This window comes from Stomoxys calcitrans, chromosome 3, assembly GCF_963082655.1.
Source record: "Stomoxys calcitrans chromosome 3, idStoCalc2.1, whole genome shotgun sequence".
Lineage (NCBI taxonomy): Eukaryota > Metazoa > Arthropoda > Insecta > Diptera > Muscidae > Stomoxys > Stomoxys calcitrans.
Window position 1 is genome coordinate 150993738 of NC_081554.1, and position 144179 is coordinate 151137916.

Here is a 144179-nt window from a genome sequence, read left to right on the forward strand (position 1 = left end):
CACATAAATCTCTAATGTCTGCATAGAACGGACATTCCATCAGCACATCCCTCCAGTCCTCAAGTCTCAAACTGTCGCAGAGATCAGTCGCGGACAAGTTCCTCTGATGCTAAAATGCATTAAATGTACCATGTCCCGTCAGACGAAGCCAAAGTCCGGGTGGTCACGTAGGAACGTCACGAATAAACTCGTAAGTCACCCGACCATTGTTACTGTTCGTTCATCTAGCTCTCCACCTATCATCAAGACACTCCAAAAGGAGCACCTTGAGCCGCCTAACATCACCATCTGCCAGCTCAGAAGCAGTGAGCCAATCCTCACGCACCTTTTTCACACAATACAGAACAGCTATGTAACTCACGAGTAAATCAAGCGGGGGCGCGTCAAGCAATACCTGTAGTGCATCTGTCGAAACAGTCCTACATACAGGCAAGCAAGCCAGCATTGGAGCGTAAATGGACTCCTGAGGGCAGTCACCATTATCCTCTCCAATACTTTTGCAAGCACGGGAAGGAGACAGATGCTCCCATACGATCTTGGATTGCTCCTCATTCGATCGGGCGATTTCAAAAGGGTTGCGACTCGAGCACATTTCCATGTAGGAAGGAAATAGCCTACTTCGACACATCGTGTGAGGATCCACTCGACATGGTCAGGTATAACCTTCCGCTTCTAAGACGGAAGACACTGTTCATTTTCTCGACCCTTTCCAGACTTGGAGGAGGCACGATCATCTCCATACTGGGAGCCTGTTCGTGCTCAACAACATCGGGAAAGAACGTTCCCATTAACACCCTAGCACACTCGTTCCAAAAAGTCAACACATTGTCCCACACCCTAAAAACGCCCAGGTCAGCCTGACTAGAACCGTGTTGCCCACCGCGTCGGCACACGCGATATACCTTGCTCCATGTATCATCTCTGTTTTCCATTTGCAGCCGTAACGTCAATGTCACTAACGCCTGAAGGCCCATTAAAGGTATACTTCTCTCTCCGTATGTTCAACACATCTACGTCATTAGAAGTCAACCATTCGCTAAGCAACTGACAAGAACATCTTACCACACCGCCCTTCTGCATAAACACAGACTCCCCACCGGCTATAGCCAACTACCGTACAGTACATGTCTCTGTCATCTACAATTATCGCAGAGTCACCCCCGCTGTCAGTAAAGACTTGCATTCCCCCGGCAATCTTACAACACTACCTTCCACTACACACGGTTCCTGTTCCAGCACGACCGTGCAACCAGTGCTGCGCATGACAAGACCTAACTCCTGCGTCACCGTTCTAGACCGCTCGCAATTAAATTGATTAAATTTAATCCCCATGACAATTTTTAATGCTTAGCGTTCACAGGCCGCGGAGATCATCATGTGATCCGCAGGCAACGACTTAAACGAACAATTCCTACAATGAACGGGGTTCGGGCATATGTCCGCCCATCCGCAACGCCGACAGACATCACCCTTCACGCGGCAATCCCGTATCCTATGGTCGAACGGTGATATATGAAGACTGCATTCTGCATACGGGCGGTGAAGCGGAACCACTTCACATACGCCTCCTCGCACAACTTATCCGCTACTCTCAGAGAACACTCCAGGGCGACGTTGACAGCGCGTTCGTCGGGCTACCAAGGCGTAGAAGCCAATCGGTCCAACCGACGGAAAACGTCCTCACTCATCGACTCCTTCAAGTTGAGGGAGTACAGCTCTGCCATAAACTCATCAGGAGTTACAACAGCATTCACTGCCCTCAACCCATGTCACCGCCTTCGCCGTGACCGACCATCACCGATCACGTCTCCATGGGCTTGGCAACCGGAACGGAATGGCAGTGACAACGACAACAAACGTATCAGTGCGTGCGTTGACAGTGGGGGCAACTCGCACCGACTACGAAACAGCCGGACGCCCACCCACGCTACCTACACCCATTAACGCGCCTCGAGCACCCATCGACTCATGCGTTCACAACTTCAACGCCTCGTTATCCAGCATAAGACGCATGAGGAGCTTCCTCAAGGTTGCAAATACCCGCCTGCGAGCCCTACTCTCTCGCTCTGCCCTCCTCGAAGTCGAAACCCCATCATTAGCCTTGGCAACGCCACCAACCGCAACACCGCCACCAACCACCGCTCTGGCACTACCACCAGCGCAATCAACCACACCAGCTGACTTCCCATCAGCTGCTCCACCAACAGCCGCAACTCACCACCTGACACATTCTCCTTCGCAACCGTTACACCAGGCGAACCCAGCTTCAGGCGTTTGCCATCCTCCCCCTCACTGAAGTACAACTCCACCGACTCCTTCCTCATCCTACCACCAGCTTCCCGTACAGCACGGGCCACTGACGAATCGTTTCTCATCGCACCGCCCGACGTCCCCCTGCTACATTCCCCTTCTTCCCTTTCGACCATCACTTTTGAGATTCTCCTCTCCAGAATCAAACACTCCTCTGTCTAACCTGTCTCAACTGGTCCAAACAAATACTCCAAGTAAATCACTTCAATTTCACCATCACTTTTGCCATAACACTCTACTCACTCTATCCAGTCGCTATAACCTCACTGTAAGCCTAGTACTAACTTTTCGTCTGCTTTCGTAAGGGTCTTACCTTCGACCTCACTGTTCTCGAATACAAGGCCTTGGCACCGCCAAATTGTCCACATTTATGCTGAGATTGGTTCATAAACCTTACGAAAAATCTTTTTTCCAAACACGCCAAGTGCCACCTCTTCTTACCTTTGACCTCGCTATCGTCGAATCCAAGGCCTTGAGCACTGCCATTTGGTCCGTAAACCTTAAGAATCTTTCCCTCAAACACACCAAGTACCCTCTAGTCAGGGTTGGAACTCAGAGCTTCAGTTTGTGTGGCGATGAACAGTCTTCACGAGAAGATTAGCTCACAACTGAATGGCACCGGCTCTTGCGTTAAACTGTACCTGTCAGGCACAGGCTTCGAACGCAAGACAACGGCAACAGCTTTTGCTGCTGCTCCGTGTGCCCAGGTTCGAATCCCGGCCGGGCGCTGACGAATGTTTATGCCAACACCTATAGGATATGTGTATACTTATCTAGTCATTCCGTCTGTAACACCTAGAAGTATTCGTCTAAGACCCCATAAAGTATATATATTCTTGATCGTCTCGACGTTCTAAGTCGATCTAGCCATGTCCTTCAATCCTACCGTCTGTCGACATCACGATAGCGGTCGAACGCGTAAAGCTAGCAGCTTGACATTTTGCAGATACTTAATATTGATGTAGATTGTTGGGGACTGCAATTGGGCCATATCGGTTCATATTTAGATATAGCTCCCATATAAACTGATCTCCCGCTTTGAATTCTTGAGCCCCTGGAAGCCGCAATTTTTGTCCGATTTGGCTGAAATTTTGTATGTAGTGTTCTGTTATGACTTACAACAACTATGCTAAGTACGGTTCGAATCGGGGTACAACCTGATATAGCTCCCATATAAACCGATCTCTCGATGTGACTTCTTGAGCCCTTACAAGGCGCAATTTTTGTCTAATTTGGCTGAAATTTTTATGTAGAGTTCCGCTGTGACTTCCAACAACTATGCCTAGTACAGTCTAAATCGGACATATAACCTGATATAGCTCCCATATAAATCGGTCTTTCCATTATCCTTGTTCGGTTCCTAGAAGCTATAATTTTTGCTGGTTTGACAGAAGTTTTATTTATTTTGTATACATTTTTAGCAGAATCCATGGTGGTGGGTTTCCAAGATTTGGCCCGGCCGAACTACTCACGTTTTTACTTGTTTTATTTTCAAGTTTTTTTGCCTGTTAAGGCGAATATCATTAAATTTTAAAATTTTTGTTTGTTTCTCTTTCGAGACGAGCTCAATGATCGGAGATTTTCTTTGCAAATGGAAAAGGAAAGCCAGATATCGCAACACACACCAACCACTTTGGGAAGTGTTTCGTCTTAGGTTAGAAGACTTTTCAACCATATTAGGTGTGACGGCTTCAAGGGCCGTACGTTTGTATGTTGCATTTGTATCGTATTTATTGCAAAAACGCCTCTATGATACAAATACCACATTAAACACGCTCGACAACCCTGTCTATTAGCTGGACTATTACCAATGCATGGGTTTTCGTGTAATGGTAGATTTTTTGTCTACAACAAATTACCCTACTCTAATGGTACGCACATGATTTTGTACATCTGTTGGAAGTTGTATTGATGTCTTCGAACGCTAGACAACGGCAACGGTTCTTGCTGTTGCTATGTCACATAGTATGGTTAAAAAGTTTTCTAACCAAAGACGAAACGCGCCCCATAGTGATTGGTGCGTGTTGCGATCTCTGGCTTTCCTTCTCAATTTGCAAAGAAAATCTCCGAGGTCGTCTCGAAAGAGAGTCAAACAAAAATTTGTATTTTTTGTTATTTTTATTATTTGGGAGTAATTATAATATCTTTGTATGTTAAAATTGTACTTCTAAAATAGGCCGAATGGCTTCCATTATATGTTTGAATAAATAAATCCAAATCTTAAAGTAGACCGATGGGGACTGCAAGGGACGTTATAATTTTTGCGCTCTTTCGAAGAAAATAAAAACATAATTTTCCTAAAATCCAACATTTATATCATGCGGTTATTTAGTTGTTTTATTGAAAACATTTTTATTACTCAGTAAGCCTAAAATTATTTATCTAACAGTTCTATGCACTTTTAAAAATTTTAATTTACAGACTATTTGTAGTATACATTAAATTCTGTTTTTCACTTTTTTCTGATAATAAGACCACTGCTCCTTGACCAACCACAAATTACAATTACTACGATAAAAAATCAGAAATTGTAAGATGCGGAATGTAAAGAAGAAAAAGTCTTATAAAAAAAATCTTGTATAAACACAAAACCTACTGTGTAATATTTTTTTGGAGAAATATATGGAATTTTTACATAGTGTAGTGTAAAAAAAAACAAAAAAAAAGGAAAATCCATGGAAAGAAAACTTATTTTTTTTTAATGTTCATACATGTCTGCAGTCAAATGGAAGCAAAAACAAAACAGTAACAAATGTATAGTGACCATGAAAAGCTATTTTCCAAAAGCCGTCCGCAAATGGTGGAATTTGATACAGATTTCGATGATTCGAAAGAATTAAACAAATGTGTATAGGTCTAAGAAATTGCTATCCGTATTGGATTTAATATCTGTCCATTGCGATAATGTGAAAATATATGAAGCAAGACAATTCATTCAAAAATCGTATTAGATCCAAAACGTATCAATAATGACGTAGAAGCTAAAAGTATAACATTAGAACAAATTTGAGTTTTTTAAGAAAATCAAATATCTATTAAGCAAACAATTTGATTTTATAGTAGAAAAATTTTCCCATTTCCAATGGAAAATTATATTCACATAACTTGCTCTTGTATTAAAGGTGGCCATTATATGACTGGCTGTTTTGAAAAAGGAAGAAGAATGTTTTCAAGCTACTATATTACAATAGAGAAATAAAAGGCAACAGAGCATATATATATGTGTGTGTGTGTGTGTGAGTGTGTAAGTATAAAATAATAGGAGAGTGATGGTTTACTAAAAGTTACAATCCTAAGTTATCACTACAATTCTTTTTCCGGCTTGGTTTTCTTGGCCGTTTTTGTCGATGTGGAGGACGATGTGGAGGACGATGTGGAGGACGATGTTTCGGTTGTGGTTTCGTTCGCTTTAGCCTCTTTGGCTAGTTGCCATCGTTTGAACTCAATCATTTGCATAATACGCACTCTCAAATGTGGTTTACGCAGCATCACAGTCGATAGCTTGGCGAATTCTTGCGAGTACATAAATACTACGGGAATGGTAACGTCGTTGATGCCATCACCAGACATTGCAAACATGGGTTGCGTTTCTCCCGAAGACCCGGGTACATTATCACAGACGATTAAAGCTAATGCGCCGGCTTTTTGAGCCAATCGAGCCTTGCTGACAAATGTACAATCGCCACGTTCGGCCACAAGTATTTTATTTTGAACCTTTTCTGCATTCACAAGATGATCCTCACAAGCCCTCGATGGTTCGGCAAGTATAATTTCACTTTCGACAAATTCGTCTTCGGTTAGTTCAGGACTAAAATGGGATGGACCGGCCATTAATGCTGTCCACTCACTGCCTTTGTCATCAACAGTGTACGCAACGGCCTGTAAGTTGGAAAAAGAAATATAAAAAGAAAAAAAAATTAATAAATGTACATACCTTTTTTGATAAAACTTAAAGAGGATATTAGCAAGCAAGAACTTAAAAAGGCGGTTATTATATTTCCTACCCTAGGTAAGCTTACTAGGTAGTCTCCCTGTCATATAATCGCCAAAAAGCAAACAGCAAATATGATTTACAAAATTATTGTCAATCCCATGACAGCCGGTTATACGCACCGGATTAGCCCGATGGAACCCTCATCGGCAAGGGCCGCCGCCTCAGTGTACGTGTTCGTCTTTTTTCGTCATGGGAGAGGCATATCCCGGAGTGCCTTGTCCGCACGCTTCTGGTCCGTGCCGGGATTGAAAAGAACCCCGGACCCTAGTTCTGTTCGGTTTGCCAGAACCGCCTCCATCATCGGTCGGTGTCGGTGAGGTGTAACCGGTGCATGGAGTGGGTACATTTCCGATCTTGCTATGGCCTCACTTCACTACGGGAGTATAGTCATACTGGATATGTTTCAATGTGCTGTGCGAACATAGCCAGCAGTGGGTCACAAGCGTCGACGTCGTCGCCTTCTGCGTACTCGTCGTCGGACTATGTGACCCGCCGACCTCTCCCGTGCGGCAATATACGCAACAGCAGCATCCCAGCCCCAATATTGCCAGGACAGTGCCGGGAAATGTATCATTTTTGCAACTAAACTGCAACGGTCTCCGTGGCAAGATCGATGAGATTGTGGATTTCATGAGTCGGAAAAATATATTAGTCGCAGCGATCCAGGTGACAAAGCTGACCAACACCTGCAGCTTTCGCAGTAGTCACGGATACAATGTGCTAGGTAAGGGTCGCTCAAGGAATGAAGGTTAGGGATTGGCCTTCATGATACACCATTCCGTGCAATATAGACCCATCTCAACTGCGCCTGGCGCCAGTGACCCCTACATGGAGTGCATGGGGATAGCAGTCAGGTCCGGTTGGTAGCTGTGTCCCAATTAATGGCTAAGCTTACAACCCCGACATAAGTGGGTTACTATCTGGCCATAATCGTCTGGTTTTAGGGGACTTTAAAGCGCATCACACTTCATGTCATTCTCCCCTAGGTAACGACCAGGCAGAGCAGTTTGAAGGCTCCACGTTTTGCACGGTGGTGCAGCAGCCAGGCATTTCCATTCCATCCCCTGATCTCCTGAGTGACGTATCCTGGCAAAACATCATCTCATTGGGGTCAGACCACCTCCCCATAATCCTCACCATCGATCGACCACCCGACTTCATAAGGCGTTGGGCCCGACGGAATCTCAACATACATGTTGAAGAATCTGAATCAGACTGTTTGGTAACATCGCCAACACGTCCCTCCAGCCAGGCCTGAAACGCTGGATCGCCAATTATCTGTTTGGTTGCAAGTCATTTGTGGAATTTATGGATAAGAAGTCGAAGCGCCGTAGAGTGAAACAGGGAGTTTCCCAAGGTGGGGTGATATCTCCGGCACTGTTTAACCTCTACCCATCCATTTTTTTCCGACTCCTACAGAGCAAGATCGGCTTTGAAATTGTTTAACCCAATTTATCATGTCAATCCGTTTAAACAGCAATTCTTTGAACTCAATGTTATATGGGGCTGTTAGCCTATATAACAGGAATACATATAGTCCAATGTGGGCTGTATTTTTCGTAGGTTCCACGGGTTTATACGACTAGCGGACCCTAAATTAGGTTTCTGTATTCTAACAAGACATGGTTTCAAATTTTACCGAATCTAGGACACCGTAGTGCAGAGGTTAGCATGTCCGCACAATCAACGTCTTGTGCCTGGCTTTCGAGTCCTGGTGAGAACCAATGTTGGCACTGAAAAATATTATTTCCTAACAAAATATAAGAAAAATTCTACCAAACTCTACCAAAACCTACCAAATATTCAACAAACATAAAAAGCGGTATGTGCTCTTACACTCACCATCGAATAGTTGGTCCTTTTGTTATTCCATTTGCACCACGTTGAATCATATATGTATACATTTTCAACCCTACAAAGTATACATACATATCCTCCGTCTGTCTGTTGAAATCAGTCTACAGTCCATAAAAATAACGGACATAAAGGGTGTTTTATAGCTATTATCTTTTTGGCACTCTTCTTTTTTGTTTCACTGTCAAACATCTTCAGTTTGGTCTATAATTTAACCATAAATCGTCTTACAAACGAACAACCATCACCAAATTATTGAATTTTATTATCAAAATGCGTGCTCTGTTAAGAAAGTTCATCGCGCGCTTCTTCCATTTTATGGATGAAGCTTATTTTTGGTTCAATGGGTACGTAAATAAACAGAATTGTCGATTTTGGAGTGAAGATCAGCCAGAAGCATTGCAAGAGCTGCCAATGCATCCAGAAAAAGTCACAATTTGGTGCGGTTTATGGGCTGGTGGCATCATTGGACCGTACTTCTTCAAAGATGATGTGAATCGTAATTGTGAATGGTGAGCGCTACCAAAAAGCAAGAGCTTGACCTGCATGTAATGTGGTTTCAACAAAACGGTGCCACAATGGACTTATTGAGAGGGGTGTTCAGTGAACATTTTATTACACTTTCGAGACCGCTCCACTGGCAGCCTAGATCGTGCGATTTAACGCTTTAACGTTAGACAAATTTTTTTGGGGCTTTGTTAAAGCTCATGTCTATGCAAACGGGCCCCTTCGATTGACGTATTGGAAGACAACATTGAAGCATTATTCGTGAGATACCAGCCGAAATGTTGGAAAGAGTTTGCCAAAATTGGACTAAGTTGATGGACCATTTAAGGTGCAGTCACGGTCAACATTTGCATGAAATAATCTACAAACATTAAATTATATGGACCATACCATCGATTCAAATAAAGATTTCATGCATTTTTCTGAATTTTATCTTTTTTTTTGGGAAAAACTTTCTTATAGCTCTTTAAAAATCACCTTTTAGTTCAAAGATAGGCTATATCATGATAAAACACTCATGTATGCCGATCTCCCATTAAGAACTTTTTAGTTCATAAACGTCGTATTTTTTGTTATCTCCTCCATATGCTGGCGACATTTGTGAGGTACTTTGCCATGTAAAAACTTTTCCCCAAAGAAAAAAAGGAGGTTCCTTATCATTGAACTAAAACTTGACTCGGACAGCACAAATTGATATGTGAGAAGTTTGTCCCTGGTCCTTAATGGAATGTTCATGGGCAATTCTGCAATTTACCCATATTACGATGAACGAGTATGTATCATATATTGGAGAGGGAGGCTTGGTCTACAAGCACAACCGGAGGTCATTCTTTGTCACGGCTTGGTTGCAGTTTCCCGAAGGACTGTAAACACTCTGTCCTTTTCTGGACGCTTGGTATACACGAGCGGATTTCAGAGGAGAGTCTTTATTGAGTTCTTAGAATATAGATGCCCATACGAACGCCTTGTAAAATGAAGCAATTTTGAGACGCAGTTCTACGACATCTTTCAAGTTCTACATGCCGGATTTGCCAATTTTTAGCTTCGAAAATATTTAGCAAAATGCCGATTTGTCAATTTTTACTCCAAAACTGCAGATTTTTTTAACATTTTGAAAAATTTTTAAAAATGTTTGCTGGCAATTTTCAATACATCGAACTTCTATTTCCGAAACTAAAAATTATAAATTTCTTATTCGTAGTAAAATTTTAAGAGAATCTAGCTATGTCCGTCTGTTGAAATGAAGGTAGGTCTTTAAACATGTATTCATTGACCGGAAGCTTCGCAAAATTGTTTTATATCCTACACCACCACTGTGTACAGGGTATTATAACTTTGTGCATTTTTTTGCAACGATAAGAAGGAGAAGAGCAAGACCCATCGATAAATATAGCGATCGGCTTAGAATCACTTCCTAATTCGATTTAGCTATGTCTGTCTGTCCATGTATTCTTGTAATCAAGGTACATGTTGCATTTGTTGTCCGATTTGCACAAAATTTTGCATAAGTCTCTTTTTTTGGTCCAAGGAAGAACGCTATTGATCAGTCCACATTTAGATAGCTCCCATATATATCTTTCATCCGATGTGCCCTTTTAAAGCTGTTGAAGCCACAACTTTTGGTCCGATCCTTACAAAATTTGGCACAAAGTTTTTTTTTTGACGTCGCAATATGTTTGCAAAATTTCATCAGATAGCTCCCATATATATCTTTCATCCGATTTGACCTATTTAGTCTGTAGAAGCCACAATTTTCGTCCGATCTTTACCAAATATGTAATGAAGTGGTTTTTGTGACGTCAAAATATATGTGCTTATTTAGATATAGCTGTCATATATATCTTTCATCCGATATGGCTTCTAAGTCTTTAGTATCCACAATTTTGGTCAGATTTTGATATAGCTCCCATATGTATCTTTCATCCGATTTGACCTATTAAGACTGTAGAAGCCACAACTTCCCAATATTTGTGCAAAATTTCATCAAAATCGGATCAGATGAAGATTTAGCTTCCATATATATCTTTTATCCGATATGGGTTTTTAAGCTGGAGAAGCTACAATTTTGGTCTGATCTTTACCAAATTCGCAATATTTGTGCATTATTTCATCAGATTCGGATCAGGTTTAGATATATCTTCCATATGTATCTTTCAGCTGATATGGCTTTTAAGGCTGTAGAAACTGCAATTTTGTTCCGATCTTTACAAACTTTTGCAAGAGATATTTTATTTAGCGCTCCAATACGATTGCAAAATTTCATTAAAATCGGGTCAGATTTAGATATTGCCCCATATATATCTTTCAACCAATATGGCATTTTAAGACTGTAAAAGCCACAGTTTTGGTCCGATATTTACATAATTTTGCATGATGTGTTTTATCTATGTTTTTATGAAAATTGGTTCATATTGAGATGTGGGTTCCATATATATATTTCATCCCATATGGCCTGTTACGGCTGTAGTCGACACAATTTTGGTCCGAACTTTATAAAAGTTAACGTGAGGTGTTTAATGTCCTAGCATTTTTGTTCTAAATTTCATTAAAGTTGGCCTAGATTTAGATATATATCCGATATATCTTTCATCCGATAAGGCCCTTAAAGTCGGTATGTATGTTGACTCGGTAGAGTAGGGAATTATATAGCCGACTCCGCCCGACTTATGCCTTTCCTTATTGGTCTGCTATAGGCAAATTCAGTTGATATAACCCCCATATTAACCGATCGTACGTTTTAAATTCTTCAGTCCATAAAAGGCGTAAATGTTACATTGTTATATCACCCTTGACCTCATGCCAAAATATTTAGTTCTAGTTGCCATAAAGACAGGCAATCCTATTTCCGGCCCTATTTGTTATGGGAGATTTACTATACCGCTTGATAGTCGTGCCGACTACACTCCAAATCGGAAGTAATTGGGACATACGTGGCATTTGGATCGATCGATTAGATTTCTTAAGCTCATTGTAGATATATTTTGTATTAATTTGTTAAAATTTTGTGTATAGAGTGATATAACATCTGACAACCATGCGAAATTCGGTCTAAATCGAACCATATCCCGATGTATCTGTCACGAATGACGTATTTTTTTATGATTTCGCCCATAAATTTGGAAGATTGAGCTTTATTAAACTCCTCTACTTCACATAAGGCGTATTTTTTACCCTCGTCAAAATATATTTATATAATGTTTTTTTAGAATTATGCGTTTTATAGTTAAAATATATGTTCCGACTTTGTGTCGTTTTTTATACCCACCACCATAGGATGGGGGTATACTAATCTAGTCATTCCGTTTGTAAATAAAGCAAATTTTGCCAATGAACATTCCACTTAGGAACAGGGGCAAACTTCTAACATATCAATGAGTGCAGTCCGATTTAAGTTTAAGCTCAATGATAAGGGGCCTTCTTTAGCCGTCCGCCATGCGACACCTCTTTGGAGAGAAGTTTTACATGGCATAGTACCTCACAAATGTTGCCAGCATTAGGTGGGGAAAACCACCGCTGAAATTTTGCATGTAGTGTTTTCTTACGACTTCTAATAACTGTACTGGGTACGGTCCGAATCGGTTTATAACCTGATAAAGCTCCATATAAACCGATCTCCCGGTTTGACTTCTTGCGCCCTTACAAGCCCCAATTTTGGTCGAATTTGACTGAAATTTAGCAAGTAGTGTTTTGTTATGACTTCCAACAACTCTGCCTACTACGATCCAAACTGGTCTATAACCTGATATAGCTCTCATATAAACCCATGTTCGATTTGGCTGAAATTTTGTATGTGGTGTTTCGTTACGACATCCAACTACTGCGGCAAACACGGGCCAAATCAGTCTATAACCCTTTATAGCTCCCATATAAAGCGGTCTCTCGATCATCTTTGTTCGGTTCTTAGAAGCTGTAATTTTTGCTGATTTGACAGAAGTTTGGTATGTAATAGAATAAAATTATGCTCTTCAACCGATTTTATTTTGTATAAATTTTTTGCAGAATCTATGGTAGTGGGTTCCCAAAATTCGGCCCGACCGAACTTAGCACGCTTTTACTTGGTTTGATTGAAATGCCGAAATTGCCGATAGTTTTCTTTAAAATTGCTGATTTGTGCTATATGACGTGAACATAAAGCCGGCACGGAATTCTCCAGCCCTGGGTTATGTAAGTCTTTTTGATGATACAATAAGCATCTGCGGATCATGGGGAGGGTTGTCAAAATTTAGGAGATCACGAATGGACGTGGCCCATGCTACGAAATTATCCCGGCACGGGATAACTATGATCACCACAACATTTGGAACTTTGATGTCTGTGTTACTCGATATTATAAGGCGAGTTATGGCGCCTTTAAATAACCAATGGCCATCATGTTCCCGTGGCGATCGGTCCTGTGAACCGGAACGAGCTTGCTATCTCCACATGCAAATATAATAAATATAAATAAAGGCGCCAATAACTTGTCATTCGAACATAATAGACACTAAGTATTTGTGCAAAAGACGGTCCCACCCGGCCTCTCACTGAGACTCTCCGCTCGATACCTATGATTGTCCGCGACTGCTGTTGTAGCAACTCTATATAGAGCATTCCACTATCCGCAACCTGTGGACGCGCTTGGTAGGTCGCAGCTATGCTTCTCGTGACAGAAATGAACACCACATAGATCGGACCTCAATGTTCCAGCCTATGTGGTGCTCACAGCCATCCCGTACCGGGCTGTTGCTGGCATAAGATGGGAGCGTGCCATTCGCTACTAGATCATCATTTATATTTGAAGTGGCTTGCTGCTATTCTCTGTTAAGCACTTTTTTTGTCTGAATTGTCTTCAGACACTTAATCTTCTTGTTATCTTAGACTACTGGAGGCCACCGTAGCGCAGAGGTTAGCATGTCCGGCTATAACGCTGAACGCCTGGGTTCGAATCCTGGCGAGACCATCAGAAAAAATTTTGTGCGGTGGTTTTCCCCTCCTAATGGTGGCAACATTTGTGAGGTACTATACCATGTAAAATTTCTCTCCAAAGAGGTGTCGCTCTGCGGCACGCCGTTCGGACTATAAAAAGAAGGCACCTTATCATTGAGCTTAAACTTGAATCGGACTGCACTTATTGTTATGTGAGAAGTTTGCCCCTGTTACTTAGTGGAGTGTTCATGGGTAAAATTTTTAAATTTGCATTACTGCTCTAACAGTAAGTGGCCGATCAGAGGATGACATTTATTTAGTTAATCCTTAAACTATTGTTATAGTTATATGATTAAACACCAATCTTTATAAACTTAGTCCCCTTTGCTTAATTGTATAGATTCAGAATTATGACTAAACATCTGTTTTTTTGTCTAGGTTATCTTTACAAATTAAGTCCTCTTGTCAATCTCTACTACTGTAGGTGCCTTAAGTGGATATTTAGATGGAAATATCGGATGGATCTAAGGTCTTCCACATGGAAGTATGTCTTTACAACAACAAAGGCAAACGGTGTTCCCCCCTCTGCTCTTATATATACGAAAGCAGCCAACCGTTATAAACTATTGGGTTGCCCAAAAAGTAATTGCGGATTTTTCATATAGTCGGCGTTGACAAATTTTTTCACAGCTTGTGACTCTGTAATTGCATTCTTTTTTCTGTCAGTTCCCAGCTGTTACTTTTAGCTTGCTTTAGAAAAGTGTAAAAAAAGTATATTTGATTAAAGTTCATTCTAAGTTTTATTAAAAATGCATTTACTTTCTTTTAAAAAATCCGCAATTACTTTTTGGGCAACCCAATATATACCAATATATTGCCAAATTACTTTTTTTTACTTTTTGTTCAATAAAATCTTTGACAGATCTTTATAGTGTGTTTGTAAGCAGTTTACCTGTAGTTGCGCCAGTTGATTTAAAGATTGCAATTTTGTTAACTCCAGCATTTCTTGCATGAATTGCAGACCCATTTCCCCTTCTTCAGGAGATTTTGCCTACAAAAGAAAAAGAAATCATATAACAAATCAAAATTTTTGCATTCGTATTCATTTACAACAATGCCAAGCAAAACCAATAAGACATACATACAGAAATGCACAAAAAGGAGAGAGAAACGAAAACAAATTAAAGAAAACGATAACTCACATTATAAAAACTATGAAACAGTCGCACCTTGCCATCGCCTAACGAAACCATTGTGATACCCATGTCGTATACAGCTCGTAAATGATCTGCATTGCTTGCTTGAAAGTCCAGGGCTCGTAAACGTTTTGTTGCAGGCGTGCGCGGGCACGAGCCGGTAATGAAGTTGCGTAAAGGCTTGCGTACTTTCTCAGGAAAAAGCTTGTTCGATGAGGGACATGTGCGCATAAAGTCTAACACGTTATGCTCCTCGGATTGTCGGAAGTCTGCAAAAAAACAAGGAAAAAATTATTTGGTTTCGATGTTTTAATTTGTACAGTAAACTTACTATATGTGGAGTTGCCCAATTGGGCCAAAGAAAGTGGCAGTAAATGGGCTTCGGTGGTGAACACAAACTCGTCAATATTCAAAATTAAATCTTGAGGTTCTGTAAACAATAGATACAAGTATTTAAATGTTTCCGATAGAACAAACGAATCCATGCGATCTTCGTGTTTTCCAGTGCGCACATCATTTACCGCAGCATAGCCACAGGGGACTTTGGCGTACTGCTGCAATGCTTTAAGAGCCTTTTTGCCAACCTGCAAGTAGTGGTGATCACCGGTAGCACGATATAAGAAGTAAGTAGACTCTATAAACTCGGGGCGTAAATGGTGTTGGCCCCAGTGTATTTGGAAATCAATGGTAAAGGCTTCTGGTATGAAAGTATGCATTTGCATAACCTGATAGAGCATCTCATGAGTTTGCACAGCGGGTTTCAAATCACCCGACAAGACTTGTAGGCCGGGCCAAAAAGCGAGAAGAGCATCCATGAAATTACGAGACTTTGCATGTGGACGATGCATGAGAACATCCAACAGCATAGGACCTTCGCTGACATATTTCATAACTGCATTATAATGGCGATTAAATCGGGCCAAATATTTGTCGTCGCCCAATAGCACGTAAGATTTGAAGAGATATTCGTAATAGGAATCAATGCCAGCACCGACACCAGAATCACGACGCACCCAATCACCGGAATGAACATTCAAAACGGTACCCATTAAGTCGGACCCTCGGTGGCGCAGTTTCCACAAAGCATCCATGGCAGCATGAGCACGAGCCTCGAATATAGGATCGCCTAAAAGCGATAAATATAACAAATGATTGAAAAGTAATGCAATGCAAAATATTCCGTAAGAAATTACTAAAGCAAAAAGTTACTTTATTTATTAGGGGGTTAGATGTTACACTGCTTGTTGCTTACCTGTTAATCTTGACAAAGCTGCAAATTCCAATAGAATTGTCCCCGCACAAGCTGTACAAGTTTCTCGGGATTTTTTTAAGAGTTCATCCTTCATGCCGTACCGCAAATTAACTCTGGCATGTGGTATGCCTGTTGATGTATTAAATGCAGGCAATAGGCGATACCCTAAATCACGGGCCATTTCCAAAAGCTCACCCTTATACCAGGGCATTACCTGAGCATTTTTACGTATATATTCGGCTAATATATGTGCTGACAACAAACCACCCATCATACGAATGTTGGTCTCGAAGACTGATACAATTATGTCACTGTCAAATTGTACATCACGTATCACCAATTTGACAGCATGCTCAAATTCAGCAAAATCACCAAGAATAACTAATGTATCCAGAGTATCCACTAAGGTCATAGAAAAACTGGAAACATAAGTGACAACAAATAGCCAGTATTAATATTTTCAAATGATAAAACGTCCTTATAATAGAGTCTCCCAAGAGTGCTCAAGGCGTTGAAAGAATCATTTACCTATACATTACGTACGTATTTCTCATAGTATTCCACTGAGGAATAGGGAAAAACAAGCCATAAAGTATAGAAAGCGCTCAATTTTATTGATGCTTTTTTATAAGAAATATTTTTTAGAGAATATGCCGCACCGCGTGCCCCTTGAGCGACATGACCATAACACACACTTTAGTTGCCACCACCGAAAAAGTGTTTGTCATTGGTATAAAAGCTCCGCTGATTCCATAGTATTTTCCCTGTGGAAATAACTTATGCTTGATGCAGTTGTCGCCGAGGTGATAATCACTGGCTTGGGCCGTTCCGAAACTAGGAAAGGAAAACTGTGATTGTTGTTCTTACCATTTGTTTTGAAACACAGCGTCTAAATAGATGCTACATGGTTAAAAAGAACGCTACATAAACACCAACGATTGTTGAACATATTTGCGAAAGCGTTAAAAAAAAAAAAACAAAAACAGATTAAGAGCAAAATGGTTAGGTTAATTTAAGCACCATTCACAAGTGTGTCTTTTAATGTTGTTAGGAAATACTTAGTCATAATTTTGTAGTGTTTTAATATTTTTCAAGTACACTGATAACATTAGATTTTCAGATTTTTTGATCCGGAAACCCCAAAACCTTCAACTCCAAGACCATTTCACACAACTCTATTGATATCCATAAAATCAGTTTAGATATTCGGAAGTAAGCTATATCTGAGTATGAAACGATTTACCTATAAAATTCATGAATAATGTCAGTAATCAACAGAAAATTTTAACGCAATATTAAGTCGAACTTTTTTTTCATGTAACCAAAACGCAGGGGATGTCCCCTATATACAGTGCATTGCGTTGGCAACTAGCAGCAATCCCATGGCAGCCGGTTGTACGCACCGGATTGACCCGATGGAATCCTCGTCGGCAAGGGCTGCCGCCTCAGTGTACGTGTTCGTCTTTTTTCGTCATGGGAGAGGCACATCCCGGAGTGCCTTCTCCGCACACTTCTGGTCCGTGCCGGGATTGAAAAGAACCCCGGACCCTAGTTCTGTCCGGTTTGCCAGAACCGCCTTCATCATCGGTCGGTGTCGGTGAGGTGTAACCGGTGCATGGAGTGGGTACATTTCCGTTCTTGCTCTGGCCTAACTTCACTACGGGAGTATAGTCATACTGGCTATGTCGCTAGGTGCTGTGCGAACATAGCCAGCAGTGGGTCACAAGCGTCGCCGTCGTCGCCTTCGGCGTCCTCGTCGTCGGACTTTGTGACCCCCCCGACCTCTCCGTTACGGCAATTTATGCAACGACAGCATCCTAGCCCTAATATTGCCAGGCCAGTGCCGGGAAGTGTATCGTTCTTGCAGTTAAACTGCAATGGACTGCGTGGCAAAATCGATGAGATCGTAGACTTTATGAGTCGGAAGAGCATATCGGTCGCAGCGATCCAGGAGACAAAGCTGACCAACACCTGCAGCTTGCACAGTTGTCACGGTTACAATGTGCTACGTAAGGATCGCTCAAGGAATGGAGGTGGGGGATTGGCCTTCGTTATACACCATTCCGTGCAGTATAGACCTATCTCGTCTGCGCTTGACGCTAGTGACCCATACATGGAATGTATGGGGGTAGCAGTCAGGTCTGGTACTGCCGAGATAGAGATATACAACGTGTATACACCGCCGGTTGGTAGCTGTGTCCCGATTAATGGCCAGGCTTAAAACCCCGACATAAGTGGGTTGCTATCTGGCCATAATCGTCTGGTTCTGGGGGATTTTAATGCGCATCACACGTCGTGGCATTCTCCCCTAGGTAACGACCAGCGTGGCATAGCTTTGGCAGAGCAGATAGATAGCTCCACGTTTTGCACGGTGAATGAGGATGCCCCCACTAGAATTACGAGGACGTGCAGCAGCTCGCCAGACATCTCAATTGCATCTCCTGATCTCCTGAGTGACGTCTCCTGGCAAGCCGTCATCTCTTTGGGGTCAGACCACCTCCCCATATTTCTCACCATCGACCGACCACCCGACTTCATAACCTCTGAGCGTCGGACGTTCTGCAATTATAAAAAGGCCGATTGGATGGCTTCAGAGAGTATACCAATCGCCGCTTCAGTGAACTGCCACCCCCCCTCTGATGTGCTCGTGGCCGAGAGGAAATTCCGAGACATCATCAACGCAGCAGCTGCTCGCTTTATACCAGCCGGTCGAATACCACAAGTGCGACCCAATTTCCCGGCGCAAGCAGTGGTACTCGCAGACGAGCGTGATGGGATTCGTGCTATGGACCCCGCTAACCCCAGAATCAGCGAGCTGAATCTGGAAATAAACAGGGTAGTCAACGAACATAGGCGGAATTTGTGGCTGGAACACTTGGAGCAATGTAACTTAGGCACCGGTGCAGGCAAACTGTGGGCCACTGTTAAGTCTCTCTCGAACCCCGGTAGACGGGACGACAGGACCTCGGTCACTTTTGGCGAGATAACCGTGACTGATCCGAAGAGATGCGCCAGGTTGTTCAACCGTCAATTTATTGTGCATCCCGAGAGAGACAGGGCAAGGAGGAGAGCCATTCGCCGTCTTCGTGGTCTCCGAGCCGACGAACAGCCATCACAATTTACCGTGGGCGAAGTTACGAATGTCATCCGTGGCGCCAAATCTTCAAAGGCGTTGGGCCCCGACGGAATCTCTACATTGATGCTGAAGAATCTGGATTCACCTGGAGTTGAGTACCTTACCACTGTCCTTAACCTGTCATTGAACACTCTTATAGTTCCCGATGTCTGGAAAATGGACAGAGTGATCCCGGTACTGAAGCCTGGAAAAGACCCGAGTTTGGGGGAGTCGTACAGACCGATCTCCCTTCTCTACCCAGTGGCAAAGACGCTTGAGGCATTACTCCTCCCGATCCTAGAAGCCGATACCCACCGCCCAGAAGCCTTAAGGTAGATCTACACGATCTAGAGCGTGAGGTTCAGCGCTACAAGAGAGAACCTCTAGATCAAGCGGCATATCAAGCGGGTCTGAACAACATTCATGCAGACACGATAGCAGGCGCGGTAATTGGCTACCGGGTGAATGTAGTCCTTGGAGAACGACCGCCACCCATTGCACCCGAAGAAATCGACCTCCCCCGGCAAACCAGAGTGGTTCTGGCTCAATTACGTTCCGGCAGATGCAGCCGCCTCAATTCCGCAGAGCTAGGATTGTTGCCGACGTGCAAGATGTATGTCCCGATTGTAACCAGGGACCGCACGATACACGTCACCTGTTTAATTGCCCAGCCAGACCCACTCGACTTAGACCCAGATCCCTGTGGACGCACCCCATCTTAGTCGCAGAGTTCCTGGGTCTTGACACTCAACAGAATCAAGCAGACGAAAGATAGAACACAATAAACTGCTACAACAACAACAACTAGAAAAGCTAAGGGTTGGAGGGGGGAAAGAGGCAGTAGTGTTTATTGATATTCGTCTTAAACTTCTGAACGTCAATGTCGGTGGGAAAGACATTAGCCGGAAGTCGATTCCACATACGAATGGTTCGGGCGAAAAATGTATTTGCTCGGTAATGCATGGTTCGGTCGACTGGCCAATCAATTACAAACGGGTGTGAGTTCCTGGCAAGTCTTGTATTCCTAGTGAACGTCCTAGCATCAGGGATAAGAAGACGAGTATCCCTGGAACACACGCCATGAAAATAACTATAGAGCACTACAACGGTCCCCACATTCCGACGACGTTCAAGAGTAGCAATAGAGTTGGATACTCTACTGTCCCCATCGCTCTCCGTTGAACCCGGTCAAGTAACACCAAGGATGATTTTGGAGTTTCTACCCATATATGAGAGTTATATTCTTCCATCCTTGGCCTTATGTAGGTAGTATAGATATTGAGAAGATTGGAAGAGGTGAAATATTTCTTGCACCGCTTAAGAAAGCCCAAACATTTGAATGCTTCTTTTGACACTTCGAATACGTGTTTTGACCAACGGACATCACATTGTATCTTCATGCCCAGAACATCAAGAGCATCTTACTGCTCAATGTCTATACCGTCGATAGATATCAACGATTGTAGGGGGTCAGTGAATCGCTTGAGACAAGAAACAGTACTGCGTCTTCTGCGCGTTAAAACTCTGTTCATTCTACACCACTCGGAAATTGCCAACAAATCCTGAGAGAGCGTCTCATCCATAATGCGCCTCCTGTCCACAATTTTTTGAGGACTGGACCTATGGTCGAATGAATATGAATGACACAGACTACTGTCAGCGGAAAATGAGTCGACTGGATTCGAAGCCTGACCCCATAGATCGTCAATGAAAATAAGAAAAAGGGAAGAGGAAAGAGGAAAGAACAGAGCCTTGTGGCACACCTGCGGTCAATGTATACTCATCGGATGAGAACCCATCTACAACAACTCGTATAGTCCGATCTCTGAGAAAGCTCGATATAAATCGAACAAAGTTATTACCGACTCCAAAAGCGGCAAACTTTGATAAAAGTGCACCGTTTCATAACCTATCAAATGCCTTGGAGATATCCAGAGCCACGACCTTACTCTCACCAAACAGGTGGATAGAGCGACTCCATCGTTCGGACAAAAATGCCATTAGGTCTCCCGTAGAGCGATTTCTGCGGAAACCATACTGTCTATCGCTAAGAAGGCCATTGGACTCTAAGTATCTGACAAAATTATGATTAACCATAGTCGCCATAACCTAGGAGAGAGCGGAGCATATCGCAATTGGCCGGTAATTCGCAGGGTTGTTCGCCCCACCATTTTTGGGATGGGCTGAACGTTCACAACCTTCCAACGCGCCGGGAAAACTCCCGCACGGTAAGCAAGGTTGAAAAGGTTGCGTAGTGTACGAGCAAGCGTCGAAGAACACTTACAAAGGACAAGTGTTGATATACCGTCCGGGCCCGGAGATTTATTAACGTCGTGATACGCAAGGACCCTTTTAACTCCACGTTTTCGAAAGAATATCTGAGCCATCGAACTAGGTACACTATCAATCACGGGGAGTGGTTGATTGCTAAACGGCAAGAAAGAATTTCCTGCAAACGTTTCAGCCAGTAGATTAGCTTTATCAACCGGGTCAGTAAATACCTGGTCATCCTTAACAAGAGTTGGGATTACCGATGGGTTGCCCTTTACTCTTTTTACGAATGACCAAAGGCTCTTGCTTCCCCTCGGAGAAGCAATAACTTTGGCACGAACACGCTGTTCGTAAAGAAACTTTTCGTGTCTAAGTACACTGGCACACGAAGTTCTTGCCTGTATGCGCAGCATTTCGATAGTGGAATTTTTGTTCAGACGCCAAGTCCTAAATACATTCGCTTTTGATCTGACAGCAAATTTTATTCTTTGTTTTACCCGATAAATTCTTAGTCGGAATGAACGATCTCATTCCTATTAATAACACTTCCTGCACCATTTCGACAGCAGCATTTACGTCTTTCGTATACAAAAATTGACCGCTTTGGGGCTGGGGAAGAGGCGGCGCGAAGAGCAGAAGGACGCTGAAGTGGTGATCGGAATTACCAAGAGGCGCAAGGACATTAACTTCATACTTCTCAGGGTGCGAAGTTAAAATTAGGTCAAGAGTGTTATGTTGGCGCCCTTCGACACATGAAATGTGTGTCGGTTCATTCACTAGTTGCATCAGTCCATTCGTCGCGGCGAAAAGCTCGGCGTATTGACCCTCTGGAATCGTATGTCCCGAATGATAAAGTCAAGAGGAGTTGTGGACACTAAAATCGCCAGCAACAACGATTTCACTGTCCGGAAAATCCTCTAAGATTGTAGTAATTGAGTCAGAAAGGGAGTCAAAGCCGCTTAAGGAAATCCCCCTTTCCGAGTTTGGACTTCTATATATAAATCCGATGTAAAGTACGTGTGTTCCAATCCTACAATTATCCCAAATGGTATTAAATTCCGGATCTTGTGAGCCCAAGTGTTGCTGCCTATGGAACACTATATCATTACGTACATATAGCACAAGGCCTCTTTGGGGGATGAAGAGATAGAGTGTTATACCCTGGAATGTGAAAATCCTGTGGATCAGAATCCTCATCCAACTGGGTTTTAAATAAAGCAAGGACATCCGGTCGATGATAATGAACATGGGAATATACCGCGAAAAAATTCGAACGTAACCCTCGTATGTTGGCAAAATGTATTCTTAGCTCACCAAACATTGTGTTTTACATTATTTATATAAAAGTGGTACAGTGATCACACCCGCTCACGTTGCAAAACCGAAATCTTGTGATGACTTTTATAACGCAGTCCAAGAATAGTTTAGAAACCACTAGGTGGCCCACCCTTTATACCCTCCACTATATGAATAAAATTGAAAAATTTGCCCAAGAACATTCCATTAGGGAACAGCAATCCTATGGCAGCCGGTTCTGTTTGCCGGATTGACTCGATGGAACCCTTCATCGGCCAGGAGCTGACGCCTCAGTTTTCGTCCTTTTCATATCCCGGACACAAAAAACTGATACAACAACAACAACAACATGCAATGTATTGCAATAGCAGTCAGGTCTGGTACTGCCGGTATGTACAACGTGTACATACCGCCGGTTGGTAGTTGTGTCTCAGATAATAGCCAAGTTTATTGGCCCGACATTATTGGCCTACTGTCTGGCCATAATCGACTGGTTCTAGGAGACTTTAATGTGCATCACGTTTCATGACATTCTCCCCAAAGTAACGGCCAACGGGGCATAAATTTGGTAGAGGAGAAGAGAAACGAACTTGCTCACTTTTATCAGCTAGACTAGGATCGCCACCTACACGTATAGACATGTAGTTACAACAACAACAACGAAGAGGTGCAGCAGCTCGCTAGACATTTCGATTGCATCCCCTGAACTCCTGAGTTACATATCCTGGCAAGCCGTCATTTCTTTGGGATCAGATGACCTCCCCATAGTTCTTCCCATCGACCATGCGGTCGGTCTGCGGACTTTATAGCCTCTGAGCGCCGAACGTTTATTAATCAGAAGGCCGATTGGGTCGGCTTCACAGAGTACACCAATCGCAGCTTTTGTGAACTGGCACCCCACTGAAATGTGATAGTTGCCGAAAGGAAATTCATTAACGCAGCAACCACTCGCTCTACACCAGCCGGTCAAATACCCCTAGTGCGGCCCAATTTCCAGGCGCAGGCAGTGGTCCTCGCAGACAAGCGTGATGGGATGCGTTGCCACGACGCCACTAACCCCAGAATCAGCGAGCTGACAGGGTAGTCAACGAATATAAGCGGAACACTTGGGTAGCGGTTAAGGCAAGCTGTGATCTACTGTTAAATCACTCTCGAACCCCGGAAGAAGGAATGACAAGACCCCTCAGTCACTTCTGACGACGTAACTTGAGTGCCCCAAAGAGATACGCCTGGTAGTTCAACTATCAATTTATTGAGTCTACCGAGAGTGACAAGGCTAAAAGGTCAGCCATTTGTCGTATTCGCGATCTCCGAACCTAAGGGCAGTCATCACAATTTACTGTGGAAATAGTTATGAATGGTATCCGTGGCGCCAAGTCATCCAAGGCGTCAGGCCCGATGGAATCTCTACACTTATGCTAAAGAATCTGGATCTACCTGGAGTCGAGTGCCTTACAATTGTCCTGAACCTGTCTCTGAACACTCTTATAATCCCCGAGTTTGGGGAGTAGTACCGATCGATCTCCCTTCTCTCACCAGTAGGTAAGAGTCTTGAGGGACTACTCTTCCCGAACGTTGTTGGATAATTTCCATTCACCGAGCATCAGCATGGATTTGAAAAACTGTAATGCGTCATCGCACATATTTTCCCGAACGTCGTTGGATAATTTCCATTCACCGAGCATCAGCATGGATTTGAAAAACTGTAATGCGTCATCGCACACATTTGTCGTGGCTTTAATCATGGCACTGGACCTATCGAAGACGTTCGACACGGTCAGCCATGCCAAACTATTTGAGGACATAGCCAATTCGTCCCTCCAGCCAAGCCTGAAACGCTGGGTCTCGAATTATCTATCGCCAGTTATTTGTGGAATTTAGCGATAAGAAGTCGAAGCAGCGTATAGTAAAACAGGGAGTTCCCCCAGGGCGGGGTAATATCTCCGGCACTGCTTAACATCTACCTATCCTCCATTTCACCCCCTCCATACGGCATAGACATGCCTCTTATTTCGCTGCAAGAGATCTGAAGATATCTGCCACCAAATCTTCAGCCACATGGTCAACTACAAATACGCGTGATGTGAATAATGAGCTGAATGTGATGACCGATGAAGAAATGATTCCGACCATCAAGTGTTCCAAAATACTTGGCTTCACATTTGACAGCTCTTGCACATTCTCCCCACATGCCACAGTAATTTGCGATAGTCAAAAGTAGAAACAAAGTCCTTAAGTCACTTGCCGGCAGCACTGACAAAGAAACCTTGTTGACCACGTGCAAAGCAATTGGCCGGTCAGTGGTAAGTTGTGTGGCGCCAGTGTGGTCTCACCAGAAATGGGACACGCAGTGGAATTATATGCAGATCTATCAGAATGTCGCTCGTCGAACTCCGACAGGCTGTCTCCACAGTTCTCAGGAGACAAAGACCGTACCCGCAGCAATACCTTCTGGACTGTTATCACAGGGACCATCCAAATAATCAGCTAATGGGTGGTGAATACCTATATATATCCACCGCCCAAGTCTTTTGAATGGAAGTCTTTTGATGGATGTAAATGATCTGGAGCTAGAGGTTCAGCCGTTTTACTAATCCATAAGCTAGCGAATACGCTAGACTGGTAAATAAAACACAGCAAATGAGTGAAATTATTCGAAAAATGCCTTTTTTTACCCATTAAGCAGATTTTCTCGCTTAGTTTGTATGGAGAAAAATGCTATTTTAAACACTACAAAACTCTCAATGATAACATAATACTTTTATGAAAATTTTTTCATAAGTATTGAGGGAATGTCCTACTGAATGAAATCAGCAAGTTTTTTTGATTCAAAATCTATTATCTGAAAAAAGTAATCGTGAAAAAATGTCGATAAATGCGAATATATAGTTGCAGTTGCCCAACAACAAAATATTGAATGCACTATATCTCAAAATCAGTGATTAGAGCAACTCTGATTTTGTGAATGTTCCTAGTTCGCGCCATTTTTCGTTGGTGTGTGTTATCGTTCTTAACTAAAATGCACACACACAATCAAAACTTATTGACAGATAATGCACTTCGAGAGAAAAAATTGCACTCAGCTGTTAACGGTACACTACCTGGTAAGCTGCTAATCTTATTGCCGTTTATTAGAACAAATTGTGTCATCATTCAATCTGAATGACAAAACAAAAAGAGGAAGAACGCAACATATTTATTCAATGATTATACGTTTTGGAATGCAAAAATTGCTTAAGATTTTAATAAAATCACATTTATGATCTCGGAGAAACATTTATTTAAAATTAAAATGCCTTATTTTGTTTGTTTTGATATTTAATTATTTTGGATGTGTGTCAGTGTTACCAACGTTGAAGCGGGAAGAGCGTTTTATTTATCCATAAGCGAATACGCCAGACTGGTAAATAAAACGACCAAAAAGTAGTTCCATTAAATTTTGATTAGCGAAACGTTCAGAATGTTTCAATAGGCCTGCGGTGACAATTGTCTGTCGCGAGCACGTGGTTTTGATTGGTCGAGAACGAGTTGATGACGCACCACGTAGAACACGGCCATTAACATCATATCATGATCAACATGTCAATAAAATCAAGGAATTAGTATTAAAGAATCGACGATTAATAGTCAGAAACCTAACTGATATCGTTGAAATTTCGGAGGGATCGGTGAAAACTATTTTAAAAGATCTTTTGAGCCTAAGCAAAGTGAAATCACGATTGGTTCCAAAATCAGGCAAAACTAGTTTTAACCCCAGGAACCCGAATATGGACTCGGGCCCGAAAAACCCCCTTCATATTCGGGTTCCTGATCCCTCCGAAATGGGGCGAAGTAGTCCAACCTGGCAATATGGGTATCAAATAAAAGGTATTGTTTAGTAGATTACGAATATACAATCAATTGTCCAAGTGTTCCGGGAAGGATCTATGGGTCTTGAAAATTTTGACTCCTATTTGGAAAATTTACGAAATTATTATTGTTATTTTAAATAAAACTAAATTTGCCTTTCAAAGTTGGAAAAATTTGTTACTCCTCCATATGTCCAACAGTGGGAAATAGACAAAAGTATTTAAAATAAAACTCTATTTGCCTACCAAAGTTGGACAAATTAGCCAGCCTTTGGCCGGGTTTGAGATTTTCTCCTCCTCCATATGTCCAACAGTGGGAAATAGCAAAAGTATTTTAAATAAAACTATTTACCTTTCAATATTTTTTATAAAAAAAGGCGCGTTTTTTTTGAAAATGTTTTAATGTTTGCAATTCGTAATCTACTCGTTCATATTAAGAGGGTTCCAAATTCTCAATACACCGTAGGTCCTTCCCGAGTCAAAATTTTGGACCTTTGTTTTTATATTCGTAATTTACTAATCAATACCTTTCATTTGATACTCATATTGCCTAGGTTGGACTACATGCCCCCAAGGGGGGTTTTTTGAACCCCTGGGGGGGGTCCACGGCCCCGTGACCCAAAAACGGACTTCATATTCGGGTTAGGGGATAGGCAAAAAATATGATTATTTTGCGAACTACTCCGTAAAATACAGTTCAGCCCAAAATCACTAAATTTTCTTTAAAAAAAAATAGCGTCGCATATCGCATTGAGATTTTCGCCAAAAATTCAACCAACATCGTTCCGTTTACCGTTTTGGAGTTGTTGTAGCCACATTGCAATCCTCGTCAAGCTCTTGTAGGTAAGCAAGCTCGTCCCGGTGCATAGGACTCGCCTTGTCATATCGCATTGCATAGCATTATGCAAGAGCCAGTGCCGCCCGGCCTCTTATTGAGACTCTCCTCTCGATACCGCTGATTTTCCGCAATTGCATTGCAGCTACTCCGTATGGTGGAATGTTCCATACGGAGTAGCTGCAACGGCAGTCGCGGATACGCCCGGTAACTCGCAGCTAAGCTTCTCGTGACAGCTTTGAACACCATACACATCGGACCTCAAAACTCCAATCTTTGTAGTGTTCACAGCTATCCCGTTCCGGATGACGTATAACTTCTGTCTATTCAGCAAATTCAAGTGACCAACCGTTTTGAGTAAATTGAAGATATTAAATGTGAATCGCTACGCACATGAAGGCTATTCTTGAAATTTACTTTAGCATCTGTTACGAGAACTAGAAAAACACATTGTTGTTGTTGTTGTAGCAGTGTTTTGTACACTGAGGCGGCAGCCATTGCCGTTGAAGGATCTCAACGGGTCAATCCAGTACGTACAACCGGTTGCCATGGGATTGTTGACATAAGTGTGCTGTTGCCAGGCTATTAATTTGAGGGGGACGAAATAGATTTGCCAGAATATGTAAAGTATTTTGAAATAACGAACAAAGTATTACTATATTTTGACCACAGTAGAACATATTAAAAAATTGGCCACAATTCGCGAAGCGGGAGACCCCATGGTGAGTCTCCCCTTTCCCCTATTGGCATTTGTACGTATTGAAAGTATATACTCCCATTCTACGAAATTTTAAAATTCGAAAAATAGGTTCTGTCTCATTTTCGTGGAGGTACGCCCCATAAAGTAAATTTTCCCCGCTAACTGTGGTATGGCAATCGACAAACGATTGCCTAATAGAGTTTGAATGCAGCCTAGACCTTTTTAAAGAAGAGATACAAAAATTCTGATCTCATTAAGAAATTTGAAACTCAGATAATGTTAAAAGTTCACTACCCTTAAGTTTCCAGGGACTTATTTGCGAGATTTCAAAGTTGGTCACATCGCCCTACAAAACATTTTTTAGACTAGAAAAGAAATGTATTTGTGGTTCGATATTTAAACGTAAATTTCAAACCACTGAGAAACCAATAATTAGTTTGTTAGACATCGCCTGTATATTTATTTTAATTTTGTTCATGTATCAGTTGATCTTTCCACTCTCTGATGTACAAAATCAATTAAATGATCAGAAGCAAATTATACGCCAATTGTAGCTTGAAACACGCTTATAAATACAGGTTACCATTTGTTAATAACGTATCTTTTTAATCATCATTAATAACGAACAATTTTCCTCGCTTTTATTTTAATGGAAATGAACTTTAACAGTTTTTCTATAATTAATAATGTTTGTTTTTATACCCTCCACCATTGGATGGGGGTATACTAATTTCGTCATTCTGTTTGTAACACCTAGAAATTTGCCTCTAAGACCCTATAAAGTATATATATTCTTGATCGTCATGATATTTTAAGTCGATCTAGCCATGTCCGTCCGTCCGTCTGTCTGTCGAAAGCACGCACTTTCGAAGGAGTAGGGCTTGAAATTTTGCACAAATACTTTTTATTAGTTTAGGTCGGTTGGGATTATAAATGGGCCAAATCGGTCCATGTTTTGATATAGCTGCCGTGTAAACCAATCTTGGGTCTTGACTTCTTGAGCTTTTAGAGGGCGCAATTCTTATCCGATTTGGCTGTAATTTTGGACTTGGTGTTTTGGTATCACTTCCAACAACTGTGCTGAGTATGATTTAAAGCGCTTCATAACTTGGTATAGCTGCCATATAAACCGATCTTGGATCTTGACTTCTTCAGCCGCTAGAGGGCGCAATTCTCACCCGATTTGGCTGAAATTTAGCATGAGATGTTTTATTATGACTTCCAACAACTGTGCATAGTACGGCACAAATCGGACATAACCTGATATAGCTGCCATATAAACAGATCTGGGATCTTCACTTCTTGAGCGTGTAGAGGGCGCAATTCACGTCCGATTTGGCAGAAATTTTGTACAACAGCTTCTCCCATGACCTTCAATATACGTGTCCAATATGGTCTGAATCGATCTATAGCCTGATACAGCTTCCTATAAAACGATCTCCCGATTTTGAGCCCCTACATGGCGCAATTCTTATCTGAATGGACTTAAATATTACACAATGACTTCTACAATGTTCAGCATTCAATTCATTTATGGTCCGAATCGGGCCATAACTTGATATAGCTTCAATAGCAGAACAGTTCTTATTCATTATTCTTTGTTTGCCTAAAAGGAGATACCGCGAAAAGAAATCGACAAATGGTGGAGGGTATATACGATTCGGGCCGGCCGAGCTTGTTCATATCAATAACGTCACCAAGGGGTCGAAATACGCCAAATCATGGTTGGTATGGTGTATCTCCTTAATTTTCCCATTGCATATAGAAATTAACACACCATTAGAGAAAAATTATCCTCGCTTCAACGGGCAAAACAAACATTTAAATATGTTCTTAACTTTTGCCCTTCCTTAGCAACTAACATTTTTACAGAGCATAGTAAAAGTTTAGTAAACTCGAATGAAGAATCAAATACTAAAAAGTTCCCAAAAGGGAAATTACACTCCCAAATTACACAACAAAAATCTCAGGAGGATAATAAATGAAAGTATCTTAACAAAAATATTAATTCGATTAGATAGCCTTGTATAAAGGAATTAGACGATGACTTCCTTAAACTAGAGGTGGAAACGCGTCATACCATGGTTGTTGTTGTGTTGTCTTCGTGCTTTCCTTTCTTCAATCATTATGCTCCTCTCTAGAGAGAAATAAAACGAATCATTGAAGTCTATTTCCTTTAGGATGGCTGTCAGATGAACCTAACTACAAACATAAAATATCGCACCAACATCAAGAATCGGGATTAATGCAGTACAAAATAAAAACCAAGTCGTTTAATATTTTCCAAATCGCAAAATCGATCTAAAACCAAACTATTTTTCACTTACATACATAAAATATCATAATATCATCCCGGCCGACACGGGGTAACTAGGCTGGAACTTTGAGCTGCGACTTGTGTGGTGTCCATTGTTACCACGGGAAGCTTAGCTGAAAGCTCCGTTTTTATGCGGAGAATCTCAATGAGGAGTCAGATGGCACTGGCTCTTAATTAAATACTGAGTGCCAATGATACTCGAGATGACAATGCGAGTTCTTGGCGCCTTCAAATAACCAATGGCCAACATCAGAATCTGTTCCCAGATTAGAGGGCGGCTGGAGGCGAACATCAGATCTTGCAGCAAGCAGCTCGCGACAACAAGGGATACATGTGCAATTCCACAAAAACCATACGGTTAGGGCGCAGGACCAGAAACCCGCGGTCGAAAGACTATGAGAAACAAAGGAATAGTAAAAACGAACACCCCTAACGTTGACGACCCACGTAAACAAAAAAAAAGGACCATGATTTGCGGATCTGCACGTGAAATGTATGCAATCTCTATAGAGAAGGGGCAATATACGCGATGGCGGATATATTAGAGAAGTACAAGGCAGATATTACCGCCTTACAAGAAGTGCGAAAGAAGAAATAGTAAAAACGGACACCCCTAACGTTGACGACCCACGAAAGGGACCATGATTTGCGAATCTACACCTGGAATGTCCGCACTCTCAATAAAGAAGGCGCAGCATACGCGCTGGCGGATGTCTTAGAGAAGTGCAAAGCAGATATTACTGCCTTACAGGAAATGCGATGGACTGGGAATGGCGGCGCTACAACACCAAACGGTGACGAACTATACAATAGCTGCCATGACACGAAGCATGAATTTGGCTGTGGATTTGTTGTTTGTCGGAGACTAAAACACCTTGTCTCCAGCTTTACTCCGGTGGATGAGAGCCTATCCACAATCCGCATAAAAGCCAAATTCTTTAAAATCAGCCCCACGGAAGACATGACCGAGAAACCAAGGATATTCTATATGAACGCCTAGAGAGAGAATATAACCCCTGCCCCGCCCATGATATTAAAATCATTATCGGAGATTTTAATGCGAAGATAGAGAAGGAAACATCTTTGGTACAGCAATCGGAAAGTTTAGCCTCCACGAGATAATGGGATGAGGCTGATCGATGCAAAGGTTCGCACCCGTTTGAACATGGCGAGGAAAGTACGATCTGACACTACACGGAAGCTCGACATTGAAAAAATGCAAAGCCAACTGCTTGATGAAAGCACTTCTTGTTCGGATGATGTAATAACGCAGTCCATGGAAAATGCCGCTGAATCCGTACTTGAGTACCGGAAACCTCCCCCAAGAAACCCATGGTACCAAGAGTGTAGAGATGTTACTGAATCCAAGAATGCGGCACATTGAGCAACCCTGCAATCAGTAGCAACGCGCGAGATGAAGGGAGAAAAGGAGAGAGGAGAAACGTCTATTCCGCAAAAAGAAAAAGGAAATGGAAAGACGTGAGTGTGAGCGAATTAAGATGTACAGGAGTCAGAATGAAGTACGGATATTATACCAAAGAATCAAACATCAAACCGATAGCTTTAGTACAGGCACATCCTCCTGCAGAGACAAAGACGGAAATCTAGTAACTGACACAGATAGCATGCTGAGGATATGGAAAGAACATTTTACCTTACTTCGCCGCAACGTCGGACACTAGCAGTACCAATTCCGCAAAACCAATCCCTGATGATGGTACAGAATGTTTACATCCTAGTCAACGTGAGGTGCAAGTAGCAGTGACCCGACTGAAGGACAACAAGGTAGCAGAAGTCGACGCTGAATTATTAGACCGCAGGCGACACGCTGGCTAGAGCAACGCATACCTGATGATTGGAAACTCAGCATACTATGTCCCGTACACAAGAAAGGAGACAAGACGGAATGTGCCAACTACAGAGAAATAAGTCTCCTCCCCATCGCATACAAGATACTCTCGAGCGTACTGTGTGAAAGATTAAAACCAAAAGTCAATCAGATAATTAGGCCCGACATCATAGGTCGGTCACCGGCAGCCTTTCAAAGAATCAAAGGAGAGTCAGTGAAAATGGGCCTGACAGTAAATGGAGATAAGACGAAATGAATGGTTTCAACTTCCAAAACGTCTTGTACAACCGAGCAGATAAAGAAAATGGAGAAAGTTGGGAACCACAACTTTGAGATAGTTAGTAACGTTATCTACCTCGGCACCGTCGAAGCGAAGAATAATACTGGCAAACAGATGCTACTTTAGACTATGTAAGCAGTTTGGAAACAATGCCACCTCTTGACAGACGAAGTTTACACTATATAAGACACTGCTACTAACCGTGTTGTTATATGGTTCTGATGCATGGGTATAGATGAGGCAGTGCTTGGAGTATTTGAGAGAAAGATTCCTCGTAAAATATAAAGGGTGATTTTTTTGAGGTTAGGATTTTCATGCATTAGTATTTGACAGATCACGTGGGATTTCAGACATGGTGTCAAAGAGAAAGATGCTCAGTATGCTTTGACATTTCATCATGAATAGACTTACTAACGAGCAACGCTTGCAAATCATTGAATTTTATTACCAAAATCAGTGTTCGGTTCGAAATGTGTTCATTCACCGTTCAGCGATGAGGCTCATTTCTGGTTGAATGGCTACGTAAATAAGCAAAATTGCCGCATTTGGAGTGAAGAGCAACCAGAAGCCGTTCAAGAACTGCCCATGCATCCCGAAAAATGCACTGTTTGGTGTGGTTTGTACGCTGGTGGAATCATTGGACCGTATTTTTTCAAAGATGCTGTTGGACGCAACGTTACGGTGAATGAACACATTTCGAACCGAACACTGATTTTGGTAATAAAATTCAATGATTTGCAAGCGTTGCTCGTTAGTAAGTCTATTCATGATGAAATGTCAAAGCATACTGAGCATCTTTCTCTTTGACACCATGTCTGAAATCCCACGTGATCTGTCAAATACTAATGCATGAAAATCCTAACCTCAAAAAAATCACCCTTTATATGGACCAGTTTGCGTTAATGGAAAGTATAGGCGACGCATGAACCACGAGCTGTATGAGCTGTATGACGACGATAGCGTGGCATCAAAATACAACGGCTTAGTTGCCCTGGTAATGTTGTCAGAATGGATGAAGAAGCTCCAGCAAATAAGTCTTTTGAAGGCAAACACTTTGGCACGCGCAATACGAGACTATCAAAAGCACGATGGAAAGATCAAGTGGTGGGAGTCACCTCAAAACATGGTGTCAGAGATTTTAGAATGAGCGCAGAAGATCGAGGCGCTTGTAACGCTATTATACGTTCGGCTAGTGGAACAAATGTTCTGTCATAGCCAATTAAAGTAAGTAATATAAAATATCACTCCTTCGTTCACCAAATTATTGAAAACATCTGAATGGGAAATGGCTGTTCTCATTGAATTTGCGAACGAATCGAGTGAGTTCTTTCAATCATTATTTAATTAAATTGGAAACTTTTTTAGTCTCAACAGCACTGTTATGACTGTCCGTTTTTGAAAAAGTCTAGCCGCTCGAAATTTTGATAAATACGTTCACACAACAGTTTTGACTACCTTTTTAAATTTCTAGACGCACTATTAATCTTATTTATGATCAAAATATGAATATTAATGGTATAACTTAAATGTGTTTCTGTTGGGTTTACTTCCCCAATGGATGTAATTCACAAAGTTTGTAATAAAAATATGCATTAATGACTGTTAGTCTTTGTCGGTAGCTAAACATAAACCCGACACGCTAATCCTTCTTTTATAATTCGGGAATCAATTTTTTCCATTGCATTTTAGGAAGTGATCATGGATCCAAACAAAAACCTCAAATTCGTGTTCCAGGAGTTTTACATATGTTTTACACCTAACCTAAACTAACCTTACATTTCATATATTCAATTAAATTTTAAATTGATCCAATTAAAAAATATTTCGGAAATTTCAACAATTTTTTTAATTGGATTGATCAAAATATTAATCAATAATTTTTTTCAATTAAAAAATTAGTTAAAAATTTTAAAAAATTGCAATAATTTTTTAATTGAATGTGCAGTTTTTTTAATTGAAAAATTTTTTATCATTTTTTTCAAAAACTTTGGTTGATATTATCATTTTCATGATTGAAGCAGTTTCAATTAAAAATTAATCGGGTCAATTAAGTTCGTAATTGAAATCAATTTTTATTTTTTTTTGTGTGTATTAGATTGCATGCAAGAGTGTTCTGTTTTCTGCCAACCAAAAATTTTCTTATCTTATGAAACAACTCATTTTTATTAACAACACACTTGTTTTTGGTGATAAGAATTCCCGTTTGTTTGAATATATCACTAAAATATATGAATATGTGACATAACTCAATCACTAATAATAAAAAGATAATGATCATTGGATACAATGAATATATAGTTCTTCCCTCGATAAAATTTAGGTAATTTTTAGATTCTTTTATTTTAATTAGATCTTTTATTTCAATCTATTGAAAAATTTTTTGTTTTCAATGGTAAATCAAACTGAAGAAACATTTCAGAAGGTATACATTCCATACAACAATGGATAAAACACGTAGATTACCATGTTTCCTTAATCTCGCCACTAGGTAGTTAAAGGAAGTTTGGCAAATAAAACACAATAGGCTATTCAAAGTATTGGTATGTATCTAGAGCAGACCATTTATACAATCCTACTCTAAAACAAATAAAAATGGCAATGAATCGCATGAATCGCATTTGTCAAATTCTTTGCTTTAAAGGTAGAAACTAATAAAGGATAATATTAGATCCAGCAATAAATTCCATGGAATTTTAAATATTTTTCGATAAAACTGTTTTCTCTAGATGCTTAAGACGTTGCTGCTAGAAATAAAATCTTCTGTAGAAGTTTCAATAATGTGAGTAAAGTAGAAACTGGGAAGCATCTATTCTGTTAATGCAAGACATCATAATATGCCAATGTACAAAATAATACTTAATACTGACTAAAATCTACTTAATTTCTTATGAACATTCCACCAAGGAATAGGAGATACTTCTCGCATAATCAATGGCCTGCGTGTATAAAATCTAAATTATTAATTATTCTTATTAGATTACAAATGAAATTGGTTTTGAAGGCTCTGCAGCCAATTAACAAATAAATTTGCTCGCAGTCATTCGGAACCGGAAAAACTTCCCCCATATCAGAAGATTAATGATAAATATCCTAATACGTGAATACAAAATAGGATTGAGATTCGGGCTTTTAGGTGGTGTTTTAAGATATTTCGGGCAGTTATAAAGGATCCAAAGTCTGGAATCTAGCGCGTTATATTTGGGATCATTATCATGTTGGAAGATAAAGTTGCGTGACACATCACTCCATCACTAAGCCTCTACCATGCTTGAATGTGAGAATTAGATTATGGCGAGGTAAGCTTGTTTAAAATTTATCTTAAGCTCTTTAGACCTTAGTTCCGTAAACAAAAACTCCTTTTTATTTAATTTGTCCCAACGTTTCGTCAATTTTTGTTGACATCTTCAGGGGATACGTAATAAGTTAGGATATATTCACAAGAATTTTTTTCGTCAAAAGAACATTCATTAACAACACGTCAATTATATTAGAGACAACTTAAATTTTATTATCACAGATCTTTATATTGCAACACGATAACTTATGTAAGCTTGTGTTCTTCTATCGCCAAATTTGTTCGCGTCCATCGGATACTTTTATATTAAATTTGAACTCATCCGTAAAAATAACTCTTTTCCAGAAGTTATAGCCTTTGTTTTGTAACTTCTTGAAAAATGCAATCCGCTTATGCTTATTAACCCTGCTGATAAATGGTTTTCTGACAGCATATCGACTTTGAAATCCAATTTTTTGATATCATTTCTCACTACCTAAGGGATAACGCGAATTCCAAAGTTTTGTTCGAAACTTACAGCCCCACTTACCTAAGGTATGAACAGTGTCTTTTTGATAGCTTGGACCGGTTCACATTGCATCGCGCTTTTTATACCCTATACCACTACTGCGGTATTAGTGAAATTGTTACACCCAAAAGGAAGAGAGACCCATTGATAAGTATACCGATCGACTCAGAATCACTTTAGCTATATCCATCTGTACAAACTACAGGTCGCAATTTTCATCCGATCGTCTTCAAATTTGGTACAGGTATGTTTTTCGGCCCAGAGACGAAGCCTATTGAAATTGGAAAAATCGATTTAGATTTGGATATAGCTCCCATTTATATGTTAGACCGATTTGCAGTAATAATGCAATAAAATGGTCATTTGTTAACCGATTCTTTCGAAATTTGACAGTAGGGATTTTCTTATGACTACCGATATTACAGTTGAATCTTAAAGAAATCGGTTCAGATTTGTATATAGTTCCATATACATGTTCGTCCGATTTGCAGTAATACTGCAATAAAGTGGTCATTTGTTAACCGATTCTCTCGAAATTTGGCACGAAGGATTTTCTTGTGACTCTCAACGTTATAGATAAATTTTATAGCAATCGATGCAGATTTAGATGTAGCTCTCATATATATATATCGCCCTATTTTGACTCTTGGAGCCACTGCAAGCGCATTTTTTGACGAATCTTCCCAAAACTTTGCACAACGCTTTCCTTGACGACTTCCACAATATCTATAAAATTTAGTCGATTTAGATATATATTCAGATTTAGATATGGCTCCCATTACAGAAATAATGAAATAAAATGGCCATTTGTTACCCGATTAGGCAGGAAGGATTTTCTTATGACTCTCGACATTAATGGTGAATTTCGTAGAAATCGGTTCAGATTTAGATATAGCCGTCATATATGCATATCGTCCGATTTTCACTTCTAGAGCCACTGCAAGCTTATTTTTTGATCAATCAATCTTTGATCAAAATTTTACACAACGTTTTTCTCGACAAGCACCACATTATCTGAGAAGTTTGCTCGAAATCGGTTTCGAATTGTTTCAGAATTAGACATTGCTTTCACTTTGTACCAATAGGGTAGGTCTAGGGTATTATAAAGTCGGCACCGCCCGACTTTTGCCTTTCCTTATAGGTTCATATTGACAACTCTTTTTTGTATTTTAATATGCGGAGGCCACCGTAGCGCAGAGGTTAGTATGTCCGCATATGACGCTGAACGTCTGGGTTCGAATCCTGGCGAGACCATCAGAAAAAATTTTTCAGCGGGGGTTTTCTCCTCCTAATGCTGGCAAAATTTGTGAGGTACTATGTCATGTAAAACTTCTCTCCAAAGAGGTGTCGCACTGCGGCACGCCGTTCGGACTCGGCTATAAAAAGGAGGCCCCGTTATCATTGAGCTTAATCTGGAATCGGACTGCACTCATTAATATGTGAGAAGTTTCCCCCTCTTCCTTAGTGGAATGTTCATGAGCAAAATTTGCAATATGCTATATTGTATTGTAGAATTATTTTAGCGATCTCACGCAAGGATTTCCCATCCACATGCAGATCAACTGCAATTTTTCGTTGCAAGTCCGAAAGTTCACATGATTTTTTACACATATCGAATTTACCGCAATACTAGTATAAACAAAACTAAATTTGATACAATCCTCACAAGCATAAAGGGGAATCAATAGGACAGTTGGGATTGTAAATGGGCCATGTCGGTCTATGTTTTGATAAAGCTGCAATATAAACCGACTCTGATATAGCTCCCCATCTCGGATCATGACTTCTTGAGCCGCTAGAGGGAACAATCATTATCCGATTTGGCTGAAATTTTGCAGGAAGTGTTTTGTTGACTTCCAACAACTTTTCCCTGCATGGTTCAAATCGGTTCATTACCTGACATAGCTCCCATATAAACCGATCTCCCGATTACACAATGACTTCTACTTTAGTCTCCAACAGCCAAACCAAAGCATGGCGCCAATCGGTGCATACCTTGCTGTAGCTCCAACGGCATATCAATTCTTATCCATTATCCTTTGTTTGCCTATAAAGAGGTATCGGACAAAGAGCTTGAAAAATGCGATCTATGGTGGAGGGCATATCAGATTCGGCCCGGGCGAACTTAGCACGTTTTTACTTGTTAATTCTTTATTTGAATTTATTCCTATTATAAGAAGGCGATTATGTGCCCTAAGGACAATTGGATTGATTTGAATAGGATTTCGCTAGCAATTTCTTTGCGGAATTTATCATTTGCAGCTTTTCAATTGGAACGTTCAGAGGCAAACTGGCGAACATATTGCCATCTTCGTAAAGGAGAAATTATTTTTCAAGACTTTTGTTTTTAAGATTCATCTGGGTTATGGAAAGTTTTAAAAGATTCTGGAAGTGTAGGTGCTGAAAACGATAGACCTTGACTCCATTACATTAGAGTAGATGGAACACTAATTCATTTTATTACACTTATCTGTCCATACATTTCCTGGTTCATATTAGATATATTTAATCATAACTTCCCGACATTATATTTTCCTCGGGATTGGAAAATTGAGGGGGTTGTCCCTATTCCAAAAGCCCAAAATAGTAAGTTCCCTTGATGATATTCGGCCTGTTTCCATCCTTCATGCCTTGGCTAAAGTTGTAGAACACATCATAAAGTAGCCAGCATGGAATAGCTGTGAGCACCACACAGGCCGAAACATTGAGTTGCGATCTGTTTGGTGTTCATTGGTGTCATGAGAAGCTTAGCTGCGAGCGTCCAAACGTTGCGGATAGTATAATGCTTCATACGTACGCGGTATCGAGCGGAGAGTCTCAGTGAGGGCGGCACCGTCTCTTGCACAAACACTGTATACCTACAATGCTCGATATGACAAGGCGAGTTATTGGCGCTTAAACGCGGCGATCGGTCCTTTGGACCGGAACGAGCTTGCTTACCTACAGAAGCTTGACGAGAATCGTCACCTCCACATGAAAATGTGGCTACAACAACAATATCATAAAGTACCAGATGCTAGGTGCCAAAATGGTTAGTTTATATCATTCCCAATATGCTTTTCGAAAAGGTCATAGTACTACCAGTCTACTTCTCCAACTAACTGATCCGTTCGGGATAATGTAAACAAGGATAAGTTAAGTGTCTTGGTTTCTCCAGATCTATCCAAGGCATTTAATTCAATAAACCATTGCAAATTGATTAATAAACTCAAATGTGAATTCAGCTTTTCTAGAAAGGCTTGCAAACTTGGTTTTTCCTACTTAAATGAGAGATCTCAGTTTGATATTGTCAACGGAGAAGATTCTCGCAAGCTTTCACAGCACTATGGTGTTTCGCAATAAGCCGTTTTGGGTCTTCTTTATTTTGCTTTGTATTGATGACCTACCAATTATAACCAACTCGAGGAGTTGCAAAACACTCATACAATGCTGATGATGTTTTACTTAATGTAAGCTGTTTTAATGCTGATTTTCTTCAAGATATTATAAATAATTGCTTGAGTAACCTCTTGGATTGGTCCATTGCTAATTCAATATCTGTTAACGCTTTGAAGACTAAGGCCATAATGTTAGTTTATCATTCGGCAATGTAGCCATTGAACTCGTTGGGCGACTTGGATTTGGTTCTGGATAAGAATTTGTCATTTAGAAATCATATTGACGCACTTGCTGGTAGGTCCGGGCTTCTTTATATACAGAATATACTTTTCGTGTAAGGCACACAATTGCAAGCTTGGTTTTAATGTCGCAGGTATAATACCTGTCTAGAAATAGTATCTGGCACCATTGGACTCTTTTTAATAAACTAAAACGAGTGGTGAATTCAATTATCAGCTTTGTTTACCATGTTTGAAGTAGAAAACACATATCTGTCTATGTTTAACGGGTTTTCGGATGCAAAATTGAAAATTTTGCCCATGAACATTCCACTAAGAAACAGGGGCACTCTTCTCACATATCAATGAGTGCAGTCCGATTCAAGTTTTAAGCTCAATGATAAGGGGCCTCCTTTTTATAGCCGAGTCCGAACGGCGTGCCGCAGTGCGACACCTCTTTGGAGAGAATTTTACACGGCATAGTACCTCACAAATGTTGCCAGCATTAGGAGAGGAAAACCAACGCTGAAAATTTTTTCTGATGGTCTCGCCAGGATTCGAACCCAGGCGTTCAGCGTCATAGACGAACATGCTAACCTCTGCGCTACGGTGGCCTCTTTATGTTTTTGGGATGCACTTTTGAAAAAATTTTTAAGTCTTCCCACTTCCCCACCTCCATTCCTTAAGCGATTCTTACGCAGCACATTGTATATTCGTGTTGTTGTCATAACCTATGAACGCCGGACGTTTAACAATCAGAATAAAGCCGAATGGCCCGGTTTCAGAGAGTACACCAAATGCCGTTTCGGTGAACTGACACCCCCCTCGAATTTGCTAGTTGCCGAGAGGAAATTCCGAGACATCATTAACGCAGCAGTCGCTCGTTTCATTTCATACTAGCCGGTCGAATACCCCAATTGCGGCCCAATGGCGCAGGCAGTGATACTCGCAGACGAGCGTAATGGAGTTCGTTGTACAGACCCCACTAATCCCAGAATCAGCGAGCTGAATCTGGAAATAAACAGGGTAGTCAACGAATATAGGCGGAATACGGAATACTGGAATACTTGGAGCAATGTAACTTAGGCACCGGTTTATTCAAGCTGTGGCCTACTGTTAAGTCACCCTCGAACTCTGGTAGACGGGATGATAGGATCTCATTCATTCTTGGCGAAGTAACCGTGACTGATCCGAAGAGATGCCCCAGGTTGTTCAACCGTACACGTGCCAATGGACAGCTATCACAATTTGCCGCGGGCGAAGTTACAAATGTCATCCTCTACATTAATGTTGAAGAATCTGGATTTACCTGTGTTGAGTACCTTACTACTGTCCTCAACCTGTCTTTGAAAACGCTTATAGTTTCCGATGTCTGGAAAATGGGCAGAGTGATCCCTCTACTGAAGCCTGAAAGGACCCGAGTTTGGGGGAGTCGTACAGACCGATCTCCCTTCTCTCACCAGTAGCAAAGACGCTTGAGTCATTACTCCTCCCGAGCCTCATAGGAGAATTTGCATTCGCCGAACATCAACATGGATTTCGAAGACTCCATAGCACAACAACAACTGCTTTGCATGCCATCACGGCACAGATTTGCCGTGGCTTCAATCAGCCTAGGCCATGTGATAGGTCCTCGAGGCACTGGACCTATCGAAGGCATTCGACACCGTTAGCCATGCCAAACTATTTGAGGACATCACCAACACGTCCCTCCAATCAGGCCTGAAACGCTGGGTCGCCAATAATCTGTGTGGTCGTCAGTCATTCCTGGAATTTAGGGATAAGTAGTCGAAGCACCGTAGAGTGAAACAGGGAGCGTGAGGTGATATCTCCGGCACTGCTTAACATCTACCTCTCCCCCATTCTACACCCTCCAGACGGCATAGAGATCGTATCATATGCGGACGATTGTACGATCATGGCATCAAACTCCCCACCCATTGATGACATCTGCGATATGCTGAACGTCTACCTCAACGAACTTGCCTCATATTTCGCTGCAAGAAATCTGAGGATATCTGCCACCAAATCTTCAGCTACAAATATGCGTAGGTGAATACTGTGCAGACTGTGATGGTCGATGGAAAAATGATTCCGACCATTACATCAAGTGTCCCGAAATACTTGGCGTCACATTTGGCAGCTCTTACACATTCTCCACACATGCCACAGTAATTTGCGATAAAGTCAAAAGTAGAAACAAGGTTCTCAAGTCACTTGCTGGCAGCACTTGGTATGCAGACAAAGAAACCTTGTTGACCACGTACAAAGCAAGTGGAAAGTTATACAGCGCCAGTGTAGTTTCGTCAGCTTCGTGACGCGCAGTGAAATAATATTCAAATCTGTCAGAATGCCGACCTCTGAACTGCGATAGGCTGTCTCCTCCATTCTCATGTGGACCACCTCCATCAGGAGACATAGATCCTACCAACGCGAAGACGTAACTACATGCTGTCTAAGCAATACTTTTTGGGGTGCTATCGTAGAGACCATACAAATCATCATCTTTGGATGTGTGTGAAGATAAATTCCGAATTTAACTAGCAGAGACACAAACCGCTTTGTTAACAGAGTGCGAGAGAGAGTAACAGAAGTATTAACAGAGATCCACTGAGGGGTTAGCAGAGCTCTGTAAATACTTAACACAACCAAAAAACAAGAGAAATTAATTAAATTTCTTACTTTTTATCAATTTTTGCAAATATTTGTAAAAAAAAAAGTAAAACCATAACAAAATTTGGAGTAAAATATCAATGCTTTGAATCAAAAACACCAAATTAAAAATATCTATTACCGTAGTACTGAGAAAAATGAAAAATTTATAAAAAAAATATTCTGGGCAGGATTATGACCAATGGTCCTGGAGGACATCTAAGAATTCTACAAGGTACTACCATACATCGTTGGAAAGGTCACGACAGGAGCTTTCCAAAACATGTCCTTATTCGAAAATCGAGCAGTTGGTTTTTTCAAATTCCTGTCTTTTTTTAAGAATTTCTCGAAAAAAAATCTGGACAGGATTATGGCCAACGCTCCTGGAGGACATCTAAGAATTCTACAAGGTACTACCATATATCGTTGAAAAGGTGACTATGTGTGCTTTCCAAAACATGTCTTTATTCGAAAATCGAGCAGTTGGTTTTTTCAAATTCCTGTCTTTTTTAAAAAAAATCTGGACAGGATAATGTCCAATGCTCCTGGAGGACATCTAAGAATTCTACAAGGTACTACCATACATCGTTGGAAAGGTCACGATGTGTGCTTTCCAAAACATGTCCTTATTCGAAAATCGAGCAGTTGGTTTTTTCAAATTCCTGTCTTTTTTAAAAAAATTCTGGAAAAAAAATCGGGACAGGATAATGGCCAATGCTCCTGGAGGACATCTAAGAATTCTACAAGGTACTACCATACATCGTTGGAAAGGTGACGATGTGTGCTTTCCAAAACATGCTCTTATTCGAAAATCGAGCAGTTGGTTTTTTCAAATTCCTGTCTTTTTTAAAAAAATTCTCGAAAAAAAATCTGGACAGGATAATGGCCAATGCTCCTGGAGGACATCTAAGAATTCTACAAGGTACTACCATATATCGTTGAAAAGGTGACTATGTGTGCTTTCCAAAACATGTCTTTATTCGAAAATCGAGCAGTTGGTTTTTTCAAATTCCTGTCTTTTTTTAAGAATTTCTCGAAAAAAAATCTGGACAGGATTATGGCCAACGCTCCTGGAGGACATCTAAGAATTCTACAAGGTACTACCATATATCGTTGAAAAGGTGACTATGTGTGCTTTCCAAAACATGTCTTTATTCGAAAATCGAGCAGTTGGTTTTTTCAAATTCCTGTCTTTTTTAAAAAAAATCTGGACAGGATAATGTCCAATGCTCCTGGAGGACATCTAAGAATTCTACAAGGTACTACCATACATCGTTGGAAAGGTCACGATGTGTGCTTTCCAAAACATGTCCTTATTCGAAAATCGAGCAGTTGATTTTTTCAAATTCCTGTCTTTTTTAAAAAAATTCTGGAAAAAAAATCTGGACAGGATAATGTCCAATGCTCCTAGAGGATATCTAAGAATTCTACAAGGTACTACCATACATCGTTGGAAAGGTGACGATGTGTGCTTTCCAAAACATGTCCTTATTCGAAAATCGAGCAGTTGGTTTTTTCAAATTCCTGTCTTTTTTAAAAAAATTCTGGAAAAAAAATCGGGACAGGATAATGGCCAATGCTCCTGGAGGACATCTAAGAATTCTACAAGGTACTACCATACATCGTTGGAAAGGTGACGATGTGTGCTTTCCAAAACATGCTCTTATTCGAAAATCGAGCAGTTGGTTTTTTCAAATTCCTGTCTTTTTTAAAAAAATTCTCGAAAAAAAATCTGGACAGGATAATGGCCAATGCTCCTGGAGGACATCTAAGAATTCTACAAGGTACTACCATACATCGTTGGAAAGGTGACGATGTGTGCTTTCCAAAACATGCCCTTATTCGAAAATCGAGCAGTTGGTTTTTTCAAATTCCTGTCTTTTTTAAAAAAATTCTGGAAAAAAAATCGGGACAGGATAATGTCCAATGCTCCTGGAGGATATCTAAGAATTCTACAAGGTACTACCATACATCGTTGGAAAGGTGACGATGTGTGCTTTCCAAAACATGTCCTTATTCGAAAATCGAGCAGTTGGTTTTTTCAAATTCCTGTCTTTTTTAAAAAAATTCTGGAAAAAAAATCGGGACAGGATAATGTCCAATGCTCCTGGAGGACATCTAAGAATTCTACAAGGTACTACCATACATCGTTGGAAAGGTGACGATGTGTGCTTTCCAAAACATGCCCTTATTCGAAAATCGAGCAGTTGGTTTTTTCAAATTCCTGTCTTTTTTAAAAAAATTCTCGAAAAAAAATCTGGACAGGATAATGGCCAATGCTCCTGGAGGACATCTAAGAATTCTACAAGGTACTACCATACATCGTTGGAAAGGTGACGATGTGTGCTTTCCAAAACATGCCCTTATTCGAAAATCGAGCAGTTGGTTTTTTCAAATTCCTGTCTTTTTTAAAAAAATTCTCGAAAAAAAATCGGGACAGGATAATGGCCAATGCTCCTGGAGGACATCTAAGAATTCTACAAGGTACTACCATATATCGTTGGAAAGGTGACGATGTGTGCTTTCCAAAACATGTCCTTATTCGAAAATCGAGCAGTTGGTTTTTTCAAATTCCTGTCTTTTTTAAAAAAATTCTCGAAAAAAAATCGGGACAGGATAATGGCCAATGCTCCTGGAGGACATCTAAGAATTCTACATGGTACTACCATACATCGTTGGAAAGGTGACGATGTGTGCTTTCCAAAACATGTCTTTATTCGAAAATCGAGCAGTTGGTTTTTTCATATTCCTGCCCTTTTTGAAAATGTATCGAAAAAAAATTTTTTTGAGAGAGTTACAGAGAGAGTTACTTTTCAGTTACAAACATTGAATGTTAGAGCTTTCTGTAAAAATGTTAATTACATATAATCATATACATGGGAATGTATACTTTTCAACTCTATAAAATAGTTCATAAGTTTTCCCATATTGAGCAAATTTTTTATTGAGCAAATGTTTCATTACAATTTGAACATGACTGTGTTTGCTTCCAAATTAAGCATCTCCAAAAGATGTCTGGTAAGGAACAAATTGAGTTTTCATTCATTCGTCGTTATTTGTGTTTATGTTGCCTGATCAGTAATTAATAATGTACGTAGTTTGTTTCTATTTCAACGTCTATAAAGAGAGCTAGTATCCACCAAACGAGAATAAGCTGCTAAGTGCAAATGCTAGGCCAGCGAGGGCCAAATCAGTACCCTGTGGTTTTTCTCTCAGCAGAGAAGTTTTTTTTTTGTTACGAGCGAGCTCTCTTTCCACAAGCAGAAATTAAAACAAACCAAGAACATTCGGTGAATAATATTGCAGGTTAGGCAATTTGCAATTTTATTTCGCATGTAGACAAAACAATTGTACTCACGCAAACATAGCCAAATAATTGGGCCCACCGCTGTCATAGTCTATAACAGGCATTGGCACTGCTTTTTGCCTATTTGTGCGTGAGTACAATTGTTCATTCAGAGTTTGAAATAATTCTCTAACTGTAGTAGATGCAATGTAAGCAAGACCATTGGTCGTGAGTGAGAGTGCAAAATTACTCTCTGTCTGCTAAATGTTTATTGGCGATCGTTCGACAAATGCTCCATTCGCCAGCCGGTAATCAAAACAACTCTTTCTCTCTCTCTCTCTCTCTCTCTCTGATCTGTCAGTGCAGAACATGGGGAAATGTTGGAGCGTAGCAAATTTCTCTTGCAGCTTTCCAATTGCAAAAGATGCTTTATGGCTACACGGATGGTACAGTTTATTCATCGAAATGAAGCACCATTAGCTTCTTTGAACTGCGACATGCGTAAGACAACGTAAGAGCTGTTAGAAAAAATAACAAGTAAAAAGGCGTTAAGTTCGGCCGGGCCGAACTTTGGATACCCTCCACCATGGATCTCATTTGTCGAGTTCTTTTTGCGGCATCTCTTCTTAGGCAAAACAAGTATGTTGATGGTCATGAGAGAATCCGTCGTACAAAATTTCAGGCAAATCGGATAATAATTGCGACCTCTAGAGGCTCAAGAAGTCAAGATCCCAGATTTGTTTATATGGCAGCTATATCAGGTTATGAACCGATTTGAACCTTATTTGACACAGATGTTGAAAGTAAGAATAAAATACGTCTTGCAAAATTTCAGCCAAATCGGATAGGTATTGCGTCATATAGAAACTCAAGAAGTCAAGTCCCCATATCTGTTTATATGGCAGCTATATCAGGTTATGAACCGATTTGAACCATACTTGGCACAGTTATTGGATATCATAATAAAATACTTCGTGCAAAAATTCATTCAAAGCGGATAAGAATTGCGCACTCTAGAGGCTCAAGAAGTCAAGACCCAAGATAGGTTTATATGGCAGCTGTATCAAAACATGGACCGATGTGGCCCTTTACAATACCAACCGACCTACACTAATAAAAAGTATTTGTGCAAAATTTCAAGCGGCTAGCTTTACTCCTTCGGAAGTTAGCGTGCTTTCGACAGACAGACGGACGGATATGGCTAAATCGACATAAAATGTCGCGACGATCAAGAATATATATACTTTATGGGGTTTCAGACGAATATTTCGAGCAGTTACAAACAGAATGACGAAATTAGTATACCCCCCATTCTATGGTGGAGGGTAAAAAAAAGAAATATAAAGGTTGCCCAAAAAGTAATTGTGGATTTTTTAAAAGAAAGTAAATGCATTTTTAATAAAACATAGAATTAACTTTAATCAAATATACTTTTTTTAAACTTTTTTTCTAAAGCAAGCTAAAAGTAACAGCTGATAACTGACAGAAGAAAGCATGCAATTACAGAGTCACAAGCTGTGAAAAATTTGTCAACGCCGACTATATGAAAAATCCGCAATTACTTTTTGGGCAACCCAATAGAATCATTCTAGTGAAAGCATTCGTCAAGTTAGGTTGCATTATGGAGCAAAAAAAAAAAACTTTTTCGCCTTAGTGCGAAACTATTTTATATGGATTTAAAAGAGAAAAAAAAAGTTTCTATAAAACAATTTTTAAATATCGAAAAAAGGTGTTTTATACGAAGACTATATTAAAAAAAATTATAACTTTCATTATATTAAAACTCTACACAATTTTATCGGAAATACACAAATGAAATTGTAGCTGTATGGATTGTTTAAATATACCGTATGTATTGTAACAATCGTCTGGAAAAAATGTTTTACACAATTTTATTTGGTTGTGAACAAAAATAAAAAAGTTTGCCTCGTCGGTGGATGGTCTCATGTTGTAATCTAACAACAGGTCGAAAAATAGTTTTATGATTTCAAGAGTAGAATGTCCAGCATTAGATGCAATGGTTTTGCTTTACCCACCACCACTCAATAGAATAAAATCGAAAAAAATAGTAAAAAATCTACCGTTTATGAATGATTAAATATAGCTCACTGAACTTTTAATGGTTAGAGGTAAGATGTTAGCGAGATCATGTGCATAATTTCATGGCCCTAGGTGGTCATTAAGCCCCCTTAAGTTGGTTGATTAGGCTTGGTTTTTGGTCCGATTTTAAAAACTTTACTGGATAGTGCTCAAAATTCCCTATATAAAAGTCCGCTTTAGGTCTACAGAAGTTTAGTTGCTTGACTATGGAAAGCCAAAGGAAAAAGTCAAAGCTAAAGAAAAAAATCCATTCATGTTGCTTTGATAGTGTGTAGATGCTTAAACTGAGTGCTTAGGAAGTCAAGTAAAGTTATTTTGATTTTTTTGGTTGCTTTTGCTGTTACGTTGCTTGTTTCTTTTTCGTAGTCCTAGCTAAAAGCATGCCATTCTCTACATGTTTATTATTAGCATTTATTTTTGTGGTGGCACGCTGCTGTTCTCTGGCACACACATATGTTTCACATAATTTTTCTACGTCGCTTTCTCGCGCGTAGTGAGATTGCAAAATTACTCTCTGTCTGCTAAATGCTTATTGGTTATCGTTCGACAAATGCTCAATCAGCTTAGAAATATATATTTTTAAAGCTTAGAAATATATATTTTCATAACAATTTGTTCTACATATTTTGTAAGAAACCAACATTTAAAAATCTACTATTCATTAAGTTTTAAACATGAAAGACTGAACTTTTATAAAAAACACGGTTTACATAGTAAACCAAAAAAGAGAGAAGTATATACAATTTTTTAATAAGAAAATTTTTGTTAAGTTTAAAAGGTTTACATTCTAGTGCATTTTATCAAACAATAAAAAAATATAAGATACAATGTTACACAGTGGATTTTGGCATTGGTTGCTTTGAAGTTTTATTTCGCGTGTAGAGCAAACAAAAATATATGTCCATGCCCGGCCTACACAAAGTAAAGTATAGACACCTCACACTATGTTCAAAAGTTCAAAAAAGCTTGTAACAGAAGTGGAATAAGTAAACAGCGCAGACGCAATATGCGAGTACGCTAATAACACAAGCGACCTCTATGGGAAAACTTATTAGTTATTTTATAGAGTTGAAAAGTATACATTCCCATGTATATGTTTACATGTAATTAACATTTTTACAGAAAGCTTAATATCTAACATTCAATGTTTGTAACTGAAAAGAGCGACATAGAGTACACAACAGAACGGCTAGACAACTACATTCTCTCTCAAAAAAAGACAGGAATTTGAAAAAACCAACTGCTCGATTTTCGAATAAGGACATGTTTTGGAAAGCACACATCGTCACCTTTCCAACGATGTATGGTAGTACCTTGTAGAATTCTTAGATGTCCTCCAGGAGCATTGGCCATTATCCTGTCCAGAATTTCTTCGAGAATTTTTTTAAAAAAGACAGGAATTTGAAAAAACCAACTGCTCGATTTTCGAATAAGGACATGTTTTGGAAAGCACACATCGTCACCTTTCCAACGATGTATGGTAGTACCTTGTAGAATTCTTAGATGTCCTCCAGGAGCATTGGCCATTATCCTGTCAACATTTTTTTTCCAGAATTTTTTTAAAAAAGGCAGGAATTTGAAAAAACCAACTGCTCGATTTTCGAATAAGGACATGTTTTGGAAAGCACACATCGTCACCTTTCCAACGATGTATGGTAGTACCTTGTGGAATTCTTAGATATCCTCTAGGAGCATTGGACATTATCCTGTCCCGATTTTTTTTCCAGAATTTTTTTAAAAAAGACAGGAATTTGAAAAAACCAACTGCTCGATTTTCGAATAAGGGCATGTTTTGGAAAGCACACATCGTCACCTTTCCAACGATGTATGGTAGTACCTTGTAGAATTCTTAGATGTCCTCCAGGAGCATTGGCCATTATCCTGTCAACATTTTTTTTCCAGAATTTTTTTAAAAAAGGCAGGAATTTGAAAAAACCAACTGCTCGATTTTCGAATAAGGACATGTTTTGGAAAGCACACATCGTCACCTTTCCAACGATGTATGGTAGTACCTTGTAGAATTCTTAGATGTCCTCCAGGAGCATTGGCCATTATCCTGTCCCGATTTTTTTTCGAGAATTTTTTTAAAAAAGACAGGAATTTGAAAAAACCAACTGCTCGATTTTCGAATAAGGACATGTTTTGGAAAGCACACATCGTCACCTTTCCAACGATGTATGGTAGTACCTTGTAGAATTCTTAGATGTCCTCCAGGAGCATTGGCCATTATCCTGTCCAGATTTTTTTTCGAGAATTTTTTTATAAAAGACAGGATTTTGAAAAAACCAACTGCTCGATTTTCAAATAAGGGCATGTTTTGGAAAGCACACATCGTCACCTTTCCAACGATGTATGGTAGTACCTTGTAGAATTCTTAGATGTCCTCCAGGAGCATTGGCCATTATCCTGTCCAGATTTTTTTTCGAGAATTTTTTTAAAAAAGACAGGAATTTGAAAAAACCAACTGCTCGATTTTCAAATAAGGGCATGTTTTGGAAAGCACACATCGTCACCTTTCCAACGATGTATGGTAGTACCTTGTAGAATTCTTAGATGTCCTCCAGGAGCATTGGACATTATCCTGTCCCGATATTTTTTCCAGAATTTTTTTAAAAAAGACAGGAATTTGAAAAAACCAACTGCTCGATTTTCGAATAAGGGCATGTTTTGGAAAGCACACATCGTCACCTTTCCAACGATGTATGGTAGTACCTTGTAGAATTCTTAGATGTCCTCCAGGAGCATTGGACATTATCCTGTCCCGATTTTTTTTCGAGAATTTTTTTAAAAAAGACAGGAATTTGAAAAAACCAACTGCTCGATTTTCGAATAAGGGCATGTTTTGGAAAGCACACATCGTCACCTTTCCAACGATGTATGGTAGTACCTTGTAGAATTCTTAGATGTCCTCCAGGAGCATTGGCCATTATCCTGTCCAGATTTTTTTTCGAGAATTTTTTTAAAAAAGACAGGAATTTGAAAAAACCAACTGCTCGATTTTCGAATAAGGGCATGTTTTGGAAAGCACACATCGTCACCTTTCCAACGATGTATGGTAGTACCTTGTAGAATTCTTAGATGTCCTCCAGGAGCATTGGCCATTATCCTGTCCCGATTTTTCTTCGAGAATTTTTTTAAAAAAGACAGGAATTTGAAAAAACCAACTGCTCGATTTTCGAATAAGGACATGTTTTGGAAAGCACACATAGTCACCTTTTCAACGATGTATGGTAGTACCTTGTAGAATTCTTAGATGTCCTCCAGGAGCGTTGGCCATAATCCTGTCCAGATTTTTTTTCGAGAAATTCTTAAAAAAAGACAGGAATTTGAAAAAACCAACTGCTCGATTTTCGAATAAGGACATGTTTTGGAAAGCTCCTGTCGTGACCTTTCCAACGATGTATGGTAGTACCTTGTAGAATTCTTAGATGTCCTCCAGGACCATTGGTCATAATCCTGCCCAGAATATTTTTTTTATAAATTTTTCATTTTTCTCAGTACTACGGTAATAGATATTTTTAATTTGGTGTTTTTGATTCAAAGCATTGATATTTTACTCCAAATTTTGTTATGGTTTTACTTTTTTTTTACAAATATTTGCAAAAATTGATAAAAAGTAAGAAATTTAATTAATTTCTCTTGTTTTTTGGTTGTGTTAAGTATTTACAGAGCTCTGCTAACCCCTCAGTGGATCTCTGTTAATACTTCTGTTACTCTCTCTCGCACTCTGTTAACAAAGCGGTTTGTGTCTCTGCTAGTTAAATTCGGAATTTATCTTCACACACATCATCTTTGGATAGATATCCACCGCCCAGAAGCCTTAAGGTGGATCTACATGATGTAGAGCGTGAGGTTCAGCGCTACAGAGAACCTCTAGATCAAGAGGCATATCAAGCAGGTCTAGACAACATACATGCAAACACGGTAGCAGATGCGGTAAATGGCTACCAGGTGAATGGTCCTTGGAGAATGAGCGCCTTCCATTGCACCTGAAGGAATTGACCACCCCCGGCAAACCAGATTAGTTCTGGCTCAATTACGTTCTGGCAGATACAGCCGCCTCAACTGCTACAGAGCAAGGATTGATGGCAATGTCCCGATTGTAGCCAGGGACCGCACGATACACGTTACCTGTTTAACTGCCCAACCAGACCCACTCGACTCAGACCCAGATCCCTGTGGACGCAACCCATCTTAGTCGCAGAGTTCCTGGGCGTTGACACTTAACAAAATCAAGCAGACGAAAGATAGATAGACAAACTGCTACAACAACAACAACGATGATTGAAATTTTTTTAAAGGGTGATTTTTTTGAGGTTAGGATTTTCATGCATTAGTATTTGACAGATCACGTGGGATTTCAGACATGGTGTCAAAGAGAAAGATGCTCAGTATGCTTTGACATTTCATCATGAATAGACTTACTAACGAGCAACGCTTGCAAATCATTGAATTTTATTACCAAAATCAGTGTTCGGTTCGAAATGTGTTCAAATTTTGACAAATTTTGTTCAGCGATGAGGCTCATTTCTGGTTGAATGGCTACGTAAATAAGCAAAATTGCCGCATTTGGAGTGAAGAGCAACCAGAAGCCGTTCAAGAACTGCCCATGCATCCCGAAAAATGCACTGTTTGGTGTGGTTTGTACGCTGGTGAAATCATTGGACCGTATTTTTTCAAAGATCCTGTTGGACGCAACGTTACGGTGAATGAACACATTTCGAACCGAACACTGATTTTGGTAATAAAATTCAATGATTTGCAAGCGTTGCTCGTTAGTAAGTCTATTCATGATGAAATGTCAAAGCATACTGAGCATCTTTCTCTTTGACACCATGTCTGAAATCCCACGTGATCTGTCAAATACTAATGCATGAAAATCCTAACCTCAAAAAAATCAATTAAATAACCTCAATCAATTCAATTAAAAAATTAACTGATTCAATTATTTATTAAGTATCTTATTCAATTAAATAATAACGGCGTGGAACACTAGCTTTTTTTCTTTCGTCACTCGATTCGTTCGCCAATTTTATGAATTCGCCAATTGAACAGCTGTTTCTCTCTATAAAATCAGCTGTTTTCAATGAATTGACGAACGAATCGAGTAACAAAAAGAAAAAATGTTAGTGGTCCAGGCAGTAAGTATTTCCAATTAATTTTTAATGGAAGTATAGTACTTTTTTGGACCCACCAGCACTGTTGTATTGTTGTTGTTGAAGCCACATTTTCATGTGGTGGTGGCCATTCCCGTCTAGCTCTAACCAAGCTCGTATCGGTCCAAGGACCCGATTGCCGCGGGACCAAGGTGGCCATTGGTTATTTAAACGCGCCTTGTCATTTCGAGCATCATAGCCACTCAGTATTTGTGCAAGAGCCGGTGCCTTCCGCCCCTCACTGAGACTCTCCGCTTATTACCGCTGATTGTCCGCGACTGTCGATGCAGCTACTCCGTACGGAGTATTCTATTATCCACCACCTGTGCACGCGCCCGGTATCTCGCAGCTAAGCTTCTCATCACAGCAATGAACACCACACAGATCGGACCTCACAGATTGGCCGGCTCACAGCACCCCGCAGTGTTGGTGCTAGGGTGCTACTGTTGCGTATATTGCCGCACGGGAGTGGTCGGAGGTGTCATACACCGACGACGACGACGCCCACCCACTGCTAACCCACTGCTATGTTCGCACAGCACCTTGCAACATATTCATTTCGACTTTACTCCCGTAATGAAGTAAGGCCAGTGCAAGATCGGAAATTTACCGACTCCATGCACCAGTTACACCTCACCGACCAATGATGAAGGCGGTTCTGGCGAAACGAAAAGAACCAGGGCCCGGCTCGAATCAGAAGCGTGCGGAAAAGGCACTCCGGGATGTGCCTCTCCGATGACGAAAAAAGGACGAAGCCTTTCACTGAAGCCCTTGCCGATTGAAGACTCCATTGAGTCTATGCAGTGCGTACAACCGGCTGTCCCACTGCTGTCGCAATTATGCTGTTTATCGATTAGCTAAGTTCAACTTCCTAATTCGATTGAGTTATGTCCGTTTGTCTGTGTTCAAATCGCCTATTTTGTATTTATTTATTTCTAAGAGACATAGTATACAAAAGTTTTGTAAATGTTGCCTTTGTCAACATTTGCTTTTTCAAAGAGCTTTGAGATCACACGTTTTACGATAAATTTATTCCGTCTTGAAATAATTCATACAATCCGCTATTGTCCGGTTGCAGATGTGGGCTTCTCTATGTCTATTACAAATATCCGATTCTGTGTGCTTTGCGATTTTTATGAAGAATTGTTTATAGCACATATTTCCTACGGTGAAACGCGTTTTTGTAATTTTAACTTACTTTCCCAGTATGTCGTCCATATCACCACGTGATGGAGTCACACCTCGATATCTGCCCTTGCACGATAACGGCATTAGTTCATCAGCAGGATATGCATTATCCATATAAGCATGGTAGGCATGATAAAACATATCTCTGGATTCCTCTCTAAAACGTAGTAGAAAAAAATTAGTCAGACATATAGTAATGCTTTTCTATTCTGTAAGATTTGAAATACCTTAAAGCTTCACGTTCCTTGTTTGACATATTCTGGGTGGGAATTGAATCGCTGCTTGCCAGAACGGTAAAAAGGCACAAGGCCAATATTAGTGATAGCGAAAACGTCATATTTTTGGGTTTATTTAACGATGATATGTTAGTTGTTACTCCACTTGTTGTGTTTAGGAAGCATTGAGAAGTTCTCTTGATTTTTGGCATTTTGTTTGTTTGTTTTGGGGGAAATGTGATTTTTTGCACTTGTTTTTTTCTATCACCAGGAGTTGCAGTCTTCTTTGTTTAATATATATTCTAAGACTTCTGGTGTATTTCGTTAGATTATGGTTTTATTGACCTTCACTGTGCGAACCTGTTATTTCTCACCGTGTTTCGTTAACATCTCTCGGCCACTTTCAGTATGTTGCTTTGGCATAGGGTCTTAGCAAGTTTCTTCTTAAATTTACTCATTTTCTTATGTTTTACTACACTTGTAATTATAATGTTGTCGTCGATCCACTACCACTGTTTTTTAAAGAATAATTAATATACAATACAAAAAAAAACTTCTCAAAATAAGATCAAGGTGAATGTTAAGGCAAATTATAATTTATCGCACTGTGTACATCTACACATTATATCTCGCTAATTTTTTTCATTGTTGTAAACGTTGCAGTGTTTGAACACGTCAAATATTCGTTATTATTATCGAATAATTAAAACTATATTTTTATACACATACACTTCATGCAGCCCGTTTGCGGTCATGTTTTCGTTTTATGGCCAAAATCCCGATGTGTGCTTTATTTTCTTTTTATGAAATGTGTCAATTTTTAACTGGTTAATGTTTGGTCGGTGGGGAATGATAATATCAATTGCATAAAGATAATTTTGTTCTACAACAAAGTACTACAACTGCATTAATTTCCTAATATATTTGCAATATTAAGAGAATGACTGTTTTATCTTCTATTTATTTACACTTAAATGCTTAATTTTCACATTCCCAATTTATATTCTTTTTCACATAGGAGACGGCCCCCTTTTCTGAATGACAACTGACAACTCAGCGGCCAATGTTTTCAATATTTTACAACAAAAAAAACACCAAATTAAGACATATGTCAAGTGTGCAAATTTTTATGTGAACCTAAACAAAAACGCAAAATGATAGCCATCATGGGCAATTTATGTTTGAACATTATTAAGACAATTTTTGCAATTTTGTCAACTTGTATTCTAAAATTGCTATAGTACAAATGTTTTCTCAAATAAAAAAGTTGTACAGATCGTCTGGGACATGTGAAACTGACAATACCACCTTAATGGGTACTTTACATGGCACATCATGAATCGTAGTCATTGTAATAGTATTGGTGAAAATGATGTTGCATGCTTCACATCATGGCGAAACAATTAAAGGGGGTCTCATTTGTACAACAACCACAAATTATATGGTGCAATCCTCTATCTTGTTGTCAAGCTGATCGGCGTTTTGCCAACAAACACAAAGAAATTTTTATACGTGTGCAGAAAGTTTCCGTAGATGAGCAAAGAATATACGAGAAAGAAGATAACTACAAGAGAATGCAATGCAAAGAGAATGCAAATCTGTCATCTTAATACCGTCAAACCTGGCCGACTGTTTACAGCTGTTCGCGTGAGACCGCCTTATTAAATCCGCCTTGGCTTCACATGTACACGCAATTATCAGTCATGGCAGACAAATCAAAATCATTTTATTTTCTCGATGATTGGCGTATATCCATTACCGTTTAAGCCTAGTATTGACTACGACTTTTCACACGAACACGTACAAGTGGTACTGAGTTCTATGAGCAAAATAGTAGAAACATCAGGATAAATTTCGCACAATTTTGATTGCAAATGTAATTAAATGCTCACGAAATGAGCCGAATCAACTTTGCTTCAATACTGTTATATTTGTTCTGTGCTCTTGTTTGACTTTTGTGGTCTGACAAAGAAAAGGGTCATTCGGATTTCGCAAATATTTAATAAGCATCTTCGCTGTGAATGAAGTCAGTATTAGGCTTTACACAGAAATGTATAGTCAATACTTGACAGATATTGAAAAAATACGTTCTGTCCAAATCAAGGTTTATAACAAGAGAAGAAAACTATGGAATATTAAAAAAAAAAAACAAAGAAAAGAAATAATCGATGTACCGTTTTTGGTAAAAGTTCTGCACCGGTATTCACAAAACTTAAAACATCTTTATAGTAGATTTATTTGACAGTTCCAAAAGGAAATCTTTCAAATAAGCCCACATTAACACTACTATAAATTTTGTGAATATGGACACTAATCAACACGGAAATACAGTGAGTATTATCATGATGTGCCGCATCATCTGGCTATAAGGCTGTTGTTACTATTTTTTTGGGAAAAATTTCCGAAAAATCGTAATTTCCGTGGTTTGACCCGGTTACCACATATGATTTTTTTTTTTTTTGTTTGTTTGGCCAGAATGTTGCCATTTACATATAAAAAATATTATGGCACTAATAAATTTATTAGCTGCTTAAAGGTTGGTACAGGATTCACTGAATAAGGTTAAGCCAAGCGATCAGCCGATATACTTTTTTTTAAATATTTGGCAGTACTTGGCATTGAGGATGTCAACTTGTTCTCTTTTTACATTCATTCTTTGTTTACGTTTTCTCCTATATGATGACATTTTCAATCGTCAGATTTGACATCCTTAATGATGTTTATGGGGCCTATCCACTTTGTGTTTTGCATGTGACCTAACCTTCTATTAGTGAATCCTGAGGTTGGTACTATAATCGGTTTTCGTGATGAAACTCCATATAAAAAATTAGCGGAAAATATTGACTAAAAGTGTTCGTTTCGCTATAACTTGTTTTTTCATCTAGTGAAAATTTACATTTCACGACGCCCAAGAAGAGCACAATCACAGTTGCTGCGCAACAAGTCGTTTTCCTATGTAAAATAAATCGATCGCCTAACTTCTGATTGTAACTAAGTGTTTGTTAGTGTTAGTGATCTTTCTCACATGTACTTACTTGGGATGGAAAAAATTTTGTTTGTGGATGCATAAATAAAAAACTATTAGTATATAAATATAAAAATTGTAATAAACAGCTGAGTACAAGCTGAGTTTTTCTCGCAAACGAGTTTTGGTTGAGTGTGTGCATGATAGTTAAGAACCATAGCACACACAATCATCAAAAAATGGTGCAAATTAGTAATATACCCAAAATCAGAGCACTCAATATTTTGTTGCTGGATAATTGCCGCTACCTGTTAACGAATATATTATGTGATCTATATTCCTTGCTTTAAGCAGTTAAAGGCGACTTCGACAAACGAATTCGATTAATCGATTAGTCGTAAGTCGACTTTTAGATTCCTAAATGTCTATGCTGTAAACATACATTTTTGTCAAAAGCGGGCCTTTTCAAAAATACTAAATAAATAAACAATGGTAATTCACCCATAACATAAATTAAAAATAAATTACATTGAAATATATTTTATTTCGCATTGCATAAAATGAAATAAATAAAAAAAAATAAAAATATATTTTATCGTGTTTTTTGCTTTTAGCGTCGAAGTTTAGCACCTAGCCAAAAACAGTCTTCTAAAAGCAATTTAAATTTCATCACACCATTTATAAATAAGCGCAAGCGAACATGTGAACAGCAAAAAGTACAAATCCAGCGATTCCCCCTATCACAGAGGCAAACGCAGTTAATATCACTTCCACCCACACAATATGAACAGTTAATCGCCAAAGTTCTTTCACAGCCATTCAAGGTACCCATAGCGGACTATGTGCCAGAATATAACAGCAATCGTAGTTTGGGCTTAAGAAGAACATCTGTAAGAAAAGCTTTACATGATCCTTATGCTTGCAATGCATTGGTCCTATATACACCTCCTAACTACACAGAGCATGAACGTGCAACCATGGATCCTACCAAGATTTTGGTTCATGTTGTAGTCGATCCAATATTGAGTAACATTTTGCGACCTCATCAGCGAGAGGGGGTAACTTTTATGTACGAATGTGTTGAAGGCAAAAAAGGGCCATTTAATGGATGCATTATGGCCGACGAAATGGGTTTAGGCAAGACATTGCAATGCGTTACCTTGACTTGGACATTGTTGCGTCAAAGTCCAGAATGTAAACCAGCCATATCGAAAGTAATCATTGTTTGCCCCTCCTCACTGGTTAAAAACTGGGAGAAAGAATTTCATAAGTGGCTGCACGGCCGGCTACATTGCCTGCCTATGGAGGGCGGTTCCAAAGAAGACAATATACGAGCGTTAGAGCAGTTTGCCTACAACACCAGCCAACGATGTGGCACACCGGTCTTGGTGATAAGTTATGAATCATTTCGTATATATGCTGATATATTGTGTCGAAATGAAATTGGTATGGTTATATGCGATGAAGGCCACCGTCTTAAAAACAGTGACAACTTGACTTATCAAGCCCTAATGGGTCTCAAGACAAAGCGGCGTGTTCTGCTCTCTGGTACGCCCATACAAAATGATCTCACAGAGTATTTTAGTTTGGTAAATTTTGTTAATCCTGAAATGTTGGGAACAGCCTCGATATTTAAGCGCAATTTTGAAAATGCGATTTTGCGGGGACAAAACGCCGATTCAAGTGATAAGGAACGACAAAGGGCTGTAGAAAAAACTCAAGAATTGATTGGCATAGTGAACCAATGTATAATTAGACGCACTAATCAAATACTGACAAAGTATTTGCCAATCAAATTCGAGATGGTGATATGCGCCAAAATGACTCCCCTCCAAGTAGCTTTGTATTGCAATTTTCTTAAGTCTGATAAGGTGAAGCAAAACTTGCAAGGTAGGTAGTTTTTCTGAAAAAAAAGAGTTCAGTGATGTTACAATTTGACTACTCTTCTCTCTTGGCAGACTGCAATGAACGAACTCCCTCCCTGACTGCATTGGCAGATATAACCAACTTGAAAAAATTATGTAGTCATCCCGATTTGATATACGATAAAGTTCTGGCTCGTGAAAATGGCTTCGAAAATGCTCATACCATATTTCCCGCCAATCATAGCACAAAGTAAGCAACAGAAGTTGGAACTTATAACATAAAGTACTTAAAATCCATTGTATTTCAGGGAATTAAATCCAGAACTAAGCGGTAAACTTATGTTGTTGGATATTATGCTTGCTACAATTCGAACTAACAGTGATGACAAAGTTGTACTAATTTCAAACTATACACAGACTTTGGATTTGTTTGAACAATTGGCTAGAAAGAGGTAATTTACTAAATATCCCCCAATAAATTAAATAAATTAATTTTTGAAAAAAATTGTTTCAGGAAATACCCATTTGTTCGTTTAGATGGCACCATGACCATTAAAAAACGGAGTAAAGTTGTTGACCGTTTTAATGATCCCAGCACCGATTGTTTTCTGTTTATGCTCAGCTCTAAGGCTGGTGGTTGCGGTTTAAATTTAATTGGCGCGAATCGTTTGTTTATGTTTGATCCTGATTGGAATCCAGCAAACGATGAGCAAGCAATGGCTCGCATTTGGAGAGATGGGCAAAAGAAACCTTGCTTCATATACAGATTAGTGGCGGTATGTACAAGAGACTGTACAAGTTGTTTTCTAAATTCAAATTTACTTATTTGGAGGTTGATATATACATGGAGTTTATGGCTCTTGAAAGGTTGTGAAAAATTTCTTTTAATTTGAGTACCATGTTGAACATGGGGTTGAGGCCCCGAGGAAATATAGGGAACCCCAGAATAAAACTATTTATTAAGTCATTATTTTTCAATCAAGACATATTAATGAAATATAATGTTATGTGTGCTTTTTGTTACCTACTTGTTTTAGACTGGTTCAATCGAAGAAAAAATTCTGCAGCGACAAACACACAAAAAGTCTTTATCGAGCACCATTATCGATAATAACGAATGCGACGAAAAACATTTTACGAGAGACGATTTGAAGGATCTTTTTAGTTATGATCCCAATATAATATCTGATACTCACAACAAGTAATACATTCATAGGTTTTCATTAACAATATTCTTTTAAAACTACATTTTCTTTTTTAGGCTAAAATGTAAACGTTGTGTCAATAATATCCAAACTGAGCCACCTGCTGAAAATACAGATTGCACTTCACATCTATCACAGTGGTATCATTGTTCCAATAATCGAGGACTACCAGATAGTCATTTAGCCGAAGCTTGGCGTACCGGCAAATGTATATCTTTTGTCTTTCATCATCGTTCGCAGGGCGAAGTGAAAAAAAGCGAAGACGAATCGTCGGAGTCATGTAAGAGAAAAGACGAATCATTGGATCCGGAAAAAAGCAAAACATATAAATCTTCGAAACGTATTACATCTGACGATGAAGATAGCTACTCTGAACGTGATGATAGCAAAGATAGTGATTTTGAATAAAGGAAATTGTCTATACAAAACGCATGCAGGTACATATCTTTTTTTTTGTGATCACCGCATTTATTTTCTCGCGAATAAAAGAATAATTGATTTAAACGTTACGCTGCCATTGGCAATATAGGTATTTTTTAAGTTGTGTACATATTTACCCATGAACATTCCGTTAAAGAACAGGGGCAAACTTCTCACAGATCAATGAGGGCTGTCGGATTCAAGATTAAGCTCAATGATAAGGGGCCTCCTTTTTATAGCCGAGACCGAACGGTGTGCCGTAGTGCGACATCTCTTTGGGGAGTTTTTACATGGCGAAGTACTTTACAAATGTCGCCAAATTAGGAATTAGGAGGAGATAACCAACGATGAAAAAAATTTTCTGATGTTCACGCCAGGATTCTATGGACATGCTAATCTCTGCGCTAAGGTGGCCCAAACTAATTTGTGAAAAATGTACCATAGCAACACTAAAAGTAAAAGGATGACATAGCTATCCAGAACTTTGTTGCAAAAATACCCGTTATTTTCATAAAGAAGTCTATACAAATAGGAAAAACAATCAAATATGAGAGAGCTCGCAATCTTAGTTGACTTCCAAACTGTGTCTATGCATAGTTTGTATACAGTACTACCGAGGTGTTTAGATTTCGTACACTTGCAAAGTAACAAAACAAACAATCCCATGGCACCCAACCCGGCTCGGTATACCAGTGTGCCCCACACAGGCTGGAACTTTGAGGTCCGATCTGTGTGATGTTCTTTGCTGTCACGAGAAACTTAGCTTTGAGATATCCACAGGTTGCGGATAGTGGAATGCTCCATACGGAGTAGCTGCAACGGCGGTCGCGGAAAATCAGGTAGCACCGGCTCTTGCACAAATACTAAGTGCCTATGATGCTCCTCGATATGACAAGGAGAGTTGTTGGCGCCTTTAAATAACCAATGACCACTCTGTTCTAGCGGTGATTGGTCCTTTGGACCGGAACGAGCTTGCTCACCTACAAGTTACAACAACAACAACAACCCAACCGGTTGTACGTACCGGATGGACCCGATGGAGTCCTTCATCGGCAAGTGCTTCAACCTCAGTGTACGCTTTTGGTCCGTGCTAGGATTGAAGAAAACCCCGGACCCTGGTTCCGTTCGGTTTGCCAGATCCGCCTCCACTATTGGTGGGTGTCGGCGAGGTGTCATCGGTCCATGGAGTGGGTGCATTTCCGATCCTGCTTTGGCCAGAACCGCCTCCATCATTGGTCGGTGAGGTGTAACCCGTGCATGGAGTGGATGCATTTCTGATATTGCTCTGGCCTTACGTCACTATGGGAGTATAGTCGCACCGACTATGTTGCAAGGTGTTGTGCAGTAGTGGGCAGCAGTGAGTCACAAGAGTTTTTGTTGTTGCTTTTGTTGCAGTGTGTTATACACTGAGGCGGCAGGCCGTGATGATGAAGGACTTCATCGGGCCAATCCGGTACGTAAAACCCGGCTGCCATGGGATTGAATTCTCGTTGTTGCCTTCGTCGTTGCACTATATGACTCCTTCAAATTCTCCCGTGCGGCAATATACGCAAGAGCAGTGCCGGGAAGTGTATCTCTCTTGCAATTCAATTGCAATAGTCTCTGAGGCAAGATCATTTCGTCGATCTCGTTGAGTAGTTTGGTTGTAGCTGGTCACAAGCGTCGTAGTCGTCGCAATCGAGGTCCTCGTCCCGTGAGGCAAATATACGCAACAGCAGCACCCAAGCACTAATATTGTCGGCCCAGTGCCGGGAAGTGTATCTTTCTTGCAATTTAATTGCACTAGATCGACGAAATAGTAGATTTTATGAGTCGGAAGGTAATATTGGATGCAGCGATTCAGGAGACAACACCTGTAGCCTGCACAGTTGTCACGGACACAATTTTCTAGGTAAGGATCGCTTTAAGAATGGGGTATTGGCGTGACACCATTCCGTGCAGTATAGGCCCATCTCGCCTGAGCCTGGCGATATTGACCCCTATATCCAAGGTATGGGGATAACAGTCAAGTCCGGTAATGCCAAGAGAGAGCTATACAACGTGTACACGCCGGTTGGTAGCTGTGATCGAGTTAATGGCAAAGTTTACATGCCCGACATTAGTGGCCTACAGTATGGCCATTATCGCCTGGTTCTAGGGGGCTCTATTGCGCATCACGTTCCATGGTATTTCCCCTAGGTAACGACCAGCGGGGCATAGCTACGGCAGAGCAGATTGAAGGCTCTATGTTCTGAGTGAGGTTCCCCACATTAGGATTACGAGGAGGTGAGCTCTTGATGCCCTAGAAGCATCAATGTAGAGATAGGTTTATATGAGAGCTAAATCATGTTATGGATCGATTCAGGTCATACTTGGCTTGGATATTGGAGGTAATAGTGCAATTGCCGTGCAAAATTTTGCGTGGATGCTGGCGATAATGAGAGAGGTCAGTATTAAAAATTGTATGATAATTGCGCCCGGAAAGAGCTAAAAAAAATCCACTTAAAGGAGGTTAATTCAATGCCCACCACTAAGAGTAAGTGCGGCATAGATCATATAGGCTTCAACTTTTGTGACAAAATAAAGTAACACTTATAGTGTTGCCACTCAAGAAAATTATTTCCTAAAAAATTGAACAAAAATCGTACTAAAACCTATCAAATGTTCCGCAAGCCAAAAATGGGGTGTACGTTTTTATACCCACCACCGAGAGTTGGCCATTCCATGGCAACACATTAAATTATACATTTTCAACGCTACAAAGTACTAGATCGTCGTTATTCGTATAAGTTCTAGACATTTCCGTAGATTTGTTTGTTGAAATTTTGATATAACACCCTTTATACCGATCTCCCGATAAGAAATCTTGAGTTCATAAAGTCGTATTTTTGCCCCGATTTCTATGAACAACCGTGCCGAGTTTGGACAAAGCGACTTACCGATTTAAGTGTTTGAGACCAGAAATGCGTTTTTACTTCCCATTTTTGCTGTAATGATGCATGTACTCCTCAGCATTTGCGTATAGACCAGATTTGGCCATCGTTATATGCAGCTGCCACATGTTTTCCGATTAAAGGCGTTGAACGCACAAAAGCCGCATTCCTTATCTAGAATTTATGAAGTTTGTAAGAGATCTCTTGAAACTCGTACCAGCAGTTACGGTCAATATCAGAACTTACGCCCTTTTTCTTGAAATTTGAAGCAATGAGACCCTTTGCAACTTCTTGGTCTCTCGCTTGGCTAAATTCTGCACTCTTAAAGAGAAAACAGAAACGACAGGAAGTGAATTAAGTTTGAGTCATTTTCAGTAATTAACTTAGTATTTATTTGCTGGGAAAACCTACCAAAAATTGATTTCAGCCTACCAACCTACAAAGAGAATAAAAACCTACCAATTTTGGTAGGAACCTACCAAAAACGGCAACACTGAACACTTCTCTAATAAATTTTATAAAAAATTAAACACAAACAAAAAATTAAAAATTAATTAAACACTAAACAAACTTTAACATTTATTACAAAGTTACTCCCCCTTTGTTATTTATGACTTCTCTCAATCTTTTCGGCATACTTAAAGTAAGGTTATTCAAACTATTTGTTGGAATTGCCCTCCATTCACTTTGCATTTTTTCCCAAAATGTTTGAAGATTTGATCTGGATTCTATCGGGATTTTATCATCTAGGATAGCCCAAATATGCTCTATGGGGTTTAGATCAGGGCTTTGAGGAGGCCATTCTAATTTGTCAACGTTATTTTCTTCAAAATATTTTTTAGCGACCTTACTTGTGTGAACGAAAGAGTTTAAAAATTTCAAATGTTTATGGAAATAATTGAGAGCCTCCAACAAATAACGGGACAATAAACAACAGTAAATAATACACGGAGATAGAAGAAGCCTTAAAATGGATCTAAATGATCTAAAGCGAGAGGTTCAGCGCTACAAGAAAGAACCTCTAGATCGAGCGGGTCTAGACAACATTCATGCAGACACGGCAGTAGATGTGGTGAATGTGGTTCTTGGAGAACGACCGCCTGCCATTGCACATGAAGAAAGTGACCACGCCCTGCAAAACAGTGTAGTTCTGGCTCAATTACGACCCGGCAAATGCAGGAGACTCAACTCCTACAGAGCAAGAATTGATGCCTCCGCACTGGATAGCTGGGAGCCCCCACAGGCTGGAACATTGATCTATAATTTGTGTGATGTTCATTGCTGTCACGAAAAGCTTAGCTGCGAGCTACCGGGCGCGCCTACAGGTTGCCGATAGTGAAATGATCCATACGCAGTAGCTGCAACGGCAGTCGCGGACAATCAGCGGTATCGAGCGTAGAGTCTCAGTGAGAAGCAGAGATCTGCAGCGGTCGAAAGCAACTCATGCCACAACGCCTTATTTTTGGAATTACTCAAACTGAATATTTCTGTTTTGAAACATCGCCGCTTCAATAAAAACACAAACACATGACGTTTAAGGTGGTGGGGTTTTTTTATGTTACCGCATGTTGCTTGTGAGTGGCGTTGATTTTGCTTTTTTGCCTTTTTGGATGTCGAGTACATGATTCTTAGTGCGAGTTAAAAAAATGATGAAACAACCAAACCAACGCTAAATTGTCATAAAATCTTATGTTGCATGTACTCGTAGAGGGTAAGCCGAAAGTTGTCATAAAAATCTTAGTTTTCATGAACTCATAAACGGATAAACCGATTTTCTTAAATATTTTGCAGATATAGAATGATACCACGGTAAAAAAATGGTAATAAATTTTTTGTAATTATGCCCTTTTAAATTGCCACTGGGTAAAGCGATTCAAGCGAGCTTTTCGGATGGATCGATTTTCTAACCCAAAAAAAATTATTCAAAATTAATATGTGGTCATGTATTTGAAAGGCCGGCCAACTCACATATTATCCTAACCTAAATAAAAGTATTTATAACCGTTTTTTAACCGATTTCCCTAAAATTTAGCAAAATTAGTTGTATTATGCTCTTTGACATTCGTAACGAGTATGGTCAAAACATCTTTCGAAGTAGTGTTACCGTTGTGCGACTAATGTCGGAATTTCCATTTTTTAGAGTCAAAGACATTTAGTTTAACCTTTTAAAACTGACAACTTTTCTGTGATACTTTCTGCAAAAGTGCGACTTAGAAATTCTTACAAGACCCTGTCTACTATGTTTTGAGAAAAAGTTTTTTTTTACAATTCTCAACGGTAACCCTGTTTTAAACTATCAACAAAACAACCAAGATAACAATTTTCCATCCCTGACCGTTTCTAAAGCAACACTGCAGCTTCATCACCATTGCGAAACAATTAAAGGTGATCTCATTTGTACAACAACCACAAATCATATGTTGCAATCCGCTATCTTGCCATCAAGCTGATCGTCGTTTTGCCAACACACGCAAACAAATTTATGTGCGTGTGTGTATACGTGTGCGTGCATGAGCGAAAGAAGATAACAACAAAGAGAATGCAAACAAAAATCTGTCATTTTAATACCGTCAAACCTGGCCTGCTGTTAAAAGCTGTTCGCGTGAGACCACTTTTTTAAATCCGCCTTGCATCATCACTATGATTTGATTGAATGTTTATACTTTTTTGTGCCATTTCAGGTGTTAGTTGTCTCTTTTTTACTTTCGTTCTTTTATACATAACAACGCCTTCTCTATTCTTAAATCTTTAACACCAAGTTTCTAGGTGTCTCCCATCACTTGATCTTTCCATCGGGCTTTTGGTCTTCCCGGTTTGCGTGTACCACCGTGTTTGCCTTCAAAAGACTTCTTTGCTAGAGCTTCTTCATCCATTCTGACAACATGACCTAGCCAACGCAGCCGTTGTATTTTGATGCGTGTAACTATGCTATCGTCGTCATACAGCTCGTGGTTCCTACGTCGCCTATATTCTCCATTAACTCAAACTGGTCCATATATTTTACGAGGAATCTTTCTCTGAAATACTCCAAGCACTGCCTCATCTGCATTCACAAGTACCCATGCCTCAGAACCATATAACAACACGGGTAGTATCAGTGTCTTGTACGAGGGCGGTTCGGAAACTTCTTAGCCTAGCACAAAAAGCGCAGTATAAACAGAAAAAAGTTGAGTGTTTTGGAAACTTCCATCTCTGCTATGAACACATGTTAAATTTTGTTTCGATCTGGCAACTCCTTCATATAGAAACATGTGTTCACAAAAGATGCATCTGCGATTTTTTACAATGGAAAAATTTGAAATGCGTGGTATCATTAAATATTTACATAAAAAAGGTTTATCTGGACAAGAAATTCATAATGATATGGTGAATGTGTTTGATGAAAGTGCTCCTTCAAATGCAACAGTAAAAAATTAGGTTGCTGAATTTAAACGTGGTCGTACAAGCATTAAAGATGAACCACGTAGTGGACGTCCAAAAACAGCAACAACAACAGAAATTGTAGCCAAAGTGCATGCTATGGTATTTAATGATCGACGAATAAAAGTGTGTGAAATAGCTAATCTCAAATGATCGAGCCCATTTAATTTTGCAGGAAGAACTACAGATGAAAAAGCTTTCTGCAAGATTGGTGCCGCATTTGTTAATAGTCGACCAGAATCGCATAAGAATGAACATTTCTCAAGCTTGTTTGGATCGTTTTAAGCGAAATAAAATGGATTTTAAGCGTCGTTTCATAACTGTTGATGAGACATGGATCTACCAGTAAACCACTTTCCGAACCGACCTCGTTAGTGTAAACTTCGTCTCATGACATAATTACCAGGTAGTGTACCGTAAACAGATGAGTACAATTTTTTCTCGCGAACTGCACTATCTGTCAACGAGTTTTGGTTGTGTGTGTGTGTATTATAGTTGAGAACTATACACACAAACAACGAAAAAAGCGCGAACTGGTAACATACTCAAAATCAAAGTTGCACTTATCTCTGATTTTGACAGATAGTGCCACTACCTATAAATGAACATATCTTGCTTCGTCTGTCGAGAGGCAGAATAGAAATCAGGGATGGTATTGTCTAATCTCAATCGATAGCTGTTTAAACTGCTACACCATCCAGACCTCTATTCCAAGATTGCGAACAAATCTTTGAGGTTCCCATCTTTTTCGCAGCGTTGTGCTCCATGGTTTGCAAACACCATGTGTCCAATTCTTAGTAATTCGTTATCTTACATGAATTATTAGATTAATTACATTTTTTGTAGGACTCCCTTAGATCTCAAAGCAGTTCATAATGCATAAAGTCTAAGCATGACAACGGGTTTTCTTAACTTTAACACCTATCAGTTAACGGAAATTCATTACACAAACATATTTCATAACAGTTTTTTTATTAATTGCAGTTTAAGTATGTTATAATTGCTTTTAGTTGGTTGATTTAATGCTAGTTTATTAAAACTCCTCGATTAACAATATCCCTATATATATGCATGTAAATGTAATCGTATCTATATACATTTGTTTAAAGCTGTTGATTCAAATACAACTGTCGTAATTTTATTTTTGTATTTCCCACAGCCTCTCTCAAACATAATTCGAAATTTGGTTTTTACAACGGAAATTTTTTGTCTAAATTATAACAATATTCTCCTTTTGGCAGTTGAAACAAATCAAGCATAGTGAGTGCATTACTGAGTTATAGATTAATATATATATATAGTTTGTAGATAATAGAATACATGGTATTTTTGTATTTCATAGGAAGAGAAAGTTGTAAGAGGATAAAACCTATGTTGTAAGAATAAAATTGTATCTAAATTTTATTTAGTTTTTGGTTTAATCTTTAATAAATTCTACGAATAATATTTAAAAGTTACATTATAAAAACAAGCAACAAACTTTACAAAGACACAGGTTTAAAATGCAATACTTCTGAATGAAATTAAAAAAAAATATATATGATGGTGGATGGATGAGCATGTAATAAAAAAAAAGTAATTTAAAATAGGGTAGTTAGAAGCCCGGGACATTTATACATCTTGAATTTCATTCCAAACGTTACTCTTTTCTGGGGGTTTTTCCAAAGGTGGCACAATATTTTGACATTCGTTGAGAAACGTTTTAAGGCCTTGGTAGTAACTGAAATAAAAAAAATAAAACTTAATTCTTAAAAATTAAAATTATTACAATTACAGAGTGCAACAGTTAATTTTGGTGTGGAAAATTCCGAGATAAGGCAAATGGTATTAAGTCAGTAGAGCAAAATCCCTTAAGTGTTTGGGGTTATAAGGTCAATCAGTACAAGAATTACCTTCGTTTACATTAAATTGTAGTCCTTTCCCGATCTCTCGATTTAAGACATAAGACATAAGAGACAGCCCAATTCTGAAAACCCTCTGGGTGTTTATTTCCAGAGAATTAGCTTCTCCCTCGAATAAAATTCTCCTATTCTGATTGAATGGCAAGAAAATTGGGAGAGGGAATTCTGAATTTTCGAAAACAGCTGTTTTGCTTCAGCTGTTTCAAGGAACTATTTTTCTTTAATTGACTATTCCCTTGCTGGTGATCCCGCCGCTATTACTAGTGCAAATGCAAATTTTGCCCATGAAACTTCTCACATTTCAACGAATGCAGTCCGATTCAAGTTTAAGCTCAATGATAAGGGGCCTGCTTTTTACAGCCGAGTCCGAACGGCGTGCCGCAGTGCGACACTTCTTTGGAGAGAAGTTTTACATGGCAAAATTTTTTTCTGATGGTCTCGCCATGATTCGAACCCAGGCGTTCAGTGTCATAGGCGGACATGCTAACCTCTGCGCTACGCTATTACTAGTAGCAACTAATTTAACTTTGCTGCACTAAAATCAAACCATGCTTTTATGCTGGTGCCATATCTATTACCTCATGATATACCTTAATATAGGCATTTTCGCGATTACGAGTCTGTTAACATTGAAAGATTATTTACCGACTTGTCTTATGAGGACTTTGGGTCAATTTACGAAACTAACGACACCGATTCGCAACTGCAACTTTCCAATAATATTATACATAGGTTGTTTCTTGAACATGTTCTAAAAGAACAAATTTGATTATATATGATAGATCGGTGTAATCGGTGATTACAAACCGAGATTCAGCTTACAAGGCCTATATATAAACCGACTAGCTGGAAAGGATCCGCGCCGCTGTGCCTTCTTTCATTCTCATATTTTTTCTGAGCCCTATACTGGGACGGTCAGGAAAAAGTCCTGTTTGGGGGTACTGGTACGGCCTTTCAGATATTTCGCCCCAATGTGGATATCATATTGGTGCTCTACTCCCAAATTTCTTTCCATTGAGCCTTATATTGCTATGGTCGGAAAAAATGTCTGGAAATACTTGGCTTTAAAACAGATATCAGATTTGAGCCCCCTTTATGCCATAATCCACCAATATGTCTAGTTTAAGCGGTATGTGGGGTGGGGCGGCCATCCACTAACTTAGCCCTGAAAAAATATCAGCATCGTGCTCTTATGTAAAATTCCTTTTATTTGAGGCGCAATTGCAATTGGTTTAGGGGGAGTTTTTGGGTTGAGATTACCCCCAAACACTTGGCCTCAAAATTCGATACTAAATTTGTATTCTACCATCAAATACCTTATTGCCATAGTAGGCACACATGGCCGGTTTGAAGGGAGTTGAGGGGACGGGTAGCATAGGGGGAGGGGGACACATCCTTTCATTTGAGTACAATATATTCTCGGTTGTCCTACATGACAGTTTGGTGTTGCTTTTATTGGGATGAGAGGGTCACTCCCCCCCACGCTAAGACCCAAAAGACAATTTATTTTAGTCCTTTATGGTTGTTATATACATTTCCTGCTGAAAGGCAGGACGGCTGGACGTGACCCAGATTCTTGAATACTTATATCAACATTAGATTAGAACTTGACTGTCGTAGACCCCTCTTTTAAATCACATATTATCCCGCTCGAACTACACGTCGCATTGAAGGGTATTTAGTGGGTCGGCCGATCCCAGACTCTATCCCAAATATGTATACCAGATTCGTAGTCAACTCCCAAAGACCTTTCACATGCCTGTTTAAGGGTTTTTGGGGTTGAGGAGGTCCCGTAGACACCTTGGACTAAGTTCTTATTACAGATGTTTACTCAACTTCCAAACACCTTTCATTTGATATCCATATTGTCCGAATTGGTAAATATGGCCTGTTGAGGCATTTTGGGAGGTGGGGAGGCCCCTTAGACACCAAGGAATAAATTTTGTATGTCAGATTTGTACTCTACTTTTAAATTTTTATTTATTGCCAAAAGCGTCGAAAGAGCCCTGTTGGAGGGTGGGGGACCCCCCGAACACTTTGGGCGAAATTTGTTTGCCAAGTTCGTACTCTACTCTTAAATACCTTTCATTTGATACCCATATTGTCCCAATCGGTAAACATGGCCGTCCGGTGGGTTTTGGGATGGGGCGTCCCCCCAGGTTATTCAACCTAAAAATTGTATACCTACTTCGTGTTTTTAGGGTACCATAAGGTGGCATACAAAATTTCGCTTAAATCGGTGTACGCATCTCCGAAATCTGGCTTTTTTGAAAATTGAGGTACGGCGGAGGGTCCGCCCTCCCTCTTGGATATCAAAAAAATTGGTACCTTATTTTCACCGGGGGTAAAAACTCTGCCATCTGTGAAAATTTCATGAAAATCGGTCCAGCCATTTTTGAGTCTATACGGAACAGACAAACAAACTCACAAACAAACAAAACGCAACAATTTAATTTTTATATAATAGATAATTTTCACAACAAATATTTACGATCGTGGATTACAATTTGAAAAGCTCTTGGAGTAGTCGAAATAGCCCAAAATATCACAACCAGGTTATGAATGGAAGCATAATAGCGGGGCATGGCCCATGAATGTTTTCGCTTTTATTTCATTTCTATCGTTTTTGCTGACACATCCGAACGCCTGGGTTCAAATCCCGGCTCGAACATCAAGAAAAATGATCAGGGGTGGTTTTCCCCATCACCAATATCACTGTCATACATCTTCAGTTTGGTCTATAATTTAACCATGAATTGTCTTCAATTTTATTATCAAAATGCGTGCTCTGTTAAAAAAGTTCATCGAGAGCTTCTTCCATTGATCGACAAGCTTATTTTTGGCTCAATGGGTACTTAAATAAGCAGAAAAAGTCACAGTTTGGGGCGGTTTATGGGCTGGTGGCATCATTGGACGGTACTTCTTCAAAGATGATGCGAATCGTTACGTAATTGTGAAATGCAAGAGCTTGACTTGCATCACATGTGGTTTCAACAAAACGGTGCCACATGCCACACAGCAAGCGTAAAAATGGACTTATTGGGAGGCGAGTCCGGTGAACATTTTATTTTACGTTCAGGACCGGTCAATTGGCCGCCTAGATCGTGCGATTTAACGCCTTTAGACAGTTTTTTGTGGGACTATGTTAAAGCTCATGTCTATACATGACATAATTACCAGTTAGCGTACCGTAAACAGCTGAGTACAATTTTTTCTCGCGAAGTGCACCATCTGTCAACGAGTTTTGGTTGTATGTGCGCAATATAGTTAAGAACCATACACACAACGAAAAGTGGCGCGAACTAGTAATACACACAAAATCAGAGTTGCACTAATCACTGATTTTGACAGGTAGTGTACTCAAAAATTTGTTGTTGGGCAACTGACACTACCCGTAAATGAATATATTGCCCAAAAAGTAATTGCGAATTTTTCATATAGTCGGCGTTGACAAATTTTTTCACAGCTTGTGACTCTGTAATTGCATTCTTTCTTCTGTCAGTTATCTGATGTTACTTTTAGCTTGCTTAAGAACAAAAAAAATTTAAAAAAAAGTATATTTGATTAAAGTTCATTCTAAGTTTTATTAAAAATGCATTTACTTTCTTTTAAAAAATCCGCAATTACTTTTTGGGCAACCCAATATCTTGTGTCTATACATGACATAATTACCAGGTAGTGTACCGTAAACAGCTGAGTACAAATTTTTCTCCCGAAGTGCACCATCTGTCAACGAGTTTTGGTTGTGTGTATTATATTTAAGAACCATGACACACACAAACAACGAAAAATGGAGCGAACTAGTAACATATACAAAACCAGAGTTGCACTAATTACTGATATTGACAGATAGTGTACTCAATATTTTGTTATTGGACAACTGCCACTATCTGTACATGAATATATCTTGTGTCTATACATGACATAATTACCAGGTAGTGTGCCGAAAACAGCTGAGCACAATTTTTTCTAGCGAAGTGCACTATATTTCAACGAGTTTTGGTTGTGTGTGTATTATAGTTAAGAACTATAACATACACAAACAACGAAAAATGGCGCGAACTAGTAACATACACAAAATCAGAGTTGTACTAAATGAATATATCTTGTTTCTATACAGACAATCTCGATTCAATTGACGCATTTGAAGACAACATTGAAGCATTTATTCGTGAGATACCAGCCGAAATGTTGGAAGTAGTATGCCAAAATTGGATTAAGCGGATGGACCATTTGAGGCGCAGTCACGGTCAACATTTGCATTAAAAAATCTTCAACCATTAAATTATATGGACCGTACTATCGAGTCCAATAATGATTTCATGCATTTTTCTGAATTATGTTTTTTTTTTTTTATTTTAAACTTTCCTATAGCTCATAAAATGACTCGTTTGTTATTACATACTGTTATATGCGTTATATATTTAATCGTAGATATATTTAATCGTAATAAAGAAAAAGCGGAGTATGGTCTAAATAAGCCTATAACTATATATATATAGCTCCCATATAACCCAATCTCCCAATTTAACTGCTTGAGCCTCCAGAGGGCGCAATTATTACCATATTTGTCTGCACGGCTTCTCACTGAGACTCTACGCTCGATGTCGCTCATTGTTCGCGACTGCCGTTGCAGCCACTCTATATGGAGCATTCCACTACCCGCGACTTGTGGATGCGCCCGGTAGCTCGCAGCTTAGCATTTCGCGACAGCTATGAACACCACACAGATTGGACTCCAATGCACCAGCCTGCGTGGTGCTCACAGCTGTCTCGTGTCTCAACAACTACCACAAGAATGGTCCAAATCGGTCTATAAGGTGATATAGATATTAATCCCCCCATGCCATTTTTTCATAAGCCTATACAACAAAAAAATTTGTTTCTTTATATTTTATGACCATTTAGCAAAGAACGATGGATTTAATGATTTCAGCATAAAATCGCAACTGTTGTCAAAAGAAATAGGCTTATTGCCATAAATTTATTTTTTATACCACCACCATAGGATGGGGGTATATTAATCTAGTCATTCCGTTTGTTCACCGAGAAATATTCATCTAAGACCCCATAAAGTGTATATATTCTTGATTATCTCAACGTTCTGAGTCGATCTAGGCATGTCCGTCCGTCTGTCAAAATCACCATAGAAGTCGAACGCGTAAGCTAGCCGCTTGAAATGTTGAACAGATACTTAATATCGATGTAGGTCGTTGGGGATTGCGAATGAGCCATGTGGGTTCAGATTTAGATGTAGCTCCCATATAAACCGATCTCCCGATTTGACTTCTTGAGCCCCTGGAAGTCGCAATTTTGACCGATTTGGCTGACATTTTGCATGTAGTGTTCTGTCATGACTTTTAAAAACTGTCCAAAGTACGGCCCGAATTGTTCTACAACCTGATATAACTCCCATATAAACCGATCTCCCGATTTGACTTCGTTAGCCCCTAGAAGAAGCAATTTTTGTCCGATTTGGCTGAAATTTTGCATGTAGTGTACTGGTATGATTTCCAACAACTTTGCCAAGTACGGTCCAAATCGGTCTATAACCTGATATAGCTCCCATATAAACCGATCGCCCGATTTGACTTCTTGAGCACCTGGAAGCCGCAATTTTTGCCCGATTTGGCTGAAATTTTGAATGTAGTGCTCTATTATGACTTTCAACAACTGTGCCTAGTACGGTCCAAATCGTAAAAATTCGGCTCTTAAAAGCCGAATTTTTTGTCCGGTAAGGCTGAAATTTGGTATGCGGTGGTCTGTTACGACTTCCAATAACTGTGCCAAAAACGATCCAAATCAGTTTATAACCTGATATTGCTCCCATGTAAACCGGTCTCTTGATTATCCATGTTCGTTTCCGGAAGCTTTAATTTTTGCTGGTTTGACAGAAGCTTGGTATAAAAAGAATACAATTACGCCATTCAACTACATTTATTTTGTATACATTTTTAGCAGATTCCATGATGTTGGGTTCCCAAGATTTGGCTCGGCCGAATTTAACATGCTGTTACTTGTTTAATATAGAAACCACCAACTGCAAGAAGACATTAAAATCTCACTTCTAAGAATTTTGAGAAATTTTTTCTTTTAATTTTTGGGATATAACAAATTGCAGATTTTCGACAAGCCAAATTTCCCCCAAAACATGACGTGAAAAATTGTTGTAACTGGTTTCAGCCTCCTCGATACCTCTTTCTTAACTCGAGATGGAACTTTTCTAAGGCAGCTCTATTCTTGGGTAATTTTTGTCGTTTATTGGTTAATGCAATATTTTTAAAGGCCGAATCGCAATATGATTAAGCCCAAAAGATTGCTATAAAATTACATTAAAACACAAACTGAAACACTTTTGTAAATTAATGTACTTCTAATGAAATCATCAACTTTGCCACTTGCCTCTTTTATGCCTAACGGCGCTGAGGCGTTTATCAAAATGAATTGTAAGTTTTATAACGTACAAATAAAATAAAAAATCCTTGAAAAAATCATAACAATATTAATTTTTGGATTTTTTCCACCCTGGGCAATATTGTGCGGCGTATACAGCCTATTATGGGTCTGCTGCCAGAAGATCGACTGCGGGCATACGTTGTCTCATTTTTTTACACTGGGTCCCACGAAAAACAATGGATCGCTTTATTTACTTGCCTGACGACATGCGCGGCCCACCTTGAGGTAGTACGGCCAGAGACCTTGATTGGCCTGTTAAACGAGTGCGAGAATATGGTGAACAGTGGAATACTTAGACATCTGCCAGTAGCCTCAGAAGAGCCTGATCCATTGACGCCTAATCATTACATCCTGGTTTGTCCGAACTCTACACAGAAACAGGAACCTACAAAATTGAAGAATGGGTTGAGGAAGCGGTGGATGGTCGAATACCTTCCGGAGTTGACCAGGGGAACCCAATGGAATCTTTCTAGCCAAACCAATGACACTTGTTTTTAATTTGTGAATCGGTCTAAGTTGAGGAGAGGACGAGTATTGAGCCTTGAATGAGACGTAATGGTGTGACGAGATATGTTGGAGTACGTACTCTTTCAGGTACGCTGCGACGACCAGTTTGACTTTTTCACATATAAAGGCATTTCGGTCATCTTTTTCTTGTGTTCTTTGGTTGTTGTTGTTTTTGTTGTTATAGCCACTTTTTCATGCGATCCTCGTCAAGCTCTTGTGAGTAAGCAAGCTCGATCTGGTCCAAAAGACCTATTGTGAATTGGTATTTAGTCATGTTGAACTATTGTTTTTCAAACAACAAGTAATTAGCTAAAATAATTGTGTTCGATAAGTTTAAATTAATGTATTTTTTGGAGTTTTTAGTCTTTAACTACGACAAGACGAAAACATTGCCTTTTAAGAGAAATCAAATCCCATCACATATTATAGATTAACCGCACTCCTAACTAGGTTGCTAAAACGCTTGAGGCCCTAGAAATCAGATTATCAGCACGGATTCCGTAAAATGCACAGCACCTCGCTATAGAGATGACGAGGACTATCCAATCACTCCAAGTTGATTTTCTACAACAAGACTCTGAAGGAGTAGGAGATCAAACATCTTAGCTACTGACGAGAGAAGTGGAATCTATCTGTACGTTTCTCCGTTACTCCAATCCTGGCTTTAGTAGTGAGATCACTCGGCCATTTCCCAGACATCTAGACTACTATATTTCCCCTGAACATTCCATTAAGGAACATGCGATACTTCTCTCGTATCAATGAGCTAAGGGGCTTCTTTTTTTATGCCGAGTTAGAACGGCGTGCAACATAGCGACACCACTTAGTAGAGAAGATTTAACATAGCAGGATACCTCCCAATTTCCAGAAAAAGTTTGAAGATCATAGCTGGGTACTCGACTCGTGGTACATCCAATATTGTCGGCGTCTGTGTAAAAATTCCCTAGGGGCCTGTCGTCTTGAATGATTTGGCGCTGCGGATGACGTTTGTAAATTCGTTGTTTTTGTAGTAGTGTGTAACATACCTAGGCGGCAGCCCTTGCCGATGAAGAATTCCATCGGGCCAATCCGGTACGTAAAACCGGCTGCCATGTCCGCGGCAACTGTGATAGCTATTAAAATGGATACAAAATTGTCCACATTATTGTTTACCCTATGAGGGTATGTTTTTAAGTCCCAACCTAATTATTCCTACTTCTGATTACATGCACTGACTTTCTATATTACAATGACCACAAGATCATATCTATTCATGGGACTATACATCGATATTGATTGCAAACGAGTGGCCTTTGCAAAAAGGGAATAAAAAATAGTTTTCACGCTATTTCGCTTACCCATCAACTATCCATGTGTCGTTGTGTGAACCACCAACAAATTCCAAAATCCGTTTTCTTTCGCTTCCGCATGCCGTATATAAGGCACGCATCATACGAGGTGGTACTAAATTATCGCTTAACCCGCTGACAAAGAGAAATGGCACTGAGCATTTTGAAATTTTCGAAATAGAATCAAACTTGAAAGAAAGAATAAAAAACACACGACAATGGTCAACTACTAGAAGATATTTACAAGCATTATGAGATTTTACCTTATTCTTATACAATATATGAGGTACATATTTGACAGATGGATGAACCAATTCCACTGCCATTTCCGGTATGCTAGAAAATGTATTTTCTACAATGGCACACATTATTTTCTGGCCGTAGATCGTATCAGCTGCTACATCTATAGCAACTGCTCCTCCCAGTGAACGACCAAACACCACAATCTGAGTGTGATCCAAATCATGGCGTGTGTACAAATAATCTATAGCCGCTCTGGCATCTGTAACAAGTCCTTTTTCGCTTGGGGCACCCGTGGAAAGACCATATCCACGATATTCCACCATTAGAATGTTGCAGTTTAATGTGTAGAAAATACCCCATACATTTTGCATGCGGTGGCCCATATTTCCGGCGTTTCCATGAAAATACACAAATGTTGGTACACTTTTTGAACGTTCCTCTGGCTGTCTCACCCAGAAAGCATGAAGTGTTATTTTATCAGGCGTCCGAATACTAACCGTTTCATGAGGTAGATTGTGCATTGTGGGAATGGGTATGTAAATTCGTGAGTTTGCTGGCAAATCGGGATGATAAAGTAGAACGTCTTGCGCATAATAAAATATACCTGTAAAGGCCAAATAATAAGGATTAAATGTGTTGTACTTATGTTATGGCTTTGCACTAACTTACCCAAGAATACTAGACTGATCAAACCAATAGTTAAATAACCACCGTAGAAGTAGTAAAATATAAAACATAAAAGAAAGGAGGCTATTGTTATGGCCCAAACACTACGCGATTGTGGCAACTTGACCACCGCCATTTCTTTGATCAAGGCCATTTTTTAATATTTAAAACTAATCTTTTTCAATATTTATGACATTATTAGCACAATTTTCTTATTAACTGGTTCAATAATCTATTATTTTAAATTTTCTTTGGATTTTCCTCAGCAATTTTTGAATCCATTTAATTGTTATCAGAAGACCTTTTAGATATACACTTTAATTCTAAAATTTATTTAAGAAAATGATAATTCATAAATTGTCCTACATGTAGTAAGTATAAAAACCGTTTTTAATAACTGATTAATTAGCAATTACGGGGAGAATCTGTTAATTGTTATTTTTATTTACAGGAAGAAAACTGAGACAGCTGTTTAGAGTGACGTTCTAATTGGCTAAGATTAAATCAAAGGCGCTCCACGATAACGAAGGTGTTGCCACACTGTCAATTTGGCTCTTATTGTGCACAAAGCCAAGTTGTCGCAGGATGCACTTATAAGGTCAAGGTGGATTTTAAAAGGTGGTCTCACGCGAATAGTCGTTAACAGCTGTCCAGGTTTGACGGTATTAAGATGACAGATTTTTGTTCGCATTCTCTTTGTTATTATCTTCTTTCTCTGCTCATGAACGCACTCGTATAATCGCACGTACACAAATTTCTTTGCGTTGTTGGTAAAACGTCGATCAGCTTGATGACAAGATTGCAGCATATAATTTTTGATTGTCGTACAAATGGGACCACCTTTGATTGTTTCGCCATGATAACACAACGTGATTTTTCGCTGCGAAACTTTATATAAAAAAATAGGCTAAAAAAATGTAACAAAAGTATTCGTTTCACTATAACCTATAACGCTGAACGCCTGGGTTCGAATGCTGGCGAGACTATCAGAAAAAAATTTCAGCGGTGGATTTCCCCTCCTAATGCTGGCAACATTTGTGAGGTACTATGCCATGTTAAACTTCTCTCCAAAGAGGTGTCGCACTGCGGCACGCCGTTCGGATTCGGCTATAAAAACGAGGCCCTTTACCACTGAGCTTAAACTTGAATTGGACTGCACTCGTTGATATGTGAGAAGTTTGCCCTGTTCCTTAGTGGAATGTTCATGGGCAAAATTTGCAATTTGCAATAACTTTTTTCATCTAGGGAAAATCATGACATAATTACCAAGTAGTGTACCGTAAACTGCAGCGTACAATTTTTTCTCACGAAGTGCAAAATCTGTTTGGTTGTGTGTGTATTATAACACACAAACAAAGAAAAATGGAGCGAATTAGTTATATTCACAAAATTAGAGTTGCACTAATCACTGATTTTGACAAATAGTGCACTCAATATTTTGTTGTCGGGCAGCTGCTACTACCTGTAAATGAATATACCTTGGGGAAAGTTTGGATTTCACGATGCCTGAAAAGAGCACAATCACAGTTGCTGCGCAACAAGTCGTAACTAAATGTTTGTTTGTGTTAGTGATCTTACCCACATGTACTTACTCAGGGTGGAAAACAATTTGTTATTTGCGGATGCATAAATAGAAAGAATTTTTTTAAATAAATATGCTTTTAAATAAATAAAACATTTTTTCTTTCGCAACAAGTTATTGCAATAAATCTGTACGAAGTAATAACGATTGCGAAAGTTAGTGTTGTGCTCATGGCCTTGCAATTACAACATTATTTTGATAAAAATGGAAGATGCTCGCAAAGGCTTTTGGAAAGTTGTGCTTATTTAACTTATACCAACTTTAACTTATTTAACTCACACTCATGGTACAAGAACAGAAAGGTATGGTCATGCAAACAGCTGAGTACAATTTTTTTAATTTAACAAATTTCCTAATGTCAAACATTGATGTGTGTGCTTTGATGTGTATGTGAGTTGTTACATAAAACACGAGTTACATAGAAACAAACTACTTGGGAAACGAAATACTGAGCATTTTTACATATTAAAAAAGTTTCGAGAAATTGAAAAAAGAAAATATGCGCATGTGTTCAATTTGCCACAAAATTATGACTATTTGAGTGGTCCGTTTTTCCGTGTACCAAAGGATAATGGCAAACGAAATCAATGGAGTGAAGCATGCTACTGAGCACGGAATTTATTTGTCAAGATCATTCTTTGACCAGCGACATTGCAGGCGGTAGATGCAGGGTTTTGCTTCCACATAATTTGCCATTTTTGATGTGGTGTCTCGTTTATAAAAGGAAATGCTGGTCTACGTTTTTCACTCAACATTGAATTTGGCTCTCATCGGTGGGTGAAAAAAACAATAACTTATGAATTTTTCTGGGTCAGAGAAATAGTTAAACTTTTTCTTTTCTAACTTTGGCAGACATATTGCTGCCCAGCCATGGCGAAACAATTAAAGGTGGTCACATTTGTACAGCAATCACAAATCATATGGCGCAATCCCCCATCTTGCCACCAAGGTGGTCGACGTTTTGCCAACACACACAAAGAAATTTGTGTGCGTATGTGTATGCGAGAAAGAAGACGACAACAAAGAGAATGTAAACAAAATCTGGTATCTTAATACCATCAAACCTGGCCGGCTGTTAACAGCTGTTCGCGTGAGACCACCTTTTTCAATCCGCCTTGCTGCCCAACCGGCATTTGACATTACGAGTTGTAAACAATCCACCAGGGTTGCATTGTTTTTGTTCGGAAAATGGCCATACCTTCTAAGTTCTTGTACCATGCACACACTATCTTAATTTCATTGTTATAATAGTTAATTCTAATTTTTAAATTAAATCGTTAGCCAGAATGGCGTTTTATATATAAAAAAAAAAATATCTAAAATTAATAAAATATGTATTGATGCATTTATTGGGCCACCCTATTACATGTATAAGCGGTCTGGCATTATTAAAATCAATTCCATTTTTCGCAATGGCATTCTTATGACAAGGCTCTGGCAACCCTCGGAAATATATCGAACAAAATGGCTGCATAGTTGAAAGTCGAAACAAGCATATTCGCAGAATTAATAAATAAAATAACTTAGAGAACGCAAAACTATCAACTGAAAATCTAGTTATTGTGAAAATCCAAGAAAATTCTATGCGAATGTGAATAAATATGAGTGGAACAGTGGTCGTAATTTCAATGTGATTGAAAATTAAACTTTAGCTGAGCAAGTGTGAGAAAGAAAGAATGCGAGAATACCATATATGAGCGTAAAGTTCGAAAACCTAACGAAGCTGTGACCCCCAAATAAAATATTTTCAAATTGGCAACGCTGTCGCAAAACAAAATGGCGATTTTCGACAAATGACTTGTGAATGGAAAGCGAAGACGACGTGAAAATTTTGTGTGCTGCGTTGGAGAAAAAATTTTTTCAATACCTGTGAAAATAAAATTTTAATAAAGTGAATTTTTTTTGCAAATATTTTACAATATCGTAGCAAATTAATAATTAATGTCAGCTATAAGAACAAATCATATGAGGAGCATAGAATATCATGAGCCAGGTGAGTGAAATTGGATGTAGCGGTGATCTTATGAATTTTGTATATTTTGGCGCTTAAAAATATAAATATTTTGAATATTTTTATAAAAATCAATACAGCAGAGTCTATTTTCTTCAATTCAATAGTTTTCAAGTGTTCCGATCGCTGGGCGTGGCTGCAATTTTACTGTAAAATATGGAGTCTCATTTGAGACACCTCAAGGGGAAATCGCTAATAACTCTATGATATAAGAGATGTTTTTAGAAATTTGCAAATTATTTTATGAAAACTCAATTGTTTCACTATTTTCTTTACGGATTTGGAATCTAGACGAATCTAGGATTCAGCAAATGTACATTTTTTAAAAATCCATTGGGGACCCATTTTAGCAATTTTAACTTAAAATGCAATATTTTGGTTTGTTTTTACTCAATTCTATGAGAAAATGCCGAAAAACCAGTGTCCTTTTTGTTAAAAATGCCTAAATTTCAAAAATTTCCTTTGATTACGTAATCACTTTCCGTATGGAAAATTTTTCAAATGTTGTCTTTAGTGGATTTTTAAGGAATTTTTGGAAATTTAAGAAGGTTTAGTGAGTTTTTAGGGTGATCCTTATTAAATTGTAGTTGATTTTGTCAAATTTTAATGGAACATTTATGAATTTTTCTTTTTTTAAGTGTTTTTAATGCTTTTTTCAAGAATTAACTTTAGAAACTGTTAAATTATGGCCAATTTTTAACTATATGGATCTATTTTCTTTAAATTTGCCATATTTTTTACTATATTTAAAGATAAATGTCCTTCTCCGTGCTCCTACCTGGCAAAGGTATTGTCTTCCCGCGTTAGATTGCTTTCTATTTTGAAGAAATATTCTAAATTTGTTAGAAAACTAGGCGTCCGATCGTAGCTGAAAAGGATATTTGTAAAATATTAATTGTATTTTAAATAATAATTTTCTTAAACCAATAGTTAACCTATGTTTTTATTTTTTTCGGAAATATATCAGAAAAGAAGTGACCCATACTGGAGTACCAACACATTTTTGGATAATGCAAGGATTTTTATCAAATTTTAAAAGTGATCCTTACAAGATCACACTTAATTTTGTTTAATTTTGGGCTGTTTATATTTTATATTAAGTTTTTGAAAGAAAAATCATCAAGACTATCTTTAATTTTTTAATTGTGTGGAACAAATATCTTTAAAATTGTATTTTAAAACTTTTCCTTTATTGTCCTTATAAATTTCCATAAATTTTCTCTCGGTACAAATGTATTGAAATATTAAAAATCTGTGTTCATTTGAAGATGAGATTCTTAAAACATATTTGAAGTAAAGATTATTTTATTTGAAAATTAATTTTATTCAACTTTTTGATATCCCCCCTATAAAGAGGTTTAACTATAGTTAAAAAGTTATAGTCAAATAGCAGGAGTATCAAAAAGAATACATCAATTTTATGCTGATTTTTGAAAACTCGAAAGACACTTATGCAAGATAACACTGGATAACTTTTTGATATGGATTTCTAAAGCTTGTGGTAGAGATCCTGACTTGAAAATAAATTATTGTTCAGTGTTGATTATATCCTCACAAATGTTGGGTATTTGAGCACCGCAGATCTTCTTGATTGAAAGTTTTCATTCTGCTGATCGTTACCCTGATAATAAATCACCTTTGATTGAGCTTTACTTGAAGCGGCCGGTACTTACAGATATTGATATGAAGTTCCCTGGTTGATCCTTTTTATTTTGAACTGCGTCTCTATTGCTTAATTTAGGATGTTCTTGGAAAGTACATTAAAGTAGATTGGAAAGTATATTACATGCAAAATATTTTGGATGAAAGATTTAACTCTTTTTTAAACGTCTTCCCTACTTTTCAATATGTAAATAGAAAGAACCCTTTGGCTAAGCTAAGGTTGAGGGGGATAGAACTTTGGATATTAATATGAAGTTTCTGCTTTTTTATTTTGATGAGCATCTCTAGCCCTTCATGGGATAGATGTTCGTGGACAATTTCGCTCTTCTGAATGTCCTTGAGATTCGTTATTAAATAATAAGACCATTTTGATTGATATACATTTAAGCAGGCAACGTTTTTGGATATTACCTTGAAGTGGAGGACACCTTAGAGGTTAGTATGTACGCCTATGACGCTAAACACCCGGGTTCAAATCCCGGGGTGAACATCAGATCCTTAAATTTCCTGCGGTGTTTATCCCCTTACTAATCTGTTACCTTTGTGACCTATCCTGACATTGAAAAACTTCTCAACTAAGTGGTTTCGCTATACGGCATGACTTTCTGGACGCACCCCATCTTTGTCGTAGAGTTCCTCTATTTGGTCACTTAACAGAATCAAGCAGGCGAAAGACAACACAAGAAACTGCGACAACAACAACAACTACTTTCGGACTCGGCATAAAAAGGAGGCCTTTTATCATTGAGCTTTAACCTTCGTTGATATTAGAAAAGTACCTTATGTTCCTTAATGGAATGTTCATTGGAAATTTAGTTAGTAGTAGATATGAAGTTCCTTCGCTGATCCTTTGTCTTTATTTTGTTTCATAGCTGAAAACAAAATAAATAATATGAAAATAATATTGGCTTAGTATTGCAATGAATGAAAAAATGAATAAAAAAAAATAAAATATGTTGGTTTTTAATAAAATAATATCAAAGCTTTAACATACATTAAAAATCAGTGCCATGGCAGCTGGGTGTACGTACCAGATTGACCCGAGGAAGTCCTTTATCGGCAAGGGCTACAGAAAACTACAAATGCCATTTCGCATAAACGATGTCAGAAAGCCCAAAAACTTTTTTTTGGAATGACGGAAAGCCCTAATGAATGTCACAAAATTTTGGATTTGGATGTTGTGACATTTTAAAATTCCAATATGCCCAACTTGATAAATGGCAACCCACCCAAATCGAGAAAATATCATAATACCCAAAGGCTATACACAGAATTTTTTGGGCTAGTTGACATTTTCTTAAACGTAAAGTTTGTTACAAAATTTAGAAAAAGTCGAAGATATATGAACTGATTTTAGAGAACTTTTTGCTTGCACCATTAAGGGTACTCCAAAGCACGAATCTGGTAAATAAATATTTGATCAAGCTATTGGTAGAACGCCACATTGCAAACTGACTCAGACAGTTCAGGTCAATTTGTGGCTCAAGTGAAAGGTCTGATTATCAGTTTTTGAACCATAAGGACAATTTGAATATGGCTGCGATATAGACCGATCTCCCGATGAAAGGTCTTGGATATATAAATGACACATTTATTAATTATTTTCGTAGAAATTTTAAACAGTGACTTATATTAACACCCTCAAGATCGGTGTCAAATTTGGTACTGACCGGACTATGTTTGGATACAACGCTCATTACGGGATTTCGATGAAATTTTGTCTGCATTAGGTTATGTTTGGATAAAGCTGCTATATAGACAGATCTCCCGATTTAATTTTTTTGATACATATAAAGTTCATTTTTTACTCAATTTGTGTGAAATGTACAACACTGGGAGTTGAGAGGACTTAAAACTTGCTGCTCCAAACTTTAGCAAAATCGGGAACAATGCAAAATATTCAGTTTAAAAAGTGATTGACCAAGCATAAGTCTTCTTTCTAATTCAAACGAAATCAAGCAATAAATGCGACTTTTATGGGCTTAAGACCTTAAATCGGAAGATTGGTCTATATGGGGGTTGTATGAAGATATCGACCGATCTGGACCATATTCGCATGTGCATATCGAGTGCATATGATGCTCGATATGACAAGGCAAGTTATAGGCGCCTTTAAACAACCAAAGGCCACAGTGTTCCTGCGCGATCGGTTCTTTGGACCGGAACGACTTTGCTCACCTAAAGGAGCTTGAAGAGGATCGCCACATCCACATGAAAATGTGGCTACAACAACAACATATAACCCCTTATAAACCGATCCTCATTATGATTCTTTAGGTACCAGTGGTCTTAAGCAATGTTGTTGTTGTAGCAGTTTGTTGTGTTCTATCTTTCGTTTGATTGATTCTGTTGACTGTCAAGACCCAGGAACTTTGCGACTAAGATGGGGTGCACCCACAGGAATCTGGGTGTAATTCGAGTGGTTTGTTGTTGTTGTAGCAGTTTGTTGCGTTCTATTATTCGCCTGCTTGATTCTGTTGAGTGTCAAGACGCAGGAACTCTGCAACTAAGATGGGGTGCGTCCACCGGGATCTGGGTCTGGCTGGGCAGTTAAACAGGTGACGTGTATCGTGCGGTCTCTGGTTACAATCGGGACATACATCTTGCACGTCGACATCAATCCTTGCTCTGTAGGAGTTGCGGAGGCTGCATCTGCCGAAACGTAATTGAGCCAGAACTACTCTGGTTAGTCGGGGGAGGTCAATTTCTTCAGGTGCAATGGGAGGCGGCCGTTCCCCAAGGACTACATTCACCCGGTAGCCATTTACCGCATCTGCTACCGTGTCTGCATGAATGTTGTCTAGACCTATTTGATATGCGGCTTGATCTAGAGGTTCTCTCTAGCGCTGAACCTCACGCTCTAGATCATGTAGATCTACCTTAAGGCTTCTGGGCAGTGTATATCTATCAACAACATGATGATTTGGCTGGTCTCTGCGATAACAGCCCAAAAGGTATTGCTTAGACAGCACGTAGTTATGTCTTCGCACTGGTAGGATCTTTGTCTCCTGAGACCACACTAGCGCTGCATAACTTACCACAGACCGGCTAATTGCTTTGTACGTGGTGAAGAAGGTTGCTTTGTCTGCATCACAAGTGTTGCCGGCAAGTGACTTGAGGACCTTGTTTCTACTTTTGACTTTATCGCAAATTGCTTTGGCATGTGGGGAGAATGTGTAAGAGCTGCCAAATGTCACGCCAAGTACTTTGGGACACTTAATGGTCGGAATCATTTCTCCATCGACCATTACAGTCAGCTCGATATTCACCTCACGCGTATTTGTAGTGAACAATGTGGCTGAATATTTGTTGGCAGATATCTTCAGATTTCTTGCAGTGAAATAAGAGGCAAGTTCGTTGAGGTAGACGTTCAGCCAATCGCAGATGTCAACAATGGGAGGGGGCCTGATTCCATGATTGTACAAAGGTAGAGGTTAAACAGTGCCGGAGATGTCACCTCAACTTGGGGAACTCCCTGTTTTACTCTACGGTGCTTCGACTTCTTATCGCTAGATTCCACAAATGATTGGCGATCACACAGACAATTCGCGACGCAGCGTTTCAGGACTGGCTGGAGGGACGTGTTGGCGATGTCCTCAAATAGTTTGGCATGTCTTTCGAATGCTTTCGATAGGTCCCGTGCCACGAGGACGTCCTATCACATGGCCTGGGCTGATTGAAGCCACGGCAAATGCAATGCAGTCTTCGAAATCCATGTTGATGCTCGGCAAATGGAAACTCTCCTACGAGGGTCGGGAGGAGTAATGCCTCATGCGACTTTGCTACTGGTGAGAGAAGGGAGATCGGTCTGTACGACTCCCCCAAACTCGGAACCTTTCCAGGTTTCAGTAGCGGGATCACTCTGCCCATTTTTCAAAGACCGGTTGAGGACAGTAGTCAGGTACTCAACTCCAGGATCAGTCAGGGCTACTTCGCCAAAAGTGATTGAAGTCCTGTCATCCCGTCTACCGGAGTTCGAGAGTGTCTTAACAGTTGACCACAGCTTGCCTAAGTTACATTGCTCCAAGTGTTCCAGCCGCAAATTCCGCCTATGTTCGTTGACTACCCTGTTTATTTCCAGATTCAGCTCGCTGATTCTGGGGTTGTGGGGCCATACATCGATTCCCATCACGCTCGTCTGCGAGTACCACTGCCTGCGCCGGGAAATTGGGTCGCACTTGGGGTATTCGACCGGCTGGTATAAAGCGAGAGGCTGCTGCGTTAATGATGTCTCGGAATTTCCTCTCGGCAACTAGCACAACCGAGGGGGATGGCAGTTCACTGAAACGGCGATTGGTATACTCTCTGAAGCCAGTCCTAACGGCTTTCTTCTGATTGATAAACGTCTGGCGCTCAGAGGTTATGAAGTCGGGTCGGTCGATGGTGAGAATTATGAGGAGGTGGTCTGACACCAAAGATATGACGGCTTGCCGGTATACGTCACTCAGGAGATCAGGGAATTAATGGAAATGTCTGGCGAGCTTCTGCACCTCCTTGTAATCCTAGTGGGGGCATCTTGATTCACCGTGCAAAACGTGGAGCCTTCAATTTGCTCTGCAAAAGCCATGCCACGCTGGTTGTTACCTAAGGGAGAATGCCATGAAATGTGAGAATTATGAGGAGGTGGTCTGACACCAAAGATATGACGGCTTGCCGGTATACGTCACTCAGGAGATCAGGGAATTAATGGAAATGTCTGGCGAGCTTCTGCACCTCCTTGTAATCCTAGTGGGGGCATCTTGATTCACCGTGCAAAACGTGGAGCCTTCAATTTGCTCTGCAAAAGCCATGCCACGCTGGTTGTTACCTAAGGGAGAATGCCATGAAATGTGATGTGCATTAAAGTGCCCCAGAACCAGACGATTATGGCCAGATAGTAACGCACTTATGTCGCGGTTGTAAGCTTGGCCATAAATTGGGACACAGCTACCAACCGGCGGTATGTACACGTTGTATAGCTCTATCTCGGCAGTACTGGACCTGACTGCTATCCCCATGCATTCCATGTAGGGATCACTAGCGCCAGGCGCCGGCTAGATGGGGTCTATATTGCACGGAATGATGTATCACAAAGGCCAATCCCCCACCTTCAATCCTTGAGCGATCCTTACGTATCACATTGTATCCGTGACAACTGGGCAAGCTGCAGGTGTTGGACAGCTTTGTCCCCTGAAACGCTGCGACCCATATGTTCTTCCGACTCATAAAATCCACATTCTCATCGATTTTGCCCGTTGCAGTTTAGTTTCAAAAATGAATGACGACTAGGACGCAGAAGGCAACGATGCTTGTGACCCACTGTTGCAACATATTCAGTATGACAATACTCCCGTAGTGAAGACAGGCCAGAGCAAGATCGGAAATGAACGCACTCCATGCACCGGTTACACCTCACCGACACCGACCGATGATGGCAAACCGAACAGAACCAGGTTCCGGGGTTCTTTCCAATACCGGCACGGACCAGAAGCGTGCGGAGAAGGGACTCCGGGATGTGCCTCTGTGAAGAAAGAAAGAAAGACGACCACGTACACTAAGGTGGTAGCCCTTGCCGATGAAGGGCTAATCCGGTGCGTACAACTGGCTGCCATGGAATTGACCCAAACTCGTCAGTTGGAGTTGTCAAAAAGGCATGTTTTCTAGGTTGAAAATATGCACTTAAGAGTTTTTTCATTTGTAGCGCAACAAGATGTATTTCTACCTTTATCGCCAGTTTCAAATTCTTTAACGACTTGTTATTGTTGTTGTTGTAGCAATGTGTTGTACACTGAGGTGGCAGCCCTTGCCGATGGAGAACTCCATCGGGTAAATCCGGTACGTACAACCGGCTTTCATGGCATTGCACGACTTGTTCGTCTTGTATTTTGCAAAAACCTTTGCACATAGTGTGCCCCAGAGATCTTCAATGTGTTTCACTTCCCGAAACATCATAAGGGATCATTGGCCAGGGCTTTGGTTGCACCACTCTCTTCGAGGGTACTGAGAATCCTCCCAATATTATTTATGATAAATCGGATCCATCAATATTTAAGTTTATTTCGTCACAAATTATACAAATCCAGTTCCACTATTTATTTAGTAGCTGTTAATCAGCCATTCCCAAAAAAATATAAATCTATTTCCATTTCTATTAAAATGTAGGTTGAGTTTCATCAACTGATATATATTTCACTGTAATCACTTTTTAGCCCCCAAAAATTAATTTTTTTCTAATGCATTTTTTTTTGCATATATAATTATTTGACTGGGGTATTTTGTATTCGAAAAATTGAATATTGTTATGTTTTGTTTTTTTTTTACACAAAATTTTACTCGCATAACTGCTCTGTTCGTATCACTTTATTCAACATATAAAATTTGATAGCCCAGTAAAATAAATTGATAAAATCGCTATCTGCATTTGTAGGGTTGCATTTAACCATATACTGCACCTAAGATAAGGGCATCGAAGGTGCCCCTAGTTTCGAGCCGCAAAAATCGTTTAATTTGCCATTAAGTTTATGATTGTTGATGTTTGCAAAAAAATGTTTGAAATTACGTTTCTTCCGAAACGTAATTATTTGCACAAAGTACGCTTCACGCATATTCTGTCTTTGTAGTCATTTTAACTATAAAAACAAACCAAAATGACCCAGCAAACAAAAATTCTGTATCAGACAATTCTGAATAATGTCTGAATTCTTCCGGCATGCTCTTACCGAGCTCATTTCATATTGTGTTCAAATTTTCCCACTAAAATTTTCTGGACTGCACATTTGACGGATTTTACGTTCTGTGCGATTTCTTTTTTTCAATAAGCATTTCCTCTCTATTTGTTATCGTTATTAAATTTTTTTTTCATTTTAATTTCTTGTTTTAGGAACACAATGAATCCTTAAATAGCATAGGATCGGAAGAAAACGACGATACCCGCGAAGATGAACACAACAATGGCTCAGGAAGTGGCAGCGGTAGTTCGTCAGAATCCGACTCCGATTCAGACAGTTCATCGTCATCATCTAATTCAAGTGGTGGAGGACGTTCATCACCTGAACCACCCGATCGAGATGAAGAGGATGATAATGCCCGCGATGGACATAACAGTCAACAACAACAACAACACGATTCTAATTATCGTCTTGAACAAGAAGAGAAACAAAAACAATTTGCAGAAGCTGGACTTCCACCCTCGGCCATTGAAGCTCAAGATGACACAAAAACAAATACAAATGGCTATTCAGACGATAACGACAGCGGCAGTGAGAGCGGCAGCAATTCTGATTCTAATTCATCGAACGATGATGATGACGATGATGAGAAAGCATCTCAACAGAATGACGTTAGAGGAAGAGACGACCAGGGCAATCATGATGCAGAACATAAACAACAAAACACTACCCATAATACAACAGGAACATCGTTTACCTCGGCCACAACCGATAACAATACCTCACACACGACAAACGATGAAGATGATTCCAATGATTCAAATGATTCCGAAGATTCCAATAGCGATAATGAGGAGACGCAAACAAGCCAGCCCATGGTTACAGATGAGACGACGACGCCGCCAACGACAGCGTCTGAAGCAATAAAGCAACAACACAACAGCGATGAAAACGAAGATGAAGCTTCTGATTCTGCTGAATCTGCAAAATCATCAAATTCTTCTGCGCATTCCGCTACAGAGTCCAATAGCAGCAGCAGCAGCAGCAGTGTATGCCCTTTCAGCATCTATATTAAATGTTTGTTTAATCTTTTTTTTTCCTTCGTAGGAGGACACCGAAGAAGACTATCAACCCAAACGTTCTGCCCGCCAAGCTCGAAAGCCACAACCTGCCGCTGAAAAATCCAAAAAGCCTTTGAAAAAGAAGAAGAGAAGTCAAAAGTACTTTTTTTGTTCAAAATTGTTTGTCTAAACTTAGCTGATAAGAGTTGTTTTTGCAAATATTTTAGCTGGAATTCTGACGAGAGTGATGAAAGCGATGAGGAAAGTGAAGACTCAGCGCCCCCACCGAGACGTAAGCCTCCAGCAAAACAAAACAAAGCGCAGAAAAGAAATAAAAAATCTTCTGCAAGTACAGACGAAAGTGGGGAGGACAGCAAAAGGTAAATTTATCAGAAAATAATAATAGGAAAAAATTCAATGATGATATAGATATCCCAAAACTTCACTAAACCTGTGTGTGTGTGTGTTTTTTTTCCTCCCAAATTACAATAATAATTTGTTTAGGTTTGGTACTCGTCGAGCTGCTGCCACTGTTAGCTATAAGGAAGACACAGATAAGACCGATTCGGACGATCTGGTAGAAATCGAATACGATGAAAGTCAAGCAGAAGCGGCGGCTTTGGCAGCCGAAGAAGATGAAAAATGTGAGACCATAGAAAGAATTTTATATAAGCGACAGGGTAAAAAAGGTTGCACTGGCAATCAAACCACCATATATGCCATCGAAGAGAGTGGCTGTGATCCCAATGATGGCGTTGACGAAAACGATTTGGAAAACACTGAAGTACAATATCTTATCAAATGGAAGGGCTGGTCTTATATCCACAACACATGGGAATCGGATGCCACGTTGAAAGAACAAAAAGTCAAGGGCATGAAAAAGTTGGATAATTTCATCAAGAAAGAGCTGGAGCAGGTATATTGGATGCGTCATGCCGGTCCCGAAGATATCGACTACTACGAATGCCAAAAGGAACTGCAAAACGATTTGATCAAATCCTACAACAATGTCGATCGTATTATAGCTCGTAATGTGAAACCAGAAGGTCCAGTGGAATATCTTTGTAAATGGCAATCGCTGCCCTACGCAGAGGCTACATGGGAAGATGGGGCATTAGTTATGCGCAAATGGAAGCGTTGTGTCGAACAATTTGAGGAACGTGAAAACTCTAAATGTACACCATCACGTCACTGTAAAGTGTTAAAGAATCGCCCCAAATTCTACAAGATCAAAAATCAGCCAGAATTTCTCAGCGAAGGCTTGGTGCTTCGTGACTATCAAATGGATGGTCTTAACTGGATGCTGCATTCGTGGTGTAAAGAAAATTCCGTGATATTGGCCGATGAGATGGGTTTGGGCAAAACCATTCAAACCATATGTTTTTTGTATTCCTTATTTAAAGTGCATCATCTGTATGGCCCATTTTTGTGTGTGGTTCCACTATCAACAATGACTGCGTGGCAGCGTGAATTCGATCTCTGGGGGCCAGACATGAATGTCGTCACATATTTGGGTGATGTCAAGTCACGTGAAATGATACGTCAGTACGAGTGGACGTTTGATGGTTCGAAAAGACTGAAATTTAATTGCATTCTCACAACATATGAGATTGTTTTGAAGGTAAGTGAAGATATAGGTAGAGAGAGTGGTTATTTTTTCCGATTGATTTTAAGTAGACAAAAAAATCGAAGTCCAAAAGGTAAAGCTTTCAAAATATTTGTAAGTCGAAGTCAGATTCGAAGTATTTACTCGAAGTTAGAGTTCGGTGGTTTGTAGTTGAGTAAGCTTGCTCCGACATTTAACGGGACTTTGGCTAAATACTACGACTGAAGGTTGGATAAGACTCCTCAGGTCTACTCTGGATATCGCTCTCCACAAATATACAAATCATTAGCAATGCTTTTAAGGTTGGAAAAATGTTCTCAATGAATATTTGGAGAAATATCGCATGTAGCATAAGTTCAGATTTAATCTTGGGCTTGCTGTTCAACAAATAAACGAAAAAATCCAACAAAAATAATGGTGGACCGTGCAAACAAGACGATAATGAAATTTCGTCGTGTGCTGTTCCATGTGTTGAGGATGAACCCAATTTGAGTTTCAAGGGTAAGCAGCACCCCCAGGAGGGTTCGTATAGTCCTAGCGGATTTCTGTGCGGAAAGTAAATCCCAGGTCTATGTGGAGGCAAAGAAGTGGCGCAGACAAACTGGCAGAATCTGAAAAATAGAAATCGGGCTGTGCGGTGATTTTAAAATATATTTTTAAATGTAGCGCGGCTTTTTTAAAGAACTTTTGGATTTTATTTTTTTAACGCATTGCAGTCGAAAAATATTTAAAAAATTCTCGCAATTTTTTTATTTCAATTTTGTAAAAAATGTAATAAATAAAAAAAAATTCGCATGTAAAAAATGTTTCCAAAAATTGCGTGATTTTTTGAAAAAATTTTCCATTTTTTCAAAAATTTAAATTTATTAGAAAATATTTTTCAGTTTTTAGAAAGAAGCAAACGCATTGCATGTGGAAAATATAAACTGTCACTTTTTTTTTGCTATTTTAAAAAAAAAACTTGAAACTAATTTGTGGCTTAAAAAAAACAACAAAAAATCACGCGATTTTTTGAAAATACTTGAATTTTTTTAGAAAGAAATAAAAAGCGCCGCTGACGAAATAACACTTTAGTAAATTTCAAACAATCCATTTTTTGAAGTATATTGAACATTAGCGATATCTTATTGATATTGGTTTGCCCAAAAAGTAATTGCGGATTTTTTAAAAGAAAGTAAATGCATTTTTAATAAAACTTAGAATGAACTTTAATCAAATATACTTTTTTTACACTTTTTTCTAAAGCAAGCTAAAAGTAACAGCTGATAACTGACAGAAGGAAAGAATGTAATTACAGAGTCACAAGCTGTGAAAAAATTTGTCAACGCCGACTATATGAAAAATCCGCAATTACTTTTTGGGCAACCCAATAGAAAAAAGCTTCTGTTTGAATAATTTATCAAAACTAGAACGAAAGCGGTCCGTTTACTTGATTATTGTTATGATCTTGGGGTGGTGACGAAAGTGGTTGTTGTGGCACCAGACCAGACCGAAATTTGATACAGCACTTAAACGAAAGTAGACAAAAGTATGAAAATGATATTTAATAAATGGGATATGAGTACTTGAAAAGTTTTGAACTCCCATCGTTTCTTCTTTTATAATATTTCGTATTAATGCTTCGGAAAAGGTTTTTTTTTTGTAAAAGTGAATGAACTTTGATATTTTTTTCGAAAGAATGTGTTTTGGATAAAAAGAGATTTTTACTAAAATTTTTAAGCAGTAATTTTAGATTTGTTATAAATTTTCACTCTCTTCATAATTTTTGTTTTTATTACGTTTATTAGGACAAACTGTTCCTGGGTACCTTGCAATGGGCAGCATTGCTTGTCGACGAGGCTCATCGTTTGAAAAATGATGATTCTCTTCTATATAAATCGCTCAAAGAGTTTGAAACCAATCACAGATTACTTATAACGGGAACGCCCCTTCAAAACTCGCTCAAAGAACTTTGGGCGCTTTTGCATTTTATTATGCCCGAAAAATTTGTCACATGGGAAGATTTTGAATTGGAACATGGCAATGCGGCTGATAAAGGCTACACAAAGTTGCATCAACAGCTTGAGCCCTACATATTGAGGCGTGTGAAAAAAGATGTTGAAAAATCGCTACCGGCCAAAGTTGAGCAGATATTGCGCGTGGAAATGACATCACTACAAAAACAATACTACAAATGGATATTAACAAAAAATTTCGATGCCTTGCGAAAGGGTAAGAAGGGATCGACGTCCACATTTTTAAATATTGTCATAGAGCTGAAAAAGTGCTGCAATCATGCCGCCCTCATACGCCCTTCGGAATTCGAATTGATGGGCATGCCCCAAGATGAAGCTCTGCAAACGCTTTTAAAGGGTTCGGGAAAACTAGTGCTTTTAGATAAGTTATTGTGCCGCCTCAAGGAAACCGGTCATAGGGTGTTGATATTCTCGCAAATGGTTCGCATGTTGGATATATTGGCAGATTATTTACAAAAACGGCATTTTTCATTTCAACGTTTGGATGGCAGCATCAAGGGAGAAATAAGACGGCAGGCTTTGGATCATTTCAATGCCGAAGGCTCACAGGACTTTTGTTTTTTACTCTCAACCAGAGCCGGAGGTTTGGGCATTAACCTGGCGACGGCAGATACGGTTATCATTTTTGATTCGGATTGGAATCCCCAAAATGATTTGCAAGCGCAAGCAAGAGCCCATCGTATTGGTCAAAAGAATCAGGTGAACATTTATCGTCTCGTTACCGCCCGCTCGGTGGAGGAACAAATTGTGGAGAGGGCCAAACAGAAAATGGTTTTGGACCACTTGGTCATTCAACGTATGGACACCACCGGTCGCACCGTCTTGGATAGAGGCAGCTCAGGGCCTTCCAATCATACTCCGTTCAACAAAGATGATCTCTCGGCCATTTTGAAATTCGGAGCCGAAGAATTGTTCAAAGACGAACAGGAAAACGATGAAGAATTAGTATGTGATATAGATGAGATATTAAGGAGAGCTGAAACTCGCAATGAGGATCCCGAGATGCCGGGAGATGATTTACTATCGGCATTTAAAGTGGCAAGTATTGCTGCCTTCGAAGAGGAACCAGATGCTGCCACCAAGGAGAACGAGGCCAATAGCCAAGCGGCCGATGAAGATGACACTAAGGATTGGGATGATATTATTCCGGAAAATTTTCGTAAGATCGTTGAAAACGAAGAAAAATCTAAGGAAATGGAAGACTTATATCTACCGCCCAGAAGGAAAACCACCGCAAATCAAGGCGATAAAAAGAGTAAAAAAGGACAAGCCGATGACAGCAACGATTCGGACTACGATGGAGGCTCCGATGGCAGCAACGATGCTGATGGCAAATCGAAGAGACGCGGCAGACCAGCTATGAAGGAGAAGATTGTAGGCTTCAATGATGCCGAGTTAAGACGTTTCATTAGGTCATACAAGAAATTTCCTGCACCTCTTGAACGTTTAGAAGCTATAGCATGCGATGCAGAGCTTCAAGAGAAGCCTTTGGCGGAGTTAAAGCGTATTGGACAGATGTTGCATGATCGTTGTGTTCAATTTTTAGAGGAACACAAGGATGATGTCCCTCCTGCCGCTCCTGCAAAGAAACCTCCAAATGATCCTAATGCTGCTCCCGAGGATGCCGCTGCAGCAAAGCAAAAGCGTAGTCGTGCCACCTACTCAGTGAAATTAGGCGGAGTTTCCTTCAATGCCAAAACCCTACTTTCGTGCGAAGAGGAATTGAAGCCGCTAAACAGTGTTATACCTGCCACAATTAATGAAAGACTTGCCTGGTCTTTAGACGTAAAGACAAGACCTGCCAATTTCGATGTTGAATGGGGTGTGATTGAAGACTCAAAGTTGCTATGTGGAATTTATCAGTATGGAATTGGCTCGTGGGAACAAATGAAAATGGATCCTAGTCTAAATCTTACCGAAAAAATCCTACACAACGATGATCGCAAGCCACAGGCGAAGCATTTGCAATCAAGAGCCGAGTATCTTTTAAAAATTATAAAGAAGAATCTTGAAACCAAGAAGAAGGGTGCAGAGACTAAGAAGAGGAAACCCAGAAAGCAAAAAGAACCCAAAACAGCTGCTGCTGTAGGATCCGCAGCGGCGCATAGTGCCACACCCGAGCGAAAATCACGCAATGTATCGGAGGGTGATGAACTTTCTCAAACAGGTGCCGATAGCACACCGGCACCCACAGAAAAGAAGACGCGTAAGGAACGTAAAGAAAGTTCAACCAAGGCGACGGTGGATCCCGTAGACGAGGCAGCTTCAAATGATGTGGACGCATCAAACACTTCCGCAACCACTGCAACCGCCAAGAAGAAAAACAAAACATCGTCCAAAGAGAAAGATGGAACTCCCAAGTCGTCAGCGAAATCAAAAAAATCTGCCACCTCTGATTCTACAAACAAACCAATGCATTTTACGGCGAATAACGAGCCGAGAGCTTTGGAAGTTCTGGGCGACTTAGATCCCAACATTTTCAATGAGTGCAAAGAAAAGATGCGACCAGTAAAGAAGGCTCTCAAAGCTTTAGATCGTCCGGATACCAGCCTCTCAAGCCAGGAGCAAATAAAGAACACCCGCGAGAGTCTAATGGCTATAGGCAAGCAAATAGATGTTTGTCTGGAAGCATACAGCAAGGATTCCGAAAAGAAGGAATGGCGGTCGAATTTGTGGTACTTTGTTTCAAAGTTTACAGGTAATTAATAAATCGGCCTTAAATCCGTGGAATACTTTCTTCAACATTTTCTTTTTTTTTTTTTTGTTTTGTTTTGGCAGAATTCGATGCCAAAAAGCTTTTTAAAATGTACAAGCAAATGCTGAAAACGTCCGAAGGAGAGGCTAAACAAAAATCACCTCCCGTTGCTAAAGCAAAATCAAATTCCGCATCTCCACAGAAACGGCCAAAAGATGACTCATTAAACCAAAATGGCAGTGATGAGAAAAATAAGTCTGCAGCTAAAAAGAAGAAAAAAGACAAGGAGAAGGAGAAGGAAAAAGATGTCGAAAAAGTGAAGGATAAGACTCGAGATACTCCAAAATCGGATAGGTTTACTAAAATCGGTAATGCCAATAAGCCTCCAGCAGCGGGTGGTGCTGCCATGCATATGAACAAAAATAAAAGGCCACAGCAAGCTGGAGGTGTTAACAATTCGCCTATGAAACGTAAGCGTGAAGACAATGAAAGCGGTGCAGTTGGTGGCATTCCCAATGCTGCGGGTGGAAGTGATTTGAAGTCGATGTCATTCAAACGTCTCAACATGGATGAACAGGGAAGGTGAGTCTTTTTTTTAAGAGTTTAAATTTAACAAGCAAATTTATGAAACAATTTCCTGTTATTCTATAGAAACCGGGACGATCGTAAAAATCGCCATCGAGATGATTATTATGGCAGTGGCAACAGTCACGATGGCTTAAACACAAGTCGGGGTAGCATAGGAAGTGGCAATGGCGATCGTCACAGTTCCATGAATTCACCCTCTACCCCCAATAATAGAATGCATCCCAGTAATTCACGTTTACTGCCAGGCAACAATCCATCACCGTATGGCGATAGCAATAGCGGCGGCGGAGGTGGTGGTGATCGATGGGGTCACAACCGGGACAGGTAAGATGGTATTATTGATGCTGTTGTTGTAGACGAATTTGCTAGAGCTGGCAAAATATCGATATTTTTTTTGTATGAATATCGAAATGGTATATTTTCTATCGATTTTAATTCTAATTTGACATAAAATTTATAACGATTATAGTTATGATTTAATTTTTATCTCTGTGAACATTTTATTGATTTCTTTTGCTTCAGGCATTTTTAGTTTTTTTATGGCTCAAATTCATTACGAATTAGGTTTTCGGTAATTCAAGGCATTTATTAAATATTTTCCGAGCTGTGTGAAATTGTTTCCATTAAGTATCATATAGAACTCATCTAGAGTCAGTGAGTTTTTCCAAAACATTCTTTTGTTTTATAAGCATATATAGGGCATATGCCTATAAAGTGATAAGTTGTTGTTGTAGTAGTAGCAGTGTGTGGTACACTGAGGCGGCAGCCCTTGCCGATGAAGGAATTCATCGGGTCAATCCGGTACATACAACCGGTTGCCATGGGATAGGGTGATAAGTTGTCTCAGGTACTTGTAAATTGCAAATGGAGCAGTTTCCGTCTGTGTTATCTTTGAAAGCTCGTGTATTTAGGTTAAGGAGACCGCCTCTGGCTCGAAAAACCAGACTTATTAGTCTCTGGGAATCCATATCAAGGAAATATAGAGGAATATTATACTGAAGGTGTGGGTAGGGGTCATGGAATTGAGACGCTAGTGCTCCATTTTCGTCAAGGATTCTCTCCCGTCTAACAAGATCGCATAGTATAGTATCGTGTATTCTACTTAATTCCCTTAACCCTAAGGTCGAAATTGATACTACTACTTAGTTCGGTGAATAATTCAATCCAATTTCTAGTCCAAGAAACACCTGTTCCAATAGTCTCCTCTGCAAGCTCGCGAGGCAATCTGTTATTCGGTAAGGAAAGAATCTTATTAATATAGCCGAAGTGCAGTCTTGGCGTCTCCGAATACATACTGGGAAGCCCAGTTTCAATATGTAACATATAGTTGGGTGTTAGGGTTGCTGGGTAGGTAAAGTAGTTTCTTGATAAAAAAAAAACCTGAAAAGCTTCTCCACCTGGTCATACCGTTCATGCCCCCATACTTGAGCCCCGTAAAATAGGATTGCCTTGCGGCTGCGTTAAATATTTGCATCTTATTAGAAATCTGGATTCTTCCGTTGTGAATGTAGTGGAACCACGTGGAGTTTATTGCAATTTTCGCTGACTGAAGCTTGTCCGAGATATGTTTCTTGAAAGACAGGTTATAAGCGAGACTTACACCTAGATATTTATACTAATTGACAACTTCTATGGGACCAGTACCATAATATTATGCCAATTCTACCCTTTCTGAAGATGGCAATTTTAGATTTCGTTAAGTTTAGACTTAGTCCCCAAAGAGAGCAATATTCCCATAGCGCATCAGTCATCGACTGTAATTCCACAGGGGAGTCCGATAAAAGGACTTTATCATCCGCATACATCAACAGCCTAATTTCGACATCCCCAATTCGAACACCCGTGGGTAAAACATCTTGTAGATCATTTAAATACAGTGCGAAGAAAACTGGGCTCAGTAACACCCTTGCCTAACCCCCTGAGTGACCTCAAAAGGCTCAGATAATGATGAGCCGTCCCATATCTGACTCGTAGCGTCGCTATATATAAGTCGCAATATATTTATGACCTTCGTAGGAAGTTCCATTCTGGATAGTTTATAAAACAATGAGTTTCGCGGTATCATGCCAAAAGCGGCAGAGAAGTTAACAAAGGAAGCGTATTATCCAGTTCCAATGGATAATACTGGTAAGATTGGATATGTTGTCGTTCGTCGAATAACTACTTCTAAGCCCTGCCTGATATTCATTTAAAATCTGATTCTACTCTATCCACCAATTAATACGGTTCAACACTACACCAGTAAATATCTTATCAAGCGTATCCAGTAAAGAAACTCAGATGATCGGAAATTAACGTTAGTATCGATATAAACGATATTTATTATTAAACAAGTAAAAGCGTGCTAAGTTCGGCCGGGCCGAATCTTATATACCCTCCACCGTGGATCGCATGTGTTGAGTTCTTTTTCCGGCATCTCTTCTCAGGCAAAAAAATGATAAAAGAAAAGATTTCATTTCATTTTTCATTTCAGATTTCCTCTGCTATTAGAGCGATATCAAGATATGGTCCGGTTTGAACAACAATTAAATTATATATATGCGCCCTTTGGGGACCAAGAAGTAAAATAGAGAGATCGATTTATATGGGAGCTGTATCGGGCTATAGACCGATTCAGACCATAATAAACACGTATGTTGATGGTCATGAGAGAATACGTCGTACAAAATTTCAGCCAAATCGGATAATAATTGCGACCTCTAGAGGCTCAAGAAGTCTAGATCCCAGATCGGTTTATATGACAGCTTTATCAGGTTATGAACCGATTTGAACCTTATTTGACACAGTTGTTGAAAGTAAGAATAAAATACGTCATGCAAAATTTCAGCCAAATCGGAAAGGAATTGTGACCTCTCGAAGCTCAAGAAGTCAAGTCCCTATATCTGTTTATATGACAGCTATATCAGGCTATGAACCGATTTGAACCATACTTGGCACAGTTGTTGGATATCATAACAAAATATTTCGTGCCAAAAAAAATACTACGTGTCAAATCGGATAAGAATTGCGCCCTCTAGAAGCTCACGAAGTCAAGACCTAAGATCGGTTTATATGACAGCTATATCAGGTTATGGACCGATTTGAACCATACTTAGCACAGTTGTTGGATATCATAACAAAACACGTCGTGCAAAATTTCATTCCAATCGGATAAGAATTGCGCACTCTAGATGCTCAAGAAGTCAAGACCCAAGATCGGTTTATATGGCAGCTATATCTGGTCAAAAACCGATTTGGACCATACTTAGCATAATTGTTGGATATCATAACAAAATACTATGTGCCAAAATTCATTCAAATTGGATAAGAATTGCGCCCTCTAGAGGCTCAAGAAGTCAAGACCCAAGATCGGTTTATATGACAGCTATATCAGGTTATGGACCGATTTGAACCATACTTGACACAGTTGTTGGATATCGTAACAAAACACGTCGTGCAAAATTTCATTCCAATCGGATAAGAATTGCGCACTCTAGAGGCTAAAGAAGTCAAGACCCAAGATCGGTTTATATGGCAGCTATATGAGGTTATGAACCGATTTGAACCATACATAGCACAGTTGTTGGATATCATAACAAAATACGTCGTGCAAAATTTCATCCCAATCGGATAAGACTTGCGCACTCTAGGGGCTCAAGAAGTCAAGACCCAAGATCGGTTTATATGGCAGCTATATCAAAACATGGACCGATATGGCCCATTTACAATACCAAACGACCTACACTAATAAGAAGTATTTGTGCAAAATTTCAAGCGGCTAGCTTTACTCCTTCGTAAGTTAGCGTGCTTTCGACAGACAGACGGACGGACGGACAGACGGACGGACGGACATGGCTAGATCGACATAAAATTTCACGACGATCAAGAATATATATACTTTATGGGGTCTCAGACGAATATTTCGAGTAGTTACAATCAGAATGACGAAATTAGTATACCCCCCATCTTATGGTGGAGGGTATAAAAATACCGAGTGCTTCGATTATCGATAGTTTGCCAGCTCTTACATTTGAACGTGGAGGTAACGAGCCCCGTCAGGCTACTATAGGAGAGCTATCCCGTTCCGGTCCATAAGACCATTCGCCGAGGAAACAAGAAGCGCCATTTACTCGCCCACCTTGACGAATCTCGAGCATCATAGGCAATTAGTATTTAAGCAAGAGCTGGTGCCGCCTGGCCTCTCACTGAGGTTCTCCACTCGATACAGCTTATTGTCCGCATCTGCAATTGCAGCTACTCCATAAGGAGCATTCCACTTTCCGCAATCTCGTGATAAAGATGAACACCAAACAGATCGGAGCTCAAAGTTCCAGCCTGTGTGGTGCTCACAGCTATCCCGTACCGGGTGGTATTATTATTCATATTGTGTAGACGAAATGAGCAACAGTTACTCAATACATAATAAGAAGGAATGATGTGTATAAACAACTTTTTTTTGAATGTTTCTTATTATTGTTTTTTTTTAGGTATGGCGGTGGCAACAACGATTACAACAAACGGGAACGTTATGATGGCTATAACAATCGTCCTGGTGGCTATCATCGGGATCATAAAGATCGCGATAGAGACAGACGATTTGACAAAAGACGGTAAGTCTTTATAAAATAATGAACATGTTTTTTAAAAAAATATACCATTGTAAATTTAGTTGTGGAGTTGAAATTAATTCGTTATCTGGTTTAAGAGACATAAAAATTAATTTTTAGCTTAGCAACATTTTGCTGCATGCAATGAAGAATAAAAACCTAATTTTATATATTTTTTCATGATTTTCTTATAGATATCCTCCCTCGCATCCGCCACAACACGGTTATGGAAATCACTATATGGGCCCCAATTATTATATGCCACCAAATGGAGGTGTACCGCCTGGTATGGGAGGAGGGCCACATGGTGGTTATAGTGGAGCTGGGCGGGGTGGTGATCCTCGTTATAATCACCCAGCTGAGTGGCCGCGTGAGTATCCTCCCGATTCCTACAGACGAGGCGCGGGTGGAGGACCATCGGGAGCTGTCGGCGGCGGTGGTGGTCAATCCGGACCGCCCATCCCTTCGTCGAACAGTGGTGATCGTCGACCACCACTACCACCAACTTCTCAAACATAATACTTACCAAAACATCAACAAGACTAGACTTTTACAAAGAAAAAAAAAACAAAAACTAACAGAAATAGGAAAAAATCATCATTAGCTATGATAGATACTGCTATCCTACCTTAGACGATCTTCTATCGTTTTCAGAAATTTCGAAAACATTTCTCATACTCATATACTCATTAAACGTTGCGGTCATTTATTGCCAAGATTTTTGTTTCTTATGGCAATCATTACACATCATATACATATTTATTGTATTTAATTATACGTATATATATATATATAGATATACACATTAATATAACTTGTATGTTTGATAGCATATACTATATATGGGAATACAAGAATATAATTGCTAGCCAATCTTAAGAATATCATATTCACAAAGAGAGTTTTATGGTATATGTGTATATATATCCCATTGCAGTTTCCTTCCTTATGAGTAGTTTAACCTCACATGTAACTAAAAGTTTTAATTTAATCGATTGAGAAAACTCACATTTCACACTCTTCTTTTTTTTTTATTTTACATACAACATTATCTGTTAATGGATTACTTTAATTGCATATATGTATACATATGTAGATGGTAGATTTCTTTTTTTTTTTATTATTATTATTTTTTATTAAATTACATACTTGTCTTTTATATATATATAAATACACATACATTTACGCAAAACAAAAACTCTTACAAATAATGTATAAAGTATATTTTAAGTTAATTTAAGATTTCGACCTAAACCACTACTATATATAAATATATAATACGGCAAACAAACCCATTTATTTATAAAATTATTAAAAAGTAAATTCCAAATTGGAATTTTTAATTTAAAATGCTTAGTAATAAAAAAGAAAATACAGTTAAAACAGACAAACACACAAAATAAAGAAATATCAATTTGGGATTATCCATGGAAATATTGTGTTTAGTACTTATTGCGTTTGAAGGTGATGCGCTGTATACAAGAGTTTGGTAAAGAGTAAAAATATACTAATAAACACATTAAAGGTCTGTAAAAGTCATCTTGCAATCCATTACAGAGTTTATGTGTTATCTCAAGGGATGTGTGACAATTTTTCAGCAGCTTCAACATAAAGATAAATCAATTGCGTGAGATATATATACTGGCGGCTAGAGGAAATAATAGAAATACCTAATTTTTCCTGGATTTCTCCAAAATGAGTGTTTGTTCATGATGCATAGGTTAAAATGTTCAACTATCCCTCTAAGCTCATTAGACTTCTTGAGCTTCTAGAGGGCGCAATTCATATCCAATTTGGTTGAAATTTTGCGTATGTCGTTTTGGTATGACTTTCAACAACTGTGCCAACCGATCTCCCAATTTGACATTCTGAGCCACTGGAGGGCGCAATTTTTACACGATTTCCTTGAAATTTTGGGTTGATATTTTTCCATGACTTCTAACAGCCATGACAAGTACGGTCCATATCGGTCAATAACTTGATGTAGCTCACAAAGGGTTTGAAAAAGTCATTCAAAGAACTTGACGAATTCGATCCATGCTGGAGGGTATATAAGATTCGGCCCGGCCGAACTTAGCACGCTTGCATCATTAATTTGTTCGCTTTAATGCTGTAACATCGTTTGCCTACATCCATTTCGTCAATGGCGTTGTTGAAGATAAAAGAATGAGGGCAATAGAAAGACAACAAACATCTGAAATACACGATACACGTCAGCTGTTTAACTGCTCGGCCAGACCCACTCGACTCAGACCCAGATCCCTGTGGACGCACCCCATCTTAGTCGCGGAGTTCCTGGGTCTTGACACTCAACAGAATCAAGCAGACGAAAGATAGAACACAATAAGCTGCTACAACAACAACAACAAACATCTGAAATGACACAAAAGGGCAGAAACATTTAATCAAATCATAGTGATGTTGTTGTCGTTGTAGCAGTATATTGTGTTCTATCTTTCGTCAGCTTGATTCTGTTGAATATGCAGATGCAGGAACTCTGCGACTTAGGTGGGGTGCGTCCAGAGGGATCTGGTTCTGGGTCGAGTGGGTCTGGCTGGACAGTTAAACAGGTGTCGTGTGACATAAGGCCCCAGGTCACAATCGGAACTCAGCGCTGAACCTCTCGCTCTAGATCATGTAGAGTCATCTTAAGGCGGTGGATATGGATGATTTGGTATCCACCACTCTGCGATTATAAGTCCAGAAGGTATCGCATGTAATTATGTCTTCGCACGGGTACACAGAGAGAATTTTCCTTCATTAATGTAATGATCGGGTTTCATAACCTTTATGATCGTTTATGTATAGAGGTGGGTTTCTACCGGGTAAATACTCAACGCTTGGGTATTTATTGGGTAAATAGCCAATAAATAAATTTTTTGTGTATTTATAATTTGGCAGATATCTTGCAAACAATTGTTGATGATTTCGTATTCTTTGTATACAAACCTGATCTTCGGATCTCATAAAATCGAATTTTAGTTATATATAGCCGCTATATAGACCGACCTCCAAACTTAAAGTCTTGAGGCAATAAATTGTTCATTTCTTATCCGATTTCGTTGAAATTTGGCACAGTGAGTTCCATTTCTGTGAAGTTTGTTTGTTTGTTTGTTTGTTTGTTTATTGAGTGTAACACCAGCACAACAAGATTATATCTTATATGTTAATGTGCTGATTCGCAATAGAGTATATAAAATAATGATTATTCTTTTTAAAAGGATATTAACTAATCTTAACATTTTAAATTATAGTAGTAAATATTAAGGACATTTAAAGAAAAATAATTCGTAGTTCATTTAAAAAATTTAAATAGCTCATTTTTGAATGAAGTTGCATTGCTTATGCTCTGTATGTTGGGAGGTAGGTTGTTCCAGAGACGCGTACTATGTACAATGTACTGTCGTTCAGAGGTTTGTGTGGCAAATCGTGGTTGAATGAGTTTTAGGCCACGGTTGGATCTGGCGAATTTCAGATGTTTGTGTAGGTATTCAGGTTCTTTTGTGTAGATTACCTTGTGCAGAAGAAGTAGACATCTGACATTCAGTAAGTTTGAAAAAGTTAAGTTAAATATTTGGTATGTAAATTGTGATATACGAGCTTGTCGACTTTTGTTAAACACATATCTTGCAATATCATTGTAAGCAACATTAAGCTTTCTACTGGTGTCTGCATCACAATTCGCAAATATCTCGCATCCATATAACAGTGTGGGAATTAAATAACTTTTTGCAAGTAACATTCGGATGTGAAAAGGAGTTGACAAGCGAACAGTCCATAAATTTCGCAGCATCCCACGTACTTTGCCAACTGTTGCATTAATGTGATTTGTCCACGTTAGGGTTGAATTAAAAGTCAATCCTAAATTTGTGGCTACTTGTACAAGATTCACTACAGAGTTACCAATTTTCACAACGAGATCATCAGTTATTGTCACATTTCTTTTACTTATCAGAATCAGTTTGGTTTTGGATGGATTTAAACATAATGCATTATTAACAGCCCAACAATGTATTAAGTCTAAATCAATATTTATGTTAGACACACAGGTTTGGATATCTTTCAGTTTGCAGTATGTGTAAAGTTGGACATCGTCAGCATACATTTGGATTTTAGATGTTGCAGGCACATCAGGCAGATCATTTATATACATGGAAAATAAAAGAGGGCCAAGGATAGAACCTTGAGGTACTCCTTTAAGGACATTCAGAGAGTTAGACCAACTATTGTTATAAAAAACAGACTGCGATTTTTGCGTCAAATATGATGATATCAGCTTGCAAGACGTCTCGGAGAAATTAAATAATTTCATAAGTTTTAGGACAAGAATATTATGGTTTACAGTGTCAAAGGCCTTACTGTGATCCAAAAGAAGGAGAAAGGATATCATTCCGTTATCCATACTTTGACGAAGGTTTTCAATTACATCAATCAGAACAGTGGTACAACTTCTTTTCTTTCTAAATCCAGATTGCCAGTTAGATAACAAATTTTCAGATTTCAGAAAATGCTCAATTTGGTTAGCCATTATGCGTTCCAGTGCTTTAGACAGGTATGGTAAAATGGCGATGGGACGGTACTCATTTTTTGATTTGCGAATAGGTACAATTTTTGCATGTTTCCATTCAAGCGGAAAAGTGGATTTAGTTAGAACAGTGTTAAATATATATGTTAAATATGGCAGAATCTTTGGCACAATTATTTTAATAAATCGTGGATTTATTTCATCAGTTCCGATCGCATTAGATTTAATGGACAGAATGCTGTGTAGAACCTCAGTTTCATTTACACAGCGAAAGGAAAAAGGATTTTCAACAGCTACCATGCACATATTTTCATATATATTTTCAGTAGGATAGACAGTGTTTATTGAAACAAAATTCTCATTTAGTTCATTTATGTTCATGTTGGGTTCCAGCTGAGTATTGCGTTTTTCTCCAACGCCAATTTTTCGTATCTCATTCCATTTAGAGCGACTATTAACAGCATTCTGAAATTTATTATGAAAATACAATGTCTTTGCCTCAGTTATACACTTTCCAACAGCTCTTCTAGCATTTTTAAAATGTTCATGTAGTTGTGAGGTTCTAAAACGTTTCCAACGTCTATATGAAAAGTTTCTTTCATCAATCAAAGTTTTTATTCGCTGGTTAAACCAAGGTGGTTGTGAATATTTAATTGTTATTGTTTTCTCTGGAACACATCGATTGTATATTGAACAGATATGATTTTGAACAAATGATATTTGTTCATCCACAGAGTCAAAATGATAAATTGAGTCCCACGGTACTTCATCAGTAAGGTGATTCAGTAAATTGTAGTTTATTTTCTTAAAATCGCGGTAGGTAATTCTGTTGTCTTGATAGGTCATGACGTAGTTATATGTTAGAAACAGTAGGTCATGTTTAGAAAAACCAGGTGCAGCAAGTTGGTCATAAAACAAAACATTTGCAACATTGTTAACAAAAAATATATCCAGAATGCTGGATGAATGACTCGTAAAATGGGTGGGCACAGAAGTGTTAGTTGGTACTAAGCCCAACAGCTCCATCGAACTGGAAAAATGAGATTCAGACAATATATTGCTATTAAAGTCACCAGCTATAGCTATATTGTTGTAAGAAAACGAGATTGTTTCGATACAAGATAGGAGCATGTCATATGGTATATTGTTGTGGGGCCTGTAAACACAGCCAATCAGCATCTTCTCATTTGAATAACAGTTTATTTCTAGAAATAGGTATTCAATGCTGTCACCTTGTGATGACATACATTTAACAGTCGCATGTAGTCCAGATTTCAAAAATATAGCAACACCGCCACCATGACTTTGCCTATCGGCTCTAAATATGTTATATCCTGGTAAGGTATATATATTATCGCATATATCCGGGCGAAACCAAGTTTCAGATACACATATGGCATCTATAGCAGAATTCACAAAAGTATCTCGAAATTCATCCATTTTATTGTTCAAACTTTGTGCATTTATATGAACAATTGTAAGCCCAGGCATTTGGTTCTTAAAAATCTTCAGCATCAATTTGAGATTATCTCTGGAACCGCAAGAAGTGTCACTTGACATATGTAATACGCATAAGCAATGCTAACAGTATGAATAGTTGACTTAAGTGCTGAGCTGTATTAAGGAAATTCGATTTAAATAGAGGCAAAACATATATATGATAACATAGAAAAAGGCATAGTAAAGCGAATATATAGTAACATACAATTAAAATTATTATATTAAATTTAATATGACACCAAAATATTTCAGGACTCAATATGAGCAACTGGTCTTTCAGGTGTTTCACGAAAGAGATTGGTAAGTTGCTCTATGTTTTCAACAAGCGTAGGGGAATCAGATCCAGGCCGTCTTACATAAACAAGGCCACGAAGCGAAAAAACAGACTCCAGATGTTTTTGTCGCTTAAGCTTCAGTGCATTTTGAAAAATTTTGTAATTATGGTTTGTCAGGTTCTCATTTATATAGAACGGTTTATTAGAGTCAAAACCTGCATGACTCAATACCAGGTTTGAATTAATTGATTTTCTAAACCTCGCAATATTTTTTAAGACAAAGTTTTTGTCAAATGGCGTTGCTAAATGAACCATAATTACAGAGTCTGAAGAGTTATTCTGGTTACGAACGTTGTCCAGACGGTACATAGCTCTAATCGTTGGGATCGCTATGTTAATTGTGTCACAAATATTTGCAAAAATTTGGTACAGGTTCTCCCCATTTTCGGAAGGTATGCCATTTATTCTCAGATCGCAAGCCACTTGGTTGTTTTCAAATTTTTGCTGATTTGCTTTCAGTAATTGAATTTGATTTTTCATTTCAGTCATTGTATTTTCCATACCATCAATTTTGTCCACGACTGTTGTTACTTTGTCAACCCTTTCATTGAGTTTCACATATTTTTCATTTAATTTAGATATCTCGCACTTGATGTCGGCCATACTCTTATCTATGACAGCTAAGAGACGCGACTCAGTTTCAGATAAAAGAGATTTTAAAAGCTCTGTTTGCTTCTCAAATCTCTTATCGATTAACATAAGCATTCGGTGTGGAGAGTCATAATTTGAAAGCCGCGGAGTTTTGTTGACACTTTCCTCACTTATGCTCATCCCCTCTCTCATTCGTTTTGGCGCCAACAACAGAGACTCTCCAGGAGAAATATTGTTGTTGGATGAAGATATTATTTTCACTGATGGCACTTCAGACATGATGAGTTAACTTTAATGTTTCTCAGGGTTAATTGTTGTTGTTGTTGTTTTAGTTCTTCACTTTTTTCTAGTTTAGCACTTTGATATGTGGTTTTGTTTTGTTTTGAATTTGTATTTGAAGCCTGTGTTGTATTCTTTTTTGTAAATAACACGACGGTGATTTGCCAAGCAAACAGTATGAACAAAAATTAAACTTTGTCAGTTAAAAAACACTTTTAAACATTTGAAATAATTTATTTTTGAGGAGCGTTTTAAAAACACGTCTGTACGCAAAGAGAGTACACAATGACTGAGGTGTGGTTCAGATCGGACTATATTTGGATATAGCTGCCCTATAGACCGCTCTCCCGATATATTGTAATGAGCCAATAAAATGAGCATTTTTCATCCTATTTCGATGAAATTTGTCGCAGCGAATTCTGGTACCCCCTTTCCAAGTCAAGTCCAAGTAAAATACATAATGTATACTTGGAATAGGTTCAGTATTATGTCATTATTTCTCGTTTGTTTGTTGTCCGATCTCCCTCCTCTCACCAGCAGCCGCTTGAGGGACTACTCGCGAGCCTCGATGGAGAATTTCCATTTGCCGAGCATCAGCATGGATATGGAAGACTACATAGCACAAAAACTGCTTTGCATGCCATCAAATGTAAAATTTGCTCATGAACATTCCACTAAGGAACAGGGGCAAACTTCACACATATCAATGAGTGCAGTCCGATTCAGGTTTAAGCTGAATGATAAGGGCCCTCCTTTGTATAGCCGAGTCCAAACGGCGTGCCGCAGTGCGACATCTCTTTGGAGAAAAGTTTTACATGGCATAGTACCTCACAAATGTTGCCAGCATTGGGAGGGGAAAACCACCGCTGAAAATTTTTTTTGATGGTCTCACCAGCATTCGAACTCAGGCGTTCTGCTTCATAGGCGGACATGCTAACCTCTGCGCAACGGTGGCCTCTGGTGGTCTTTGCATGCCATCACCGCACACATTTGCCGTGGCTTCAATCAGCCCAGGCCATGTGATAGGACGGTCCTCGTGGCACTGGTTCTATCGAAGTTAATCGACATGGTCAGCTATGCCAAACTATTTGCGGATATCGCCAACACATCCCTCCAGTCAGGCCTGAAACGCTGGGTCGCGAATTATATGTGTCATTTGAGGAATTTTGAGGGATAGGTAATCGAAACACCGTAGAGTAAAACAGAGAGTTCCCCTAGGCAGGCTGATATCTCCGGCACTGTTTAACCTCTACATATCCTATATTCTAGGATCTGCTAACAAATATTCAGCCACATTATTCACTATAAATAAGCTTGAGATGAATAATGAGCTGAATGTGATGGTTGATGGAAAAATGATTCCGACCATTACATCAAGTGTCCCGAAATACTTGGCGTCACATTTGACAGCTCTTACACATTCTCCACACATGCCACAGTAATTTGCGATAAAGTCAAAAGTAGAAAAAAGGTCCTCAAGTCACTTGCCGGCAGGATTTGGGGTGCTGACAAAGAAACCTTGTTGACCACGTACAAAGCAATTAGCCACTCCATGGTAAGTTATGCAGCGCCAGTGCGGTCTCGTCAGCTATGTGACACGCTGTGGAATAATATACAGATCTGTCAGAATGTGAACCGCCTCCATCCATCAGAATACAAAGATTCTAGCCATGTGAAAACATACCTACATGCTGTCTAACCAATACCTTCTGAGTTTTTTTCGCGGAGACCATCCAAATCATCATCTAGTGAATAGGTATCCGCCGCCCATAAACCTTAAGGTGCATATATCTACTCGATGTAGAGCGCGAGGTTCAGCGCTACAAAAGAGAACCTGTAGATTAGGCAGTATATCAAGTGGCTCTAAGCAACATTCATGCAGACTCGGTAGCAGATGCGGTGAATAGCCACCGGGTGAATGTGGTCCTTGAAGAACGACCACTTCCTATTGTACCTGAAGAAATTAACCTCCCCCGGCAGATCAGAGTAGTTCTGACTCAATTACGATCCGGCAGATGTAGTCGCCTCAACTCCTACAGATCCAGGATGGATGTCAACATGCAGAATGTGTGTTCCGATTGTGATCTGGAATCGCACGACATATGTCACCTGTTTAACTGCCCAGCCACATTCACTTGTCTTAGACCCAGATCCCTGTGGACGCACCTCACATTAGTCTCAGAGTTCCTGGATCTGGATACTCAACAGAATCAAGCAGGCGAAAGATTGAACACAACACACGGCCGGATTGGCCGTATGGAGTCTTACATCGGCAAGGCCTGCCGCCTCAGTGTACAACATACTGTTACAACAACAACTCCCGGCCCTGAATAGCTGTGAGCACCACACAGGCTGGAACATTGAGCTCCAATTTGTGTGGTGTACATTGCTGTCACGGGAAGCTTAACTGCGAGCTAACGGACGCGTCCACAGGTTGGGTATAGTGGAATGCTCCATACGGAGTAGCTGCAACGGTCATCGCGGACAATCAGCGGTATCGAGCGGAGAGTCTCAGTGGGAGGCTGGGTGGCACCGTCTCTTGCACAAATACTGAGTGCCTATGATGCTCGATATGACAAGGCGAATTATAGGCTCCTTTAAACAACCAATGGCCACCCTGTTCTCGCGGCGACCGGTGTTTTGGACCGGAAAGAGCTTGTTTTTCATCTACAGGAGCTTGACGAGGACCACCACCTCCACATGAAAATGTGGCTACAACAACAACAACCACGCTGTATAGGAATAAACCTACGGGCACGGTATTCATGCGGGCAGCGCGAAGAACCAAGCAATGGATATCAATACATACGCTTCTTTCTATGTTGATAAGAGGCGGGGAAGTTACAAAGATGGAGGCTTAATTAAGCAGAAAAACTGGAAAAATACAAGAGCCTAAAGAAGATCGAAGACAAACATCAGTGAGACTGATCCCTGAAGCAGGAGCCAGAGCCTAGCCACGTCGCAGGTAAGTCAGATCGGTGCTAACTGGAAAAATTCTATATGTGCTAAGTAATCGAATAAGTGGACTTTTACTGAATGCCTTCCCGGGATAAGCTTGAAGATTGTCTGCTCCAGACAAAATCAAAATGGCCTATCGCAAAGAAAAGCTTGGAATCAATTTTGTTGTCAAAAAAACCAAGAGTTATGATTTCAAACAAGTCTTTATTATTTAAACAAGTTGTGCATTTATATAGTTTATGAGAAAGAAAATAAAATGTGCAACGCACAAGTCACATATAAAAAGAAATATAACGAAATAAATGAAAAATTCGAGTTAGATACGATTGGAGGTTATAATTTAGTTATAGCAATCAATAAAATTTCATGCAAAATACACATGTGTTAGGTTTTGTCACTGGTGATAAAGGAAATGATCATATTGAGTATTTTATTACTCTGGCTGACCCTTCTTGGCCGACCAATGTAAATAATTGGGTTGGGTAGCCGCTTCATACTCCTGTACCAAACAGTCGACGACATCACGGGAGTCATCAAGTTCCGAAAGATCATCTTTGAAGATATCTTCGCGACGAAATTGATCCAAAAAGGCTCCACGTTTCTTAAGTTTATCATATTGCCCTAAGGCACGTTCGAATAAGGTGCAAATACTGGTATGGTTGGCCAACATAAGGCCAGAGACACGATGACTGCTCTGTACATAGGGCGAGGAGCGGGATAATGCTACTTGAATACTAGCTGGTCCCCAGGGTATAAATTGCGCCAGTTTACGTTCGCGTATGCGCTGCAATGATTTATGAACTTGCGTTGGATCAACTTCGCCTTGTATGATGTTTAAAATCGATATGTAACAGTGATGATTGGTCTTGTCGGGGCCAGTTGATACCATCATATTTTTCGGTTGTAGCAGGCGACGCATTACATCAAGAACTGTAGTTTTACGAACATTGACAGTTTGCTGCAAAAAAAAAGTAAAAATATATGATGTATTGAACGTATTTTAAAATGTGTTTTTTTCCTTTAAAAAGTATGATGGATGGTAGATGTTGTTGTTGTAGTGAATTCAGAATTCAAAAAAAGCTTGTTTTTTCACATATTTATTTGTTTGAAATGTTAGGAATTTTTGTTTCGACAGTTCTGTTGGAATTCGGAACGAATTCTGAAGTCTGTGTTGGATTTCTTTTGTCTTTTTTGTGCTTGTTTTTCTAACAGGATTTTTTCACCGGTAGAAAGTTTTTCCCGACAGTTCGGAAGGAATTCTAAACGATGTCTGAACTCATTATCGAATATTTTTGCCATTTTAAGTGCATGTTTTTTTCTTTATTTTTGTTGGAGGTCACCATAGCTCAGAGTCATAGGCGAACATGCGCCTGAAAAAGAAGATCCTTGGTGGAATGTTTAAGAAAAGATTTGCAATTTGAACTGTCGCAAAACACATTCAAATTCTATAAGAATTCGGTTGCAATTCGAAAAGACAAGTCGGAATTCTACAAAATTTTATTCCAGAATTGGGTCAGAAATCGATAAAAACAAGTCAGAAAATACATCTGTATTCATTAAGACTCGACATTAGAAATCTTTCAGAAGTCGTAACGATAACTCCAATTCTCTTGCGAGTTTTCCATAATTTTGGTTTAGAATTCTGATAGCATTCTGTCACAAACATCCGATTTCCCTCCGACATTTCGTTCCGAAATAGTGTCAATCATCCATATATTTCTCGTTAAGATTTCGGACAGACTTTCGGATAGATTGAAGTGGGATCATACGCGATTTTTTTTTTTTCAAGAATAATAATAGAAAAGACTGCGAGCTGTACTACAAAGGATAAAAAAGTTGAGAGAAAGGAAAGGAAAAGATAAATTTTCGTGTTAACGGAGAAAAAGAAAAGAATTTGTTCTACAAGAGAATTTGTTATACATCTGTAGAAGAAAAAGAGACATTATTTCTCTACCTGTTGGAGGAATTGTTTGGTGCATTGCATTGGAAGATTTCAAATATACACGGTGAGATACACACCTTGGCACAAGGAGTGAGGTGATTTTGCAGTTATCGACTTGAACCTGCGGACGACAGAGGGGTGTGTCCGAGTGAGGGTGTCTTGTAATTAAGAATTCACGGGATTGACAAATTTATTTTAGTAAAAATTAATTTGAAGATTTATTAAATTCTTAATTACAAGAGGTTATGGGCGAAATCAAGGAAGTTCATGGAATTCCCCAGTTTAACGGCCAGGGATTTGATGATTGGCAATTTAGAGTGAAAATTCATTTGGACTCTCTGGATCTGTTGGAAGTTCTCACCGGCGACCCTCCAGATGATGCAACTAAAAAAGTTGAGTTCAAGAAAAAGGACAAAAAGGCAATGGACAGAATAGTGAGTTTCCTACATGCGGATTGCATTAGTTTTGTGCGTGACAAAGAAACAGCAAAGGCTATGTGGCAAAGCCTTCAATCTGTTTTCGCGAAGAAGTCTGTAACGAATCAAGTTCTAATCAGAAAACAATTGGCCAAGATGAAAATGAATGATGGAGACTCAATTGTAAGTCATGTAATGGCATTTGAAAATTTAATACGGAAGCTGAAATTGTCCGGAGCTTGTGTGGAAGAAAGTGACGTTTTAGCACAACTGTTCTTGACGTTGCCCGATAAATATGACCCCCTGGTTACAGCTATGCAAAATATTGAAAATGGGCAATTGACATTTAACATCGTGAAAGAGAGACTCATTTCTGAAGAAGCAAAGTTCTTGGATCGTGATCAAGCTAATGTGGAAGAAAAAGCTGCGTTTTCAAGTAAGAAGAATGCTTTTCGAAAAGCCAAACCCCGATTTAATGGAAAATGTTTTAAATGCGACAAGTTTGGGCATAAATCTAAAGACTGTTGGCAAAGAGAAGCACGATCTGCAAAGACAAATACGAAAGCAGTCGCGTTTATGGCGTACAGGAATAGAACCAGAGCAGAGTGGCGCAGTGGAAGCGTGCTGGGCCCATAACCTCTTGTAATTAAGAATTCACGGGATTGACAAATTTATTTTTAGTAAAAATTAATTTGAAGATTTATTAAACGAACAGAATTCAAAGGTGGGTTAATTTTTGACTGACAAAAAAAAAATATTTCTATACACCAATGCAAGGAAAACAAAACGTACTTCATTAAAATAATATATGTATAGGAAAAGCATACTTGATTAGAATAATAAATAAACAAGTAAATATCGATTGGAGTATTTCTACAACAGGCTGGTAGCATGTGAGATGCAAAGTGGTGACAAAAGTGATGAGGACGGCATATGAGCGAGGGTGCAGAACAACGAATCGTAGATGTGAACATTTATGTCGATGTCAAAGACACCGATTGAAATGAAAGCAATGGTGGGACAAATGAGTCTTCGAAGCAACGAATGTGGCCATACATAGACAACGATCGGCAGTGTTGGTATAAAAAATGAGCGAAAACAAAGTACAGTTGTTGGTGGCGTGCCGTAAGCCAGTTCACGACAATAGTAATGCGGACGGCATGCCGAACCCGTCAAACAAAAGCGCAGGATAGCGGGCGGCTGTGTCAGAGCAGGTGACTGAAACGAAAATTCATGGCGATAAAACTATTGGCGGAGGCATAACAAATGCAAATTGCGAAAAAAAACGAACGCAACAAAATAACGAATGAACGCATACGAACGATAATAGGTGGTGGATTGAAAAATGAACGAGCTCAAAGAACGTTGGTAGAGGAGTGGCATATAAATGCATACGAAAAGCGGTGTTGCAGTAAAAAATGAGTGCACTGGTTGCGAGGCAACAAATGAAAGCCTACAAACAACTATCGACGGCGCTGGTATGGCAAATGAGCAAACACAACGTAAGGTTGGCACCCATACAATGATCGGTGGTGGTGGCGCGATGTATTGTAAATAAAAAACAAGTTAAAAGGTCGGGCCAAACTTTGGATACCCTCCGCCTCACGTATATATGTAAACCACCTTTCATCATAATCCGGTGGAAAATTCATAATATTACACCTATATTGAAATATGGTCCGATTTAGACCAAATGCGGCAATACGGATATTGAGTGGTCTAATAAATAAAGGGTGATTTTTTTGAGGTTAGGATTTTCATGCATTAGTATTTGACAGATCACGTGGGATTTCAGACATGGTGTCAAAGAGAAAGATGCTCAGTATGCTTTGACATTTCATCATGAATAGACTTACTAACGAGCAAGGCTTGCAAATCATTGAATTTTATTACCAAAATCAGTGTTCGGTTCGAAATGTGTTCAAATTTTGACAAATTTTGTTCAGCGATGAGGCTCATTTCTGGTTGAATGGCTACGTAAATAAGCAAAATTGCCGCATTTGGAGTGAAGAGCAACCAGAAGCCGTTCAAGAACTGCCCATGCATCCCGAAAAATGCACTGGTTGGTGTGGTTTGTACGCTGGTGGAATCATTGGACCGTATTTTTTCAAAGATGCTGTTGGACGCAACGTTACGGTGAATGAACACATTTCGAACCGAACACTGATTTTGGTAATAAAATTCAATGATTTGCAAGCGTTGCTCGTTAGTAAGTCTATTCATGATGAAATGTCAAAGCACACTGAGCATCTTTCTCTTTGACACCATGTCTGAAATCCCACGTGATCTGTCAAATACTAATGCATGAAAATCCTAACCTCAAAAAAATCACCCTTTACAAGTTACTGTTCAATTTTGTGGAACAAAATATTGGTCTTTTAGGCCGCTATATCCAAATATAGACCGATCGGAACTCTATAGGACAAGGATGTCGAAAAGCCTAACATAAGTAACTGTGTCAAATTTCGGATAATAAATGCGCCATTTATGGGCCCAAAACTTTAAATCGAGAGAAGGCAGCTATATCTAAATATGAACCGATCTGAACCAAATTGAAAAAGGATGTCGAAGGGCTTAGCACAACTAACTGTCCCAAATTGCAGCTAAATCAGGCAATAAATGCGTCATTTATGGGCCCAAGACCTTATATCGGCAGATCGGTATATATCGCAGCTATATTCAAGTCTGGACTGATCTGAACCAAATTGAAAAATGTCTAACACAACTCACGAAATCGGATAATAAATGCTCCCTTTAATCGAGAGACCTTAAATAGAGAGTTCGGTCTATATGGAGGCTATTACCAACTTTGGACCGATCTGGGCCAAAATTGTTATAGCTGCCATATAGAAAATGAGTTGGCAATCCCATGGCAGCCGGTTGCGCGTACCGGATTGACCCGATGGAGTCCTTCATCGGCAAGGGCTGCCGCCTCAGTGTACAATTTACTGCTACAAAAACAACAAAATGAGTTGATACAGAGGGGAACAACTTTAGGTAAATGCGATAGTTTTCAATGCGACCAAGGACACATATCTAGGGACTGGGAAGGTTGACCTTTTACTATTTCCCTGATAAGACTCCGAACTGGTCATTGCAACTATATGTCTTTGACGTCGTTGTTATTGTATGTTGTTGTTGTATCAGTGCGTTGTACATTGAGCCGTCGTGATAGATACAAGAGAAGGCGGTTTTTTGCAGGGTCTGTGGTGATAAGGAGGAGTTGGGTAATTGTCGAGTAACTTTTTTTATCGGCAAAATTCTTTTTCTGTGGCTGGATTCCCTTTCTCAATTGGCTAAAATTTTGCACAAAGTCTTCTCGTACGTGCCATATATAGTCTGAATCGGTCCATAACCTGATATAGCTCCCATACCCAAAACGATCTCCCGATTATAGCCTTTAAAGATGGTAGTTGTTATCCGATTGGGCTGAAACTTTGCAATGTAAACCGATCTCCCGGTTTTACTTCTTAATCCCATATAAGAAGTATTTCTTATCCGGGTTTGCTGACATTTTTTAACAACGATATCTAATATGGGAAGCAATGATTTCTATTTATTTTTAAACTTTCAAGTAATTTATTTTCGTTTTTTTTAGATTTTTTTTTTCATTATTTATTAGTATTATTTTATTTTTTATTTTAATTTTTATATTATTTTCTGCATTCTGTAATTTCAAAGATCCATAAGACGACTTTAATAAAATTAAAAATTGGGAGTATTTATATATAATTATTACATATAAATATTATAATAGTATTTATAATATTTGTATGTAATTATATATAATTTTTAAATGGAACGAATGCCTTCGATTACATATCTAAAATCTTAATCTATGGTATCCAACATTCAAACCAAGTGTGGCCCAAATCGGGTTATATCCTGATATATTCAGGGTCATTAGCATAGCAACACTTATACATAATTCTTCGTTTGCCTATAAAGGCATAATGGGCAAAGAACTTGAACGCAATCCATGGTGGAGGCTATATAAGATTCGGCCCGGCCGAACTCAGTGCTTTTTGACTTGTTTCTCTTCTAGAGCGAACACAATGGACCAAAGCAAGTTTTGACCTAACCTGGTAGTTTTTTCAAATGTAATTCCAATTCTGCTTTTTAGGTACTGAAAAACTTAAATCGGAAGTCCGTTTAAAATAGAAGCTACATATGCCGTATAATGGAACCATTTGGACTTTTCTTGGAGGAAGAAAATAGTATATGGAATAGAAAGGGAGAAATTAGTTTGTATAACTGGCGTCAAACCAATTATTAAAAACAGGGTGTTGATTTGTGAGAAGCTAGGATTTTGTATATGTGACTTATATCGAACAACTCATTTCATGTTGTAGCAAAAGATTTGCGCAAGGGGAGCATTAACTTAGATACCATTTTCTAAATAATAAAACTTCTTTGATACTTACATCACTGTCTGTAGTTAATGGAGTATAACCTGTCATCAAAAAATGCAGTTGTGGCGTTGGTATAAGTGGTGCCGTCAAACCAATTAGATTGTTATTCATATATGAAGGATAACGAAGAGTCGTTGTGCTTACTGACATTATGGTTGATACCAGGGTGTTGATTTGTGAAAAACTGGGATTTTGTATATGCAAACGATCTGTGGCAATTCGATTCAAAGCTGTATTATCTAGAACAACAACACAATCAGCACAACTGGTCAGGCGACGAAGGGTAAGTAAAGAATTGTAGGGTTGTACAACGACATCACTGATTTCATCTTGATTTGGAAAAACGCTATAAGTTTGTATAAGTTTTTTGGGAAAACGATCAGACAAACGTTCCATAATGTAAGAACCCATTCCGGAGCCGGTACCACCGGCAATGGAGTGGCACAAAACAAATCCCTCCAAAGAATCACTGCCGTCGGCTTCACGATCTATAATATCAAACACTTCTTCTTGTAGTTTCTCGCCTTGGCTATAGCCAGATGCCCAATTATTACCGGCACCACCGCCATGCTTGGAGAGATAAACATTTTCGGGGTTGTAAAGCTGAAACATAAATTAGGGAGAAAAAAACATAACCTTATACACATACTAACACACAGAAAACAACCAACCTTGGCATAAGGAGAAGTCATAATTGTGTGTATAACTCTGGGCTCCAAATCGAGCAGCACCGCCCGTGGTATATAGTGGTCATCGTCGGCCTGATAGAAAAACACATCCTTCCGATCGATGCCATCAGTGGCAAAGTCTTCCAAAACACCATTGGGGGAAATTCCATGCTCCAAACATAGTCGTTTCCAAAACTCGAAACCAACTACATACGTTAAAAGATATTTTAGAAACAATATTGAAAAAAAACATTGTTTTTTTTCAGTTTTGAGCTCCAAAAAGGTTAGTTTTTAATGCATACTTACTTTGATTACCGCATTGCCCCAATTGGAGCGTAATTATTTCACTCGGCATGTTTTGCTTGCGTTGTCCAACTTTTTAAAGGAATTCCTTCACAAATTTATTTTACATTTGTCGGTTTGTTTGGTGGCGAATAGCGCTGGTGTCCAGTTTACAACAAAAAAATTTAAAAACAAACGACAGTTGTTGTTGTTTTCGCTTTTATTTTGACCAAAAGAATTAAATTGGCATTTTTTAGTGATTGCATGACTAGCGGGTACTGATTGAAAATGGGGTGCTTACAGTGTTGCCACTATTGAAAAAAGCGAAAGACTATTCAAATCACAAGCCGGCAGTTGGAAAATTTCTTTCATGAACTGCCATGAAATGTACTGTTATCTGTTTATTTTAAACTCATTTCCATATTGATTTTATTATTTAATATTCAAATTCATTCATTTAGAAAATTTTCCATGTCTAATTCTTTGATGAGGTTATGAAGTGTAAAGCGTGCATTAACAAGTGACTCATATTTGGTTATTCGAATAACCAACAATTTAAGCCCAAACCCAACAATAATTTGTTTATTCAACTCTGGCAGGAGAGGAGAAGTAATTGTTTACTATTGTGAAGATCGAGGTTTTTTGTGTCTCGACTAAGCAGACGTCTTTTTTTTACTGCAAAAATTTTATAATTTTTTACTAACGGACTGAGAATAAACTGAAACCCTCCAGGCATCCAATTGCGTATTTTGCAACCGTGATGCCGGGATCCTCACCACCCGACATGGATTATGATGTCGTGGAAGTAGTGGCCTCATCGTCTAATGCACAAAAGGCGGCGAATACATTACCAAGCTCCTACGAGCGCGAAACAACTGAGAACGAACGCAAGAGACTAAGGCATGATGACTCCATTTTACCGCAAAATGTCGACATTTCCCAGCTTAATAAAGCCATTTCAGCTAACAACATTAATGATCAAAACAGATTCTCCTTACTGGGTGTGCTAGGCGATTTGGAAATAAAATCCGTCAAGCAGGCAAGTACAAACGATACACAACGTACCTCTGAGTCCAAGATGGTTCCTGAACCGAAAAAGAAAAATTGGTGCCCACCAATTTTTCTTTATAATGTTAACATAAAAGAGTTGGTGGATGATCTGCGCTCGAAGATACCAGACAGCTCTTTTAAAGTTAAAAACGTCAATAGAAATAAAAGTAAGTTGTACTTCGCCGATGTCAATACGCATACTTCTATGATGACAATTCTTCGATCGAAAAACATAAAATCTCACTCCTTCACTCCTAAAGAGTTGAGACAAGATTCTGTTATCATCCGTGGCCTACATTCCAATACTGATGTGGAACAAATTAAAGCCGAACTAGATGTCCTGGCTCCAGAGACTATAGATACTATTTCCAAATTTAAAACTTCTACATCAATAAAGAACAATATTGACACTGGTCTGTTTATTATTTCCTTGAAGCCTAGCAAGACGATTGGTGACGTTTCCAGCATTCGGGGGATTCTTAATCAAATTGTTTCCTGGGAGAAACCGAAGAGAAGGAGCGATTTACAATGCCATCGATGCCAAAGATGGGGACATATTTCACGCAATTGTAATTCGGCGTATACTTGCGTTAAATGTGATAAGCAACACGAACCTGGAGCCTGCGACCGTGTAAAAACTGATACCTCCGATCCATTTTGCGCTAACTGCAAAGAATCTGGCCATCCAGCAAACTGGAAAGGTTGCCCCATCTACAAAAAATACGCTGCCGCGCGTAAGGAAAGAATAAATAAAGCCATCCAAAACAATGCTACCGCAAAAAACAATGTAAGTAAAGCCATTAATGTTACAACTAATTTCACCGAAAAATCTTTCGCAAACCTATTCCATCAAACTACCCCAAAAAAATCATCAATTATTGAACAATTTCTGAATCTTGCCAAATTATTCTTGGAGCCTGAGGAGCTCACAACTGAGCAAGAGATCAGTATATTCCTCATGGAATATCAGACTATGTCAAAGACAGAGGCAAAGGCAGAATTTTTGCGTCTTCTAAGAAAAGTAAAATCTAATGATCCATAGATCAATAAATGTACTTACCTTCAACGTTAGATCTCTTTTTGATCTAAGTCGCCAAATTGACCTGCGTAACACCCTGATAAACAACAAAATAGATATTGGACTTATCCAAGAATGTCATCTCCGTAGGAGACGAAACTTAAAAATTGATGGCTACAACTTTGTTTATGATGGTTCACCCTTAGGGGTAGCAATTTTGATAAAAAACAACATCGAATACAATAGAATTGTATTCACCGACATTGGTCTGAACTCAACTTTCGTTCAGATAAATACATCGTTCAACAACACCCAAAAAAGAATCTTAGTTGGCTCTATTTATATCCCTTGCAGTTATGCAGTGCAAAGACTTCAAAGTGATCTTGACAGGCTGTTAGACCTGCTTGCTAGATTCGATGGCTTTATTGTTGGTGGCGACTTGAATGCCAGAAGCCTCTCATGGGGTGACAGTTCCGAAAACTTAAACGGCAAAACACTGCAGGCCTGGCTGCTAGATCACGCGTTGGACGTTGTCCGACTCTGTGACTCTTCGCCTTCCTACCCAAATGGCCCATCTTTTCTTGATCATTTCCTCGTCAGCCCAAATCTTTTGAATACTATAGAAGCAAACTTTAGAATTTCAAGCCTATCTACCTTCTCGGATCATTATCCAATAAAATTGGAACTGAATCTTCACTCCTCTGAAGTTGTCACGAAAGCACCCCAATCTTATACATCTTACAAAGACACCAATTGGATAAATTTTCGAAATGATCTGGATTCTGCTTCCTTGAGCCTTATGCCTCCTCCAAATAGAAATTTGGAAGTCAATGAAATTGACATCTTCATAGACCGATTCAACAACATTGTCACCTCCGTACACGATGCCCATTCCCGCAAAATTATAGTCCATCAGGACAAGCTTCCACTTTCTGAGAAAGTGAAGCGATTTTTTAGAATAAAACACAGTTGGCAGAAAGACCTTAAAAAGATCTTTCACAGAACAGGCAACAGGCGAAGTCAGGAATATATTATTCTCTCGAAGCAGATCCAGCTGCTCAAAACGATAATTAAGGAAACTATAAATATTGAAAACACACAACATTTCAACAAAAAACTGCAAAACATCAGACCGGGGCCATCAGCATTCAGGCAGGTCTATAATATAGTGGGGAAAAGCAAGTCCTCTCTTTGTCACAGCATAATGCACAACGACTCCGAACTGTTCAACAAAGCGGAGATTGCCGAGCAATTCCAAGTGACGTATGAGAGAACATTCAGCCAAAGAACACCAATAAACCCAGTTAGTGACTATGATTCAAGAGTGGCAGATTTTCTAACGCCGCTGCCACACCAAATTTATAATTTTAGTGAAAACTTCCCGGCCATACAGAATCCCGATACTTTCCACTTTACCAGCACTGACACTATCCGAAACATCATCTGCAATATAAATAATAAGAAGTCTAGCGGTGCTGATAAAATTTCAAACTTCATACTGAAACACTTACCACAATCTTCACTACAAATTCTTGAATGTATCTTCAACAACTGCACAAACCTTGGGTACTTTCCGTTGGAGTGGAAAAAGGCCATCATAATACCAATCAAGAAAAAGCCAAGTAGCAAGACTGTAGCTGAATATCGTCCAATTTCTTTGCTCTCCAACGTTGGCAAAATCTATGAACAAATCCTAAAAGAAAAGATTGAGAATGAGTTCATTGTAAATCCTATCTCCGATTATCAGTTTGGGTTTAAAAAAAGCCACTCAACACAACATGCACTGTTGAAATTCCACACGGATATTATCCAGAATCTCAGAATCCAATCCTGTACCGTCGCCATTGCGCTTGACATTGAAAAAGCCTTTGACTCTGCGTGCCACAAGGGAATCCTGTATAAAATGGTAGAGATTGGAGTAGACCCTTACTTGATAAAGATATTGAATAGTTTTTTTACGAACTGTTTTTTCACTGTGAAGATTCAAGATACGATTTCATCTCCGGGCAGCGTCGGTAGTGGAGTTCCTCAGGGGAGTGTTTTAGCGCCTTTTCTATTTAACATTCTTTTGTACGATTTTCCTCACACCAGCCGAGACTCGCAGGCAGTCTTGTATGCCGACGACTGCTTGATATATGGACATCATCCTTCTCCTCAGCTGGCTCTCCGCAATGCATCCGCTCATCTCAAGTTGATAAATGATTTCTACAAGAAATGGGGGATTAGAATTAATGCTCTGAAATCTGAAGCCATCTGCATCAGAAATGCTTCAGGGAAATGCCCAAGAAATGTAGTCCCTGAGAGCAAACTTCTTCAACTTTCACTGGATGGTGTCGACATTCCATTCAGAAATACAATTAAATACTTAGGCATTAATTTCAACAACTTGATGAAATTTAATTCACATGCGAGAGCCACACTACAGAAAGCAAAGAAAATAGCAGCCTCATTTGCGTTTCTATTTAATAACAAATACTTACCGCAAAGCACTAAACTATTGCTGTATAAAGTTGCAATCAGGTCATTACTGCTGTATGGATTTCCTATCTGGTTCTCAATTTCTCCTGTAGTAGTCTCCGAACTTGAAATTTTTGAACGCAAAATCATTAGAAAATGCGTAAACAAACACTTTGAAACTCCAATCAAAAGATTTTCCAATAACATCATATATGACGCCGCAAATGTCCAGCCACTATGTAAATACGCCATGCACCATCAAAAGATATTTAGCGAGAGACTACAAAACCACGAAAATTCACTTTTGTATGATATTTTTAACGCTGAGAAGAACTTACGATGGTCGGATTCGGCCTATTTTTCTCCTATTGCCATACTCAGCGAAATTACTGACAACGACTCCGGCCTCCTACCTCAATTCTACACAAAGGCAACAACCGGCTCTCATAGGGGCTAAAATCCTAGAGATAAACATATATATCAACTTTATTCTTTTTTATTCATTTCTTTTATATTATAAACCCAACTCACCTTAAATGTGCAATCAAAACTTTATACATATGTACCTGGAAAAATTACAAAGAAAAAGACTTTAATAATCGTAAAAAGACTTTAATAATTATCAATCTTATTATCCTCACCTTCTGTGATATCGTGCTTCGCACGCGTTCATTCATTAAATCATATGTTAATGTTTCATATATACACCCAAACACACGCCGCTGCCACTGAGTGTGCAGAATCGTTTTGTTTTTATTTTGTAAGTGTTATGTAGTTGTAGTAGTGTATTTATTTTAGCAGACCACTTAGCTCTGTATACATCTGTAAAGGCCGAGAGCAAGCCTTGTCTCATTCATTCCCATTGAATGTTCCACATATCAACCCTATCACATAGCATGTAGCGTATTGTACTACACATATGTATTAGAACAAGACATGTATAGTTCTAAGGTTTAAATGTTAACCATTCGTTAAGCATGTACTGTAATGAAATTGAAAGAAGAAGTCTCAATAAAACATACTTACTTACTTACTTTACTATTGTGAAATTATATTATGGAAAGTGGCTGTGAAACAAATAACAATATTAAAACTCTCGCAGTTATCGATTTAGAAACAAATGGTCTACCATGGGAACAATTCAATGTCTGCTCAATAACTGAATTGAGTGTTTATGCATTTTCTGCCCAATGTTTGACGGACAAGGCAGCGGAGAACCATGCAAACAAAAATGCGAAGTCGTCTTGTGGGGGCATGGATGGAATTGCAGATTTGTCCAAGGAAATCCCAGATTTACCTAGAGTTTTACACAAACTAACACTCATGGTTAATCCTCAAAGGATGATACATCCAGAATCGGAAAGAATAACAGGTAAACAACAGGTGAGATGGCCTTATGGTAATTGGAGTAGCTTAAAGGAGGTTGGGTTAGGTTCTCCTTTTGCAGTTGTTACCATCGCCAGAGCGCTTATTTTATTTTTGGAAAATGGCCGTTGTTCACGATTCACTATAAGTGAATCTAAGTGGTTCTTATGAATTTCTTTTATAGTGTCAATATACGACGTGTGATCCTGATCCCTGACTACAAGTGATGCACGTTGGCATCAATTCTAGGTAAAAAGAAAGTTGTTGTTATAGCTACGGCGTTTTGTAAGTATACATTGTATACAATAACCCGTTCTGTATGGGGACATTGTAAGGGGATCGGTGACGGGTTCTCGAATCCCATCTCGCTGGTACTAACGAAAGAAAAGGATGCAATGTGCTACGTAACGATTGCTTAGATGGATGAGGTGGGGGATTGGCCTTCGTGATACACCATTCTGTGCAGTATAGACCCTTCTCGCCTGCTCCTTGTGACCCTAAATGGAGTGTATGGGGATAGCATTCAAATCCGATACGATATACCAGACGGTCGAATACCCCAATTACGGCCCAATTTCCCAGCACATGCAGATAGGCGTGATGGGATTCGTTGCACAGACCCCACTAATCCAAGAATCAACGAGCTGAATCTGGAGATAAACAGGATAGTCAACTAACATAAGCGGATTTTATGGCTGGAACACTTAGAATAATGTAACTTAGGTATCGTTGTAGTCAAGCTGTGGTCTTCTGTTATGTCGGTTTCAAAACCCGGTAGAAGGGGTGACAGGATCTCAGTCACTTTTGGCGACTTAACTGAGATTCATCCGAAGAGATGCGCCAAGTCTAGTGACTTGCCTGCAGTTGCTTACAAAGAAACCTTGACGGTTCTCAAATGGTCCACCTCCATCAGAAGACAAAGAACTTACCAGTGCGAAAACAAAACCACGTGCTGTCTAAGCAATACCTTCTGCGCTGTTATCGCAGAGAGCATCTAAATCATCTTGTGGCTAGGTATCCACCGCCCAAAAGCCTCCTTGGTCCTTGGGGAACGACCGCTTACTATTTCACCTGAAGAAATTGATTGATGCCAACGTGCGGGATGTGTGTCCCGATTGTGACGTGGGACTACGCAACACTCGTCGCCTGTTCGACTGCCTAGCCAGAAACACTCGTCTCAAATCCCTCAAATCGCCAAATCCCTCTGGGCGCACTCCATGTTAGTCGCAAAGTTTCTGGATCTGGATATTCGACAGAATCAAGTAGATGAAACCAGTGAGTGGAAATTCGGTAAATCAGCTGATTTCATTATATTGATGAGAGAATCGAGCCACAAAAACTTTGTGATTCTGGCGGTTACTATCGGAATATTTTGTCCATCGTCTTTGATTTCATGATCAATTTAAACCTCATTTGTCCATGTAGATAGATTTTCAATTTGCGACTACTAAAAACTTCCACTAGATCTTGGAGATAAATGTTTACGAGTATTTGGTCAACCTCGTGTGGCTCCGTTCGGCTGCCTCTTTTTCAAAGCTATTTCATTTAGTTGATGATTGCTGATGCTCACATAAACACAGTTTGGTCCTGTGAACCATGTTAGTGTGACTGTTCTAAACTCTACGAATGATTTACGACAGACATATTGTTCACAATCCACCTTTTCGGCGAGTAAGGGAGATCAGTCTCGATGAAACCATCTTGAATACTTGCGTATAAGGTTGATATCCTTGGTCTGCGCGAAGGCTGGTTCCTTCCGTAATATCGATTTGATCGCTGTCATTGAATAGTGTTGTGTGACTGGTCGTATCAGATGCCTTTTGGTGCATGCCGTGGCTGATGTGTGTTGTTGTTGTAGCAGTGTGTAGTACACTGAGGCGGCAACCCTTGCCGATGAGGGAATTCATCGGATCAATCAGGTATGTATTGGGTTGCCCAAAAAGTAATTGCCAAAAAAGTAATTGTGCAAGAGCCTATGCCGCCCGTCCTCTCCGCTCGATACCGCTGATTGTCCGCGACTGCCTTTGCAGCTACTCCGTATAGACCATTCCACTATACACAATCTGTGGACACGCCCGGCAGCTAACAACTAAGCTTCTCGTCACAGCAATGAACACCAAACAGATCGGACCTCCATGTTTCAGCCTGTGTGGTGTTCACAGCTATCCCGTGCGGGGTAAAATATCGATAGCACTCATAAGTGCAGAAAGACCTCTGGGGGTAGGCTAAGCACCATTTCATTGTTTTCGATCGAATTATCTCTTTTTTATCCCTTTTCAAAGGACTTTAGCCCCCCAGATATCTGGCCAGGCTTTGCTAATGATGGCACTGTCGATATATCATTGTTTGTCTCATTGTCGATTTATATTTTCCTATCGATATTACCAGCAAAGTTAATTTTGTTTTTTTTTTTTCAAAAATTTTACGAAAATAAGCAATCCGACACTGAATGTATCCTACAAGATGGGTCCAATTTTCACCCGATTAGGGTAAACTTTTGTACAAAGATTTCTCTCATTACTTCCAACCGACTTTATTAAAAATTTGGTATTAGTCGGTCTGTGCATTGTTATCGATTCTAAATAAATCCATCTACATTCTCATTTTCGTGTATTTATTATTAGGAATATTGAATAAATCGAATTTTGCCATTATCGATAGTTTGCCAGCTCCATTGGAGGCCCCAAATTACAATTTGAAAGTTTTGTTGTTGTAGCCACATTTGCGTGTGGTGGTCGCGATCTTCGTCAAGCTCTTATAGGAGAGCTAGCTCGATCTCGTCTGTACGACCGATCGCCGCGGAACAGAATGGCCTTTGGTTATTTAAAGACGCTAATAACTCGCCTTGTCATATCGAGCACCATAGGCACTCAGTATTTAAGCAAGAGCCGGTACCGCCTGGCCTTACTGAGATTCTCCACGCGATACCTGCAGTTATGTAGCATTCCAGTATCCGTATGTAGCATTCCACTATCCGCAACCTTTGGAAGCACTCGGTAGCTCCCAGCTAAGCTTTTCGCGATAACGAAGAACACAAAGTTCTAGTCTGTGTGGTGCTTATAGTTATCCCGTGTCGGGTGAAAGTTTTGTACCTTATATTTGTTTTTCCGGAATGCAAGCAAGCGCATCTATTTACTTAATTCAATTATTATTTATATTTCTTCTAGGTCTTTGCAATGAAATGTTGTGCAACGAAGCATCTTTTGATATCAACACTGCCAATTGTTTATTAGGCTTTTTGGAACGCCTTGAGAAACCAATTTGTTTTGTGGCCCATAATGGTTGGTCATTTGACTATCCTGTAATAAGACATGTCTTTGAAAAAATAAATATGGTAAGTTTAGCTTTATTCCTCGTCAAATAAAAATAATAATGAGTCGTTAATTCGATGCAGACTGTTCCTTCTACCATTTACTGTGTGGACTCTTTAAAAGCTTTTATTGAAATGGATGAAAAACAATATGAAATGGCTAATATTGCCAAAACATTAATGGAAAGTCCAAAAAGTGATGAAGATATATCTAAAGCCTGTAGCGAAGAGATAACGAAAATTGCCACAAAGGATCCTTTGGAGGATAATGCCGCCATCGATTGGCGAAAAGTCAATGAAACTACTCCTCATCGCAAAACAAAAGTCGAGAAGAGAAAGCGTGAAGTTGAAACCACACCTTGTAAAAATCAAGTCAAGCGCACCACAGGTCTAAAAGTACGAAGAGAATTGTTCTCCAAACCATTTCAACCGCAATCAAAGTACCCTCCAAAGGGTAAATATCAATTGGGCAATATTTATGAGCGCGTTTTCAGCAAACCCTGCGATAATCTTCACCGTGCTGAGTCAGATGTTTTGATATTGACTAAATTGATTCTACATTATGGTTTGGATTTTTTGGCTTACGCAGAAGAGCGTAAAATAACATTTGACCAAGTGAAAAAATTGGGAAAATTTTAATAGCTTTTAGCCTTGTGTTTAATTTAAATTTTTTATAAGTCCAGTGACATGATTTTGTGCTTGTATTATTGTGCATGATTTTTATTATAAAGTAATTTAAAAGATTTTTCCATTTTTAAGGAATTTTTGTGATTATTTAAGAATTTTTACCCTTTTAATATATCTTGTAAACCCAAATTGCTTTATCTAATAAATTTTTTTAAAATATTAACCCTTTTATTTAAAATTTTCACTATATGTTATCTGGTACGTCCAAAACTTAGATGAACTCTTCACAAGAAAAACTCAAAAAAAAAAAAAATTAAATGTGTATTTGTGGTCTCATTTGTACAACAACCACAAATCATATGGCACAATCCGCCATATTGCCATCAAGCTGATCGTCGTTTTGCCAACACACACAAAGAAATTTGTGTGCGTGTTAGTATATATGTGCGTACATGAGCAGAGAAAATGGGAGAAAGAAGACAACAAAAAAGATAATGCAAACAAAAATCTGTCATCTTAATACCGTCAACCCTGGCCGAAGAAGAAGCTAACAACAAAGAGATTTTTGTTTGCATTATCTTTGTTGCCATCTTCTTCCTCGCATATTCTCTGCTCATTGTTTTAAAATAAAAAATGCCTGCAATTTATTGACCCGAGAGTGAAAAGGCTAGAAGGGAAGCCATTCGTCATATCCTTGATCTCCGTGCCACTGGACAGTCATCACAATTTACCGTGCACGAAGCTACGAATGTCATCCGTGGCGACAAGTCATGCAAGGCGCTGGTCCCACACGGAATCCCTACACAGATGCTGAAGATTCTGAATCTGCCTGGAGTCGAGTACCATACAACTGTCCTAAGCCTATCTGAATACTATTATAGTACCCGATATTAGGAAGATAGGCAGTGTGATCCCGCTACTCAAACCTGGAAAGGACACGAGCAAGAGGAGTTGTCCAGATCGATCACCCTTTTCTCATCGGTAGGCAAGACGCATAGTGACTACTCCTCCCAATACTTCCGTTGGACAATTTCCATTCGCCAGCAGCAGCATGCATTCCGAAGGCTGCATAGGACTACAACTGCTACAACGTTCTCAAGTCCCTTGTCGTCAGAACTTGGTGTGCTGAAAAAGAAACCTTGGACTAATCACCTAATTCTTCTGGATATTGTGGCAAGACAAATTGCTGCGACCACTGATGTGAGGCTAAGGTAGCTTTCCATTTGGTTATGTGTTATCATTGAAGATATCTGTATCCGTTCACAATTGGCAGACTAATTTGTACTAATTTCTTCTAAACCCACTGTCACTTGTTTAACTGTCCAGCCAGACCCACTCAATCCCATGCCAGCATGTTGCCTCCTTAACAAATTTAAAGGAAGGGTGTTGGTTTCATCGTAGCTCTCCGATGAGGATGAAACCGACAATTGATCTTTTCTTGGTGTCTGGAAGGATACAACGTTCTAATTTTTCAAGATTTTCCAAATTCCGCAAATTTTACACTTACTTTTCTGTAACTGAACACTGGCGGCTGCCTTGAAACTTCATTAAAAGTAAATAAATATTAAACAAATTTAATAATTACCAATAAAAATATATTTTTTTTACCTACCTCTGTCTTTTTAATCCATTTTGGTGTTAGCTTTTGTATTTTCATGTAACAGCTGCTTTTCATAAAACAGCTGACCTTTACAAAACATCTGTTCAAAGTTGAAATTGGCAAATTTTCTATTTTAGAACTGTCAAAATCTGCCTCTCTCGTGCTCTCTTCTGCTGGCAAATAAAGTACGACGACTTCCAATAAAAATGGCCATTCTTACTCTCCTGCAAAGTACGCGAACAGGTCAAATGTTCAACGAATATTTGCCCACCTTATACAAACTCTTGTGCTTTCCTACATGTACCCTCGACAATGTTGCTTAGTGTAAACGTCCGGTAGTGTCGCTTTGTACAAACCATGAGAACCTTCCTAATGCATACAGGTCGTTGCCACATTGTTGGTTTTCTCAATCACTTGGCAATTTCGAATTGTAACGGTAGTTGGTGTTTATCACTTTACACATGTTGTGCAGAGCAATCATAGCAAAAAATTAATTGTTTTATTTGTTTATTGGTAAAAAATGCCCAGTGAAATTATTACTCTGCAATTGGGACAATGTGGAAATCAAAGTAAGTTTTTTGTGTTAGCGTAATTTTATACTTTAGTGTTGTTGTTCTCAGTTGGCTTCGAATTTTGGAAACGCCTGTGTCTGGAACACGGCATTTCACCCACTGGCATGTTGGAGGAATTTACCACAGATGGTCTAGACCGCAAAGATGTGTTCTTTTACCAGGCCGATGATAATCATTATATACCAAGAGCAGTTTTGCTCGACTTGGAGCCTAGAGTAATACACACAATTATGACCTCCACATATGCCAAGGTTGGTATTATAGCTGCAAGTATCAAAAAGCATTCATTGGCTCAAGTTTTTTTTAGCTTTATAACCCCGAAAATGTTTATCTTTCCAAACATGGTGGTGGTGCTGGCAACAACTGGGCTTCAGGATTTAGCCAAGGAGAAAAACTCCAGGAAGAAGTATTTGATATTATCGATCGTGAAGCAGATGGCAGTGATTCGTTAGAGGGATTCGTTTTGTGTCACTCCATAGCTGGGGGCACTGGTTCCGGTATGGGTTCTTATATGCTGGAACGTTTGTCAGATCGTTTTCCTAAGAAACTTTTGCAAACCTACAGCGTCTTTCCAAATCAAGATGAGATTAGTGATGTTGTTGTCCAGCCCTATAACTCTTTGCTAACGTTGAAACGCTTGACCAATTGTGCTGATTGTGTTGTAGTTTTGGATAATACAGCTTTAAATCGCATAGCTTCGGATCGTTTGCATATTGAAAATCCTACTTTCACACAAATTAATACTTTGGTGTCGACAATAATGTCTGTTAGTACGACCACTCTGAGATATCCATCGTATATGAATAACAATTTGATTGGCTTGACGGCTCCGCTGATACCAACACCTCAGTTACATTTTCTGATGACGGGATATACACCGCTGACAACAGATAATGATGTAAGTTCGGAAAAATACTCTTCTTATTCTAAGTTTGGAGATGCCAACAGTTATGCTTGAGTATTTCTTCCTGTGGCCACCATCAGCAACCGCAGAAAAATTGAACACTTTTTTTAGCATTTGTTTTATTCTTACAGACCAATGTAAATGTTCGCAAAACCACGGTTTTAGATGTCATGCGCCGCCTTTTACAGCCCAAAAATATGATGGTTTCGTCGGGTCCGGATAAAACAAATCATCATTGCTACATCTCTATACTGAATATCATACAGGTATGTTTTTCATAATTGTTGTTCCATTTAAAAGATTTTATTTGCTTTCACTTTCCTCTAGGGCGAAGTTGATCCCACCCAAGTTCACAAGTCTTTGCAGCGTATTCGTGAGCGAAAACTTGCCCAATTCATTCCATGGGGACCGGCTAGCATACAAGTGGCCTTATCACGTTCCTCACCCTATGTCCAGAGTAATCATAAAGTTTCTGGCCTCATGATGGCCAATCATACTGGCATAACATCTTTATTTAATCGTGCATTGGCCCAGTATGATAAGTTGAGAAAACGTGGTGCATTTTTGGATCAATTTCGTCGCGAAGACATGTTTAAAGAGGATCTCACAGAATTGGATAACTCGCGAGATGTAATCGATTGTTTGGCCCAGGAATATGAGGCTGCAACGCAAAGTAATTACTTGCAATGGGTGCCAAGAAGTCGTGGTGAATAAGTTGCCTGCATTTAAATATTAGGATATAAGGAAAATTTATAAATAACATATGAAAGTAAATATACTAAGCATATAAAATCAAGGAGTATTTATTAAATACACCTTGATACGAGGTATACAACAATGACATTTAATTTGGCCTACTGGGAGGCATGATTAACAAACAACAGATGTAAATTGCCTTCAAAAGACTCATGAAATCAAGAATTTGATCCTACCACCACGTATTCGTCACATTGTAACGCAATCGGGTATAATTGGGGGCATATTGGATCTTAAGAAGTCTAATTGAGGGATAAGTTTTAACGGAAGATATTGCTATTTACAGATCTATCTGGGATTATTTAGTATTACAACTGGAAATATATATTACCCAACACCTGGTGTTTTCTAACATTCACTTTCCCTTTCACCCCTTGAAGCACTTTGATATGACGCGAATGAAGTGTCAAAACATAACCCGCATAACTTTTGACTGAAGAATCGGATTTCAAAACATGATACAGCGAAATGATTGTAAATTTTGTAGGCCATCTGAATCTGTCTATAAGTTAAAAATTGGTTTACAAATGTCTTTGAAAAATAAACAAGTAAAAGCGTGCTAATTTCGGCCGGGCCGAATCTTATAGACCCTCCACCATGGATCGCATTTCTCGAGTTCTTTTCCCGGCATCTCTTCTTAGGCAAAACAGGATATAAGGAAAGATTTGCTCTGCTATTAGAGCGATATCAAGATATGGTCCGGTTTGGACCAAAATTAAATTATATGTTGGAGACCTGTGTAAAATGTCAGCCAATTCGAATAAGAATTGCGCCCTTTGGGGGCTCAAGATGTAAAATAGAGAGACCGATTTATATGGGAGGTGTATCGAGCTATACACCGATTCAGACCATAATACACACGTATGTTGATGGTCATGACAGAATCTGTCGTACAAAATTTCAGGCAAATCGGATAATAATTGCAACCTCTAGAGGCTCAAGAAGTCCAGATCCAAGATCGGTTTATATGACAGTTATATCAGGTTATGAACCGATTTGAACCTTATTTGACACAGTTGTTGAAAGTAAGAATAAAATACGTCATGCAAAATTTCAGCCAAATCGGATAGGAATTGCGCCCACAAGAAGCTCAAAAAGTCAAGACCCCAGATCTCTTTCTATGACAGCTATACCAGGTTATGGACCGATTTGAACCATACTTGGCACAGTTATTGAATATCATAACAAAATACTACGTGCAAAAATTCATTCAAATCGGATAAGAATTTCGCCCTCTAGAGGATCGCCCTCAAGACCCAAGATCGGTTTATATGACAGCTATATAAGGTTAGGGACCGATTTAAACCATACTTGGCACAGTTGTTGGATATCATAATAAAACACGTCGTGCAAAATTTCATTCCAATCGGATAAGAATTGCGCACTCTAGAGGCTCAAGAAGTCAAGACCCAAGATCGGTTTATATGGCAGCTATATCAGGTTATGAACCAGCAGCTATATCAAAACATGGACCGATATGGCCCATTTACTATACCAACCGACCTACACTAATAAGAAGTATTTGTGCAAAATTTCAAGCCCGTGGCAGCCGGTTGTACGCACCGGGCTGACCCGATGGAATCCTCATCGGCAAGGGCTGCCGCCTCAGTGTACGTGTTCGTCTTTTTTCGTCATGGGAGAGGCACATCCCGGAGTGCCTTCTCCGCACGCTTCTAGTCCGTGTCGGGATTGAAAAGAACCCCGGACCCTGGTTCTGTTCGGTTTGCCAGAACCGCCTTCATCATCGGTCGGTGTCGGTGAGGTGTAACCGGTGCATGGAGTGGGTACATTTCCGATCTTGCTCTGGCCTCACTTCACTACGGGAGTATAGTCATACTGGCTATGTCGCAAGCTGCAGTGCGAACATAGCCAGCAGTGGGTCACAAGCGTCGTCGTCGTCGCCTTCTGCATCCTCGTCGTCGGACTATGTGACCCCCCCGACCTCTCCCGTACGGCAATTTACGCAACGGCAGCATCCTAGCTCTAATATTGGCAGGCCAGTGCCGGGAAGTGTATCGTTCTTGCAGTTAAACTGCAACGGACTTCGTGTCAAAATCGATGAGATCGTGGACTTTATGAGTCGGAAGAGCATATTGGTCGCAGCTATCCAGGAGACAAAGCTGACCAACACCTGCATCTTGCACAGTTGTCACGGTTACAATGTGCTACGTAAGGATCGTTCAAGAAATGGAGGTGGGGGATTGGCCTTCGTAATACACCATTCCGTGCAGTATAGACCTATCTCGCCTGCGCTTGACGCTAGTGACCCCTACATGGAATGCATGGGAATAGCAGTCAGGTCTGGTACTGCCGAGATAGAGCTATACAATGTGTATATACCGCCGGTTGGTAGCTGTGTCCCGATTAATGGCCAGGCTTACAATCCCGACATAAGTGGGTTGCTATCTGGCCATAATCGTCTGGTTCTGGGGGATTTTAATGCGCATCACACGTCATGGCATTCTCCCCTAGGTAACGACCAGAGTGGCATAGCTTTGGCAGAGCAGATAGATAGCTCCACGTTTTGCACGGTGAATGACCCCACTAGGATTACGAGGAGGTGCAGCAGCTCGCCAGACATCTCAATTGCATCTCCTGATCTCCTGAGTGACGTATCCTGGCAAGCCGTCATCTCTATGGGGTCAGACCACCTTCCCATAATTCTCACCATCGACCGACAACTTGACTTCATAACCTCTGAGCGCCGGACGTTTATCAATTATAAGAAGGCCGATTGGACTGACTTCAGAGAGTATACCAATCGCCGTGCCCCTCTGATGTGCTTGTGGCCGAGAGGAAATTCCGAGACATCATTAACGCAGCAGCCGCTCGCTTTATACTAGCCGGTCAAATACCCCAAGTGCGACCCAATTTCCCGGCGCAAGCAGTGGTACTCGCAGACGAGCGTGATGAGATTCGTGCTATGGACCCCGCTAAACCCAGAATCAGAGAGCTGAATCTCGAAATAAACAGTGTAGTCAACGAATATAAGCGGAATTTGTGGTTGGAACACTTGGAGCAATGTAACTTTGGCACCGGTGTAGGCAAACTGTGGTCTACTGTTAAGTCACTCTCGAACCCCGGTAGACGGGATGACCGGACCTCAGTTACTTTTGGCGAAATAACCGTGACTGATCGGAAGAGATGTGCCAGGTTGTTCAACCGACAATTTATTGTGCATCCCGAGAGTGACAGGGCTAGGAGGAGAGCCATTCGCCGTCTTCGTGGTCTCCGAGCCGATGAACAGCCATCACAATTTACCGTGGGCGAAGTTACGAATGTCATCCGTGGCGCCAAATCATCTAAGGCGTTGGGCCCCGACGGAATCTTTACATTGATGTTGAAGAATCTGGATTCACTTGGAATTGAGTAGCTTACCACTGTCCTCAATCTGTCTTTGAACACGCTTATAGTTCCCGATGTCTGAAAAATGGGCAGAGTGATCCCGCTACTGAAGCCTGGAAAAGACCCGAGTTTGGGGGAGTCGTACAGATCGAACTCCCTTCTCTCACCAGTGGCAAAGATGCTTGAGGCATTACTCCTCCCGAGGGTCGTAGGAGAATTTCCATTCGCCGAGCATCAACATGGATTTCGAAGACAGCACAGCACAACAAGAGCTTTGCATGCCATCACCACAAACATTTACCGTGGCTTCAATCAGCCCAGGCCATGTGATAGGACGGTCCTCGTCGCACTGGACCTATCGAAGGCATTCGACACGGTTAGCCATGCCAAATTATTTGAGGACATCGCCAACACGTCCCTCCAGCCAGGCCTGAAACGATGGGTCGCGAATTATCTGTGTGGTCGCCAGTCATTTGTGGAATTTAGGGAAAAGAAGTCGAAGCACCGTAGAGTGAAACAGGGAGTTCCCCGAGGTGGGGTGATATCTCCGGCACTATTTAACCTCTACCTATCCTCCATTCCACCCGCTCCAGACGGCATAGAGATCGTATCATATGCGGACGATTGTACGATTATGGCATCTGGCCCCCACTCATTGATGACATCTGCGATAGGTTGAACGTCTACCTCAACGAACTTGCCTCATATTTCGCTGTAAGAAATCTGAAGATATCCGCCACTAAATCTTCAGCCACATACTGAGCTGACTGTGATGGTCGATGGAGAAATGATTCCGACCATCAAGTGTCCCAAAATACTTGGCGTTACATTTGACAGCTCTTACACATTCTCCCCACATGTCACAGCAATCTGCGATAAAGTCAATAGTAGAAACAAGGTCCTCAAGTCACTTGCTGGCAGCACTTGGGGTGCAGACAAAGAAACCTTGTTGACCACGTACAAAGCAATTGGCCGGTCTGTGGTAAGTCATGCAGCGCCAGTGTGGTCTCGTCAACATTGTGACACGCAGTAGAATAATATTCAGATCTGTCAGAATGCCGCCCTCCGAACTGCGACGGGCTGTCTCCTCAGTTCTCATGTGGACCACCTCCATCAGTAGACAAAGATCCTACCAGTGCGAAGACATAACTACATGCTGTGTAAACAATACCTTTTGGGCTGTTATCGCAGAGACCATCCAAATCATTATCTTGTGGATAGATATTCACCGCCCAGAAGCCTTAAGGTAGATCTACATGATCTAGAGCGTGAGGTTCAGCGCTACAAGAGAGAACCTCTATATCAAGCGGCATAACAAGCAGGTCTAAACAACATTTATGCAGACACGGTAGCAGATGCGGTAATTGGCTACAGGGTGAATGTAGTCCTTGGAGAACGCCCGCCACCCATTGCACCTGAAGAAATCGACCTCCCCCGGCATACCAGAGTAGTTCTGGCTCAATTCCTACAGAGCTAGGATTGATGGCGATAGGCAAGATGTATGTCCCGATTGTAACCAGGGACACACGATACACGTCACCTGTTTAACTACTCGACTCAGACCCAGAACCCTGTGGACGCACCCCATCTTAGTCGCAGAGTTCCTGGGTCTTGACACTCAACAGAATCAAGCAGACGAAAGTTAGAACACAATAAACTGTTACAACAACAACATCAACATCAACCTAAGTACCGGTATCTGTTAGACGCGAAAGCCGTGCAATGACAAAGGAAATGCTCCAAAGTCTCATCATCTTCCCCGCATGTCCTATCCATGCTATCACTTGCCGCACCGATTTTACATAAGTGATCTCGTAGTCCTATGTATCCCGTTATGATACCAATAGCTAAACTGACCTCCTTCTTACTTCCTTTCAGTAATAACCTCGTCTTCTCACGGTCAGGATCACCTCATAGGATTTTCGCCGTCCTACCGACTGTTTCGCTGTTCCACAGGGTTGTATGGGCATTCTTCGCCCACTCCCTTAACTTGGACTGCGTCGACCAGAAATGCTTTGGGTTAACTAAGTTTATTAACGGTAGTCCTCTGGCCTTCACCGCTTAATCGTCTGCCCTTTTATTTCCCGTTACTCCGTTATGGCTCGGCACCTAAACGATCCAGATTTTGCCATCCTCAGAGAAGGCACTAATCTCCTTTTACACTGCAAGACTGTACGTGATCTCTCTGTCCTGCTTGTTATTGCCCTTATGGCCATTTTACTGTCCGTTAAGATGTTCACACTCGATGTCCTCGCGTTAATACCACACCACCTCACTCATTCCGTGATCGCCTGGATCTCCGCTTGCAGGACCGTATTATGGTCAGGCAGTCTAAAATAGATCTCAGTCTCTGGGCTCTCAATGTAGACCTCCAGGGCCACCCTGTCCTCTAGCTTTGATATTATCCGTGTAACATGATCTTCCAGATGGCAATACTAGGGTTCCGTCAATCCAAGGCTGTGCCGCTGGCAGCAGTGCCTCGCACTCGACCTCAAGGTTCATCTCATGTATCCGATCGGAAACCTCTTCCCTTCCTTCCAGGTTTCTTATCGTCACCTCGATTGTACCGCGGTGGTATAAGCTGCTCCCATCCTCAATCCATTCTCCCATCGTCTTAAGTTTCATAGCCGCAGTGGTTACTACCTCACACTTAATCTGTATGTCAATGAGTCGGATATCTAGAATAGTTTCCACTGTCCTAGTGGGCGTGGTCCTAATCCTCTTCCCTTCCTTCCAGGTTTCCTATCGTCACCTCGATTGTACCGCGATAGTATGAGCTGCTCCCACCCAATCCATTCTCCCATCGTCTTAAGTTTCATAGCCGCAGTGGTTACTACCTCACACTTAATCTGTATGTCAATGGGTCGGATATCTAGAATAGTCTCCAATGTCCCTAGTAAGCGTGGTCCTAATCGCTCCGCCTATGCCAAGACAACATGTTCTCTGAACCTGTTGTATGGTCCTTATGTTGCACTTTTTCTCCATAGCAGTCCACCAAACTACTAAGGCGTAAGTAAGTATTGGTCTATCCTATCTAAGGCGTAAGTAAGGAGCGTATCCTGTAGAGCCAGTGGACTATCCTAGGATTCAGGCCCCATTTCGAGTCTACGGCCCGTCTACATAGTGCCCAAAATCGGTGAGCCTTCTCAGTACGCTCCTGAATGTGACAATTCCAATTCTGTTTCCTATTCAAGATCACACCTAAAGATTTGACCTTGTAAGATATCGAAATCGTCTTATTGAGGAAACGTGGTGCGTTAAATTGGCCCACCTTCGTCTTCCTCGTGAACAGGCATATTTCAGTCTTCTCTGGGTTAACATTGAGACCTCTGGGTCTAGCCCAGTCATATGCCATATGCAAGACCCTTTCGGCCCTTCTGCATAGCACGTTCGGACCCTTACCCCTTAGAAGTACTATAGCATTGTCTGCGTAGCAGACGGATTCAAATCCCTCCTCAGTCAGCATCCGTAATAGGTCATTTATGGTGGTCACCCATAGGAGTGGCTTTAAAATGCCCCCCCTGTGGCGTGCCCTGCACCACTTTCTCCCTTATATGTATGTCATGGGAGACACACAATTTATCCACCTGTTCCTTAGTGTATGGTTTATCCAGTCTCTAAGGACCGGGTCTGATCCGGTACTGATCTAAGGATTGGATCAGTGTGTCGGTCCTCACATTGTTAAAAGCCCCCTTGATGTCAATGCATACTGCCGGTGTGTACGTTTTGGCATCTTACGATTCTTCCATTTTATGCACAACCTCGTGCAGGGCAGTCTCCCACCAACCTTCCCTTGACATAGGCATGCGGTTTTTATTTGAGCAGTTCGCTGGATGTTCTACTCTTTATCATGGTGTCCACAATACGTTTCATGGTTTTGAGTAGAAAAGACGTCTGTAGGCCTTTGAGACGGTCTGTAGGACTTTGGTGTCGCATAACTTGCCTTGCTGGGCTTGGGCATAAATACCACTCTTGCCTCCGGCCAGGCTTTCGAAGTATATGCAAGTCCAATGCACGCTGTGAAAATATTGGCCAGGTGGGGAACCAGATAGTCTGCCTTCTTCTGTAGTAGGTTAGGTGTAGTAAACAATTTTAGGTCCATTGAGATACCACAGTAGCGACAGACCAAGGCTTCTGGCGGGAATCGAACCCAAGACCCCTGCTTTGGTATCCAAGCACGCTACCAACTCGGCTACCGGGGCGCCCTTCTTTTGTAACGCCGGAAATATTCCATCAGGTCCGAGTGACTTAAATGGTTCGAAGCTCCTTATGGATTCCTTCACCATAAATTCCGCAATTATAAACCTTCGATCAACATCATTATACCAATATATCGGTGTCTCTGTGAGTCCCGTCGTATCCTGTGGAAAATGGGCTTCATCAAAAGTCTCAACGTGTCCTCAATATGGCTGCTCTCACCCCTAAAGTTTCAGTTTGGACATGGGTTTTTGAGAGAAACTTTTTCATCTTGGCGGCGCCAATAACTTATCTGCTAGTTCGCAGAAAAGTTCCAAAGTTCCCCGGTCATCCAGGGTTTTTCTTGAGCTGATTTCCTTTCCATCGTAGCGCAGAGGTTAGCATGTGCGCCTATGACGCTGAACGACTGGGTTCGAATCCTGGCGAGACCATCAGAAAACATTTTCAGCGGTGGTTTTCCCATCCTAATGCTGGCAACATTTGTGTGGTACTATGCCATGTAAAACTTCTCTACGCCACGCCGTTCGGACTCGGCTATAAAAAGGAGGCCATTATCATTGAGCTTAAACTTGAATCGTACTGCACTCATTGATATGTGAAAAGTTTGCCCCTGTTACTTAGTGGAATGTTCATGGGCAAAATTTGCAATTTTGATTTCCTTTCTCGAAGAGGACAACTATGTTCGAAGGACCCCACCAGTGCAGTCGTAGTCCTGTTGACATTTTCGTCAATGTCGTCTATGCTTGGACATTCTAAATTATCTTGCCCAAGTCTTCTTCTGAGTAGCCTTTCGAATTTTGTACAGTTGGTTTTCAAATTATTCCGGAAGCTTATCAGATTCGGCGCTGGCCGTACTATTCTAAACCTAATGTAGCGATGGTCAGAGAAAGAGTGTTCCATGGAGACCCTCCACTCCTGAACTTCATCGATTAGATTTTCCGAACATATCGTCACATCACATACCTCCTCCCTAATCCTATTAACCAAGGTAGCGGTGTTACCAATATTTAGTGTTATTAGGTCGTTAGTATTCAAGAACTCTGCCAGATCTTGGCGCCGCTTATTAGTATTGGTACTACCCCAGGAAATTTGGTGAGAGTTTACATTGCAACGCACCCTATTAGTACCTCGTTTCCCATCTGTTTTGCTTTCCTTATCAGCCGTTGCCGCTCCGAGGTGGGTAGCGGTGGCGGAGGGTCGAAATGCAGATGCCAGTTATTCTCACCACTGTTGCATCCGACGTTGACAACTCTGGGGAATAGATATATAATTCAAATTTGTATGGCAAACTAGCTGACCCGGGCCCGCTCCGCTGCGCCTTCTTTTACTTTATATGGAACAAAAGTTTCTTAGGAATATTTATTTTCGACAATTAAAGAGCTTTTAGTGAAATACAATGCTACGAAAATAGTATATCGCTTGTTTATCAATATAAGTGCCTTTTTCCGAATCCCATATGATCTTTATTGCTCTACGAATTTAAGTTTGGATGTAAGGTCCATTCTCCATTCTTAAAATACTTTATTTCAGCCCGCTACTCTCATGATAACTAATTTAGGGGTGTTTTCGGGGGTGAGGTAGTCCCCCAGGCACTTGGCCCTGAAAAAATATCAGCATTGTGCTCTTCTTTCAAAAACCATTTATTTAAACCCCATATTGCCATTGGATTAGGGGAGTTTACACGATGAGGCGTCCCCCAAACACATGCCCCTAAAATAGGTTATCAAATTCGTTTTCTAATCCTCAATACTACATATTGGCACGGTCGAAAAATGTTTACCCTTTGAGGGGTGTTTTGGGGAAGGGGTGATACATGGTCCTAAATTTGGATATCAAATTTGTATTCTACTCCCAAATACCTTTATTTGAGCCCCATTTTGCGATGGTCACTAAAAAATTGCTGCTTGTTGGGTATTTTGGGAAAGGGGTTGACCCCCAAAAAATTGGTCCCGAAAGTGGGTATCAATTTTTGCTCTACTCCCCAATACCTTTCATTTAAGCTCCACATTGACATGGTCGGTATATATGGCCGATTTAGGGGTGTTTTTGGGGATTGGGGTGGTCCCCCAAACACTAAGCCCGGAAAATATATCAGCATCGTGCTCTATTCTCATATATCTACATATCATTTATTTAAACCCCATATTGCCATTGGCCTCAAAATTGGATATCAAATTCGTTTTCAAATCTCATTTAAACTCCTT

General features: G+C 39.7%; 8 protein-coding genes and 2 long non-coding RNA genes across 11 annotated transcripts; 4 read left to right on the top strand and 6 right to left on the bottom strand.

Moving 5' to 3' along the window:
* Nucleotides 1-5613: 5613 nt before the first annotated feature.
* LOC106086328 (ER degradation-enhancing alpha-mannosidase-like protein 3) lies at nt 5614-55568 on the bottom strand. Its single transcript, XM_013250961.2, has 8 exons — nt 55494-55568; nt 54538-55037; nt 54321-54467; nt 16019-16437; nt 15098-15892; nt 14773-15035; nt 14523-14621; nt 5614-6189 (listed from the first exon to the last, which is right to left on the bottom strand). Exons 2-8 carry the CDS (start codon nt 54735-54737, stop codon nt 5614-5616), a joined length of 2499 nt encoding a protein of 832 aa, XP_013106415.2. The 5' UTR covers nt 54738-55037; nt 55494-55568.
* A 2272-nt stretch (nt 55569-57840) lies between these two features.
* LOC106086325 (DNA repair and recombination protein RAD54-like) lies at nt 57841-68543 on the top strand. Its single transcript, XM_013250955.2, has 8 exons — nt 57841-57982; nt 58105-59380; nt 59449-59605; nt 59664-59807; nt 59870-60131; nt 60393-60556; nt 60617-60997; nt 68472-68543. The coding sequence occupies exons 1-7, from the start codon at nt 57980-57982 to the stop codon at nt 60966-60968; spliced, it is 2358 nt and encodes a 785-aa protein (XP_013106409.2). The 5' UTR covers nt 57841-57979; the 3' UTR covers nt 60969-60997; nt 68472-68543.
* On the bottom strand, nt 68268-78889 carry LOC106086327 (protein ABHD13). The gene is made up of 4 exons (XM_013250957.2): nt 78417-78889; nt 77768-78351; nt 77514-77692; nt 68268-69032 (listed from the first exon to the last, which is right to left on the bottom strand). Exons 1-4 carry the CDS (start codon nt 78565-78567, stop codon nt 68924-68926), a joined length of 1023 nt encoding a protein of 340 aa, XP_013106411.1. The 5' UTR covers nt 78568-78889; the 3' UTR covers nt 68268-68923.
* Nucleotides 78890-81438: 2549 nt separating this feature from the next.
* On the top strand, nt 81439-103440 carry LOC106086320 (chromodomain-helicase-DNA-binding protein 1). Its single transcript, XM_013250950.2, has 10 exons — nt 81439-81988; nt 90528-91364; nt 91423-91535; nt 91604-91756; nt 91881-92997; nt 94770-97695; nt 97776-98274; nt 98344-98604; nt 102747-102869; nt 103061-103440. Exons 1-10 carry the CDS (start codon nt 81980-81982, stop codon nt 103383-103385), a joined length of 6363 nt encoding a protein of 2120 aa, XP_013106404.2. The 5' UTR covers nt 81439-81979; the 3' UTR covers nt 103386-103440.
* Nucleotides 83403-84872, bottom strand: LOC106086321 (uncharacterized). Of its 2 annotated transcripts, XR_009397520.1 has the most exons (4): nt 84700-84872; nt 84448-84540; nt 83680-83753; nt 83403-83627 (listed from the first exon to the last, which is right to left on the bottom strand). It is a non-coding gene; the product is annotated as an uncharacterized LOC106086321 (long non-coding RNA). The 2 variants fall into 2 exon arrangements; XR_001221119.2 differs by having other exon boundaries at nt 83403-83753.
* Nucleotides 103441-113238: 9798 nt separating the features above from the next.
* Nucleotides 113239-121202, bottom strand: LOC106086323 (tubulin gamma-1 chain). The gene is made up of 4 exons (XM_013250953.2): nt 120799-121202; nt 120496-120698; nt 119837-120427; nt 113239-114012 (listed from the first exon to the last, which is right to left on the bottom strand). Exons 1-4 carry the CDS (start codon nt 120845-120847, stop codon nt 113488-113490), a joined length of 1368 nt encoding a protein of 455 aa, XP_013106407.1. The 5' UTR covers nt 120848-121202; the 3' UTR covers nt 113239-113487.
* Nucleotides 121203-124812: 3610 nt separating this feature from the next.
* On the bottom strand, nt 124813-125753 carry LOC131995626 (uncharacterized). The gene is made up of 3 exons (XM_059364409.1): nt 125638-125753; nt 125323-125579; nt 124813-125047 (listed from the first exon to the last, which is right to left on the bottom strand). The coding sequence occupies exons 2-3, from the start codon at nt 125549-125551 to the stop codon at nt 124896-124898; spliced, it is 381 nt and encodes a 126-aa protein (XP_059220392.1). The 5' UTR covers nt 125552-125579; nt 125638-125753; the 3' UTR covers nt 124813-124895.
* A 586-nt stretch (nt 125754-126339) lies between these two features.
* LOC106086324 (uncharacterized) lies at nt 126340-130824 on the top strand. Its single transcript, XM_013250954.2, has 3 exons — nt 126340-126671; nt 129832-129998; nt 130059-130824. The coding sequence occupies exons 1-3, from the start codon at nt 126356-126358 to the stop codon at nt 130611-130613; spliced, it is 1038 nt and encodes a 345-aa protein (XP_013106408.2). The 5' UTR covers nt 126340-126355; the 3' UTR covers nt 130614-130824.
* Nucleotides 130779-132308, bottom strand: LOC106086318 (uncharacterized). Its single transcript, XR_001221118.2, has 3 exons — nt 132214-132308; nt 132109-132143; nt 130779-132046 (listed from the first exon to the last, which is right to left on the bottom strand). It is a non-coding gene; the product is annotated as an uncharacterized LOC106086318 (long non-coding RNA).
* A 365-nt stretch (nt 132309-132673) lies between these two features.
* On the top strand, nt 132674-134469 carry LOC106086312 (tubulin gamma-1 chain). Its single transcript, XM_013250942.2, has 5 exons — nt 132674-132770; nt 132822-133024; nt 133081-133671; nt 133809-133943; nt 134005-134469. The coding sequence occupies exons 1-5, from the start codon at nt 132722-132724 to the stop codon at nt 134389-134391; spliced, it is 1365 nt and encodes a 454-aa protein (XP_013106396.1). The 5' UTR covers nt 132674-132721; the 3' UTR covers nt 134392-134469.
* The last annotated feature ends 9710 nt before the right edge of the window (nt 134470-144179 follow it).

Bases quoted from the DNA above. Each gene is read 5' to 3' on its own strand.
- LOC106086328 (XM_013250961.2), bottom strand. From the start codon at position 54,737: ATGCCAAAAATCAAGAGAACTTCTCAATGCTTCCTAAACACAACAAGT. The intron at 54,468-54,537 runs GTATTTCAAATC...ACTACGTTTTAG, and splicing joins AAGGAACGTGAAGCTTTAAG to AGAGGAATCCAGAGATATGT. The intron at 15,893-16,018 runs GTAAGCAACAAG...TATCGCTTTTAG, and splicing joins AGCTTTGTCAAGATTAACAG to GCGATCCTATATTCGAGGCT.
- LOC106086325 (XM_013250955.2), top strand. The intron at 59,606-59,663 runs GTAAGCAACAGA...ATTGTATTTCAG, and splicing joins CCCGCCAATCATAGCACAAA to GGAATTAAATCCAGAACTAA. The intron at 59,808-59,869 runs GTAATTTACTAA...AAATTGTTTCAG, and splicing joins GAACAATTGGCTAGAAAGAG to GAAATACCCATTTGTTCGTT.
- LOC106086327 (XM_013250957.2), bottom strand. From the start codon at position 78,567: ATGGCCTTGATCAAAGAAATGGCGGTGGTCAAGTTGCCACAATCGCGT. The intron at 78,352-78,416 runs GTAAGTTAGTGC...TGGCCTTTACAG, and splicing joins GATCAGTCTAGTATTCTTGG to GTATATTTTATTATGCGCAA. The intron at 69,033-77,513 runs GTAAGCGAAATA...TTTTTATTTCAG, and splicing joins GACACATGGATAGTTGATGG to TTACTACCAAGGCCTTAAAA.
- LOC106086320 (XM_013250950.2), top strand. The intron at 92,998-94,769 runs GTAAGTGAAGAT...TACGTTTATTAG, and splicing joins CATATGAGATTGTTTTGAAG to GACAAACTGTTCCTGGGTAC. The intron at 98,605-102,746 runs GTAAGATGGTAT...GTTTTTTTTTAG, and splicing joins TGGGGTCACAACCGGGACAG to GTATGGCGGTGGCAACAACG.
- LOC106086323 (XM_013250953.2), bottom strand. From the start codon at position 120,847: ATGCCGAGTGAAATAATTACGCTCCAATTGGGGCAATGCGGTAATCAA. The intron at 120,699-120,798 runs GTAAGTATGCAT...TAACGTATGTAG, and splicing joins GGGGCAATGCGGTAATCAAA to TTGGTTTCGAGTTTTGGAAA. The intron at 114,013-119,836 runs GTAAGTATCAAA...TTTTTTTTGCAG, and splicing joins CATTAACTACAGACAGTGAT to CAAACTGTCAATGTTCGTAA.
- LOC131995626 (XM_059364409.1), bottom strand. From the start codon at position 125,551: ATGGCGTATTTACATAGTGGCTGGACATTTGCGGCGTCATATATGATG. The intron at 125,048-125,322 runs GTAAGTATTTGT...CATTTCTTGTAG, and splicing joins CAATAGTTTAGTGCTTTGCG to AAATCATTTATCAACTTGAG.
- LOC106086324 (XM_013250954.2), top strand. From the start codon at position 126,356: ATGGAAAGTGGCTGTGAAACAAATAACAATATTAAAACTCTCGCAGTT. The intron at 126,672-129,831 runs GTAAACAACAGG...TATTTCTTCTAG, and splicing joins AGAATCGGAAAGAATAACAG to GTCTTTGCAATGAAATGTTG. The intron at 129,999-130,058 runs GTAAGTTTAGCT...AATTCGATGCAG, and splicing joins TCTTTGAAAAAATAAATATG to ACTGTTCCTTCTACCATTTA.
- LOC106086312 (XM_013250942.2), top strand. From the start codon at position 132,722: ATGCCCAGTGAAATTATTACTCTGCAATTGGGACAATGTGGAAATCAA. The intron at 132,771-132,821 runs GTAAGTTTTTTG...TGTTGTTCTCAG, and splicing joins GGGACAATGTGGAAATCAAA to TTGGCTTCGAATTTTGGAAA. The intron at 133,025-133,080 runs GTTGGTATTATA...AGTTTTTTTTAG, and splicing joins TGACCTCCACATATGCCAAG to CTTTATAACCCCGAAAATGT.